Raw genomic sequence first — 144,179 nt, 5'->3', positions numbered from 1 at the left:
AATAGGGATTGTAATTATACTCTTAGAAATACCAACAGCACTCGGCCAGAATCTGTTACAACTTGGCCGCTACTGAAAAAAGTCTCAAAAAATGCACCTTTGAGTTGGAACAAGCTCCCACATGAAATAAGGCAATCAACAATCTTACTAGCTTCAAGATATAACTAAAAAACTATCTAGTAAAACAGCATGTCTGTAACTGTTTCAGAGATGTGGGCTAGTAAACACCTATAAGACAAGGAAAAATTTTGCCATCTTGTGGTTTAATTCTAATTAAGTTCTTACATTAATTGAAATGCTACTTTGGAGTTCATTTGTAAGCTATTCTAAGCTATTCTGTCAGTAACGGATTATACGTACCTGAAAATTCAAAAGTGTTGGTTCCTAAATGATAATTCAATACAGTGTTACTATCTTCAACTGTTACTGCCAGTTTCAATGTAAATTTATGTGTAAATAGTTCTACATTCTCTTGTATGTTAACTTATGTTGTCTGGCCCAGGTTGTTACAGAAAAGGGTCCTTGGACCAGTTAACCCACTTGTTCAACAAATGTTAAGGAAGTGACATGAGATAATACTTAATGCAAATGGCAGTGCAGCATTTCACATTATGACAGTATTTAGAAGAGCATGTACTATTAATTAATTCATTAATTGTATTTATTTATTATTGCTTTTGTTGATGGGGTAGTTGTACTGGGGTGTGGTAGCAACCTTTCAGTGGAGGCCCAGGATAAAATCTCCACTTACTAAATAGGCAGTTATATACAACACTGAAACTGTAAAGCTTAATGTTACAACATGGATGTACAATAACTGAAAGGCAACTGCACTAGTGAAAATCTCCAACCAGTGAAGTGTAGCATTATTGCATAATAATACAAGACAGGCTGGCATATTCAGTGAGGGTTAAAGTGACAAATTGCAATTTTACATTTAAGGGTAGGAGAAAAGGAGAGATGTGGGCTATATCAGTAGAAAACAGAGGGCATAAGTGAAGAAATGCTAGTGTATATTTGTCAGGTGATGTAGTGAAAAAGAAAGCTGTAGTGAAGCTGGGGTAGATGTAGAAGGTAGTGAGTTTGAGTTGGAATTTATCTGGAGAGAAACACTTCTTGGGGTATGTAGAGACAGTAGAATTGGCAGTAAGGAGGAAATACAAGATGGTAGGAAATTTACAGTGATAATTTGCTTTGAGGTATATAGGAGTATTTTAAGTGTTTAAGAGTCAATGTAATCTAGCCTGGGGAGGGTGCAAGAGCAGAGCTAAGTCTTTTAAAGTGTTGCCTTAGCAAGTTTTTAGATAAATTTGTTTGATTGTGGTAGAGAGAGAATTTTAGATTTTGGAGACAATCGTGAATACAAGAATATACCAGCAGGGTTGTGTGCTTCAGGTATGGTTAATAGGGTCTTGTCCATAGAGTGTAAGTGATTATGCAGAATTGTATGGTTCTGCTAAACGACTTGGAGCGCAGTACAGTTTTGAGGTTTGTAGATTATCTCCCAATTAACACTGTTCATAATATAGATAGTGTGATGGTTCTAGCCACCATGTCTAAGGCTAAGCAGTGGTGGGTCTTACTAGACTGATTCCTGGCAAATGTAGCTACCTTGTTATAGCATTATTCAGTTTTTGTTGGTACAGATTGCTGTAGGTTAGTGTAGCTGGGAGCAGCATGTAGTAGTGAAAGCAGGAGATATGCAGGGTATTTTTACAATGTTAGTTAAAAAGTGTTTTCTATGATATAGTCCAATTTTTGTGGTTTTCTTGATAGCTTGTTGTATTTGAATATCAAAGATTAGGTGGGTTATCTATATGGACACCGAGTAGCTTTGTGAGGGGATACAAGTTTGATAGGAGTGTTGTTTGACAATGTGATAGAGATGTTATTTTTTTGTGTAGGATGCCGATTTTGGTGTGAAAAATCAATAACATTTTCTTAGCCTTCAGCAAGAGGTAATAATTGCTGAGCCAAGTTTCTATAGAAGAAAAAATTGTGTGGAGGGTATTCCCTGATATTCTTGGAGGTACATAACTGGTTATCAGTGCAGCATCATCAGCATACTAAATGACAGTTGTCATGAGTAGCAGTGTAGATGTTATCAGTGAAAATGTTGAGTTTGGGGCCCAACTGAGCCTTTCGGCACTCTGACCTAGATGGTCAAGAGCAGTGATGGTTCTTTATGCTGTTATACTGCCTGTATCCTGTTAGGAGGGTGGCTGTGGAACCAGGAAAGGAAGAGGCTGTCAAGAGGCCTAGTGAGGATAGTCTATGGAGAAGACTCTGTTGGGGTACAGTGTTAAACTCCTTATATAAGTCAATCAATATGGAGGAAACAAAGTTTCTAGAATCACTGTGAAGGTTGATATGATGGGCAAATTTAAGGAGAGCTGTGATGGGCAAAGGAGAGGAGGTTATCTATTAAGTGTATGAGAAGCTTGGACTGTACACACTTTTCAAGGAATTTTTATAATGGAGAATTAATGGCTAAAGAGCAGTAATTACAGAATTTAGTGGAGTCTCCTCTGTGTATGGGAATAATCAGTGACTTTTTCCAAATAAACAGGTCTATCCGAGAAAACCTTTTACCTATTATGAAGATAGACACATGGCATTCTGAAGGGTTGGTAGCCATGCTGATATATTCTGAGGGAAGATATTCAGTAGTATGTTTTAGCATATAAAATATATTTTTTGATAGAGTTGGGAACTAAGCTGATGAGAAAGACGAGTATTTTAAAAGATAGTTCTGTTGGAATGGAGGGAGCTGTTGGATGGGTTGTTTGAGAGAGGTGACTATCCATATGAAGTGCAAGCTGAGTTGGTTAGAAATAGGTTTGGTGTGATTGTTGGTAGTATGGGTTGCTTGGGCTGGGCGGCCTGGATTTAAATTAATGGAGGGCCAGAATTATATGGGTTCTTATTGCGTGTATATTGAATTGAGGTGTAGGACATTTTTTAAATCAGATTTGGTTGATTTTTTTGGTGCAGTTGCAGAGCTCCCTGAAGTCTTGGTGATTGGTCTCTGTTTTCTTATGAAGCCAAGATTTCCAGGCTTTGCCTCTGGTTGTTAAAGTTGTTAAACAGTTTTTATTTATTTACTGACATTTATTTACCAGGAAAGTCCACTGGGCTAGGCTGGCCCATTTTCAGTGGAGGCACGGTGGGGGGCAGAGAATGTACATAGAATACAAAACAAGAGCAAAACTAACAAACTAAGCAAGTTTGAACAAAAGATATATATTTTTTTTTACAAAGGCATTTTAGGTTAAAGAGATTCAAATTACAGAAGATACAAAAAGTTAATTGCAAAACAAAATTACTTTAATATTGTATATTAGGATTAAGTAGAGAAGTGTAATAAGTCTACATAGAAAAACTGGAGGATTGAGTTTAGGTAATGGCTGAGGAAATAACTGAGCAATTACAGATCACATGGAAGAGAAGTGACTATGCAGTGCATGTTTGAAGCTAGTTTTTATGAGTCAAAGGGCAGGGTTGAAGCTGACTCTTGATTTCATATTGTGAGAAAGATGTCATTAAAATATGTGACTGCTTCATCCATGGAGAGTTTTTAGTTGATGTCAGTTGCAAGCTTTCAGTATTTCTGTGAGTGGGTCTATGTTAAACTGAGTTAAGTTGTGGACTGTGTTATAGTGGTGGTCCTTATGAGAGTGAGTTGGTCACTCATAGAGTTTGGGAGTGTACCAGAAGAGAGAATTTTACTTGGGTCAGATGTGAGGACCCCATATGGAATAGATCTATTGGAGTGTTTGCTATAACTGGTTGGAGAGGTGACTAGTTGTGCGACGTTGTATAGATTTATGGCAGGTAGAGTTTGGTACGGAAATAGATTTCCAGTCAATATTTGCATCACCTATGATGATTCATTGGTTGATATCTGTGGATAACCAACATAGAAGGGTCTATAAAGTTCAGTTGTTGTTGCCTGGGGAATGTAAACAGTAATGAGACATATTTTATGCTCACTGAGAGAAAGAGAGACAGACGAGTATTTCAGCATTGTTGGAGGATTGTCAGATTTGGTATTGGGAGAATAGCATTGGGTTATTATGTAGAAATGCTATACCTCTTACCTTTTTGTGTGATCTCTCTAGTTGCAAAATGTTATAGTCTGTGGAAACTTCATCATTCTTAATGTTTTTTTTAAACAAGAAACATCTTTATTAAGTTAGCACGTATGACATAGGCAATCATGCATTTACATAAATGAAAACAAACCGTATTGACATAATTTTAGTTGCAAACATACCTCACAAACCATATTGACATAATTGCAGTTGCAAAGATTATACATCACTTATAAGCTATGTAATCATTGTCAGTCAGACATTACATAGCTCATTCAAATCCTGCCTTCTTTTAAACCTCATTCCTCCTCTGCATGTATTGTTCCCACAATTCCATTTTTTGCTATGTAATTTGTTCCTACACTTTTCTAAAGATCCTAAATCTAGTTGCTTTATCTCTGTTACTATATTCACTACTTCTAGTGAAGTTGGTTTAAACTTTGATTTCCATTTTCTAGTAATTGCTTTTTTGGCAGCCACCATAATTACACTCAGCAAGGCCTTACTATGTCTAGGCAATTCCAATTCTGTATCATAGCTCAAAAAAAAATCATTTCAATAGTTACACCAATTTTCTCACCTAGTGCCTCTGGCAGAGCAGTCTGCAGGAAATCTTTAAAGTCTGCCAACTCATTGTAGTCTATTTGTGGTATAAAAATACCTATCTAAACACTTCAAGCAAAGATCCAAAATCTTCAAGACTCCCTAAACAACATTGCTATAATACCCGAAACACACACTAAGCTCCTTTGAGCAATAATTGATGACCAACTCAGATTTGACTTCTATGTTCTCCATAGTATTAAGAAAACTCACCTTAAGCTCTGCCTTCTGTACTCCCGGACCTCACTTCCCCAAGCCTACCTTCAGCCCAATTTCTTCTACAGCTCCCAAATCCTTACCAACCTACAGACCTAACTACTCTCCAAACGTGTACCTACCTACAAAGCTGCAAGATTTGCTGCCAGTCTGCCTTCCTAACCATCTCTTACTTGCACAGCTACTTGTTATACATTCTATTCTGAATAAGCCCTCTTCCTGCCCCAGCATCTCCTTGCTTTGTCTCTCTCTCTCTCTCTCTCTATATATATATATATATATATATATATATATATAAATAAGCCCCCTTGCTCACTCAGAAGCTCTGACCAATGTCTGCTACAGATTCGCAAACCTAAAAAATCTTTCGAACAGAATCTTTGCAGCCACTTTCCTGCTGTCGCATGGAACAAACTTCCCATGACCATAAGAAATATTACCCACCATCTTGAATTCAAGAAAACCCTCAAAACATACTTTAACAGCACTTGGACCTGCTACTGTAACCATTTTACCTGAACACATCCTTCACCCCTTCATTAACCCCTCCATTTCCTCTCTTCTCTGCTCTTAAACACCAACTAATAAGTGACCCCACACTATACTGTATCCCACTTATATCAGCGCTTTGACTTTTTCTGCCTAGTTGCTCTTTAGTCTTTAATTTCACTGTTATAAGACTTTGCTTATATTTGTCTAATTCTTCACTTATTTTGGCACTACTAGAATTCATTCTTAAGTGTATAGGGTAGTGAGTTACACATTTGTTAAATTGTTTGATTGTATACTGTATACTTTATCCAATTTATTGTTTAATGCTTATTATTAGTTGTACTGTGGAGCTTTTCTCCCCAGGCCTCCCTTGAAAAAGGGCTTCTGCTCAGTCTGACTATCCCGGTCAACAAATGTCAAATAAATTGGGAAACATACATATATCCCCCCACTGTTTCTTTGTGAATTACGTATCCAATCTTTTTTTCCATGCAATATTTTGTATGCTCTACTAATTATTCCTTTTTTAACAGCAGCTTCTGTTCTAGATTTTACTAAAAACTCTGCCAGTGCTGGTCTTTTGCTTATGATCCCTCTATTTCTTTCTCTTTGCCTGTACTCTATCAATCCTTAATAGGGAAGGCAGTCTCTATCCTACAATCCAAATAAATTCTTCTCCTCTTCCCATTCTGTTGCCTTTCCCTATCTAATTATTTGCTCCCAATACCTTGATTCTTTTATCAGTTTTCCAACCCCCTCTTGCTTATTGTCTGTATCCCTAATTGCAGTCATCCCTATTGGCAGAATCTCCTTTCTCCATTCCTGTGTTGGCTTAGTTCTTAGAATACTTTCTGGTACTTTATGAATGTAATAGTCTGCATGTTTATTGTTATGTTCCTTAAGGATCTGCATCCAAAATCTCAAGTCTTTCCTTCTTTCTTGAGCCTTCCCCCTGTTTACATCATCCCTTTCCATTTTGAATTATAGATTTCTGCTCCCTGCTATGTATGTATAGGAGTCTTAACTGTGTAGCTCTGAAATATCCCTTCAGATTAGTTAATTCCAAACCACCTTGTTCAATTCATAGAATCAACTTATCCCACTTGACTCTTGAAATCTTCATCCCAGATAAAATCCTTCAGCTTTTTATTAATTGCTATGTACAGTTTCTCCTCTGGCTGATGATAAATATGCCTGACCTTTGTATAAAACTAAAGGGACCAAAAAAATTTTAACTGCTTGTATCTTGCTAGCCATATCTATATAACGGAGCTTCCAATTCCTCAGTTTTTATATTATCTTTTGTTTAGCCTCTTGCCATACCAGAATTCTTTGTAATCCATACTCCTAAGTAATTCATTTAACGTCCCCATAAATATAGATATTGCTGAGCCAATTTCTGTGTCGGTACACAATTTTCAGCTATTGCCTTTGTTTTTAGCTTCATTAATTTTATATACTGAAAAGATTTGAAACTGCCTCAAAATGTTCCACAACATGGAAATGTCCTTTTCAGGTTCTAAATATGCCAATGGATCTAAATATTGTACAAATAAAGGGAAAAGGGGACACCTCTGCCTGGCTCCTGTGCTCAAACAGAAATTATCAGAGAGGAACCCACCCATCCACTTTAATTTTCACATCCGATCCCTCATATATCTTCCTAATCAACCTTATAATTTTATTAGGGAATGCAAATGCTTCCATTGACCTCCTAATAAACTCACAGCTTCCTGTCAAATACTTTTTCTGCATCAAGACCTACCAACAACAGTGGTATTTTCTTACATTCAGCTTCCCTCTGAATCATCATTGTTCTGTCAGTGTTGTCAAATGTTTGACACCCATCCACAAAACCACACTGATCCATGTCTGTCAATTTTGGCATCAGCTTTGCAATTATTTTGGCCATTATTGACATAAACACTTTATAGTCATGGTTAAGGATTGAAATGTGTTTGCATTAAGCCAGATCTGATGGGTCTTTACCCTCTACAGCCACCACCACTTTCTTCCAGGGCTTTGGTGCTTCGCCTTATCTTAAATACTTTTAAACAAAACCTTCCTGATCTTTATCAGTTTTTCCCTCATAGCTTCCAGACTTCACATGAATACTATCCATTCCTTGGGCCTTCCCTGTTGATTGGTTATACATCACCATTTTTATATCATCTCCTGCTATCCTAACTATTAGTAATTGAGCCTTATCTGTGTCCAACCTTGGCATATTTAATTCTTCCATAAACATTTCTATTTGTACCTTTTCTTGATGTCCATATTTCTCTGCTATATACAGACTTTCATAAAATTTCCAAAATATTTCTAGTACCTCTACAGGATCTGTTCCTTTGTTATAGGCTCCCTAAGTTTGGCGACACCCTCTTCTACTTTCAGTTGCCTGAGTCATTGCAGTAAAAATATTTGTGCTCTGACATTATTATCAAGAAACAGTTGCTTAACAGCAGTCTTTCTAAACACGCACATATCATCGAGGCAATCCTTTATTTCCTGCTTAGCATTCTGCAATTGTTGCTCTTCTTCTGTGAGATTCCCCTTATTCTGCAATACTTTAACATTTGTCAGTCTCTCTAAATAATTCTTGTTGCTTCTTAACTATGTCTCTCTTTTATTTCCACTGTATTTTTAAACTTAAATTTAATTTTGTCTCACTCCCTAGCTATATTTTCAAAAGAAATTTCTGTCTTCTCTAATAACATCTGAATAATTTCCACTACCTATACCTTAAATTCCACTCTTCAACAGATAGGTGGGAAAGTGCCAGTGTCTCTCTTTTATTGCATTACCCTGCATTTTTATTTTAGTTATTTTGCTCGTGATCTGAAATAGTTATTGGATGTGTATCAAAACTTTCTATTATGTGAACATATTTCAGTGAAATATTAGTTCTGTCCAGCTTAGCCTAGTTTCTGTATCTTGTGGAATAATATATAAATTAACTACTACTGGATTCACATCTTCCATGACAAATATTTTCATAAATTTCTTTAAAAATCTACCTTCCTTTGTTATATTTTCCCCCCTGGGCCCCCAGACACATCTTCCCTGCTGCAAATTAAATTCCAGTCTCCACCTGCACGTAATATTTCCTGCTGAAAAATACTTTTCTTCCAAAATTTTCTTAAGGTTCATTATAGCAGTTTTAGGTGGAATATAAATATATGCCAGTGTAACCCCCCCTCCTGTCACTAGCCCCTAAGTACTACATCCATCCATTATTATCCTCTTCTATCGCTATTCACATGTTCACTTCTTTCCAAATGTGTCTCCTGTATCAAAACTATTTGCACTCTATATTTTTAAATATAGTTCACCACTCTTTCTTTTTCTATATATCTGTGACACCATTAACATTTAAATATAGTATTAAGGAGAGCTATAACACCAACAACAAACTGATGAAAACGACAAAGACTGTAGACTGGACTGTCAGCAGTTAAATAAATGCATACAAATCAATGCACCAAGCTGTAAAAAAACTCATGCGAGCCAAAAATGGTTAGCGCTTTTCTTTAATCTAGCAAATGCAATGATAAATTTGTCATTTTCATAGTATTGAGTAGGTCATTATTTTGATTTGAAAAGTTATTCCCACCTTTTGTTTGTACTACTTTTTTAAGCATCTAGTTCTAGGCTTTTGTGTTGCATGCACACACTAATATTTGGCAGGCTGACCTTTTATACAGTGCTTTCTTGTCATATCCATTTGAGCCTGTGTCACACTTGCATAAAACTTTTTGTTTTATTGCAAGCCCTCAGACAAAAACTATAAATACCTTAGTATTAACAACAAAACTAGGTACATCTTCAAATGTTGAAGTTTTACCTTCTTAATAGGAGCAATTGTCCCAAACTGACAGCCACACTTACAGACTTAGGTTAACTTAAAAGAAGGTTATCAATGCTAAGATGCATAGTACAGCCTGTGCTTTAAGTGCTGTTTGCTTTTGTCTTATGTTTATTGCTGTTCCAGAATGAGAAAGCAATTGAATGCTTTCAGAAAACATGATCTCCTAGCAACTGAAAAAAAGCTATTAAAAGAAAAATATTCTGTTTTTATTGCTCTTTATCAGATTGTCTCCATGGAAACATGAGAATCAGATACAGAGTTGTTTCTACAATGTATTTGCTATAGGAGGGCTTTATTATGTTCATTTTTTATTTATCTGTTACTAGATAAAGCCCATAGCATTAATCCAGTCATTCCCTATGCAAGAACGAGAAAAGGCACATATTTTTTTCTTGTATCATACTGTTTTGAACAGACTTTTTTTTTACACTGCAGTGCCTACATTTCTTAAAACTGAACAAGGAGAAAGAAGTAAAAAAATTGGGGTGCATGTTTACTTTAGTATCCCCATTATACTTGAAAATAACTGAGAAAACTTACTTTATAGCATGCAAATATCATGCACTATACAAATATTACTGTTAACAGAAAAAGTTTGTTTTACTTACAATCAACTCTTTCCTTCCTCTTCCCCTCTCCTAAGTGTTCCTCCAACCACTGACATGAAGTAGGGTATATGCTTTAGGGTCTCCTACAAATTTAACAAAGTCAAAAAGTCCAACATTTCCAGGTTTTCTTGTTCTGTCATGTCTATCAAATTAATGCTTTACAATCCCACATTTATTTGTTTATCTCTATCTCCCAAATCTAGTCTCTGCTGCTTTTCCAACATACTCTCATTTTTTATAGTCAAATCTTGTGCTTTTTTTCCGTGTCACAAGCATTTTCCATTAAAACACTGGATGAAGTTTCACTGGCACAGTCTCTCTGTGGTCTTTATTTCCATAAGAACAAGAAACAGAATATCCTATTTTACAGCTCACTTTTTGTTGGACAAACTTTTGTATTTCCTCCTTAGCATGTTCTGCATCAAAATTGATTTTGTCCCTCTAGGAAAGGATATTCTGAAGATAGCTGGATACAGCAGTTTGAATCTCATACATGCTTCTCGACATTTAATAATTAGTAGAATAAATTTACTCCTCTTCTGCCTTGTGTACAAACACTCTACTGTCTCCCACTTTTAGTACTTTGTCTTTCTGCCACAGTTTTGTCAGACTCAACTCCATCTGCTTGTAGGACTGCATCTTTACTATTAAAGATCTAGGTTGCTTTGTCTTTTCCAGGTTTGATGCATACACATGATGGCTCTTTCAATTAACAATTCCTGCTGTGGAATACCAGTCCAGTTGCATATTTGTGCTTTCATAAAATTAATACAGTTTGTTCCTTCCAGCTTCTCTGGTGCAGCAAATCTCAACTTTTCCCTGCATTCTCTCTCATCTAATTCTATTATTTTGTGAAACATATCTTCTTGAGCAGTCTCATATTCAGACAGTCTTTTCTTAATTTCAACCTCTAATTTTTTGTAGTTTTTTCCATCTCATCTGAATATCTGTTTAAAGCTTTTATTTTATCCATCATTTATTTATTTGAGTTGATATACTCTATCAGTGTTTTGTTTATTGTAGTCAGCTTGGAGTACATTTGACTTATTTTTTCCTCTAGGTTACTGGATGTCATGTCATGCACCAAAGATGGAGCTTGCACTGCTTTTTGCTGATAGCTGCAGAATTCTTCTCAGTCATTGATTTTTCCTCACCTTTTGTGGTTGATTTTCTTTCAGGCTCTCTGAATATCTTTTTTTGCTGGTATCCAGTCAATGCACCTACTAGCCAGATATGAAATGTACCCAAAAAAAATGAGTTCACTGTCTCTCTTCTGAGTTTCTGTTTGCACACTGGGAGATATGAAATTAAGCTGTTACTCAGTGGTCAGCCATCTTGAATGTCCTCTTCATCATACTTAATGTTGGGCTTTAGTCAGTTTTTGGTAAAAACTAAAATATCTGAGTTGTGCAGTGTAACCCAAGCATGTAGCCTTTGTATTTTATAGCATATGCTTTGGCCTGTCATGTTATTGAGAGGTCTGTAGATGGGGTGATTATTTGAATAAGAGCTATTACACTGAGGAAATGTGGTGCTGGGGGGGTTATTAAGCTAATGGGAGGTGTGCTTGGGGTAATTTTGAGGGAGAATGGAGGGATGAGACATTGGTCCTAGTGTGTGTATATCTCCAGAGCGGTTAAAGGGTTTAGCAGAGTTTGGGTGAGGGGATGGGGTGCTGGGTTTGTAACTATGTTTAAACCCAAAACTGTTATAGAGTGGTGAGGAGAGATGCAATGGAAGATGTTTTTTGTTTGGAAGTAGAGGTTCCTAGTGTAAGTGTTTTAAATATGCTAGAGTGGATATTTTTTTTTTTTTTTTTTTTTTTTTTTTTGGTGTAAGGAGTCTTGTGTGGCAAGGCAGGAATAATACAGAGCGGAGGATGCTACTGAGCAGACTGGTAATTTGTAGTTGTCAATACAGAAGTAGGAAATCAGAAAGTGGAGATAGTTTTCATGGAAATTAAGTTAATATATAAATAGAGGAGTAGAGCATAGAAGAGAGGTTAAAGTTAGATTATGGCAACAGAGAAGTTAAATTGTAGAGGAGCTGTTTGGAATTTATGGAGAGTTTTGCATTAGATATGAAAGTGTATGAGTCGGGAACTAGTGTGTTAAGTGTTTCAAGAAAAATTAATATTTGACAGAGGAGGAGAGGAAATGGTTTAAATTAGAGATGAGATTATTGATGGGGAAAGTTACTTGGCAGTGAAGATACTGGTTGTTAGCTTTGGGGGATTTATGATGGTTTAGATGAAAAAGTGTAATTACTTTGGGATTGATTGGTTGTGAGGTAATTGTGGGAGCTGCCAAATGGGGTTACATTAATAGTGAAGGGCATAGTAGATGGGATTGGAACACATTACAGTACAGCATATCAGCTTCTAGAAATAAATACTTATTTTGGAATTGTGAGGTTTGTAAAATATGGTATTGGTTGAGGTTAAGGTTGCATGAGTAAGGGGATCTGGTACAAATAGAGGAACTTAAAGATGATTGACTAAGGGAATGGTAGTTATATCCAAAAAGTAAGGTCCTAGTTGACTGCATAGGGAAAATGAAATTTAGATGGAGTGGAGGCTGTCAGAAGTATAGCAACAGATTTAGGTATTCTTAAAAAGTTTTTATTGAGGACTTGAAGAGGATAGGTTTGCTGATTTGTCAGATGGAGGTATGTAACAAGAGTTCCTGATTTTAGAAACAGAGCTAGAGTAAAGCAATTCACAGTCAGAGTAATTATATTGGTAGTTATGTTAGCTGTTTTATTGTTGCACTGCTCGTCAAGTTTTGCATGCTGAGTTGAATACAAATTCATAAAGATGGATACAATATATGAGAGAATGGTTGTAATTTTGAGTGTACTATAGAAATTTGTCCTATGTAGCAGTATATTTGGTTTATTTTCTTGTCCACCTTTTTGACAGAGGTCAAATTTTATATATGTATATATATATATATATATATATATATATATATATATATATATACATATACATATACATATATATATATATCTATATACATATATACATATATATATATATATATATATATATATATATATATATTTTTTTTTTTTTTTAAATAAATGATGGTACCTAGGAATTTTGGGAGGGGATGGATTAATGGTGTATTATGAAAGGAAAGAACAGTAAAGTTTTGTTGTCTTTTTTAGGCTTGGTAAAAGTTTGAATTTTTGTTTCAAGGGAGGTGGAGAGTTGGGTGATATTCTAATGCTTGGGGATTGATTTTTTTCTGTGCTTATAATGATTGAATTATCAGCATAGTAGATAAGGGTTGAGTCAGTGGAGGCAAGATGAAAGGTTATTAGTGAATATGTTGAAAAATAAGAGGCCGGGTATTGAACCTTGAAGCAACTATAACTGATATAGGAAGAAAGCTGGATTTGGATTGTTGCCACTTTACACTCTGGGTTCTGTTAGTGAGGTATATATTAAACCATTTTAGTGCTGAGGGACAGAGCGCAAGTTCTGATAATTGGCAGTGTAGTTTGGAGTTAGAAACTGTATTGAAAGCTTTGATGAATCAAGGAAGACTGATAGGTTAGTAGTTGAGAGTGGATGCATTCCTCAAGAATCTTTGACAAACGAGACCATGGCAGTGGATCTGATGTAGGCTCAGTAGAGGGGCCACCTTTGTGAATGTTTCCATGAGGAAAGGAACAGAGATTTCTGTGTATATGTGTTTATAAGGATGGAGACAAAGTAGGCATTGGCAGCTAGTTTGAGGCATTCTGCAGGGAGGTGGTCTGGGGCTATGGAAGTTGGTTATAATTTTGTGAGATACATTACTTTATCATGGAGGTGGATACAGGCTGGACAGTAAAAGAGTGAGGCTGCTGTTAGTAGATGGAGATTTGGTTGATCAGACTGAATTAGAGTTAAGAGTTTTGGATGCATTGACGAAATGGCTGTTAATGAAAAGTTGTATTAGGTAAGGGATTGGTATGAGTAGGTTTCAGGAACTGTGAAATGGCTGATCAGAATTTCTTTAGTTTAGCACTGTAGGATCTAATGATTGATAAAAGTATTTTTCCTACAGAAATGAATCTGGCTGTTGTATTATATTGATAGGATACAGGGGTTGTGGATGGATGGATGGATAAGATTGGAAGTTTGCAATTTTGTTGGATTTCCTGACATTTCATGCTGTATCTGCATTTCATTAGTTGTTAGGTTTCATGTCTTAGCCAAAAGGTAGGATTAGATTTAAATATTTTCTTCTGAGTGGAGCTTGTTGCTCAAGATTTGTACAGAGGTGTCATTGAAGTGTAGCTTTGTGCTGTGTAATTCGAGTTATTTTAATATGCCCCAGTGGTTGAGTCTGAGAATTAATTAAGGTGTCTTTGTTAAATGTAGGTAAATTCCTAATGAAGGTAATGGTTGCATGTGTGAGATAGAGGTCACTAAGAGAGTCTGATAGAATTCCAGATTCTGCTATGTTTTCTGAGTTAATGGATAAAATCCAGTCTACGATTTTCTATGCCACTTGTTTTTTTGAACCTAGTAGTGGCATTGATTAGTTGGTTGAAGTTATAAATGTGACATGGTAAGTAAGCTAAGAATCCAATTTACATTAATATCTTCTACGATGATGGGTTCATTGAATATATTAGTTGAAGCTCATGAAAACACATCTTATATTATGAACGAGTTGGTTATACATTTATGGTGCTCAAAACTAACTTTGCCTTTGACAACTATTATTTCCAACAAATTTATTTATTTTTATTTTATTTATTTATTTATTTTACATTTGTTAACCGGGAGAGTCCGACTGGATACATGTCCATTTTCAGCGGAGGCCCGGGGAGAAAAGCTCCAGGTACATAACAGACATATGAACATTGTTAATGCAAAAAAGGAAGATAGTTGAGTTCTAAATACAATATAAAGATACATCACATCTTGGGAAAAAAATAACAGCAGCATATAAAAAAAAAACATAGGTCAGTTACAAAGGCGAGGCGCCTTGTTAAAAAGCGGTTAAGGATAGTGAGGTAAGAGAAGGGCAAATGATAGTGATTAATCAGGTTTGGAACAGGGACATTGCCAGAGAGTATTGATATGGGGTTTAAGCTTTTTTTTTGAATTGTAGGAGTGAAGGTTCTGAGGTGAGCATGGTCGGTAGGGAGTTCCACATTTTACCTACAAAGTTTGAGAATAGAGAATCCCCAGCAGAATTATTGGCTTTGGTAGTTTGAGCTAAGATCTTATTGGAGGAGCATAAAGATTGCAGGTTAATATAGGGGTGAATGATGTTTTTCAGAGATGGTGTTTTCTCTGGGTGATACAGTATCTGGTGAGCCATTTTGAGTTGGTTGAAATGGAGTTGGCTGGAAAACTCTAACCACCCTAGTTGCTTCAAGTTAGTGCAGTGGTGCGTTCTAAAGGTGGAATTTGTGGCAAATCTAGCTATGTGATTGTAACAAGAAGCAAGTTTGTTAAGGGTTATCTTGTTTAGGTTTGTAAAGAGGGGGAAGGCATAGAAAAGAGTTGATAGTAGGTGTGTGCTGGCAATTGTAATTTTAGCATGAGGAGTGAGAAAGTTTTTTACTTTATAGAGAGAGCCAAGCTTTTTATTGACGGTTTTGATGGTAAGATTGAAATGGGTGTCAAATTTAAGGGAGTTATCAATGGTAACACCTAATAGCTTTGTGTGAGCTTCTGGTGATATAGTGATTCCATTGGAGGATGTAATAGAGAAGGTGGGGGAAAGAGTCGTGTTAGTGGGTGAGAAAGTAAGTAGTTTTGTTTTGTTGGGGTTGAGAACTAGTTGACGACTTGAGAACCATTTTTCTATTAGGTTGAAGCAGTGAGGTCTGTCAGGTTGGAGGCAGTGCTGATGATAGTCGAATCATCTGCATATTGAATGCATGTGGCATGGGGGGTGATTGTGGGCAGGTCATTAACAAAGATGGTGAAGAGAAGAGGGCCAAGAATAGATCCTTGGGGAACTCCAAGTGTAACAGGTAGGCATGTGGATAATTTGTCCTACCATAGAACAGCCTGTTGCCTATTGGACAGGTAGGATTGGAACCATTTCAGCGTGGAATTGCTGAGTGATAGTTTTTTTAATGTATGGAGGAGTTGAATGTGGTTCACCGTATCAAAGGCATTGGAGAGGTCTAAGAAAAGTGCAGATGATAGTTTATTATTGTTTCTGAAGTTATTGATGGTATTAGAAAAGGATAGTAGGGCTGATGTGGTACTGTGATTTGGCCTGAAGCCATGTTGGGAGTTGGCTAGAATTTTATTTTTGGTGAGGTGTTCCATCAGTTGTTTGTGGACACACTTTTCCATAATTTTGGCCAGGGGTGAGAGTATAGCTATAGGTCTGTAGTTGGTTAGCTCTAGTGAGCTACCACCTTTATGGAGAGGAATAATGTGGGACATTTTCCATATGGAAGGGATGAAGGCTTCTGACAAGGTACGGTTTATTATTATGGAGACGGGATAGGAAATGGCCTCAGCTGCTTTTCGCAGAAACTCAGCTGGGAGAAGGTCAGCTCCTAGCTTAGTGGGTTTTAGTTTTTTAAGAAGAGATGTTTTAGAGGATATGGGTACTGGATCGAAGGTAAATAGATGATCTGATGTAGTTGTAGTATTCTGCTGGCATGGGTAGTGGAATGGGCTGGTTGTTTGTTTGAATTGTGTGGCCAGGGATTGTATAGTTTCTGTGAAGAAACTATTGAATGTGTTAGCAATGTGTACAGGGCACTGTTGTTTGCAAGTTGTTGGAGTGGGGGTGGTTGCCTGGCCTGGGTGCAGGAGCTTGTTTAAGCCTGCCCAGAATTTTTGTGGATTATTAAGGTGTTTGTGTTGGAGGTGGAGGAAGAAGTTTTTTTATCATTTAAGATCATTCTTTTAGTTTCATTTCTAAGTTGCGGAAGGTTTGGTGGGAGTGTGGGTCTTTAGAGGTGCCATGTGACCCACATCTTGTTTCTAGATAGGATTTTGGATTTTGTTTCCTTAGAGAGCCATGGTGCGGTTTTGGTTTTAGTTCTAATGGACCGTATTGGAGCATGGGAATCTAGAATCTTGAGGAAGGTGGTGTTGAAGTAGATAACTGCCTCTTCAAGAGGAAGAGGCTTGAGTATTGTCCAGTTGTGGGCTTTAAGTTCAGTTTGAAAAATGGAGGCGTTGAATTTATTATTGTTCCTGGTTTTTATGGTTGTAAGAAGGGGTGATTTTCTTGAATTTGATAACATAGGTGAGTAAGTGATCACTCATGTCCTCTGGGTGAGTACCTGCTGAGTACTGGTCAGGATCTTTATTAGTAAGGATCCAGTCCAGGATGCTGTCTTTGTTTTGGGGTTCACCTAGTCTGGTAGGAGTGGATATGAGCTGAGAAAAGCCATGTAGATTTATGCTGCTAGATGGGGAGCTAGATGAGAAGGAATTCCAATCGATGTTGAAGTCACCTAACACTATGGATTCCTGGGGGTGAGTTTGAGTTAACCAATGGAGAAAGTCCTCTAAGGTTTTGTTATTATTGTTGCCTGGGGGGATGTAAATACATGCTATATTTATGCTTTTATGTTTGTTTGGTTGAAGTTTTACAAGTAGAATTTCGGCATTGTTTGTTAGGAGGGGTTGGGGAGAGGCAAGGGAGATTTGTAATGTATTTTTGTAGAGTATGGCTACACCGCCACCTTACGAATTATTCGGTCTGCTCTTAGTATATCATACTCTGGTGGGATTATCTGTGTGTCTTTCGTACTTGGTTTAAGTCCAAAAAATGTTCTGTGCCTCGCTAAAGTCCAACCAAGCAGAACAATAGAGAAAATCCAAAAACACAGCTGGACACTGCTAAGTCTTCTAAATCTTCCAAATTTATTAAAACAACAGAATATAGAATACTGGATGAGCGCTTTCGGGCAACAACCCTTCATCAGATAAAACATCTCACTCAGTTGAAATATTTAAAAAACTCATTAACCAATGAGAAACTAGTAAAAAAACCGCCTGTTCCTAAGGGCGGGTTTCATAGGAACTACATCATTCAATCCTGGGCTCCTATGTGCCATTAGTTCTATAATCCACTTCGATTCAGCTAACTCAGTTAGCTGTTTGATGTCACCCCCTCTGTTGCCCAGTTTCACATTTACAATGGCCCTAAATTTAAAATTATGTGCTGGATTCTTATCTAAATATCTAAACAAGGCATTGTGTGTGTCTCTGTTCCTAATAGACGAGAGGTGCTGTAAAATCCTCACCTTAAACATGCAATTGGTCTTGCCTACATAATAGCAAGGACAAGACACACACTCCGCCAAATAAACTAGATCTGTGGTTCTGCATGTAGCCCTAGCCTTCAAATCAAATAACTTGCCTGTTACTGGATGTCTATAAGTTGTTCCCCTATTAATGTAACTGCATGCCTTACAAATCCCACAGGGTACAGTCCCCACAGTTTCCAAAGAATTTCTCCTAGTGGTGATCGTCTTTTCCTTACATAATAGGTCCTTCAAGTTCCTATTTCTCTTATATCTGAACCGAGGACTATCTCCTACTATATCCCTCAGATTGATGTCACTAGTTAAAATATTCCAGTTTTTGTGGATAACGTCACAAACATCTTTAATGTTGCTGCCATAAGTCAGCATTAACCTTAAATCCCCCTGTGTGGTCCTATCTCGTACTATGCAATTTTGTTGATCTCTTACCCCTTTCAACCATGGTTTATACCTATTTTTCGTAAAACCTTTACTGCTGTCCACTACCTTATCAACTAAATCCCCATCATAACCCCTTACTCAAAAACAGTCCTTCAATTTAATCACTTCTTCCTCAAAATGTATATCCTCCTTACTGATCCTTGAAACTCTACTAATCTGTCCCTGTATGATATTGGGAAAGTATAGCAGGGGTGCATGCTGTCAAAGGACAGCAAAGTGTTTTTCCAGCAGTCCTTCCTATACAAACATGACGAAAATCCCTCCTCTGTCTGCAAAACTCTCACATCCAAAAAATCTATTTCAGTGTATGAACTATTAACTGTGAATCTCAAAAAAGTGGTCGCGGAATGTAGGTAAGTCACAAAGGTTTCTAAAAGACTACTATCCCCACTCCACAAAATAAAAATATCATCTACAAAACGCACATACATTTTTATGTAATGCATCCATTTCTCATTCCTTAAACTAGTATTCCTCTCCCAGTAGGAAAGAACAAGATTAGCATAAGTATTGGCACAGGGGGTGCCCATGGCTATCCCCTGTGCTTGCCTATATGCCTGCTGCACACCCGTAAAGACATTGTTGTCCAAAACCAGTGTCAGCATATTCTTGATAAGTTCTATCCTTACTGGAGTTACATCCAAATCTAGCAGAAGTTCACCGATGGCATGTATACCATAGTCATTACTAATGACAGTGAACAGGCTATGTACATCTAAGGTCACCATTAAAAATCTATCTTGAGTCTGAGCCCAACCAGCCTCCCCCAAGAATTTTAGAAACTGGCCAGTGTCTAATAAAACATTATCCAACCTTGTAATATAAGGTCTAAGAACAGTTTCCAACCAGATAGAAATATTTTCAGTGACCCAACCTCTGCCAGACACAATAGGTCTGAGAGGTGGGTCTGATATAGATTTATGTATTTTGGGCAAAGCCTTAAAAATTGGTGTGACAGGTTTATCTATCCACAGAAACTGAAATAAATCATCATCTATCTGCATGTTATTTAATAGAAGCTGTAAACGGTTATGTACCTTGTCTATAACCTGTTTCACTCCTAGGGGGTTGATCAAAACTTAGGTGCTATTGTCAGATAATAAATCTGCCAATCTGTTGTTATACCAAGTGGTGTCAAGCACCACTACAGCTCCCCCTTATCAGCCATCTTAATCGTTAAATCAACATTATTACCAAGATCATGCAAAGCTCTTCTCTGTGTGTGTGTTAAGTTATGATATTTATTATATTCTCCCTCCTGGAAATATTTCAGTAAATCCTGCTCACAGCCATTAATAAAAAGATTCATGGCTGGAGAAAATGATGGAAGAAAACAGTTCGGTTGTTTCAAACCTAAATTATTCAAGTTACTCCCACCAAAAATCTGCTTCAAAGCCACATTACGACAGTAAACCATCAAATCCATCACTATCTCATTATATACACAGGCCTTACTAGGCACAAATGTTAGACCTTTATTTAAAACAAAAAGTTCATCTTCAGATAATCTGTGTGATGAAAGATTAAAAACAATACCAGTGTCCAGAGTATGAGTCAATCCAATGTCTTCCTCCTTTTGCTCGTTTCCCTGTCCTCGCTTTGGGATCGTTTCCAAGCTCCTTTTTTCTTGACTGGAGCTGGCAGCATGTCCAAAAAACGTATTTGACCCTGTGTGTGTGCTTGGGTCTGGCTCCAGTCCTGATACCTCCTGGATCAGAATCAGCCATCAAGGGATCCTTTGAGACTGACCCAGCCGAAGAGACAGTCAGAACAGCTGTGGAAACCTTGGCAGACTCCATTTCTTGAAAAACGGAAGCTGTATTTAAAGCTGAAGTTGATGTCTCCGGACTGGAGTCGGAGTCTACAGTGCTGTGAGCCGTTGAAACCAATCCCTGCCCAAGCGAAATGGAGGGTTCAGTGTCCTTACCTGTTGTTAACGTCGTGGCTGAAATCTCTGTCAAAACAGCATGTTCACATTCCTTAGCCACTACTGGTGCAGTATCAGAGCGTACACTGTCTTTGGCGGATACTGATGCCGTAGTGGAACGTTCACAGCGTCCACTCCCCTCTTGTTGACATAAAGCCAGTCTCTTGGCCCCTCGACCATTGCTGGATAATAACTGATGTTTGGTCTTGGGCCAAACAAAGATGTTACCACTCAAGAAGTCCTCGTAATCCCTTCTCAATTTGCCAGTCTTCTGCATCCGCAGCTTCTCTTCATTGTCCGACAGCGTGTTATACAGCTGCTCTAGGCGTACTTTATTCTTAACCTCTACATACTCAGTCTCCAACCTATTCTGTAAAGTCTCCACTTCATTCTTTAATTCCACAACCTCAGGAGCAAAAAAGCCATTGATAAGCTCCATATATTGATAGCTTGTTCGTATATTTAAAGATTGCCATTTAGCCAGTAATTCGGGGTAACGGTCGCCCTGTGTAGGCATACACAGGATTCTCATCCCCCGAGGTACAATCCCATATTCAAGACAGGCTTCAAGGTGGAAAGTCTGCCACTGCAGATGTTGTAATCTACCCACCTTGTAGCTGAAGTCCCGCAGCAAATTGTCAAAGTTTTTATCGGTAGCCACAGGAACATTGCTACCAACATGTCTCTCCTTTTGTATATTAAAACCCAAACTGAGCAGTGGATTTTCCTGGAACATTTTTTGGACTTTTGCTTGTTTTACTGTGTTCGTTTGTGCCATGCATGCTCTGGAGAAAATGTTGCCAAATGATGTTTTGAACACTCCATCTACCCAGCGACGAGGTGGATCTGAAGTTAAAGGTTGGAATACAAAACGTTTTATGTTCCGTTACCCCGAATTATTGGCTAAATGGCAATCTTTAAATATACGAACAAGCTATCAATATATGGAGCTTATCAATGGCTTTTTTGCTCCTGAGGTTGTGGAATTAAAGAATGAAGTGGAGACTTTACAGAATAGGTTGGAGACTGAGTATGTAGAGGTTAAGAATAAAGTACGCCTAGAGCAGCTGTATAACAAGCTGTCGGACAATGAAGAGAAGCTGCAGATGCAGAAGACTGGAAAATTGAGAAGGGATTACGAGGACTTATTGAGTGGTAACATCTTTTTTTGGCCCAAGACCAAACATCAGTTATTATCCAGCGATGGTCGAGGGGCCAAGAGACTGGCTTTACGTCAACAAGAGGGGAGTGGATGCTGTGAACGTTCCACTATGGCATCAGTATCCGCCAAAGACAGTGTACGCTCTGATACGGCACCAGCAGTGGCTAAGGAATGTGAACCTGCTGTTTTGACAGAGCTTTCAGACACGACATTAACAACAGGTAAGGACACTGAACCCTCCATTTTGCTTGGGCAGGGATTGGTTTTAACTGCTCACAGCACTGTAGACTCCGACTCCAGTCCGGAGACATCAACTTCAGCTTTAAACACAGCTTCCGTTTTTCGAGAAATGGAGTCTGCCAAGGTTTCCACAGCTGTTCTGACTGTCTCTTTGGCTGGGTCAGTCTCAAAGGATCCCTTGATGGCTGATTCTGATCCAGGAGGTATCAGGACTGGAGCCAGACCCAATCACACACAGGGTCAAATACGTTTTTGGACATGCTGCCAGCTCCAGTCAAGAAAAAAGGAGCTTGGAAACGATCCCAAAGTGAGGACAGGGAAACGAGCAAAAGGAGGAAGACATTGGATTGACTCATACTCTGGACACTGGTATTGTTTTTAATCTTTCATCACACAGATTATCTGAAGATGAACTTTTTGTTTTAAATAAAGGTCTAACATTTGTGCCTAGTAAGGCCTGTGTATATAATGAGATAGTGATGGATTTGATGATTTACTGTCGTAATGTGGCTTTGAAGCAGATTTTTGGTGGGAGTAACTTGAATAATTTAGGTTTGAAACAACCGAGCTGTTTTCTTACATCATTTTCTCCAGCCATGAATCTTTTTATTAATGGCTGTGAGCAGGATTTACTGAAGTACTTCCAGGAGGGAGAATATAATAAATATCATAACTTAACACACACACAGAGAAGAGCTTTGCATGATCTTGGTAATAATGTTGATTTAACGATTAAGATGGCTGATAAGGAGGAGCTGTAGTGGTGCTTGACACCACTTGGTATAACAACAGATTGGCAGATTTATTATCTGACAATAGCACCTACGTTTTGATCAACCCCCTAGGAGTGAAACAGGTTATAGACAGGGAACATAACCGTTTACGGCTTCTATTAAATAACATGCAGATAGATGATGATTTATTTCAGTTTCTGTGGATAGGTAAACCTGTCACACCAATTTTTAAGGCTTTGCCCAAAATACATAAATCTATATCAGACCCACCTCTCAGACCTATTGTGTCTGGCAGAGGTTGGGTCACTGAAAATATTTCTATCTGGTTGGAAACTGTTCTTAGACCTTATATTACAAGGTTGGATAATGTTTTATTAGACACTGGCCAGTTTCTAAAAATCTTGGGGGGGGGGGCTGGTTGGGCTCAGACTCAAGATAGATTTTTAATGGTGACCTTAGATGTACATAGCCTGTTCACTGTCATTAGTAATGACTATGGTATACATGCCATCGGTGAACTTCTGCTAGATTTGGATGTAACTCCAGTAAGGATAGAACTTATCAAGAATATGCTGACACTGGTTTTGGACAACAATGTCTTTACGGGTGTGCAGCAGGCATATAGGCAAGCACAGGGGATAGCCATGGGCACCCCCTGTGCCAATACTTATGCTAATCTTGTTCTTTCCTACTGGGAGAGGAATACTAGTTTAAGGAATGAGAAATGGATGCATTACATAAAAATGTATGTGCCTTTTGTAGATGATATTTTTATTTTGTGGAGTGGGGATAGTAGTCTTTTAGAAACCTTTGTGACTTACCTACATTCCACGACCACTTTTTTGAGATTCACAGTTAATAGTTCATACACTGAAATAGATTTTTTGGATGTGAGAGTTTTGCAGACAGAGGAGGGATCTTCGTCATGTTTGTATAGGAAAGACTGCTGGAAAAACACTTTGCTGTCCTTTGACAGCATGCACCCCTGCTATACTTTCCCCAATATCATACAGGGACAGATTAGTAGAGTTTCAAGGATCAGTAAGGAGGATATACATTTTGAGGAAGAAGTGATTAAACTGAAGGACTGTTTTCGAGTAAGGGGTTATGATGGGGATTTAGTTGATAAGGTAGTGGACAGCAGTAAAGGTTTTAGGAAAAATAGGTATAAACCATGGTTGAAAGGGGTAAGAGATCAACAAAATTGCATTGTACGAGATAGGACCACACAGGGGGATTTAAGGTTAATGCTGACTTATGGCAGCAACATTAAAGATGTTTGTGACGTTATCCACAAAAACTGGAATATTTTAACCAGTGACATCAATCTGGGGGATATAGTAGGTGATAGTCCTCGGTTCAGATATAAGAGAAATAGGAACTTGAAGGACCTATTATGTAAGGAAAAGACGATCACCACTAGGAGAAATGCTTTAGAAACTGTGGGGACTGTACCCTGTGGGATTTGTAAATCATGCAGTTACATTAATTTTATTTTATTTTATTTATTTTTATTTATTTAACATTTGTTGACCGGGAATGTCCGACTAGGTTCCACAGAGCCTATTTTCAGCGGAGGCCCGGGGAGAAATGCTCCAGATGCATGTCTTTGGAATGTGGGAGGAAACCGGAGTACCCAGAGGAAACCCACGCGAACACAGGGAGAACATGCAAACTCCACACAGAAGGCACCCCAGCCGAGAATCGAACCGGAGAACCTCTTGCTGTGAGGCGACAACGTTAACCGCTGCACCACTGTGCCGCCCAGGGGAATAACTTATAGACATCCAGTAACAGGCAAGTTATTTGATTTGAAGGCTAGGGCTACATGCAGAACCACAGATCTAGTTTATTTGGCGGAGTGTGTGTCTTGTCCTTGCTATTATGTAGGCAAGACCAATTGCATGTTTAAGGTGAGGATTTTACAGCACCTCTCGTCTATTAGGAACAGAGACACACACACTGCCTTGTTTAGACATTTAGATGAGAATCCAGCACATAATTTTAAATTTAGGGCCATTGTAAATGTGAAACTGGGCAACAGAGGGGGTGACATCAAACAGCTAACTGAGTTAGCTGAATCGAAGTGGATTATAGAACTAATGGCACGTAGGAGCCCAGGATTGAATGATGTAGTTCCTATGAAACCCACCCTTAGGAATAGGCGGGTTTTTTACTAGTTTCTCATTGGTTAATGAGTTTTTTAAATATTTCAGCTGAGTGAGATGTTTTATCTGATGAAGGGTTGTTGCCCGAAAGCGCTCATCCAGTATTCGGTATTCTGTTATTTTAATAAATTTGGAAGATTTAGAAGACTTAGCAGTGTCCAGTCGTGTTTTTTCGGATTTTCTCTATTGTACTTGGTTTAAGCCAGGTTTCTGTGAGACATAGTAGGTCTGGGGAACAAGTAGCTAAAAGGGCATGTAGGTTGTGAATCTTATTGTTTACACTTCTGATGTTTATATGACAGGTCAGAAGAGAGTTAAAGGGTCTAGAGTTTAGATTGAGAAGTGGAGGGGAGGATAGGGTGGAATTAGAATTGAGTGGAGGGGAAGGGCCAGGGTTGGGGTGGATATCACCATCTGTGGCTCTTCTGTGATTCAGAGTGGTAATGAATTTGAGGGCTTTGAGTAGAAGTTTGTAGTAATGTTTATCATTTGGCCTAATATTGGTAGGTTTGATAATTACATAGCGTTCGAGTTCTAACAAGGTGGGGGAGTAGGGAGTTGAGTCATGGCCTCTGTTGTTAATTATGGGGGAGGGTTTGGTTTGGTAGCCTGGGTGGTGGAAGCCTATGTAAGACCAGGTTTCATATAGGGTAGCTAGGTAAGGGACAAGTAGGAGGGGAAAAAGAGTTGGTATGATAAGCTTCCTGGGTGGTGTCATATTCCGTTTGATCTTAGAGGGCGATAGTGAGGTACAGGAAGTTAGTGGACAGTAGGGGGAGTGGTTTGAGGTTATAAAAGTACGAGTACTAGGGGCAGGTGGGAATAGGGGGCAGGGCGGGGAGCGGAGCGGGGTTTACACTAAGCCACTAGAGCCCAGGTTTCAAGATGTAACTCCTGAATAATTAACTTGCAGGTGAGTAATCTCGTCTAAACAAACATCAGGTTCAATTCCTATGCTTTGGGAGCTTGTTTTTTAAAATTTTATAGCTGTTTGCCTTAGTTTTAGAGTGTGTTCTGTAGTTTAAGTGGAGCATATGCAAACAAGCTTGGATTTTTTGTTTGGGTAAGCCTAGGGAGATTCGTGCTAGTGCTGAGGACCCTTAAATAATACTTTACTTTAAAGTCTATACTAAAATGACCAAATAAAAGAAGTGTCTATAAGAGACACTATGGCTCTCAGGTATGCAAAACTGGTTATGCCATATTTGCTAGAGATGTTTGGTTATGTCATATTTTGAAGAAAACATACCTCTTATATCCATTCTGTCAGTCAACATGAATACATGTCATTTTATTGACTTTTTCGTATGGACAAACATAAGGGAAAGCTTGAATGAATTTAGAAATTTCATTAATTCTAGTTACTTAGTTTTAAAATTTTTGCACGTCGTTAATACGGATACTTTGCAAACTGAGTGACAGTTTTTCTTTTTGGTCTATAATCAGTTAATAAAACATTTGCAGTAACTACTTTCTACATTTTAGTACCATGCACCCTCTGCACTCCAAGGAAAACAGTAAGAGTCAAAGGGTAGTATTTTGACAAGTAACTTCAGAGGAAAGAAAATAATTTATTGGTGGAGTTGAATCATAGGTTTACAGTAGACATCATCCCAGAAGCTTATTGAAGACCTTTTTTGATAGGGAATCATGGAGGGTCAGCACCCCAAAAAAAACTTTGGTTTACAGAGAGATCAAACCAATAAAAGTAAGGAATAGAATCTAACAGCACAAGTCACATACTTGTTGGACAACTCCGAGATGAGGAACATTACAAAAATAATTGGGAATTTTATTAGCCAACATGGAAGTTTGCAGCATGTGGGTAGATTGATCTGTATTCATAAAACAAGAGAAGCAAATTTTAAAAGAATTGTTTGAACATGGTCTTAAAGATATTTTTAAGGAAGAGCATCAACATACTTATGTCTATCATGTAATGTATAGACTTATTTCAGTCACCATTTGTCTGTTCTTCTGCAGGCACTACTACACTGCATTGAGTTTATTTACCTCTAATTATGAATTTGTTTTGTACAGTAACTGTACAACTTGTGATGCTTCCTGTACTGGTTAAACCATTAGGAAGTTGAGAAACAGAATATCTCTAAGTGCAGTTATGCCTTCAGACACAAGTTATAGTGGATGTTGTTTAGGAATACAGTGCTGTCTATAAAAATGTTAAAAGCATTTGTGATATGGTGTATCTTATAGAGAAGGGATTGAGTAGAAGTAGTAGAGAAGAAGAGCTGCAAAGCAAGGAATATTATTGGCAAGTGAAATGAAATACAAGTGTAGCCCTGGAACTGAATGCACTGATTCATTTTAAGTGTGTGCTGAAGAAAAAATATAGGAGGTGAATTATTTAGTGTTTAAAATTTTATGTTGATGAGGTATGCTTTTATGCATCATTACATTTTTGTTTTGTAGAAATTCTGGAATAGGATATATAGGTTATGCACTTAGATTATCATGGGATTAAAAGGGTACATAATGGTAGTTGATTTAGGAAATCAGTATGCATAAGCCTAATTCTTGTAGATGAAAGTGCTTTATAATAAAGTCCACTTTAAGTGGATAAACTTCATTTTCTTTATTTTCCGTTATTCTCAGCTGATTTTGTGTGTTTATGTATATATATATATATATATATATATATATATATATATATATATATATATCATTGTTTTCCAGCATTCAAGGCCAAATACAGTTTTTATTCCATTTCTGTCACTATAACAGAAAATAGGTAAGGGAAGATTCTAAGTAGCAGATATGCGTAAGCAAGGAAAAGGGTAAATTGCAAATACATTCTGTTCTGAGATGCCCTTTGCAGAATGAGAAACCTGGAGAAGAAAAGTAAGAGCGGTGCTCACTCACAGCGAGACACAAGTGTGAAAAAGAAGAACGCATTTTATACTAAGAAACAAACTATCCTTAAACAGTGTGCTGATGATATTTCTGTTGTCAGAATATGGAAATCATAAACAGAAGAAAGGAGTTTATGCATTGAGTAGAGTGAATAAGGTAGACATAGCAATTGATACAAAAATAATACTTGCATGAGCTACCTTTCTTTGAAGGAGTTAGGCACTGAGATACCATTGCCTACACTGGTAAGAGTGGTGCTAGTGTCATCGTACCTCGACTGACTGACACTGAAGCAACTCGATAGCTGGCAGATGCCTAGGTAAGCTGGGTAAACATTAAAAACAATGCAATTCAAAGATGGCACCTTGACCAGAACAAGGGAAAATATAGCTAGAGTTGTAATGAAACAGAAATGTTTCCACTTGTATCCATATTTTGAATTGCAGAATGATTTTGTGTACAGAGTAAATAAATACAGTAAGTATATGTCAGCTATTAGTGTCCAAACCTTTTGAAAATTGGGTGATGAGGTTAATAAGTAGTCATATATTAGGCCTGCTCCTGGCAATGGAAACAACTAAATTATGGATCCTAGCAAGGTTTTACTGACCTGGAATAATGAAAAATGTTGAGTTCCCTCATGCAAACTTCAAATTTATTGTTATAAACATTTTTGGACTTTTGGTTAAATCCAGTAATGGGTTTCAATACAATTTTTTTGAATTATCCAGCTAAGTACTTGCAGATGTTTCCCTACATATAGCTAATGCTTGATCCATAGCCTGGTGAATGTGCTAATTTCTAGAGTATTGATACTTAGGGAAATGGTCACTGAGCAAGGAACTCCATTTGTGTTCTAAATAATGCATCAGCTGTACTAATGCTTTTCATGTCAAACAGGTAAAAACCTTAGTGTACCATCTCCAGTCAAGATAGTTTAGTAGAACATTTTAACAAATCCCCCCAAAAAAGTGGTACAAGTTAATACCATACCTCAAGGTTTAATTTTGCCAAGTATTTTTGGTTTCTAATACTTTGGAAATGGACCCCCATTCCTAAGTTAGAGTATGATTAGAGTTTATGAAATTAGTACTGTTTCATTCTTTGATGTTAGCTAAGAGTGTCCTTGTCAGCACCCATAATGTGCCCAAAACTGTCATCGCTTGTAATTCATATGCAGTTACATGTTTTGATAATATATTTAAGAATGTCTGTAAATTATTCTTAGACCTGTTGCTTCTACTTCTGTTAGAGCTGCCTGGGTATCTTTCTTCCACATTGTTCTCATTTCTGGCTCATAGTTAAGTACTAGACAAGCAGTCTGCAGACAGTTTCAATCCTTGACAACAACCATATTCAAAATTTCCCTCTATCCTCAAGGAGGGCAAGACAAGCTAGACCAGGAGAGAATTTGAGGATGCCAATCCAGTTGTGTAGGTTAACTTTGAAGGTGACAAGGGTGCTTCTCCTCTTGATATGTAGTGGCAGTTTGTTTCAGTGGCGAGGGATGTGGTGGGATATGACTCTATCATACCAACATGTCTTATCTTCTGATGAAGTTTTAGTTTCATTAACGAGTATTTGATATACTATTAGTTCTGTAAAGGAATAGGAGAGCAAATAGGCATGGATCTTTCATGGCATGACAAGCTAGACTTAGATCTTCTCTGAAGAGTGTGTAAGAGACTTGAGTATAGAGAAAGGACTACCAGCCTCTCCTGATAACTAAGATTTTTGAGGCCACTGATCTTTTTAGTTATGAATTTCTGTGGTCTCTGAAGCTGCATAGTATACTTAGATAAATACATTCTAAAAGGTATTAATATTTGGGTCTACTTCAAAACGTCGAAGACCCACATACTTGAATTACATAACATCGAGATGATAATAGCAAAAACCGTTTACTCAAAATCTTAAAATAATGAAACCCGGAACATCGAACTTTTCAAGTTACCACAAGTCTGATCTTCACTTAAAGAAACACTCTTCTATTTAAATACAGTCTACACTAAATATTTATCCGTGGTTGGAAATGGAGATTGCGGTACAGTGAGGATTGAGAAATTTACCATTTTCTCACTGTAGTGTGATCTCAGAGTTGGTATATATAAGTTAGAAGGGGTGAGGGGGTGCAAGGGGGCTTGTCCCCTGCAAAACTGGTGTTACTTATTTAGTGTAGGCTGTATTTAAATGGAGCAGTGTTTCTTTAAGTGAAGACCAGACTTGTGGTTGGTTAAAAAGTTCGAGTCTCCTTGATTGCTGGCCTGGAGTAGTGACCCATCCCATAGTGCCAAAGAAGACAGAGGACCTGAGGCCAGTCTTGGACCTAACATTCCTAAACAAATCAGTAAACAGTTTGAAGTTCCAGATGGTCATGGTTCAGTCCATTGTACCACTATTATGAAAGGATGACTGGATGTGCTCAATCGACCTTCAGGACGCTTACGATCATATCAAAATGAACAGGCACTCCAGAAGGTTTCTCCACTTCTGGCTGGGGGCCAGTCATTATCAATTCAGTGCACTCCCCTTTGGTCTCAACACAGCCCCCAGGGTGTTCACCTAATGCATGGCGGTAGTAGCGGCTCACTTGAGACTGCATGGATTCAACGTGTTTCCTTATCTAGACAACTGACTCCTAACTGCATCAGTCAGGCTTCTACTATTACAAGCCAGGGACTATCTACTACATCTAGCCCCTACCTTGAGCATCATGGTCAACATGCAGAAATCTCAGCTACAACCCATACAGCTGATAGACTTTATAGGAGCACATCTGGACACAGTCAGTTGTCTCGCCTACCTGCTTCCAGACAGGATTTCCACTTTGAGATCACATATCAGACAAATTCTAGCAATTCCAAAACCTCCAGCAAGTCTAGTCCTCAGATTAGGTTCAAGGGATGCCATAATAGCCTTGATTCCAACAGCATGCTTACACATGAGAATACTTCAATGGACTCTGGCAGTCCAATGGTCTTTACACTTCTACCCACTGAATCACCCTATCAGGTTATTCCGAGTGTGGCTCCACTCCAAAGAAGTCGAATAAGGATGACTTTGTTCTCCCTCCCCCCAGTGCCACGTTGACCATGGATATTTCCCTACTGGGGTTGGGGAGGATTACCTGGGTTGGACGGTCCAAGGCATGGGGTCAACACAGAAGACCAATTTGCATATCAGTGTCCTAGAGATGAGAGCAGTGCTTCTAGTGTTGCAAGCAATTAAGCAATTCAGAACTTTCTCCCTCTACAGATTATTGTGATACAAATGGACAACATGTCCATGGTATGGTACATCAACAGGCGGGGAGGAACCAGAGCTTATCCACTGTGTCGAGAAGTAATGAGGGTTTAGCAATGTGCGATCTCTTCCAACCACTTCCTCATCACAGTGCACATTCCAAGGAAGTTCAACAGACTCAGCAGAGTTATCCTGATGCCTCATGAGTGGTCTCTAAACCAATCAATGGCAAACATGATTTTCCACAAATGGGGAAACCCTGTTCTGACCTTTTTGTATCTCCTTCAACCACAAATGCAGGATCTTTGCCCTGATCCCTCTTCAGGGACAGTCACTGAGGGATGCTGTGGTCCATGTTGACCCTCCAGTCTTCTTTATACTTGCCCTCCCCTATCCTTCATACCCAAGTTTCTTCAGAAACCACAGAGGTTGAAGAGCAGAGTGATCCTTATTTGCCCCCTTTTGGTCTTGACAGGTCTGGTTCCCCTTCCTTTGGTCTCATTTAATATGCTGTCCATAGATGGTGGACCTGTATCCAGATCTTCAATCCCATCCAACAGGTTAGATTCACCCAGATCTTCCAGGACTGAAACTAACCGCATGGTTTCTCCCATTCCAGTGATGGCTAGAAATGCCAGGCTTTCTTCCTCAGTTCGAAGGATTTTAATATCCTGACATAAGGCTTCTACCAGGAAAAATCTGTAAAAGCAAATGGAATAGGTTCTTGATATGGACTCACCAAAAACATTTGGGTCCATTACAGCTACTGTCCCTGCAGTTCTTGACATCTTTGCTTCAGTTTTCCAAGATCGGTAGCCATCACTTCAGCTTTTACTGGAAAATCTCACCCAGACTCTGCTACAGTTTGCTGTGAGGGAAAGGTAAGTTTCCTTTTTATTTGTTGTATTCTGTATTATTTATTGCCTTTTTTCTATTTTGTATACTGTGATTTGTTTTCTTTACACTGTGTTTTACTTGTATTCTGCTTTTAACTGTATATTAAAACTTGAAAAGACACCACAGCTCTCTCTCCTGTGAGTCAGAAATTTTTCCCACCCGGTTAATGTTGTGTTCTTAAACACCACTGTCTTTAGTTGCCTGCCTCTTATGTTAATTTGACCATATATTCCTCTCTGCTTTTACTGGTTGGTGTGAGTAAGCACAAAACTATCATTTTGTGAAATCACTCCCCTTCAACTATTTAAATTTATTGGTCATCCTACTGTATTTCACAGTACCAGAATAAAAAAGTGACCACCCCCTTTCAATCTATCTTGCTGTTTTAAAGATAGTGACTCTCCACTAAAACTTAACTTTTTAGACAGGTAAAACTTAAGTTACTTACTTTCACATCTAACTCCTCTAGTGCACACTGCAGTGTTTAGGATAAACCATTTTTTTTCATCTTACCTTTAAGCATCTATTGCAAGATCACCAGTTATTGTAGAGCCCACATTCTGCCTCTCAGTAGTCATCTTGGGATTAGTGCTTCTGTTTTCTCCTAGTGAGAGAAGGAGTGCAGTTACATTATTTCCTGGAGACTGCTGATCACCAGAAAGCTTTATAACCGCTTTGTAGGTGACAGCTTGGAATCTGTGCTTATATTCTGATCCTGGTGAGAGTGGGAGCAGAGTGCATTGATTCCTGACTCTCTCTGGTTAGAAAGTGAGTGTCTGCACTTAACATACCTGTTTGGTCTGGTTGCTGTTTGCGGCATCTACCAGAAAAAGGCTACAAGCCTGCAGACCCTTGCATCATCTGGGACAAGACTGTGGATCACCAAACAGGCCATGGCCTGCTTCTCTTCTTGGGATTGTTGCTGACATTTTGTTTGTGGTGAGAGAAGACGCAAAGGAGGATTGTATCCCAACAGAGTGAAGCTGTGCTGAGACCAGCATTAGTAGTAGCCATTTATGCGACTCCCCTCTTTTCATCATTCTTGACAAGCTAATTCTTTACTTTCAGTAAGTACTGCTTGATATTTTCCTAACTTCAGAATATCTGCTTAAATACTTAATCCTTAAATTTTCAGGGTCTATGTATTAGTTTCCCCTAAAGTGTTTGGTCATGCTCTGTACAGACTCTGACACTTTGAGTGACATTTTTTCTGTAAAAGGCTTCAGTACTTAATATATTGAGCTCATATCCAGGCATGTCTAAAGGTCAGCTCTCTGTGCTTTCTCCTGTCAACCTGGGCATCCTGAGGCAATGAAGCAACTGCCTCATGTACACAGACAACCCTCTCCTCTTACCTCCCAACACTATGACTTGTGAGAGATGCACATATATAGCCAAATTGGAAGCCAAGACTGGATTAGCCAGTCAAAAGGAAAAGGTTAACACCTGCACCACACCACATTCAACACATAGCCCTCCATAACATACACCACCACAACCCTCATATAGTAACACAAAACACACACCTACTTTCGCGGAGGCTGTCACTAAAAATCTGCCCAAACAACAGAAACCTCCAAGGCAGAAACACAAACAACTACCATATCCCAGCACAAACCATGAGACACACAGCTCACATAAACAGTGTGACATTCAACCAAAACCCATAAGGCAAAACAACTTACCCAATACACTAGTCATAGGTGACTCAATAGTAAGGCACACTGATGTCCCACTCACTAGGTTGAATAAGGAGGAAGTTATGGTCAGCTGGCTGTCGGGTGCCAGGATCAACACAACGCATGCACATAGGTCACTTCACAACAGGTACAAATATGACTCTGTCATTGTCCATGTTGGTGTAAATGACCTGAGATATACCTCCCTGGACTACATGAAGAGAGACATAGAGGAGTTCTTGGATCTTGTAGCCCAGGCAGGTATGACCCTAGCTCTGAGTAGCATCCTACCATCACCCAGAATGATATCACAGTAAAAGCAGATAATGACTTGCTTCAACAATTGGCTACGTTTCTGATGTCGTTCTATGGGGATCCCAGTATCTGTCTGGCTGGGATGATATGATCGTCAGACCTCGATGCTTTGCCAGAGATGGCCTGCACCTGTCACCCCAGGGATTCAGATACTGGCCAAGGTTCTTGCCACCCCATAGTGCCTTTTTTAGGCAATGTCCTTAAGACAAAATTGCCACCATAATAGCTACAAACAAACGAAATCTGAGGGTTATGCTACTCAATGCTAGAAGTCTAAATCTCAAAATGAACTTGCTCAAAGAACTCCTTAAAATGGACAACATTGACATCTGTGCAGTGACTGAGACCTGGTTCAAGACTCTAGAGAGCACCCAGCACTACCAAACTATAATTCATACCACACCTTTCGGTCCCTAAACCTGGATTGAAGCACTAAAGGCAGTGGTGTCTCCATATTCATAAAAGATATGAACACCTCCAGACTTGTAGCACAACATAACACATCAGAGATACTTCAGGTACAACTAACTCTGGGTAAAAGTGCAATCCAGGTTGTAGCCTACTATAGATCCCCCACCATGTCTCAAGACTCCCACTCCACATTCCTAAACACACTGGAAAATATTAGGGTACAACCCAATGCCCTTATACTGGGAGACTTTAATTACCCCTTCATTAACTGGGAAAATTACTTGTATACCAACACACTTGCTCAACGTTTTCTGGAATTCATTAATTCTAATGCCCTGGACCAACTCATTCTTACCCCCACCAGGGGTAGAAACATCCTTGACCTGGTCATTACTAACATAGGTGACCGTTGCTCTACACCAGTAATCAACTCCTCCCTGGTCAGATCTGACCACAAGCTAATCACCATGGATATCCACATCTCACCCCCCCCCCCCAAATGAAACCACCATAAAAAAAACTTCTCCAAAGCCAATTTTGGGCTTCTAAAAACAAGAAAGATAGGATAGATTCCTGTCCCAGAGAGTTCCCATACTCTGCAACAAACTACCTATCTATATCAAACAAAGCTCCTCATTAGCACTCTTCAAGAAAAATCTTGATGATTGGATGGGAGATAGGAAATTCACCCCTGGGATCACTTCTGTGGCTCTGCTCGACAGTGGCACAGGAAAATAATTTTCTTGGGTGGCGAAAGCCAGGGTACCTTTGGCTAGGCTTATATAGGCCCTAGGGCCAATAGCCTAGTACCTACCTATGAACCTAAGAGGTGGCTAACTTCATGACACCCATGCAAATAAATAAGTGCATGACTGCTGAATCATACACCAATGCACTGTATGAGCACATACACAAGTGCATGGAATGGGCCATACCAAATAGAACCTCCAAAAAAAAGGAAGCCGATCTGGTGGTCCCCCACCATAAACAAACTCTACAACAGAAGGAAAAAAACTGTTGCATCAAAGGGTGAAGTCTCAAGACTGGAAAACCTCCATTGTTAGCCTCAGCAAAAAACTGAGATCCATCATCAAATCCTCTAAAGCTAGCTACGAAAACAAAATTGCTGCAGATTCTAAAGACAACCACAAGGCAATCTATACTTATCTCAAGAACCTACATGGCAATATTCATATCTGCTCTGAGTTACAGCACAATGGCAATACATATACAGAACCAACTGATATTGCCAACATATTTGCAAACAGGTTCAGTGCAAACTTTACCCCCCTTTCACCCCCTAAAGGGCCTATCACAATACCTGAGGAATGCCAAATCCCTAATGTCATGGCTACACAGGTAGAAAACACACTGTCCAAAGCCAAAAATACAGCTTCCATGGGACGTGATAATATCCCGGGCTGTGTTCTACATGAATTACAAAGTGAACTGGCACCACACCTGAGTATCCTGTTCAATCACAGCCTCATTCAGGTTTTGTTCCTACTGATTGGTGCACTGCTACGGTCATCCCACTCCACAAAGGAGGAGCGACTACAGACCTTGGGAACTACTGCCTGATGAGTCTGATATGTAAGGCTATGGAGTGCATCATCATGGACCTTATTTATCCTTATTTATAAGGACATAGGGAATCTCCAAACTCTGGACCCCACGCAGTTTGGGTTTGTGAAAGGTAGATCATGCCTGCTCAGCCTGATAGACAACTTCGAGTCTGTCAACAGAGCTGTGGATGAGGGCAATGTAGTTCACACAGCCTACCTAGATCTTGCCAAGGCCTTTGACATCATCCCTTACTCAGGAATCATAGATAGACTCACTAAATTAGGCATAAACCCCTATATCATAAGATGGGTTGCCAACTGGCTCACTGATAGAACCCACACTGTGAAAGCAGCAGACTCCAAATCTGTCTACCAATCTGTTACAAGTGGTGTCCTACAGGGATCAGTCCTAGGTCCTCTCCTGTTTGGCATCTACTTCTCTGAAGTTCAATCTACAAAGGGACTGTGGCTGACCAAGTTCTCAGATGATTGCAAATTGGGAGCCATCATTGATTCTCCAACTGATATAGACATTCTACAAAAAGGCCTCACTGACACCAGTGACTGGTGCCAGAACCATGGCCTTAAGCTCTTTGGGAAACATGCTGTGCCCATGAACTACCACATAGGTGGAAGTCCACTAAACACCGAAGGTGTGATAAGAGACTTGGGTGCACAGGTTGACAGCAACCTCTCCTTTGATAACCACAGTGCAACTGTAGTCAGAAAGTCCTTCTATGTGGCACATCTCATTACAAAAGGTTTCTCATCCAGGAAGAAATAAGTAATAATCCCTCTCTACTTGTCCCTTATTAGACCTGTTATAGAATACAATGCCCCATTTGGTATGTACCTCAGTAGACAGCTACAGCAACTGGAAAGGCCATAAAAATACCTCACTAAGAGGATCTTAGGCCTTAGACATATGCCCTATATGGACAGACTAAAAACAAACTCCTCTTATCATCTACTTAGAGGCAATCTGCTTGACCTACAAAGCCATGTTTGACCCAGAGCTGCTAGATATGCTACACCTAAAGAAATCCCAATCCCTCCGTGTCACACATTCCAGGGACCTAAACGTCATTACCACAATAAACAGAAAATGCTGGAGGGACAGGTTCCTAACCCAGAGACTTCCCATACTCTGGAACAAACTTCCCATTCATGTCAAGCAGAGCACTTCACTGGCCCTCTTTAAGAGAAATCTTGACGAGTGGATGGGCAATAGGAAGTTCACTCAGGGGATCACTTCAGTGGCCTTGCTTGACAGGGGCATTGGGAACTAACTTTGGGTGGCATGATGCCAAGGAATCTTCTTGGGCTAGGTTTATATAGGCTCCAGGGCCATTTGCCTAGTACACACCTATTAACCTATGAGGCAAGTCTTTCTACAGCTGAGGTACAATTGGCAGCCATATCAAATTACCACATTGGATAAAATACATCTTCTATTGCCTCCTCTAAATTGTCTAAGACCTTCCTTGGGGGTACTTTTTTTTTTTTTACTTAGACCTCCTATAAAGAACCCTACTCCTCCTTGGGATGTATCCATTGTTTTACAAGTCCCTTTGAACTCTCAGCTAAGGTAGATTTAAAATACCTATAGAAAGACTGTTTTTGTGGTAGCCATCACTTCAGCTAGAAGGGTATCTGACTTGCAAGCACTGTCTTTCAAACCCCCATATTTGACTTTTCATAAAGATAGTGACCTTGTATACTGATCCTTCCTTTTTGCCCAAAGTTGCCTCTGACAACAGTGTCAGTCAGGTCATCAACCTACCAGTTTTCTTTCCCAATTTCCAAAATAAAGGTGAATATACTCTTCATCTTCTGGACTGCTTCATAAACAGCTATGTTTTTACCTTGATAGAATGAAATCTTTATGAAAAACTGACTAGCTGTTTGCCTCCTCCTCAAATATTAGAATGGGAAGGCCAGTTTCCAAAGTCACTTTGGCTAAATGGATTCCAGATTGTATATCTAATGTATATTCCTCCAAAGGTATTCCACTGCCTCAGAATGTGAAAGCTCATTCTACTAGATTTATGTCTACATCTCAAGCCTTCTGGTGCAGAATTTCAATGGCGGACATTTGTATGCCTGTTACTTGGTCCAACTCCCATACCTTTGTTGCACATTACAAACTGGATATTGTCTCTAGAAATAGAGCAGCCTTTGGAGCCACAGTGCTACAGAATATCCTTCCATGAAGCCATCCGAGGTTGCTGTAGCTGAAGACTCTGTCCCACAAGTTGAGGAATGAATGAAAACGACAGCATCAGATAAATAAGTTATGTAGTCACCATAACGTTCCATCGGTGTTGTCAATTTTCTTTCTTTCTCAACCTTCCCACCCTCCTCCGCCAGTCCATAACTGTGAAAGATCTGAAGGATAGGCCTATAGGAACTGTGTTTCTGTTTGAGCTCCTGAACATTGTCCTATCCTTTTCTGAATTTATATATAAAAATAGATATACTATAAATATGGTAGCAGCAAACTCAATTTGAGGTAATATAGTGGAATGAGGCATTATGGTAAGGGTGGAGCTTGAGAACTGGATCCTAGGACTGTAGAAAGTGGCTAAGTCGGATCCAAGGGTCTGACCCGAACCCACAGGTTGAGAAATAATGAAAATGGACAACACAGATGGAATGTTATAGTCAGTACATAAATTCTTTTTTTAATATTCAAAATCCCTAAAGTGCACAAAGACATATTACACCCTCCACAGGCCTATCATAGCAGTGCAAAATTCCAAAATCCATCCATGTGTAGTTTTGCTTGATAAACTGTTAAAACCACTAGCTAATATGAAGACTCCTATGTTAAAAGATTCCTGGGATTGTTGGAGTAAAATTAAAGATGATTTGTTTAAGGAGAACTTACTTTTTTGTATGGTAGATCTTAAGGATTTATTTTCTTGTTTGCCCCATAACCTAGAACTGGAGTATTTCCATGATGCCGTATTAGGATGTAGTCTTCATACTAGTCTTGAAATTAATTTGTTTGTGATTGTTTGACAGTAGTTTTAGAAAATAATTAAAACTTTTTTTAACATGAATTTTGCAGGCAAACCACAGGGGCAATAGGTAGAGCATGCACCCACTTGTTTGCAAACTTGATCTTGTGGATTTGGGAAAAATGTTTTATTTTTCCTTCAAGATATTATGTTCTTTATTTAAAATATCCGGGTGATGTATTTATATTATGGGATGGTTCCAAGGAGGGTACAAATGAATTTGTGCACTTTTTGAATAACACTACTGAATTTTTAGAGTTCACTAATGCTTTATATTTTAGTGACGTGACTTTTGGGATACTACCATTTCCATTCATGAAAGTATGTTTGAATCTAATATTTTTAGAAAACCTACTTTTAGTAATGTTTGTCTCCATATTAAATGTTTGCATCCTCTTTCACTCAAGAAAGAGCTTGTTAAAGGTCAGTTTATTTGCCTAGTACATATGATTTATAAAAAGTAGGTCTAATTGTGAAAGAAAAGCACTAGAGGGTATCCTGAAAGTATGGTTATCAGAATTAGTAATTGGGTTGATTTGATAGATGTAACCAGCTCAGAGGATACCCTTACTATAAAACCCTGTGGTGTTCTACCGACAGGTAAGCATTAGTGCCTGAATACAACTCCTACTCCAATGTTAAAGATATTAAGGAAAATTGGAGTATTTTAAGTCAAGTGAAGCGACTTTGAAAATAGCTAGACTAGAATCAAGATTTGTTACTGGTAATAATTTTAAGATTGTTTGAACAACAAAGAAAGGTTCCAGTTACCAAAAAATTTGGGGATACTAACACATTTGGAAACTGTTCCCAAATGCAAGTATATTTTAATAGATATTAGTATTACTGTAGATAATTTTAATCATGCCAAGATAGATTTGCACACTGGGAACTGTGGGACTAAAGAGAGAGAATATTTTGCTAAGTGCATCATATGTCCTAGTTTCTACAATGGAAAGTGTTTTTAATTTGAGCACACTTATGATATTCATTGTGGGAATGTTAATAATTCTCTTTATAAGTATTCTGTAGTTTGAACTTCATGAATTTTTAAGTTAGTTACAGCTGAGCAAGTTTTGCAAGGGCAAAAAGGAGGCTGTTTGAAAAATAGACTTGCACACAGGGAACTATTATGGTAGTTATGATTGGATGCCACTACTCCAAGTTTAAATTATTCCATTTCTCTCAAACCTGTGTTAAAAATGAGGGTTGTGAAGTTATGACTAGAACTTATATATTTTTTAATGTTTTGCATAAAAGGCAGTGATGTGAAATGGCTAGCATTACATATTTATTGTTTTTTTTATTTGATATTGGCTTAGGATTTGATTATATATATATATATATATATATATATATATATATATATATATATATATATATATGTATATATATATATATATATATATAAAGTTTGTGTGTATTTTATTTGTACTTGTATATATATTAGGTAAATTATAGCATTATTTAAATAGGGAGGACATGGTTCAATGAAATTAATGCTGATGAAGTCCAATATAATGTTTGGTGGTGAAAGTGCTTAACGTTTATTTGTTTTGTATTTTTTGGTGTTTTCCACATATGTCCCAAGTTTGCTTCTATAATATACCACATTTTGTTTAATCTAAATCCTTTGTTCTAAGTATAAGGAACTTACTTTAGTGAGTTTTTGTGGAAGGTGTATGTAGCTGAAGGGGACTTCATAACCATTTTCAACTTGCAGTCATTAGCTAAGTTTAACCAGAGATCAGTTATGAGTTTGGTGGTTTGAAAAAATAGATGCCAAACAGGAGGGGGTCCCAGTACATATTCCTGGAGGACACCACTGGTCAAATTATCTCTGTCTGAGTAGTGTCATATATTCAGATGATGTGCATTCTATCCTTAAGACAGTTGGCTGTGCATCTTACCACATAGAGATTTATCTTTAATGTAAGCAGCATATAAATAACCCCATGATGTAGTATGGCATCAAATGCCTTGACCAGATCAAGGTAAGCAGCATGGAGTTTGTAACCACTAACTGCCTGAGTGATGACCTGAAAGAAGCTGACAAGATTCAGAAAACAGGATGTGCCCTTTACAATTCTAAATTGCAGTGAATCCAGCTTGGTCAGATATTTGATATCATGATTTATAAGGTCTGTGATTATGTGCTCCTTAGCTTTACAAATCAGGCTGATGAGTCCATTACTACAACAGTATGCCACAATTTAGGGACATAAACCTGTCAGAATGATTAGATTAAACAGTTTGTGAAGGTTGTCAGCAGGTACATGTTTAACACTGTTTATTAAAAAACTTGGTATGCTCTCAGGGCCTGTGGAGGATGTGTTCTTGGTCTCTGAAGGTACTTTAAGAACATGTTGCTTAGTGTTAAGTGTTATGAGGGGAGAGAAACTGTAGAACAGTAGATACAGGGGAGAAATTTGATGCAAATTGGTTAGTCAGCATGTTTCTAGTATCTTTAGGGTTTGAATGGGAGGCTCCATTATGGAAAAGTTATGTGCAGTGTTGATGGTTTTCTTAGATTTGTGGTGTAACTGAAGTTCACCCAGTTATCCTTTGCTTCAGTTGCTAGTATTAATTTGTATGATACTTTGATGGTCTTTATAGCTGTCTTCCATTTCTTAGGCAGTAAATACAGTTCTGATGTTGATGGGTTTGGTAAGGCAGTTTGAGTTTTTTCTTCTGTTACACAGTTTGTTTATATTGGCAGACCACAAAGAACAGGTTATTTTTGAATTTACAACTTTATTTCATTTTGGAAGGGACTGTCAGGTCAGTATTTATCAGAATGGGAATAAAAATCATTAGAGTAGCTGGTTGCATAACCAGGGTCAACTGTGGAATTGACATGGGTGAACTTGGAGATTTTATCATATTGTTGTTGTGAGGTTTGCCTTTATGAAGTCTCTAATGAAGTTGGTATTGGTTACTGAGGGAGGAGACTTTACTACTGAAGGATTGACCATGATAAAGATGCAGACGGGTCAAGTTTGTGAATTTTAAAATCAAGAATGTTTATGCCCCTGGTAGATTTAAAGACAGTCTGATACAGGGCATTTTTGTTTACCCAGTCTAAAAATCATTGAGCAAATCCAACACTGGAAGTATAGGTGTTCCATAAAATAGAAGGGTAGTTGAAGTCACCAATGATCAAAGAGCTCTTGCTAATAGGGATAACGTCTAAGAATACCAGGGATTTATTGTGGTAATCTGGAGCCATGAAATGCGATAGATAATGAAATTGTATAAAAGAACCCCTCTCAAAAAAAAAAAAAAAAAAAAAAGCTTAAGTCAGCATCAAGCAGTGCAGATAGGAGCAGGCTAGCAACATATGATCTACAGCAGCAACAAAGAGCAAAACAATTAAAGAAACTGCAGTCATAACCAACATCAGAATCTGAAATGCTTTACTAGCTCTCATAACGGGAAACAATTGCTAACAGCTATGAAGGAAACTGGCAGCATAATGTATAATAAAAGTTCTTTTCTGATACCCATCCCTCTCCCTTTGCCAGAACAATCACTTTGTTGCAACATAATATATTCCCCTTAAATTTATTTGTAAGAAATAAAAAGATAACCAGCAACTGTAATAAAGAAATATGGGAGTAATGTGTTTTACCAATCACCTATTTCTGTTTCAAGAGAAACACCTCAATTTGCAGAAGTCCAGGGCCTCATGTGGGCAACCCCCCCCCCCAAAAAAAGAAGAAAACAGAGCAAAATCAGCTTTGGTCAGCACTACTGGTAGGCACAGACTAGTGGATCATGAATGTCATAACTCACAACAAGCAAAACAATTAAAGAAAGTACATTCACAGCCAAATTAGCTGGATTTTATTCACCATCTGCAAAATAATTATTTTCCGTCTGACCCTACCCAAGACCTCTTAAAACTCTGAAAAGAACAAAAAATTAAAACAAACAAAATGTAATATAAGAGTTGAGATAAGGGTGGTTGCTTCCATTTTTTTTTATCTGAATAACCCCAATCCAAAATCAAATACAAACAGAGATCAACAATACTTATGCAGACAACAGCAAGTCACACAGCCCTACAGATAAATCCTTGTACTTAAATGAGGAATCAGTTCCTCCCACCAATTAGTTAGATTTCAGTCTGCAAAATAATTATTTTCTGACTGACCCTAGCCAAGACCTCTTAAAACTCCAAAAAGAACAAAAGCTGAAAGAAAATGCAATATAATAGTAAAGATAAAAAAATGGAAGTAACCAAACCTTAAATGAATAACTCAAATCCAAAATCAAATGCAGAGATCAGTAATGCTTAGGCAGAGAAAGGCAAGTCACAAAGCACTACAGCTAAAGATGCCAGTAAATAAGTTGTACTTAAGTGAGGAATGCTGTTTCTCAACTCCTTGTACTATTTAGCTGATCTTATTCTCTTGTCTACAAAATAAATATTTTCAAACAGACCCTAGCCAAAACCCCTTAAAATTACAAAAAGAACAAAAGACTAAAACAAAAAATGTAATATAAGAATAGACATAAAACTATTTATTTATTTAACATTTGTTAACTGGGAAAGTCCAACTTGGAAGCCAATTTTCAGCGCAGGCCCAGGGAGAAATGCTCCAGATGGATGTCTTTGAACGTGGGAGGAAACCAGAGCACCGAGATGAAACCCACACGAATGCAGGGAGGACATGCAGACTCCAGCTGAGAATCAAACTGAAGAACCTATTGCTGTGAGGCGACAGCACTACTGCTGCACCACTGCACCATCCACAATGAAAGTAAACACCTAAAATGAATAACACCATTCCAAAATCTAATGCAGACAGAGATTAGCAGTACTTGGGAAGACAAAAGCAACCCATACAGCACTACAGCTAAAGATGCCACTGATTACTTGTAGTTAAATGAGGAAAACTAATTTTCAGGTCCTCCTAATTACCTGAATGTTATTCATTGTCTGCAAAAGAATTATTTTTTAATTGTCCCTAGCAAAGACTTCTTAAAACTCCAAAAGTAGCAAAACCAAAAACAACATAAAATACAATATAAGAGTAAAGATAAAACAAGGAAGTAACCAAACTTTAAATGAATAACTCCAATCTGAAATAAAATCCAGACAGACCAGCAATATACAGAGTAAAGCTAATCACAAAGCACTACAGGTAAAGATGCCACTAAGTACTTGCACATAAATGAGGAATGTTATGTGTCAGCTCCTCCCACTAATTCAGTGCATTTTATTCATTCTCTGCAAAAGATTACTTTTAATTTCCCCTAGCAAATACCTCTTAAATCTCCAAAAAGCACAAAAACAAAAAATGCAAAATAAGTAAATTAACAACTTCAATTCAAAATCAAATAAAGACAGAGTTCAGCAATACATAGGGGAACAGCAAGTCACACAGCACTGCAGCTAAAGTTGCCCCTAAATATTTGTACTTAAATGAGCAATGGTATTTCTCAGGTCCTTCAACTAATTAGCTGGATTTTATTCACTGCCTGCCAAAGAATTCTTTTCTAGCTGGCACTAGCCAAGACATCATAGAACTCCAAAAAGAACAAAAAAAAAAAAAACTTAAAAAAATGCAATATAAGAGTAAAGATACAAAATAATGTAACCAAACCTTAAATAATAAACTCCAATAAAAAAGAAATGCAAACTGAGATCAGCAGTACTTAAGCTAAGAACATCAAGTCACACAACACACTGCAGAAAGATGTCACTAAATACTTGCACTTAAATGAGTGCTACTTCTCAAGTCCTCCCAATAATTATCTGGATTTTTATGCACTAACTGCAAAATAATTCCTTTCTAAATGACCCTAGCTAAGACCTCTTAAATCTTCCAAAAATGCAGTATAAGAGTAAAGATAAAAATGGAAGTACCAAACTGTAAAAAAAAAAAAAAAAAAAAAACTCCAATCCAAATCAAATTCAGAGATCAGCAATACTTAGGCAGAGAAAAGCAAGTCACACAGCACTGCAGCTAAAGATGCTGCTAAATACTTGTACTTAAATGAGGAATGCTATTTCTCAGATCCTCCCACCAATTAGCTGGATTTTATTCATCATCTGTAAACAACTGTCAAATAAATAAAGTAAAATAATGCTTTTCTAAATTACTCTAGCCAAGACCTCTTAAAACTCAACAAAGAACAGAAAAGTAAAACAAAACAAAGAGTAATATGAGTAAAGACAAAAAAATGAAGTGACCCACATCCCCCGGAATCTCTTTTAAAGTTTTTTTGTCTATTCCTTCTAGCATGTCGAGGGATCAGTTGCTAGTATCCTCTCCTGCTCAGCTGGTGAACCTGGGAATATTGAGGCAATGTTACAATTGCCTCATGTACACAGACAACCCTCTCCTCCTCCCACAAAACACAAATACATGCGAGAGATGCAACTATACGGCCAAACTGGAGGCTGAGCTCTCTCAACATAGGACTGGCAAGACCAGTCAGGAGGAGAAGGTTACCACACACACTATAGACCCAGTCTCACATAGTACCATCACAACCTCAAATCATACACATAAACACATAAAGACATACTCGGAGGCTCTGATCAAAAATCTACCAAAACAGCAGAGGCCACCAAAGCAGACACCCAAACAACCACCACCTCAGAACACAACACCTGCAACACATAGACCTCACAGTCAGAGTGTCAAACAGTCACAGCCCTTAAGGCCAAACACAATGCCAGACACACTAGTCATTGGTGACTCCATAGTCAGACACACTGACGTCCCGCTCACCAGACTGAGTAAGGAGAGAGTTACAGTAAGCTGCCTGTCGGGCGCTAGAATCCGCCACATCACGCAAGCACTCTGGTCTCTCAACAGCAGGTACAAATACGACTCAGTCATTGTCCACGCTGGTGTAAACGACCTGAGATGTACCTCCTTGGACTACATGAAAAGAGACATTGAGGAGCTCTCTGATTATGTAGCCCAGGCAGGTATGACCCTGACCTTGAGCAGTATCCTACCTTCACCAAGAATGATGCCACAATACAGAGATAAGATGATCAGCTTTAACAATTGGCTTAAACTCTGGTGTCATTCAAAGGGGATCCAATGTCTGTCTGCCTGGGATGACATGCTGGACAAGCCACGCTGCTTCAAGGGACGGCTTGCACCTGTCACCCTGGGATTCCGGATATTGGCAAAGGCTCTTGCCACCCCATAGTGCCTTTTTAGGCAAGGCTCAAATACTAAACCTACCACCCTAGAACACAAAAAAGGAAAAAATCTAAGGGTAATGCTGCTCAATGCCAGAAGTCTAAATCTCAAAATGCACGCACTCGAGGCCCTTCTCAGTATGGAGAACATCGATGTCTGTGCTGTGACAGAAACCTGGTTCAAGGCTCCTGAGAGCACCCCAGCACTATCAGGTTTTACCTCATATCATGCGTTCCGCCCCAAAATCCGGACAATACCAAGAAAGGAGGGGGGGTATCCATATTCATCAAGGACACCCACACCTCAAGACTGATGGCAACACACAATGCATCGGAGACCATCCAGGTGCAATTAACCATAGGCAAGACTGCTCTGCAAATTGTAGCATGTTACAGGCCACCCTCACAAACTCAGGAACCTCACATGGCCTTCCTGAAAACACTGGAGGGGATAAATGTATCACCAAACACCATCATACTAGGTGACTTCAATTACCCTAATATAGACTGGGAACACTACTCAAGCCCAAACACCCTAGCCCAAAAGTTCCTGGAATTCATAAACTCAAATGCCATGGAACAACTAGTCACCATCCCCACAAGAGGAGAAAACATACTTGATCTCATCATCACGAACATGGGAGCACAATGTTCAACACCGAAGTATACCCCTCACTGGTGAGATCAGATCACAAACTAATCTCGCTGGAGGTCCTCATCCCACCCCACCTGAAATAAAAAGACCACAGTAAAGAACTTCTCGAAAGCCGACTTCACACTTCTAAAGACTAGTGTGGTCTCCTTTAAGGCCCCGAGCCGGAAAACAGTACTCAAGCCGCTCAATCACTTACAAATGCCTTCTACCAGCACCTGCAGGACTGCATGGATAAGGCAATCCCAAGCAAAACAAAGACTCTTTGTACCAAAGTCAAGCATCCAGTCTGGTGGACCCCAGCCATAAACAAACTCTACAACAAAAGGAGGAAGCTACTACAAGATAGAGCAAAATCCTTAAAAGGTAAGACACCTTTGATCACTATAAGTAAAAAACTAAGAGCTCTCATAAAATCATCCAAAGCAAATTTTGAGAGAAAAATAGCTAAAGACTCAAAAGACAATCATAAGGCCTTCTTTAGCTATGTTAGAAACCTGGGAGGAAACTCCCAGATATGCTCAGAACTAGTTCAAAATGATGTGAAGATTACTGATCCTACAGACATTGCCAACATACTGGCTGACAGGTTCAGTGCAAACCTCTCCCCCAAAAGGAGAGATATCTATACCAAACGATTGCATCCCCCCAAACATCTCTAATGCCCAAGTGAGAACTGCTCTCTCCAAAGCAAATAACACAGCATCCATGGGACCTGATGGTGTTCCTGGCTGTGTGCTCCACGAACTCAACGAGGAATTAAACCCACAGCTAGGACAGCTGTTTAATCATAGTCTCACCTCTGGATACGTACCCAGGGAGTGGCGCACTGCAACTGTGGTCCCACTTCACAAAGGCGGTGCCTCCACCAATCCTGGAAATTACCGGCCCATTAGCTTGACAAGCCTTATCTGCAAAGCCATGGAGAGGATCATAATGGACCTCATAAATAAAGACATAGGGAATTTGCAGACTTTGGATCCAACCCAGTTTGGCTTTGTCAAAGGCAGATCATGCCTTTTAAACTTGGTTGACTTTTTTGAAACAGTCACCAAAGCCATTGATGAGAGAAAGGCAGTCCATACAGCCTACCTCGATCTGGCGAAGGCCTTCGATACAATACCCCACTCGGGTATCATTGAAAAACTCATCAGCTTAAATGTTAACCCATACATCACAAGATGGGTTGCAAACTGGCTGAGTGACAGAACCCACAGGGTCAGAGTTGCTGGCGCCATGTCAGACTCAAAGCCTGTCACAAGTGGTGTCCCACAGGGCTCAGTCCTGGGCCCACTCTTGTTTGGCATCTACTTTTCCGAAGTACAAGCAAACACAGGAGGGTTATGGCTGACAAAGTTTGCAGATGACTGCAAACTGGGCGCCATAGTCAAAAACACATCTGACACAGATATCCTTCAGAAGGGTCTCACAGAGACGGATAGCTGGTGCCAGAGCCATGGCCTAAAGTTAAATGCCAAAAAATGCATAGTCATACCCTTCGGGAAAAACAAGGTTACCCCTAGCTACCATATAGGTGGCAATCCACTGAGCACAGAAGAAGTTATCAGGGACCTGGGGACCCAGGTTGACAGTAGCCTGTCATTCGACACCCATGTAGCTAAAGTAGTTAGGAAGACCTTCTACATTGCCCACCTTATCATGAAGGGATTCACATCTAGATCAAGGGAGGTCATAGTCTCCATATACTCATCACTCATCAGATCAGTGATCGAGTACAATGCCCCATTCGGAATGTATCTGACCCGACACTTGCAGCAGCTGGAGAGGCCACAAAAGTTCCTCACCAAAAGGATAAAGGGTCTCAAAAATCTGTCCTATGCTGCCCGACTGAAAGAACTCCAGCTCTATTCAGTCGCCACCGCTTGCTCAGAGGTGACCTTTGCCTGACATACAAGGCCATGTCAAACCCAGATTTGATGAATATGCTTCACCTCAAAAAATCTAGATCCGTCAGAGCCACAAGGGCGGGAGACTTAAACCTCGACACGGCTATTAATAGGACGTGCTGGAGGGATAGATTCATCACCCAAAGACTCCCTATGCTGTGGAACAAAATCCCGGTATATGTGAGGCAGAGCACCTCGCTGGCCTTGTTCAAGAGAAATCTTGACCAATGGATGGGAGATCGCAGATATACCCCAGGGATTACCTCAGTGTCACTGCTCGACAGAGGCACAGCAAAATAATGGGTATAGTTCCCCATACTAAAGGGGTGGCGTAAGCCACAAAACTATGGGCTAGGCTTGTAAATGCCCTCGGGCAGATAGTCTAGTATGAACCTATGAACCTAAATGAATAACTCAAATCCAAAATCAAATGCAGTCAGAGATCAACAAAACTTTGGCAGAGAACGAGTAACAAAGCACTACAGCTGAAGAGGCCAACACCTCTTAAAACTCCAAAAGAACAGCATACTAAAACAAAAGAAAATGCAGTGTAAGAATACAGTTACAAATAGAAGTAACCAAACCTTAAATTAATAACTTAAATCCAAAATCAAATGTAGAGAGAGATCAACAGAATAATCAAACCTTAAAGGAATAATTCCAAACCAAACTCAAATGCAGACAGAGATCAACAAAACTTAGGCAGAGAAAAGCAAGTCACAAAGCACTACAGCTAAAGATGCCAGTAAAGACTTGAATTTAAAAGGGGGGATGCTGTTTCTCAGCTCCCCATACTAATTAGTTGGATTTTAGTATCTGTCTGCAAAAGAAATCTTTTCAAACAGACCCTAGTCAAGACCACTTAAAACTCCAAAAGAACAAAAGACTAAAACAAAACAAAATGCAATATGAGTAAATGTAAAACAATGGAAGTCACTAAACCTTAAACAATACCAATCCAATATCAAATGCAGACAGATATCAGCAATACTTAGGCAGAGCAATGTGAGTCATACAACACTACAGCTAAAGATGCCAAGAAAAAGTTGTACTTACATGAGGAATGCTATTTCTCAGCTTTTCTGACTAACTAGCTGAATTTTATTCACTGTCTGCAAAAGAATTCTGATGCTAGCTGAGATCTCTTAAAACTCTAAAAAGAACAAAAAAAAAGACAAAACAAAAATGCAATATAAAAGTAAATATAAAAATGGAGATACTCAAACCTTAAATGAGTAATTCCAATCCAGGATCAAATCCAAAGATCAGCAATACTTAGATAACAGGAATTCACACAGCACTACAGCTAAGATACCACTAAATACTTGTACTTAAATGAGGAATGCTATTTCTCGGCTCCTCCCATTAATGAGCTGAATTTTCTTCACTGTCTGCAAGAGAGTCCTTTTCTAACTGACCCTAGCCAAGACCTCTTAACACTCCAAAAAGAATAAAAAAACTAAGACAAGACAAAATGCAGTATAAAAGTAAAGATAAAAATGCAAGCAACCAAATGTTAAATGAATAATTCCAGTCCAAAATCATATGCGGAAATCATCAGTAAAAGGAAAAGAGAACAGCAAGTCACACAACACTACAGCTAAAGATACCATGAAATACTTGCACTTAAATGAGGAATTCTGTTACTCAGCTCCTTGCACCAATTAGCTTGATTTTATTCAGTGTCTGCAAAAGACTTATAATTGTCACTACCAAAAGCAAAACAAAATGCAATATATGAGTAAAGATAAAAAATGGAAGTAAGCAAACTTTAAATAACGCCATTCAAAAATCAAATGCAGACAGAGATCATGAATACTTAGGCAGAGAACAGCAAGTTACACAGGACAACAGCTAACGATGCCACTGAATACTTTTAATTAATGGAGGAATGCTATTTCTCAGTTCACACTAATTAGCTGGATTTTATTCACGGTATGCAAAAGAAATCTTTTTAACTCACCCTCTTAAATCTCCAAAAAGTATTAAAACTAACAGAAAACAAAATGCAATATAAAAGTAAAGATAAAATATCAAAGTAACCAAACTTTAAATGAATAACTCCAATCCAAAATCAAATGTAGACAGAAATCAGCAATACGTAGGTAGAGAACAACAAGTCACACAGCGCTACCTGTATATGTTTCTCTTACCTTTCCCTGTTTTGTAATTTGCTGGCAATACCTTGTTTTCTGCAGCAAATTCCAGCCCATTCCTACCTCTTCTCTGTACCCCTAATTGCAGTCATCCCTATTGGCAATATCTTCTTTCTCCATTCTCGTGTTAGCTTAGTTCTTATAATACTTTCTGCTGCTCTGTGACTATAATATTCTCTATGGTTGCTGTTATTGTGTTTAACGATCCACATACACAATTCCAGTTTTTCCTTCTTTCGTGAATGTCTCCACTGTTTCATCATTTCTTTCCACCATGACTTAAAGTTTTCTGCTTGCATTTGAGCTGTATATGAGCCTTAACTGTCTAGCTCTAAAATATTCCTTCAAATCAGATAATCGTAAATCACCTTGTTCTATATATTAATTATTGACTTCAACCTGTCCTCTCATAAAAATATGCCTAACATGTATATAAATGTAAAGGAAGTAAAAGCATTTTCACTGCTTGTATTTTGCTATCCATAAACAAGCACAGGAGAAGTTCAAACATTCATACACTAGGACTTTTTCATATATAACAAGGATGAAAAGGAATGCTTTCTTACAGGCAAAAAGATTTTCAATGAGAATGGCCTAAGATGGGCTTCTCTATCCAGTGCTTCATCGCATTTTCATACAGGGTAAGATCAGGTCACTCATGGATCCAGTAGAGGCCCAGGAATTTTAAAGAAGCCAGTGAATCTGGGCAGATAAAGGCAGAAAGCACAGGAGGAAGTAAATGTATGTGGTAATCAGAGGGATGGTTACAGAAAGGAAACAGGCTGGTTTCCCCTGTTTAGGTGGCAGTAGAAAATGGAAAAGGTAGAGTGAATAAAGGAAGCTAGATGGAAAACAGTGGAGGAGAAATAGAGCTGGAAAGGGAATAAGCTTTAGTTCGAATAAAGGACTTAGACAGGCCTACTGATTGATGAGGAGGTAGAATGTTCTTCCTGCCTGCCTTCTTCCCTCTTACTTTAATACTGCATATTTGGAGTAGGTGAAAGGAGGTATCCTATTTAAATGACATTTAATAAAAATAAAATAGATGTGAGGATTTAAATAAAGAACCAAATCAGGGTGGGGGGCTTCATCTGGTTGTGGTATTGAGAAGTACACACGATTAAAATTAGAGGGAAAACATGGACCCTGTTAATGTATGAAGTAAATCACATTATAGAAACTGCATCTTGGACAGTGGCTGTTAGAATGATGCTGAACGAGGGGACACTGACCAAAGAAAAGAATCTGTGACTAAACTGATTAACAAGCTTTGGGATGCAAAGGCTGAGTCAAATAATGTACTTAAAGCATGTTAGCATGAATGTGATGTAAAAGAAGAGTAATGCTTGAGTGTAATAATACAAAACAAAGAGAGAAACTTAATGCTGAAATGTGAAGCAAGTCAACAGTCATGCCAGAGGGTACACCAGATAACTTGATCAAGGAGTTTGAAATAAAAATATATAAAAGTTAATAATATAAATCAAAAGAGAAACACAAAGCTAAAAAGTAAAGGATGGTCTACTTTAGTCAGCAAGGCAGTAACCACTCCAGGGAACACATCAGGTAATGCACACAATGAATAGAAAAGAAAAATAAAATGTGATAATACTGCGACAATGAAAAATATGTGAATGTTATGTTTTGTGTAGTGGGTATATACTAAGACATTTATGCTCCACTGATGAAAACAGAAGAACTTTAAATGAAAGAAGGGAGGAAGAAGGCTAGGCTAGCATAAAAAATTAATAATGAGGGCAGAAAGAAGGTGAATTGAGAAGCTTTCCCATCTTAAGGGAAGGAACTGACATAATATGAATATAGTATAAAACTGGTGGGGGGGTGACTAGCAGGGGGAAATGCAACATATATATTATAGAGATATCAGAAGGAAAGTAGAGGAGAAGAAAGAAACTGATGGAGAATAAAGAAGGAATAACAAGTGAAAGGCGGAAGTAATAGTAAGAGGTACAGAGTATGTGATGGTGAGCCAAGTTGGAGACCCTAAGAGCAACTGACTGCACTCTTACAGACATGACAGAACACAGGGTCAAACCACAGGTGATACCACTCAGAGTGGAGAAACCTCTGAAAATGGGAGCATTTTATGTATGCATTTAGTTTTAGTTGGGGATGGGGGAGTTATTAAACAGAAACCACAATTGAAGGAAATAAGAACTGGACGAAACAAAGAAGAGACAAAGATACTGAAAAAAACTCAAGCAAAAAGGTACAAGGAACTGAATAGTTGAGACAAGACAGTGAAGAGTGATGGCAGACAAATAAAGAATGGCAGGAGCACTAATTAAGGTCAAGTCTTGGAATGTTAACAGGTGGGCAGGAAGTGTAAGGAGGAGAGAGAGAGAGAAGACTTTGATAAGTCACATGAGAAAAGGAAATAGTCAAATATTAGCCCCAAAAGAAATACACCTCTCACAAGAGGGCCAGAAAAAGGTTAAGAAGATAGGGATATAATATGGCAGCAAGTTCCTCTTGGGAAACAAGGAAGAAAAAGGGGTGGTGATTCTGAAAAAGAACACATGACCAGTAGAAGCAAGGCTAGAAGACAAGAAGGGAAGGATGGCAGTAATTAAATGAATGATAGATGGTTTTAAGATTACCATAGTGGCAATATATATACCACTTCACACTTCTGTAAATGTGATAAGACCTCTCTTAAGAGAAATATTGAGGTTTCAGGAAGGAATGAGCCAGCTGAAACATCACAATAGCCAGAGATTAGGTAGATAGGGGTCCAAGAAGTAAGACACACTCCAGAAAAGGGAAGTTTTTGAGACATTTCATACAAATGACAAAGATTTTGAGAGATTTCATACAAATAACAGGCATGATGTATGTGAGGAGGATAATAGAAAAAAAGGGAACTGGAAAGGTAGGCTATGCATTCTCTTCACATTGACATAACAGTTGGGCAGGGCTCAATAGAGGCTGCATATTGGTGAATAGAATGCAGTTCAGCAAATAAAGACAGCTAATGTTGATATCTGATCATGATAAAATAGAATTGTAGGTCAAGGGGGAGAGTGAGCAATAGTAAGAAGATTCAATAATAGATATTAGATAAGTCAAGAAGGGACAGGCATGGCTTGGGATGAGGTAAAAAGAGATGTAGCAGTTGTAGTAAAATGGCAATTAAAAAAGAAACAGGAGGCTAGAAATATTAACAAGAACACGTGGAAAGAGGAAGCCATACAGAAAGAGAAAAAAGGGGAGACTACAGAATGAGAGGGAAATTAATCAGATGATTCAAGAAGGTGAAGATGAAAGAATGTGGATGAAGAAGGCAGCAGTTGAAAGACCCTTCTTTATCATACACCCAAAGATAATGAAAGCACTTGCAATGCAGCTTAGACAACTACAGTGGAAAGGGGAATTTACAAAGTTATGAAGGGAAAGACGAGTCTAACAGAGGAAATGTTGGAAGGGATATTGGAAGGATTCAGAGAATGTCATCAAAATCTGTATAAAATGGACACAAGAAAAAGAATGGCAGTCTCCATCTATTACTCAAGCAACAGAGTTTCCAAAGCCACTAATGAAGGAAGAACTAGAGAAAGCATGGAGTAGAATGGCCAGAGGGTAGTCACTGAGAAGCAATGGGATACCAATAGGTTTGGGAGGTGAACAAAGAAAGAGTAATAATTAAACGAGGTGATCTGTTTAATAAAATACAGTTGGGGGGAGCCACCAGTGAAGGAGACAATCATAGCAGCATTTTTTAAAAGGGGAAGATCCATTAACAACCTCTTCCTATAGGCCCATATCCATCTTGAACAACAACAAATGCTTATGCATATACAGGCAGACAAGGTAGGAAAGCTATTAACTAAAATGATCCATCCAGGCCAAGCAGGATTTATAAGGGGGATAAGAACTGCATATAGTCTGATAAAGGCACTGCTGCTAATGCAAGAAGTGGAAGTAAAGAAAAAGGAGTTGACAGTGATATCCCTAGATGGATAAAATTAATTAAATAAGGTACACACAAATTTTATGTTTGAGCTATTATATAGAGATTAAGGCTTTCTTGATCTGAAAAAGACTACAAGATGAAAGTGATAATACAAATAAAGCTTCTTTAAATGTTTACTGACTCAAGGCATCTTATTTCAAAGAGACAAAACTTCAGAACTTATGGATAGAAGCTAAGGTTCACTCAGCTTCCTGAACCACAGTCTGTTCTGGAGCCACTCTGTTTAACATTTGTTCTCTTCATCCAGGCTGGGACCTCTCAGATCCCTCAGGTTGGTTTATCTTGGATTGGGTTGCTTCCACCACTTGGAACCTTTACTTTTATTGCCCAATTTTATTTTAATTTTATTGCGGGAAGGTAAGTCATTTTTTAGTACAGCAATTCTATTCACTTTAAAGTTAATGTAAAATGGAATCAAGAAGTGAGAGGATATACCATTTATTAATGCGAACTCTCAGCCTACCCCATCACATGGCTAGACAGTGCACGTTCTGCTACTATGCAAGCTAAGCCTATGAGGGTGGCTGCTGTTAACAGAATCCGTGAAAAAAAGATACATGATATTCAAGGAAAGTTGTTTTTTTTCAGGTTACTTTACTTACTGGCAGGAAACCACATATATCTATGGGCAGTAGTAACACTGTATGCTGCCCATATGGTTAAAAATCCCTTATTTTTTTTCTATTTGGCACTGTAATTATAGTTAAGGGTGGCTGAAACTACATTATTGTTGCCATTATTTTTTCTGTTTTTTGGTGATCACATATTGGTGGTAACTGCCAGAATCTGTTTTTTTTTTTTTTTGGGGGGGGGGGTGGACAGTCTATTGCTAAAAGGAAGGGACAAATTTACTTTTGCAGTGAAATGATCATTAATATGACTTGCTGAGGTGAGAACAGGGCATATAAATCTGAGAGCAACAAACTGAAATACAATATTGTGTTCCTTTGATTCTTCACTTAAATTGCAACCTACTATCAATGAGGTACATAGAAGGTCCGTTATCTGAAATATTACCAAGGCTGTTATGTCTTTTGTTTCCTTCACAGTCAGACATGAAAAATGTGTAAAGCATTATGTATATTTTTGAGGGGTCAGGTTATGTGTGAAAGTTGAAGGTGAAAACTATGAAATAATATGACTTATTGGAGTGCATTATGTATATCTGAGAGCAATAAGTTGAAATGCATTTCTCTGATTGTCTTTCACTTTACTCATAAAAATCAGAGATGTCCACAGAAGGTGGCTAATATTGGGAGAAGGGGTGAAGAGGTAACACTATGCATAAAAGCAGAAAGAGTTTGCATGACAAGTGTTTAATGATCATTGATATAATTTGTTGGGGAAGTGTGACTGACAGCAACAGGATGAAATACATTACAGTGTCCATTATGCCTGTCATGTTCTTCTCAATGAGATGGTAAAAATGTACAGAACGTGGCTGTCTTTTTGGATGGTAGGTTGTATATGAAAGCAAAGACATTTATAGTATCACTGTTACATAATCAGAGGTAAGGCTTGTGTTGGGCAGTATATGTCTCTGACAGCAACAAGATGAAGTACATTACTGTGGTTATTATATTTGCAAGTCTTAGAAATCAAATGTGCTATGCCTCTTAGAAAGGGCACAAGCCTAAATGAATCCAATATTTACAGAAGGCACAACCCAGTATTTTGTTTTTCATGTTGTTACTTTATAATAATTTCACAGCCTTCTCACTGCAAATGTCTGTAGCTTAAGATCACAGCAAATACGCACATTTTTACTTCTTTTCACAAGTGACTAATGTGTAATTTACAAAAGCATAAACATATTTTGCTTTTATACTATAAGAACTAAAATCACAATTTCCTTGGCCCTTAAAATGATGGTCTTCAACATTTAAAATGTTATTACAGAAAAAAAGGAAAATAATTTCTGTGAATTATAACTTGACACACAGAAATTCAATGTGCAGTTGTTATTTGTACCCAAAAGCACAACTTAACTAAAGTTTATAACTAAATATGTAGACATGTTCAAAAGATTTTACTAGAAAATGTCAGTTTTAGAGATACAGCCCTATAGTTATAGCTCTACCAATAAACCTATTTGACTGTTAAAAAAAATAGGCTGCCAAATTAAATTGTACTAACTTTAGGTCTGAGTACACAACTTCTGCACTGGATGGCAGAATACTGACCTTATCTAGAGTTCACCTTTACTGCATCATTAAATGAGAAGCAAAAATCATAAATTATTTATCGGAGAAGGGAACATTTCTGTTTCTCTACAGAGGAGAGACCAAACCTTTCTGCACTCACCAAATGTACTGAGCAGTCTTTTGCTGTGGAAATCAGGACTGAGATGCAGTAAAACCATTGAGGGAAGAATGGCATTCATGCATATATTTTGTACCCGTGTGTTATGTAACAACTTGTTACATTCCCAAAAAGTCACTTCCCAACTTCCTCCCCATCACACCTCCAGCATTTCCTATCTAAGGAAAAATTCTCTGAAGTCTGCTTGGGGTGTAAAATACCTGTACAGATACTTCTAATCAAAATCCTAAACCTTCTGGACATTGGAGGCATATAGATGTCCTTCCACTGTTCCCTTGTATATTGCTTTCCATTCTGTCTTCCCAATCTTTTCTACTCTCCTCTGATTTATTCTTACAGTTATCATGCACTATATTTTTATTTTTAATTTGGTTTTGAAACAATAGGTAAATCAATTATAAAATAAATAACTATTTACATCGATCCACAGCTGATCAATATATCAAAGTTATATATTTTCAAGTAAGTCTTTAAGTTTAAGCCAGGATTTATATGAATGTGTAATACTAGAAGTTCTCATCTTTATAGTATGCATTCCACTACTGCAAACATTTTTGCCATACTGATAAATTCAGCACTAGAGGGAGTAACTTTACTTTTCCACTTTTTAGTAATTACTTTTCTGGCTGTATCAAGAATACACCAAAGAAGAGGCACTTGGGTTTTTTAAATTATCTCAGGAATCAAAGCATTAAATAGAACTAAAGACTTAGAAATATTACATCTATCTGATCATAGATCTTGAATGAAGTTATTAATTTTTTTTCCAGAAAGGGGCGATTAATTCACATTCATATATCATATGCATCCAGTCAGCTATTATTTTCGAATCACATCTCCAGGATTAAAACTGTTTGATTTATACATAATTGTAATTTTGTTAGGAGTGACAAAAGCTCTGTGTAAGAATTTCCAAGTGAAAATGTTCCAATATAATGAAGATGTGATTTTTATCTGTAGAATTTAATATTATTTTCCTGTATTCTTCAGAGAAGTCTTCATTATTAACCTTTGAGGAATAGTTCCAAAAGGAATTGTCTAAATATGTGAAATCTAACTGAAGAATTTTATAAATTTGTGACAAATATTTATTTTTATTTAACATTTGTTAACTAGAAAAGTCCGACTTGGAACAAAGCCAATTTTCAGCAGAGGCCTGGGGAGAAATGCTCCAGATGCATGTCTTTGTGATGTGGGAGGAAACAGGAGCACCCAGAGAAGACCCACATGAATGCATGGAGGACATGCAGACTCCACACAGAAGGCACCCCAGCCAAGAATTGAACTGGAGAACCTCTTGCTGTGAGGCGACAACACTACCGCTGCACCACAGTGCCATCCAATATGATTTATTTTTCATTGCATTATTGATATATATTAAGAATTCCAGTAATTTGGGTAATGATTTCTTATCTAGGTTAGATATCTTGTTTATCTCTGTGTTCACAAAGTCTCTAAATATTTGTAAAATTAACCAATTCTCAGAATGTTGATTGTATTTTGACCTTAACATTTCAATATTATATATATATATATATATATATATATATATCAGTACCATTTAAGAATTGATGCCAATAAATTAATTTACTTTATTTCAATGCTAGCATTTTGTTGAAGTTGAGTTTCTAAGCAGTCATTTGTATATACATTTGGAAACCTCGAAAATATTAAGTCTTTAATACAAAGGTTAGAATATGTGATCTTTTGTAAACAGGAAATGATGTTATTTAAATAGGGAATTTGAGAAGAGGGTGTAATTCCATTTACGCAAAAATCTTTTAATAACCAGATAAAACTATTAGGGACTATTTGTTTATGGCTGGCTGTGATATATTTATTATTTACTAATATTTCTTGATGTATTTATTTCCATTTTGAATCATAAGATGAATTTATCCACAATGCTATAACGTTTACAGTTGTTGAGGTAGCATACAATTGAATATCAGGGATTCATATTCCACCATTATCCCAACCTTTTCTGTGCCAGTCAAAGGAAAAGTTTGGTTTATTAGAATGCCCCCAAAATTAAGTAGAATATTATTTATCTTTATCATTTTGTTGGTGGAGATAGTACTAAAGATTGTAAGACAAACAATATTTTAAGGAGAATTACCATCTTAATAAGCATTAATCATTATTCCATGGTAAAGAAGAATGTGTTCCAATTTGTGACTAAACTTAACATTTTATCAAAAACTCTTGAAAGTTTATATAATTTCTTTACTATTAGAAATAGTGGTTATGCCAAAGTATTTCATTTGTTTGCTATTCAAATTAAAATTAGAATATTTTTTGTATATATATATATATATATATATATATATATATATATATATATATATTAATTAATAATGTACTTAGCAAATGCAAAAAGTAAAGGTGATAATGGACGGCCTTGTTTTGTGCCATTTTGTAATTTAAAGGAATCAGAAATAAAATATATTTTAACATAAGCATAAGAGTTATTGTATAACTGAGAAATTAATGCAATTAGTTCAGGTGAGAAACTATACACTTTTGTGTTTTAAACAGGTACAACCAATTAACTGATTCAAAAGCCTTATCTAAGTCAAGACTAATGAAAATTTAATTTTTTATTTTTATGTGCATAGTCTATTACTGTATTTATTTTTATTATGTTATCCTGTACTTGTCAGTTTAAAATAAACCCAGTTTGATGATTCATTAGTTTAGGTATAAGTAGATTAATTCTGTTAGCTAAAATGGATATGAACATTTTATAGTCCACATTTAAAGTGAAATGGATCTGTATGATGAACACTTTGTAGGATCCTTATCTTGTTTTAAATTAGGTGATATAAAAGAATATTTCCATGATGGAGAAACTTCAGCAGTTGATTTTATTTCCCTATAGATCTTGTCTAATATTTTAACTGTATTGTGTAGTACTTTATATAGTTCTGATATAAGACCATGTAAGCCTGGCACCTTATTATTTTTTAACTTTTTTATTTTATCTTTTATCTCTATTAAAGTGAATGGTCTATCTTTTTTATTTGTTCACTTGTTATTTTATTCTTTATATTTTCCCTTAGAAAAGTTTCAACTAGATCTTCATTATCTAGGTTATTTGTATCATTTATATTTTCATAAAATATTTTAAAGCCTTCAATAATACCTTTAATATATGTTCTTTCTTTTTTATTATTTATATGTGTTATAATTTCTTTGGTGTGATCTAATTTATTAATTTTCTTTGATCTAAGAGCAAGTTTATGCAAGTTTAAAGGGTTTACTGAATATGCCTGAAGTTTAATTTTTTTCCAGATTTATTGAAACTTTATGATTTAAGTGTTTAAGTTCAGACTGACTGATAGTGTCATTTGGTTTTAGATTTAACTTTAGTGTGTCTTTTTGGCTTGTAGTGTATTCAACTCTTTGTCCCATTCTCTTGTTTTACTAATATGCCAGCTTGTAACTCTTCCATTTATGTAAGCCTTTAGTGAATCACACAGGACAATGTCCAATTCAATATTCATGTTTATTTCTAGGAAATTTTTGATCTCTTTAACATACCAATCTTTTTATTTTAATAATGTACACTGGTAATATTCTGTGATGGAATAAATTGTTAGTTTTTAAAATAATAATAATAAAGATTATAGCATTATGGTCTGATAATGGACATGAAACTATTGAAACTTCTCCGATATGTGATAACAGATTGAGACAAAAATGTTATCATTATTTGTTTGTTTTCAATATCTATATGAATAATGGGTACATTGAAAGGAGTTTGCTTTCCTTAGCTGATATATATAATTTAAATTCATTAGATTTACAAAATTCATTGTGTTTGGTTAAAGATGTGATTATCAACTTTCTATCTGCAGTGGAATCTTTCCCTGATAAAATGGAATTAAAATCACCAGCCGTTATGACTTCACCATTCATGTAATAGGCTATAGTATCTAAGTAAATATTTGCATCTTTAGCTACAACCCCTGGAATCCAATAAGAATTCAGTAATGTTTATAGTTTTCTGTTCCACTCAATTATAACAATGCTTAACTTACCATTCTTGTCAACATAGGTATTTTTCTGTTGGGCATTAATGGTGAGTTCTTCCATAAAATGAGGGTGCCTCCTCTTTTAGCTCGAAAGCTGGAACCTGCTAAAACAAAATAATTCTTTAATGAAAGTTTATTTACATCTTTATTAAGTAAATGTGTTTCCTGTAGAGATGCTATTTGAGCTTTATGTATTTGCAAGTATTTGTACAGACTCCCCATCTTTACTGGATTATTCAATCCATTAATATTAATAGATCTGCATTTAAAATCAGACATTCATATAAGAGAAAAACACACGTATAATGAAATCACATTTATGTACAGAACTTATATACTTTATATATAATAATATGAAATTTTCAGCTATAGACAAACTTTTGAAACAAAAAAAAAAATACCTAATGATATAACCCTAAAGCATTCTACCATACAATAATGTATTCTTTGTTTGTTGAAAAAGAACTACGTCTCAAACTCTCCATTAGACTAATGATGTTAGCTCATGCTTCTGATTCATATTAATATGTCTCATATTTTTAACATGCATCATCTTAAAAAAATCCCATCAATGAGTTATGGATAAGAAAATTTAAATAGGTGTTCAGAATCTTTATTATAAGTTGACCAAACTGAACATCTCCACAATCATCTTTCCCTGCACCTCACATTATCTCTCTGGTCTACTATAGGGAGGAATTCAGTTGCTTTCATATTTATTAATTTATACGTCAGATGATTTTATATATTTTTTTGTTTTACTTTACTGTGTGTGAAGTTCTTCATAGGATCATAGGTTCATAGATCAGTACAAGCTAACTGCCTTGTGGACCATTCCAAACCCAGCCAATTACTCCATATGAGAATCAAACTCTGCACTTTGTGCCTATAAGGTGAACACCTTAACCACTATGCCAACCTCACACCCTTGTAAACATATTTATATTCTTTAACTATGTACATATTTACTTATTCTGATCTCTTTGTATTTCTGTTTGTTTAGTATGTCTTGTGCTACTACTGTATTCCTCGGTTGTATTGTTAGCTATAATCTAGTGTACAATATCATATAATAGAACATTTATATTTACCCTTATGCATTTGATACTCTTTAATCTAGTACTACTGTTAGAATCAGTCCTATTGTTTTCCTTAAATGTTATGTCTAATAGTATCTGAGCAAACATCTGAAAATCTTCCCTTTTAAGATTCAGACATTCCATAATAAATTGTTCTGAGATGTTACGTTTTGTTATCATTAAAAAGAGACAATAACAGAGAAACACGATCCTAATTTTTTTATCAGAAGTGTCCTTCTGTAGGGTGGTATGTAAACTATCCTTTTTCTATACTGCAAGCATTCAGAACTATTTAATAACTGATAGCGGTTTAGAATGCAGTTCACTGCATTTTGCTTATTATCTAGCTTGTATTCATTGACATCTTATGATTCAAAATATTATGATTATTGACTTTTACACAGGCAGAAGACAACTTTAAAATTACAGTTTATACTAGCTGCGTATTTAGAGTATTTCATGCATTGTGACCTGCACATTCTAAATTGGCCACAGGTGTGAGTGTGTGTGCAATTGTGTGGTGTGGAAGATCTACCAAGGCAGGGCTGGCCACCAGGCGGTGTAAACCTTGGCTCTGTATGAGTCTCAAGTGTTGAAGTGACACCCCAACCCCATGTAAAAAATGGGAAAAAGGGTTTGTGGACATATGGATGGATGGATTTCCACCTGACAAACAAGCACTATTTTTTTGCATGTTTTTTTGTTCTTTTACCCAGATGTCCTTAAACTTGAGTCAAACATATCCTTTTTACTTTGAATGTATTGTATGTTAATAACTTGTCATCACCCTCTCCTATTATATACTGTTTTTGTAATATTCACAGGAATCATAGGAGTTTCAAGGCAATTTAGTTTCACAATGAACAAAGTCTTGCCAGTACCCACCCTCAGTCTATATTCTCTTTCTCAAGGAGGGCTAGGCCAGTTTGTCAATGGGTAACTTAAGGGTACCCATCCAGTCACCCAGGTTCTGTATTAAGTATAATAGTGTATAGCACTGCTTATCCTGCAGGGGTAGCTTATTTCAGAAAGGGGGAGGTACTGTATAATGAATTTCTCTCATTCATATTCTGTTTATCTGCTGCTGAAGTTGTGGATCCCTGACTTAGGTGTCTCTGCTAAAGCTGTTAGATTTGCAGAGATATAGAAGATCAGGGATAACGGCATCTCTACTAGTGCAGTAGGTGTTCACCTCTCAAAAGTTGATAAGATCGTGAGTAAAAGGATAACACATAGTCTCTTTTGTAGCTCAGGTTCTTTGAGCCCAAAATCTTCTTAAGAAACACTGGGCTTTCTCTAGTTGTTTGAGATGTCGACTGAGTTACATTCCAAAGGGGGCACTCTATAATTGGTATAATCAGTGCTGAATAGAAAGGAATAATGACATTGTCAGATCTGGAGGATACACACTTGGCTTTTAGTTCTGCTAAATGGTAGGATTTTCTGAATACAGAAGTCACATGATGATTGAAGCCCAGGGGGCTGCTAACCCAGATACCCAGGTCCCTGACTACATTTTAATTTAGTAGTGGAATATTGTCTGTAATATATGTGGAGGGTAGGGGCAATTTAATAAATTAAAAAAAACTACATTTGTTCATGTTTAATTTGAGCCCCTTTTCAGTAATGAGCTATTAAAAAGAGTGAATTCTATCTGAAGGGTTCAGATGTCAGAGGGGATCTTGACAATAACAGACAGTTTGCAGTCATCTTCAAAATAAGTTAACCAGAAGTCCATGTTTTCAAGAAGATCAGAGAAGTAAATGCTGAAAAGCAGGGGTCCCAGTCCTTGGGAAGACTCTCTGATTGCCGTCATACTTTCAGTCGAGGCATCTGCTACACAAACTACACGAGTTAGCCACTGTAAAATAGTACTTATTTATAAAACAAGCATGAGTGCATGCATGAGGTGTGGTGTCAAATGCTTTGCCTAGAATAAGATACAGTCTGTGAACAGCATGACCCACTGTTAACAGCCTATGTGTCTCTCTCAAAGAAGTTAACTAGATTTAATAGGCAGGATCTGAACTGAAAGCTCTTCTCAGACTTGGAGACAATGCATGACCTTCATTGAGACAAAACTCCTCACCAGAAAATTGTACTGGCTTTATCTCTCTACTTAATCTTGCTTAGCAAGCCATGTTTTTAAAACAAACAACGTGTTCTGCTAGGCAAAGCCAAAAAATCTGGCAGGAAGTAAATCTTTTCACAGGCCAGAAATCCACACATCCCACCTCCTCCTCCTCCTCTATCAATATCCAGACCTCTCAAGGTCAACTCTCAACCTCTTTCTTAAAGAATTCAGTCACTTCCCTAGTACCATGACCTGTGCCTCTCCTTCCCACCATACTCAGCCCCTCCAACATTTTATCCCCCTCTTCTATTTTATGAAAATCACTCACAAAGACCTTCAGCATTTTCTAGAAAACATTCCCCTGGATGCACCCCCTTGTGCAGTCAACCTGCTCCCTGTTTCATCTCACTCTGGAAAGACTTCTTTACCACACCGGTTTTCAACATTTATAAACTTTGCATAACTCAGAACATAATACCAGACATATGGAAAGCTGCTCTTGTTAAACCCCTTCCGAAACAGCCTAGCCAGGAAATACCTCCCTCCTGTGCCCTATCTCCATCCTCCAACCATACACTTGGGAAAATACTTGAAAAACTAATCTGCAACCAACTGTCCAATTACATCCAAGTACCATCTCCTCACTCTTAAACATCATGGATTCTGTGCTGGCCAGAGCACAATGACAGCACTATGGTCACTTACAGATGACATCCCTCTCAACAAGGGTTAGGAGGGTGGCATAATGGTTAAGGTGTTTGCCTTGTAAACACAAGGTACAGGGTTTGAATCTCATATGGGATAATTGGCTAGGCTTAAAAATGGCTCACAAGGGCAGTTAGCCTAGTACTAATCTATGAACCTATGAACAAGGATAAAGGAAACATTTCAGAAGCACTCTTCATTGACATTACAAAATACTTCAGTCTTGCTGACTACCTCGTCTTCCTTCACTCCCTCCAAGAAAAAGGAGTTAGCTTCAACAGTGCCACTTGTTTCCAAGATTTCATAACAAACATGTATTTCAGAATCAAAATCTTATCACCTGCATTACCCCTTGTCAAAGAAGTGCTCCAGCACTCCAAACTTTCTCCACTCTTGTTTTCATAGGATCATAAGAAGTTACTAGACCACTGAACCTTATAAGCCTAGCCAAGAGTTTAGCCCATGTTTAAATAAGTCAGCACCCAAAGCACCTGTCCAGCAGGGACACAGGTGGAATCCCAGGGGTTTATTTTCTGTTTCCCATCCAGTTATCCAGGTTGGGCTTGAAAGGGGATAATGAGGTACTCTGCTTGATGTGGAGAGGGACTATATTCCACAGATGGGGAGTCTCTGGGACACAAATATGTCCAACCAACAAGTTCTATTGATATCACAGACCAGGTTGAGGTGATACTTATGGATTACTCGAGTGGAGCTTGACTTGCAGATATGTAGCAGTCCCATCAGGGTGGGGTCTGAGATTGCTTTGTATTTCAGACAGCGGTCACCTCTGAGGAGTTTGTATGAAACTGAGTAGAGGGACAGGGCTTTCAGCATATCTGTGTAGGGTAGTTTTTGAGGCCCTGGATTCTTCTGGTGAGGAACCTCCGTGGTCTGTCCAGCTGCTGCATGTGCTTTGCAAGGTACATGCAAAAGGAGGTGTTCTACTCAATAATTAGCCTTATAAGGGAAGACTACAGGGATGTTATGACCTCCTTGTCCCTGGATTAGATACCCTTACTTATGAGGTGGGCCATGTAGAAAGCTTTCTGTACAATGGAAGCAATATGGTGGTCAAAAGTCAGGTTGCTATCAACCTGGGTGCCCAAATCCCTCATGACTGATTGTGTGCTTAGGACGTTATTAATGTAATAATATGTGGAGACATCACTCTCCCCAGAGGGGATGATGATGCATTTTTTGGCATTCAGCTTGAGCCCATGTTTCTGGCACCAGTCATTTGTTTGGGTGAGACCCTCTTGGAGGATGTCCACATCACTTGGGGAATTGATGACCACTCCCAGCTTGCATTCAGCTGCAAACTTGGTCAGCCATAGCCCACTGATTTTTGCCTGCACCTCAGAGAAGTATATCCTGAATAGCAGATGCCCTAAGACCAATCCCTGGGGTACTCCACTTATTACTGGTCTACTGCTTGGGGTAGATGCCTAGTTGAGAGAGTTTATCTATTATGCCAGAGTGGTGAATAGTGTCAAAGGCTTTGTCTGGGTCAAGGTAGGTGGTGTGCACTATCTTCCCCTCGTCCATGGCTTGGGTGACTGTCTCAAAGAAGTAAACCAGATTTAACAGACATGACCTCCCCTTGACAAAGCCAAACTGTGTGGGGTCGACTCTTTGAAGGTTGCCATTGTCCCTGTTAATGAGGTTCATGATAATACATTCCATGGCCTTGCAGATCAGGCTAGTTAGGCTGATGGGTCTATAATTTCCCAGATCGGTGACAATGGCTGTCCTCCACTTGGCTGGGACAAAGCCGGTACTCAGGCTTTGGTTGAATAGGGTGCCTAATGGTGCTGCAGGTTTATGCCTGAGTTCATGTAGGATGCAGCCTGGGATGTTATCAGGTCCCATGGAGGCTGTATTTTCTGCCTTTGAGAGGGCAGTGATGACCTGTTCCCTAGAGATAAGAGGATGGGGTAGGTAATGGGGATGTACTGATTTACTGATTGGGGGGGACAGAGGGGTGGGTTGGCTATATCTACAGCATTTGTGTATGTGGCGCCCTTGACCACCAGTTCTGAACAGATCTGGGTGGTTCCTTTGAGACTGCGGACATATGTTAAGAAGTCCTTATGATTGTCTCTAGTAGATGTGGCCAATTTGGACTCAAAGTTGGCTTTACAGGATTTCACTAGTGCTCTTATTTGCTTGTTCAGGCAAAGGAGAGATTGCTTCCAATTGGGCACCTGCTCCTTCTTGGTCCTGGACAGTAAATTGTTTTCCTTTTGTTATATAGTTTATTTGTTGCAGATGTCCACCAGACAGGTTTACTTTTCCTTGCAGAGGATGATTTTGTCCTGTCAAGTATTCCTGATTCCATGCATCTATATAAGTGCTCATATAGTACTTTGGTGTAGATTTGGACATTGGTGCCAGTTCCAACAGAGGGGAAGGGGCTGTGAAGCTGTTTATACCATCCCTCAGGAGGTTGTAATCAGATTTGGAGAAGTTTTTTTTTGTTTGACCCTAGCTAGAGGGGGGTCAGGGTCGATGCTGACTATGAAAGTGACCACTTCCACTTTATGGTTGGCTCTTACCAGGGAAGATGATACTGTTCGGGTGCTGCAGTGGATACTCATGTTGGTTAATACCAAGTCCAACATATCATCACCTCTTATGGGGGTATCGACTAGTTGTTCCAAGGCAGTTGCATTGATAAAAATCAAGGAATTTCTGGGCATTTGCATTCTGGCATGAGTAGTTTTTCCAATCTATGGTTGGGTAGTTAAAGTTTCACAGGATCAGGGTAAAGGGTTGAATCTTGATAGATTCGAAAAGGTCCTGATAGGTGGAGTGGTCATCTTGAGTCAAATTTGGGGGCCTGTAGCTAGCTATGATTTGAATAGGGGTCTTGTCCATGGTTAACTGCACCCAAAGTGTCTCCTGTGCATCATACTGTTTGAGCAGCCTGGAGGTGTATGTATCTTTCATCTATATTGAAACTCCACCTCCTTTGGCTTTGCTGCCTACAGTTTGGCTTCTGAATGTATGATAGGATGAATAACCAGATAAGGCTGGGGTGCTCTCAGCAGCTTTGAACCAGGTTTCTGTGACTGCAGAAATGTCAGCATCCTCCAGGGTTAAGAATGCTTTCAATAAGTGCAGTTTCATGTTTAGACTGCAAGCATTTAGCAGCATGACCTTTAATTTGCATTTTGTTGAAATTTATATGTTGGTTTTCTCGACCTCAGGACTTTTCCTAAAACAAGCACTATGGGGGAGACGAGGGCCTTTGCCAGAAGACTGAAGCCAAAGTGAGACAGATGCAAGCCATCTCTAGCAAAGCATTGTGGTCTGTCAATCATATCTTCCTAGGCTGTCGAGTACTGGATTGTGTGACTGTGTTGATAACGCTCTCAGTGCCAGATATACTAGCTTCTGAGGATAGAGCATAGACTCTATGTTGTTAATGTAACTGCATCTCTCACAAAGTGTATCCCTAGGTGGTAACAGCAGATGGTTGTCCATGTACATGAGGCAGTTGCTACACTCTCTCAGGGTGCCCATATCAACCAGGCTGGCAGGAGAAACTGCAGGAAACTGTCCATCCATACTTGTCAAAATCTGAGGGAGAGAGGCCAGGGAGAGCTAAAGGATAGGCCTAAAGCCCAAGTGCTTAAACCAAAACAAAGAGGCTTAGAGTAATACACGTTAAACAGGCTAAAAACAAGTAGTAGTAAATGCAGCAGAAAAGATGCAAATGAGCAATTTAGAGAACAAGTAGCTGAAAAAGCAAGATGAAGTAATAGAGTAGGAAACACAAGTAGAGTGGGAAGGGAGAAAGGAGGAACAGAAGATAAGTCAAGGTTAAGAAACTTATGTTAAGGGTTGGCCTTCCCAAATGTTCTTTCTGTATTAAGTAGACTGAGCCTGGACTGGGAAGAGTGTCCCAGATCAAATTTACAGTAGGGGCAGGCAACTGCAAAGCTACCAAGCTTAAGAGCAAGACAACAATAGAGAGAGATGGTGGGGAACTGTGCTACAGCTACTAGCGACACTATTTTAGGCAGAAAACACTACAGAAATGTTTATCATAGCAAAAAAACTGCAGTGAGATACTAAATGAAAGTTTTAAACAGAAAAAAGAAGCAAGTAGACACTGCAGAATGCTTTTAACTGCAGACAAATCAGTTATATGATACACTACTTGGCAGGAAAATCAGAACAACAACAGATGCTTAACAAATGAAGAAGATTTCCAAATAATACCTTTCACACAGTAAAAATTAGCTAAAAAAGCTTTACAATAAGTGAGGCAGATAATTGCAGTACAACAGTGCAGATTAGTTTATAGCAATAAAATACAGTAAAAAGTAGGCAGCAGACAATACAAAGTACAATAAAAGTATGCAGCAGACAATAAAAAGTGCAATAAATGGTAAGAATCGGTCTTTATTAACAAGGTACAAAGGACTAATTATTATTTTAGGGATAAAAATTCAAAGGGGAATATTCCAGGGTGACTCTCTGGCACCGCTGCTGTTTTGTCTTGCAAAATTAAAGTATCTACTTAACAGATTAGGTCATGACTACAGGTTTGGCTCCCAGAAAACAACAAAGTGTAAAGAGTTATCTTCTTTTTTGTAGATGATGAGGAACTGAAAGCACACCTGCAAGTTGTCAAAACCTTTTCAGATAATATAAGAATGTCATTTGGTCTTGATAAATGTACAAAAGGATCCTTTAAAGCAGGAAAACTGCACCACCAAGAAAACATCAGCTTGGGCCAGGAATGTGATATAAAAGAACTTGAACAAGAGGGAGTGTATATATATTTGGAAATTGATGATGGATCAAGAGTAAAACATGAACAAATCCAAATAAAACTTAGTTAGGAACATTTTAGAAGACTAAAATTAATACTGAAAACAGCACTGATTTCTAGGAACAAAGTCCAAGCTATAAACCAATTTGCTCTTCCTGTCCTAAGTTACAGTTTTGGAGTGATTGGCTGGCCCCAGCAGGTGCTGAAAATATTAGACAGGAAAACTAGAAGGATGCTTTATGCTCATCAAATGATTTATAAAACTCAGTGCATACCAAGATTATATATTCCCCATTCCGAAGGAGGTATGGTCCTCCTCGAAATTGATAACATGTAAAGCTCTGCAATCGTGGGACTGCCTACATATCTGTTGACCTCACAAGGCCCAAACTTAGTGAAAGTTTTGAAACATGAGAATAATTCTAAGATATCGTCCCTGCTTCCTTTAGCAGAAGTATATCAGTGCCAAACTGAAATGGATATCAAACCAGAAGTAGATAAAAATCAGGCAGCAACTGAAAGTGCCAACAAACAAAAGAATGTAAGGTGAAGGATCATATGATAAGGCAAGAAATGTGGAAAATGCATAAACAGAGTTCCAAGTATAGAAAACTCTTGGAACAACCAAATGTTGATCAGGATTGCTTGCAGGAATGGTTAATGAGAGGTAAAGCCAAAAGACGAAAGGTTAATATTGGCGGCTTAAGGTAGTGGACTATGTCTTAAGGTAGTGGACTCTATCTAAACAAGCTAGAGACGTGCTACAACAAAATCGCTAAATTCGCCACAGGGGCATCCTACCATAGTCACCACTGTCTCACTTGCTGAACTGGGATGGCTTGAACTCCCTCACCTCCTTCAATGGCATCAACTCTCACTCGTCCACAAACTAGTAAACCATCCACTAAATGTCCCATCCCTCTAGAATCTACTCCAACCCTATCGCACCACCAGACCACTAAGATCCAGCAACAAAAAATCACTTGCAGATCACTAAAGCCAATAACTCTGCTGGTGAAGCACTATTCTCTTGCACCATAGCCAAATTATGGAACTCCCTCCCACCCACAATTACCTCCGTACCATCATGCACCCACTTAAAATCTTTACTAAAAGCGCACCTAAAAACATGCTGGCTATGCCCTTGCAACTCCCACTCTAATATCACCCACCCCATCCAACCATTACCTTTCTTTCCACCCCACTAACTACCTTGATTATAGCAAGCTCAGATGCTTATAAGCCTAGTACTTATTATACAGCAGGAACTTCTTATTGTAACAATTGTTAATGTCTGTTATGTACTTCGCAGATAAAGATTCTAGTTGTCTACTGATGTACTGTGTTCTTCATCTGTAACTATATATATATGTAATTATTTGCCATGTTAATCAAATTGTTAATCGCTATGTAAATCCAATGTAACTACTGTCTGTGTATTTTAACTGTGGATCTTTTGTCCCCGGGCCTCTGCTGAAAATGGACCTACCTCCAGTCAGACACTCCCGGTCAACAAATGTAAATAAATAAATAATACATAAATAAATGTACAGGTTGGTTTATAAATTCTACTGAACATGTGGGAGAAAAACAAATGTAGGTTTTGTAAAACAGAATTGAAAACAGTCGTAAAGCTTTTTGCTGGTTGTGACATACTAATGGCAGGAGGACTGTACACTGAAAAGCATATTAATGTTGCAAAACTGTTGCACTGGGGATTGTGCAAACTTTGCAATACTGAAGTAGCTGAAAAACACTGGAAACATGAACCACAAAAGCATTATAGAAAATGATGAAATTTATATCACATACTATCACCCATTACTAACAGTTCAGAAAATAGATGGAAGAAAACCAGATATAGTGGTCCATGTAAAGAAACAAAAGTACCATTGATAACCGAAATCGCCAAACCCAGTGACTACAGTGTCTTACGTACAGAGACACAAAGTAATAAAATACCAGAATTTGCAGGCAGAAATGAGGGCAATGTGGAAGAAGGGTAACCAAATAGTTCTAATAGTAGTAGGAGTAATGGAACTTTTAAAAAAATACTTTACAATCATATTTATAGATATGTTACTGATACATGTAACTCCATACAAATTGCAGGAGTCATTACTGGGCACATTGTGGGTGCTGCAAAGAGCATTTCTGGCTGACATCAAAGATTGAAACAATACAAATTTCATGAACTTTAATCATACTTTGACTTAGGAATGGAGTCCATTCCCACCATGGTATTAGAAACACAAAAGACTTGAAGAAATTAAAAAGTGTCAAACCAGAATCTCCTTGCTATAAAGCCCATCATAACTTCACATCCAGTATCAACTTAATACCATGCTATAGCCCACAAACTCTTCACCATCCATCCCACACATTTATTTCACTATAAGTAGATCAAGCACAATACCCCTCATATCCCACTTTATATAAAATTAAACACAACCTTAAATGCCCTTCACACTACCTCTGTAACTACTCCCTCCTAAAACTGCAAGGAATTATAAACACTAATCCAGGACCAGTGCCAACAATCTACTCTAATAAAACTTCACAAATTAACATTGGCTCCTCCCTTCTGAAATCCTACACAGTAAACAAAACTTACTCCTTCTGCATGCCAGTGCTAGAAGCACCTCAAAGTGCAAGATATCCATGCAGTCATTGACCACCACTCCCCGGATATTATTCATTACTACAGAAACCTAGCTAAAACAACATACAACAGATACAACAAATATTCCTTTAGATACCAAATCATTAGGTGAGAGAGAAAAAAAATGCAGGAGGAACATTAATATTCTGCAAAAATACTTTAACAATGACAGACCATAGACAACATACACGTGTTTAACAAAGAAGTGCTACTCATAACAGACATCAAACTAAACAAACAAGGACATATGCATTGTAGCTCCCTATATACCTCTAGGTGATATCTCAACAACTGAAGATATTCTTTTGCTGGCTAATTAATAACATCAAATTAGAAACCATAATAATGGAAAATCTAAATATAGGCTGGTCATACTGTACCTCAGAAACAGCAACCATCCGCATAAATTTCTATAACTGTACCCAGTTAATCAACAAACCAACCAGAACAAGTAAACCCACTGCCAAACAGTCCCTTTTGGACTATATCCTCAGTAATAAGCCAAACAACACATCAGATTCTGGCTGCTTTCCTGACACTGTCAGTGACCACCTCCCCACATTTGTTCACAGGCATAAAACCAACCTAAACAAAAAAGTAATTCATAAGCAAGTATGTAACCTAATCAACTTTAATGAAAAGAGCTTTGACAGCCTAAATCAGTTTGACTGGAGACCCTTAAAATCTCTTTCTTTAAACCTAGTAGTAGGTTACTTCAATAATTCTCGACTTAATACACTGAAAAGTCATGCCCCACTAAAAACTAAAAGGATTAGTTCAAATCCACTCCCCAGCCCCAGGCTAACAAAAGACACTAAATCCCAAAGGATAAACCAGGAACAAATTATTGAACATTTGGTGAACAAAAAAAGGACTGCATTCTCTTAATAACTTAGGCAAATTAGAAACACTAAAACTTAGATCAGACAAAAAAATCCTACTTCACAAGTCAATAAGTAAAACACAAAGATAACTCACAATTGTTATGGAAATCCATTAACAATTATACCCAGGCTGCCCCATCACTACCACTCAGACAGCATAGCCAATCAGATTAACTCCCACTTTATCAACACTTCTCTCACTCTTTTTAAAAACAGCCCTCAGCCAGTGCTGACACCAACACTAATACCTCCAAACTCTCAAAACATTTTCCACTTTCAACCTATCCCTACCTGAATAATTAGAAAACACCTACTAAAACTCAAACCATCAAGCAACAGCCCTGACCACTTTCCCCCAGAATATATGAAAACTCCTGCTGACTCCCTTGCATATCACATCTCTTTCCTAATACATCATTCCATTAAAGAAAACATAGTTCCAACTCTATGGAAAAACTATTTTATAGTACCATTACACAAAGGTGGCACACCCACCAACCTCTCAAACTATTGTCCAATAGCTCCCCACTCCCCAAAATACTAGAAAAAATGTTCTTACTCACAAATCTCAAACTACCTCATCACCCAGAACTTCATAACAAATAGCCGGCATGGTTTTCAGCCAAATGTACTATTACAACAGCCCTACTTAACTTTCATATGATACTAAATGAAAGAAAGGTAACTTAGTCTCATCCATCTTTCCTGACCAATCTGGCATCAACTACTGTTATAAGGACTATCTACCCTCCATCGCTCCCAACCTGCCTTAGCCTGGTTCTATAGCTACTTATCTGACAGACAGCAGGCATTTAAATGGGAACATGACTCTACAACCTTTCTGCCAGTTTCAGTTGGAGCACCTATGGATCCATACTTGGTCCACTACCATTTAATATTTTCACCAGTAAACACTTCACAGCCACCAAACATGTAAAACTGGTATAGTATGCAGATGACTCCACCCTAGTATGCTTGGCACCAGATGCAGACAAACTAATTAATTACTCCCAAGAATCGTTTTCATCCCTAGAAACCTGACTACGAAAATATAACCTACTTCTCAAGTCAAATAAAACCAAACAAATGCTGTTCACCCCAATCACCTGTCAGCCATAAAAAACTCATTTCATATAGCTGTAGTAATAATACAGTTCTCAAAGTTGTACCTCATACCAAGTTACTAGGTGTAACAATAGATAACCTTAGATATGACCAACTTATTGCACAAATAAAAAAAAAATCATCAGAAACTTGGACTGCCTTACAGAACTGCTCCATATCTCTCTCTCTAACAAAGCTAAAATATCAATAGCTATAGCATATCTTCTCCATACACTTTGCTATGCCTCACCTATTCTCATTAACCTAAATACAACTCAAAAATGAAACTTTCAGCCATGCTTCTCTGGCATGTTACCCTCCTATTCCCATCACTATCTCTCTCTCAAACTACTACACTGGCCTGAAACTCCTGTCCAGCTTTAACTACTCTAAGCTGCTTACCACTCATGCTGTAATATAAAAACCCAATAAGTGCCCATTCTTAAAAACACCCTTCAGAAATACAAGACAACCAGGAACATATGTTCTATGGATAAATTCCTTATAGCTACCACTAAATCTCTAAACACGATGATTCCCTCTACTCAAATTATGTCACCAAACTCTAATTCCAATACAAATCAGACAGACTGAAAAACACTAACTTCAAAACTCTGTTCAAGGCCCACCTAGGCAATTTGTGGCTTTGCTCCTGCCACACCCCAGATGAATCCTCTTTCATCTTCAACAATCTTCTCCCTTACTAAATACTATCACCCCACTTAATAACCACCTCTCTTTCCTCCCTTAAGACATACACATCTGAGCCTCTGCCTGACACCATTTATTTCCCAAATCCCCTCCCTTCCCCTCCTCTCTTATTAGAGTATCTAAGTCTTAAGTCTCACTCAAGTCATCTCCTCACTACTTTTCCTTACTTACCACACTTATTCATCTATCAGCAAAAATAGCAACGTATTTACTATTGCACTCATGGTTCAAATAGCTGTTGTTAAACCAGAAAATAACAACTCTGTTACTCCACTGTTTAGTTATCTCTCTCTTCTCCAGTTATATTTTTATTTACTATGTATCTATCATTAAATTGTTTTTAACTGTTTTAATTTACTATGCTTTTACCATTTTGTGTATCATATTATAAATGTAAACTTTGCTGGTGTGGATCTTTTTTCCCTGGGTCTCCAATGAAAAGGGCAAATCTTTCATACTTCCCAGTCGGACTCCCCCGGTAAACAAATGCAAATAATTAAATAACAAATAACTAAATGTAACAAGTGAAGTTCAGATCCCTGGATCTAGTGCTTCTGGCACTTCTTGTTTTGTGCATGTGCAACAGATCCATCAGGACTGATTCTGAGGAAGCCCTAAGAAAAGCATATATCCCCTCACAGCAGCCTATAGTAGACTGAATACAAAGACTAAGTCACACCCTTTAGCAATCAATGTATGAGAGGATATTCATGGCCTGAATTCTCCTGGTGAGAAACCTTTGTTGGAGTTCTAACTGTTGGAAGCATCTGGTTGGATACATGTCAAAAGGGGCATTGTATTCAATGACAGGTCTGATAACAACTGGGTAGAGTGGTACTAACTTCCTTAGACCTGGATGCCATATCCTTACCTATAAGTTGGGTGACATGGAAAGATTTTCTTATTATCTTAGCTACATGTTGGTCAAAGGCCAGAATGCTGTCTACATATTTTCCCAGATCCCTTACTGTTGGGTCAACTCTTAGGGGTATTTTAGCGATGGAGTAATTAACATGGGTTGACATTTTCATAAATGGCATTACAATGCACTTTTTGGCATTGAGTTTTCGGATATGTCTTTGGCACCAGTCATTTGTCTGTGTTAAACCCATTTGCAAGATGCTTGTGTCATGGGAGGGAATCAATAACAGCACCCAATTTACAGTTTCTGAAAACTTGGTAAGCCAGTGGCCTTGAACATTAGCTTTAACTTCCGAGAAGTAGATGCCAAAGAGAAGGGAGCACCACAGAGTGCCCTGGGCTACTCTGCTGGTGATCTGTATCTTGGTGGAGATCAACTCACGGATTCTGACGTCTTGGGCCATGTCTGTGAGCCAGTGAGCCATCCAGCAAATTATGTATGAATTTACACCTTTTTCAGATAGCTTGTCAACAATGTCCGAGTAGGGTTAATATGACCACAAGGGTCATTTTAAGCCTAGCCATGCATCCACAATCTCTGACAAATTCTGGTACCCCTGAGTGTAAACAGGGGCTTGGGAGGTGAAACATTTAGAAGCAGGGGCCTGGGAGATGAACCATTTACAAGTTACTTGTTTGCATCAGAAACATAGGTGCCACACCAGGGATAAATTTCCTGTTCCCCATTCAATTGTCCAAGTTACACTTGAATTGGGTTAGGCAGGAAGTCTACTTCACATGGATTCAGAGCCTGTTCCAGAGATGATGTAGTCTCTCAGATACATACGTATCTCTCCAGCAGGTCCTATTTATATCACAGGCAAGGTTTAAGTTTTTAGAATGGGTAATTCTGGTGCTGTTTTTTAAGGATATGCAGAAGGTCCATCAGAGAGGAGTCTGACAATGCCCTGTATGCCAGGCATAGATCTCCCCTCAATAGCCTGTAAGCGACAGAATACAGGGTTAGGGCATTGAGGCAGTCTGCAAAGGACATTACTTATACCATGTATTCTTTTAGTAAGGAACTTCAGTGGACATTCCAATTGCTGGATGTGCCTGGTTAGATTCATACCAAAGGGAGCATTGTGCTCAATGACAGATCTGATGAATGCCAAATACAGTGGAACAATGACCTCCTTGGACTTAGATGGCATGCCTTTGTTTATAACTTACGCAACATAGAATGATTTCCTCAATATTGTAAACGTGATGGTCAAAGGCTAGATTACTGTATGTCTGTCTTTATCCCCAAGTCCCTGAATATTGGGTCAATTCTAGGTGGGGGGGGTTGTCAATGTGATAGTTACCAGGGGTGGATGACTTCCCAGAGGATACTATTATGCACTTCTTGGCATTTAGTTTTAGTCCATGGTTCTGACACCAGTTCTTTGTCTGTGTCAGCCCTTCCTAGAGAACATTTGTGTCAGTCTGGGATTCAATGACAGCTCCTCATTTGCAATCATCTACAAATTTAGTCAGCCACTGACATTGGCCTTGACTTCAGAGAAGTGGTCCCAGGACCAATCCCTGAGGGACTCCACTTGTGACTGGCCTCTTTGTAGAGGTGGACTCCCCAATTCTAACTTCCTGGTTCCTGTCTGTGAGCCCATTCTCTACATACCAAGTGACATAAGGGTTTGTACCTCTTGAGTTTGTCAACAATGCCTGAGAGAGGTATCATGTCAAATGCCTTGTCCAGGACAAGGTAGCAGTGTGAACCAATTTGCCCTCATCCTTTGCTGTGGTGACCTACTCAAAGTCCAACAGGTTGAATAGACATGACCTGCCCTTTGACAAAACCAGATTGGGTTGGCTACAGTGTCTGGAGGTTTACTAAGTCATTACTGATCATTTCCATGACAATTTTGTCCATGGCTTTATATGTAAGACTAGTGAGACTTATGTGTTTGCAGTTTCCAGGGTCCGTAGAAGGCCCACCTTTGTGCAGAGAAAAGACTGTTGCTGATCTCCATTCATTTGGCTTGAAGCTTGTTTGGAGGCTACAGTTAAACTGTAAACTGCAACATGGAATGATTTCATCACCACTGTAGACACGGGATGATCAAAGGCTAGATTACTATCTGTGTGTGTTCCTAAGTCCCTGACTACTGGCTCAACTCTAAGGGGTGCGTTGTCAATATAATAGTTACCAGGGATGGATGACTTCCCAAAGAATACTATTATGCATTTCTTGGCATTTAGTTTTAGTCCATGGCTGTGACACCAGTTGTTTGTGCCAGCCCTTCTTGGAGAACATTTGTGTCAGTGTGAGATTCAATGACTGCTCCTAATTTGCAGTCATCTGCAAATTTAGTCAGCCAGAGACCACTGACATTGGCCTTGACTTCTGAGAAGTAAATCCCAAAAGGGAGCAGTCCAAGGACTGATCCCATGAGGGAATCCACTTGTGACTTGCCTCTTTGTAGAGGTGGACTCCCCAATTCCAACTTCCTGGGTCCTGTCTGTGAGTCAGTTGGATATCCACTGGGCAACATATGGGTTTGTACATAACCTCTTGAGTTTGTCAACTATACCAGAGTGTGCTATTGTATAAATGCCTTGGCCAGGTCAAGGTAGGCAGTGTGAATGACTTTGCCCTCATTCATTGCTTTGACCTTCTCAAAGAAGACCACCAGGTTGAGTAAGCATGATCTGGCCTCGACAAAACCAAACTGGGTTGGTTCCAGTGTCTGGAGGTTTACTATATCTCTATTGATCATGTCCATGATAATTCATTCCATGGCTTTACATATAAGACTAGTGAGACTTATGGGTCTGTAGATGGCCTACCTTTGTGCCTAGAGATGATTGCTGCCTTTCACCATTCATGAGGCACGAAGCCTGTTTGGAGGCTACAGTTAAATTACAATTCCAGAGGCCCTGATAGGTCATGATTCATGCTATTTATAAGGCATCCTGGGATATTGTCTAGGCCCATTGATGCAGTGTTCTTGGTCTTAGAGCATTAAGGACCTGTTCCCTAGTGAAACTAGGGGGGATTATATTTGATATTTCCTGAGGGAAGGTTGAGTGGGAGAGAGGGGTAAAGCTGGAGCTGAATTTATCAGCTAGAAGGTTTGCTATATCTTCTGGCTCTGTATAGGTGGCTCCATGTACAATGAGCTCTGCACACAACTGTGTATTGCCTTTGAGGCTGTGGACATAGCTAAAGAATGCTTTGTGGTTGTCCTTGGCCTGGGAGGCCAAACTTACCTCATATTTGGCTTTGGTAAATTTTATTTGTCCTCTGAGATGTTTGTTTAGTTTCATGAGAGTGCTTTTATTCTGCTGGGTGCTGCACCTCCTAATTTTTGCCATGATTGTCTTCCTCCTGTTATACAGCCTATCTATTTTGTGATTCCACCAGGGTGGCTTGTTTTTTTAGTTAGTTCTGTACTTCTTCCTGGTGGGTACAGCTGCCTCTATGCAGCTGTTAACATGGTTGTACAAGTTTTCTGTGAACAGCTCTGCATAGGCAGAAGTGTTCTCAGAGTTTATGTGGGCTTGAAATCTTGCCAGTTTCTCACTTAATAGCAGTAGGTTAGCCATAGAATAGTTCCTGAATATTTGAGGTTTAGCTGGGGGTCCAGGTTTTATTTTTACTTCAAAGGAGACCATTTTTACCTTACCAGGGAAGTCATTAACAGTAGGGGGTGAGCAGCTGTCTCCCATATTAATGAGGACCAGATCCAGTATGGTTGCACCCCTGGTTGGTGTACTGACTATTTGGTCCAGGGAGTTTGTGTTTACAAAATCCAAGAATCTCTGTACATGTATTTTTGGTGTCGCATAGGGGTCCCAGTTAATAGTGGGGTAATTAAAGTCACCCATGAATATGGTTATTGGGTTGGATGGTTAGTGTTTCTAATAAGTTTAAATATGTGGCATGGGTTTCCTGGGTTATAGAGGGGGACCTATAGCTTGCAAGAAAGTGGTATTGAATTTTACCTATGGTGATTTGAACATGGATCAGCTGAAGTACATTGTCCTGTTTGACCAGCCTTGAAGTATATTTATTTCTGATGTAAATAGAGACACCTCCACCTTTAGCCCCTACCTGTGAACTATCTGGCCTAAATGTGTGGAAGGCATTATAACCTTGCACTGTTCAGTGGTGGCTGGTGACTTCAAGTCGAAGGTGGGGCTGCAGGAGACAGCTGAATGGGTGGAGTCAATGAGAAGGGGTGCAGCCAACTAGAAAGGGGAGGAGCTATGCTCAAAACCACAAAAACTGTAACTTTAATTAAATAAGCTGCCCTGGGTGACAAACCATCATTATGAGAGTCCAATCAAGACAAAATGAAGTGTAGAAGAAAAAAATATTTCAATGCATTGGCTGCATGACAGCTTACTTAATATCTAGATGGAAACAAAAAGGTTGTGAGGTATGAAAAAATAAATTACTTTTTAAATATATTACTGGAATGCCAGTCAAAATCAAGTATAAGGAAAACAAGCAGCACTCAAGTTCAAACCACTTCTCCTTGCACTGCAGTTCTAATTATAATTTATATTCAGCTTTATTAAAGTGCCAAGTGACATGCTGAAAGTAGCAATTTCTGTGATACCCTCATTTGTAAAAAATGTTTCTTATCCAAAAAAGACCTGCTGCCTGACAACAACTATCTACTTGTTTCATGGGGAAAACATGATCAAAGTAAAAAATGAAAAGCAAACAGGAAACAAGCTCAAGATACATTGCATAAAGGATTACTGCAAAGGTTATGGACCACACATGATAGATTGGCATTCTGCATAGTTTACAGGTAAAGCCTGCAAAGATGACTGCAAGTCTCCAACAAATGTAATGAGCTGCTTAAAAATAATATAATCCTGTCTTATTACAAATACTGTCATATGCATTTCAATACACAAGGCTTATACATTATCTAGTTATGTAAGTATTCTCTGCATGGCAACAACAGAAAGGCTTTCAGTGTTGGGAATTCTTTAACAGTATGCTTATTAAAGCTTACTTGCATCTTACAAGCTTACCTGATGGTCATTAAAGCATTGCTACTTAAACACAGAGCAACAGGCACTTTCTGAATAATAAGCATGAATCAACAGTATAAAAATATGACAGAAACTAGAACATTCTGCAACATCAAGGACAGATGAAAAGCCGCTGTAGTACTTCTGTCTACCTTGGATGGGGAGATACTGTGCACATTTACACTGCATAACTGCTCGTTGCCTTCCTTGCACACATCCAGAGTCACTATATGGGGGAGTGGGGTGCAATAAGTATGTCACAATTTGAAATGTCTCTGGGTGACTGTGATGGCCCTGACACATTTGTCATACCTCTCAACCTCAGAAATCTGGGCAAAGCCATACACAGAAGTGGGACAAAGGCCCAAAAATAAGGACAATTTTTAAATATTGCTCATATTAACTGAGAAAGATAATATAATAGTAGATCTTGCATTAGTATGAATTTTCTGAATGGTATGAAATCTGAAACTCAAATGTTTGTCATTATTTTCTAACTTCTGTCTTTAATGATTTGCCACTAATTTGCCAAAAAAACACAATTTTATGAAAAATGGACCAAAAAATGTGACGCAAAAATATAAAATAGCAACACGATATAGCTTGGAACTTGTCAAAGAAAGGACACTTTTTGTAATATTAGTGCTGCTAACTTGAGCAGCTGACAAAATAAAAAAATCTACATGCATTTCTGAAATAAAAGTAATCTATAACTGATTATTACAATTATTTATTAATTGTAAACCCTCCACGTTTTCTGCCATTTTGCAGAGGGATTATTAGGGGAAGAGCAGCATTCTGAGCCAAAATCAGGGACAGTTGAGAGGTCTGGATATGCCTAATTCTATAAAGCAATTTATTTGCACGTAACTCTCAACCTGTTAATGCAGGAAATCTGGACAAGGCCAAATATATTGGGGGAACATATAAACAGAACTAAAAATTGCTCTTGTATAAACTGAGACAGTTGATAGACTAACAGGTCTTGCTTTAGCATGCATTTTTCCGAAGGTTATGAAGTCTGAAACTCAGTTTCTGTCATTATTTAGTGACTTAGTTCCTAAATGATTTGCCAGAAGATCACAAATTTTATGAGGAACCAACCAAATATAAGAAGCAAAAATCTATTCATTCTGTGGAAATCTGAACATTTGAGAGGTATAGTTCAGCCAGGGCTGTCTTAGAGTTTTCCACTCTTCCCCTTCATAAAATCTTGGTCGAATGGAGCCTCCTCCTGCAGCCATTCCAATGAACCATTACTTGGCTATTTCACCCCATTTACCATAAACACTAATGTGCATACTGCTTTACTTCTACGATGATTTCAACTTCATTTGAAAGTTTTATTTTGCATTTTACAGCACAAACACTACGACATCTGCTAAACAAAGCAATGCAGTCTCACAATGAAAACAGACCTAGCATTAAAACTTCTCTGACCTTGAAACTCACATTCATGGTAACAGCATTGAAACCCACATTCAAAGAAAATACGTCTGGCTAGTGGCAGATAAAGATTAACTTTGGGCTATTTTCAAATGATAGGCCCCTTGCACACAAAACATACATGTGTTCTGTGATGCACCTTCCTGATTGCATTAAATTATATTCCTTGTATAATACAGTACAATTGTTAGAGCGTGTTTTAAATTTATTATTTTGAACATTTTCTGGTAAAGAATGAAACAGAATTCATGCACCAATAATGACAAAACTGCCCAAATGAGAACATTTCCATCATAAAAGTCTACTCAAACTTCTACAATCCACCAGTATCAGTAAATATGCACAATCTCTGCAGAAGTAAAAGTCATCTAAATAATTCCACATTAAAAAGATCTGTAACTAATGAAGATGTTGCTGCTAGCAAACATCTTTATATTGCATTGTTTCATCTACAAATAAAGTGCCTGTTTCCCTTGAGGAATAAATTGCCTATATTACATTAAAAAATGACAAGCTATTAATATTGCAATAGGGAATGGATGGCAAATAACAGACGGGTTTATAGTTACTAGGTATCGTCGCCAAAGAGGACATTCTCAAGACGGCAGCATCCACCCCGTTTACAATACAGTAATGCATCTACATACTGTGGGAGTAGAACCCACAGCCTTCTGCATCAAAAGCAAGTACACTACCTGCTGTGCTATTAACAATGCAAGCAGTCTCAGCATAAGCAGCACTAAACTTCTCTTCCCCTGCAGCTCTCAGCTCCTTGTAAATTCTACTTGACACTCGGCTGTATCTCTCAAATTTGCAGCACAATAAATCTGGAAAAAGCCAAAATGTATTGGGGAGGGGCAAAAGCCCAAAAACCAGGGACACATTGTAAACATTGCTTGCATAATCTTGAAAAGTTTCTAGAATAAAATGCTGTGTTACCACCATGCATTTCACTGCCATGACTTGAACTCAGGACCCTGTGCAAACCAGTCAGAGCAACATACCACTATGCCAAATCATCTGTTTTGTGAAAGAGAGGAAGACTGAAACATAAATGGCTACCATTTAGTGAATTCAGTTCTCACCATAGCTATCAACCTCTTAGCACAAAACACCTGGACAAAGCCAGTAATGGGGGAATACAGCCCTCAAACATATTCAGTGAATTCAGCTCTCACCATATCTCTCAACCTAGCACAAAAAACCTGGACGAAGCCAATAATGGAGGAATACAGTCCCAAAAATAGGGACAAATTTCAAATATTCATCTTATAAACCTAGAAAATTGCTAGAATAAAATGTTTTGTGTTACTATGTACTTTCTGAAGAATATGAAGTCTGAAATTTAAATGACTGTCAATTTTCTTTATTTAACATTTGTTAACCAGAAAAGTCTGACTTGGAAAAAGCCATTTTTCTGCAGACACATGTCTTTGCAACATGGGAGGACACCAGAGCAAGCCCACACAAACACAGGGATAACATGCAGACTCCAGACAGAAGGCACCCCAGCCAAGAATCAAACCAGAGAACCTCTAGCTGTGAGACAACAATGGTACCACTGCACCATCAACTATTTAAGGAATTAAAAACTCAGAAACCACAGATTTTATGAGGAACAGAACAGAACAAAATATGAGGAAAAAATCTCCAAAAGTTTCACAGATGGTGGTGGGTAGGGAATTCAGGCTCTTGTTACCTGCAGCCAAGGAACAGGGTTCAAGCACCACCAGCAGGTGTCCTGAGTTCTCTCTAGCCACCAGTATAAACTGACTGTGGCATTGCACACACACACACACACACACACACCGTTAGATAGATAGAATCAATGCACAGCTTAATCCACAGTACCTGCTGCAAGAAGTAAACATAGCTTTCTAAGCTTCTGCAAGAAGTAATCCACATGGCAGAATCAATGCACAGTTTAACCCACATTACCTGCAAGAAGTGAACATAGCTTTCTAAGCTTCTGCAAAGTAATCCACATAGCAGAATCAATGCACAGCTTAGCCCACAGTACCTGCAAGAAGAAGTAAACATAGCTTTCTAAGCTTAACCCGCGCCGGAATGCACACTTCCAGTTTCTTGTACCTGTTGTACCTGTAAGAAGTATAGCTTTCTAAGCTTAACCTATACACAAAAATCAATCCTGCATTTGTGCTAGATAGAATCAATGCACAGCTTAACCCACAGTACCTGCAAGAAGTAAACATAGCTTTCTAATCTTCTGCAAGAAGTAATCCACATAGAATCAATACACAGCTTAACCCACAGTACCTGCAAGAAGTAAACATAGCTTTCTAAGCTTCTGCAAGAAGTAACCCACATACCAAAATCAATGCACAGCTTAACCCACAGTACCTGCAAGGAGAAGTAAACATAGCTTTCTAACCTTAACTCATGCTGGAATGCACACTTCTGATTTCTCGTACCTGCAAGAAGTAATCCACATAGCTTTCTAAGCTTAAGCTACAGATAGTACCTGCAAGAAGTAATCCATATAGCTTTCTAAGTTTAACCCACAGTACCTGCAAGAAGTAATCCACATAGCTTTCTAAGCTTAACCCACAGTACCTGCAAGAAGTAATTCACATAAGATTAACCCACAACTTCAGTAGCCTGCATTCGTGCCGAAATGCACACTTCCGGTTTCTCAGCTCTTTCCTGGGAAAGGTCCAAGACTGCTGACTCTACAGTCCGATCCCCTTCCAGTCTATGCAGTTAGCACCGCATAGACTTCTGGGGAATCAGCAGTCTGCTTCCTTCTTCCTGAATCTGGACTGGTAAGGCAGCAGTCTGGATTCACTTTGCATGAAGGATTTGTAGGACTGTAGGACTGTACCATTGTGGTTCACAGCTGGGGGGGCTGCAGTCCTGCAGTCCAATATTACAAGCTGCCACTTGCGCTGTCATTGTGCTTTCTGCATCTTTCAATCATGCTTCAGTGATCGCACAGACATCAGCATTTTTTAGGGTAAAGAGAGCTTCTAGGGAGTGGAGTTTTTTTGTTTAGACTCCTAGCATTGATCAGTAATACCTTTAGATTTTCTTGGTTTTGATTTGCTGTGTCAGAAGTACTTTGTTTGGCATTGCCTAAAAAAGGCACTATGGGGGAAGACAATGTTTTAGCTAATATTCAAAATTCTAGAGGGGCGATGTGCAGACCATCCCTGTCAAAGCAGCATGGTCTGGTGACCATCTCCTTCCATGCTGACAAATATTGCACCCCCTTAGAATGACACTAGAAACTAAGCCAATTATTAAAGTCAATCATCTTTTGTTTGTATTGTGGCATCATCCTTGGGAAAGGTAAAATGCTGCTCAATGATAGGCTCATACCAGCCTGAGACACATATTCCGAGAGCTCCATGATGTCTGTCTTCATATAGTCTAGGGAGGTTCATCGAGGATCATTTATACCCACGTGGACTATGACTGAGTCATATTGGCAATTGTGGTCCAATGACTTCAGTGCATGCTTAATGTGATGGATCCTAGCCCCTGATAAGCAACTGACTGTAACTTTCTCCTTACTCAGCCTGATGAGAGGGACATCAGTATGTCTCACAATAGAGTCTCCAATGACTAGAATGTTGGATTGTGTAGTGACTTGCATTATGGGCTTAGAAATAGAGGTTCCATAAGATGTGGCTCTATGTGTTGATGTGGGTGTTGTTTTGAGAGTGCACATTCAGGGCTGCTGAGGGTACTTGCTTTGTGTATTTCATCTAGGAGGTCTTTGACAATTAGGAAGGTTAAATTTAAAGGCCTCAGCATATGTGGGGCTGTGTGTTTGCTTTGCACTGTGTATGATGGGTGCAGCATATGTACTACTGACAACCTTATTGACATCAGGAGTACTTTTTTGTGAGAGTTTTGCCTCCAGTGGCATTGTGTGAATACATCTTTCACATACCATATCAGTTTGAGAATAAGCTGGTTGTCAGTTAACATGAGACAATTTCAACATTGCCTCAGGATGCCCATATCCACCAAGCTGAGAACTGAGATAGTGGGAAAGTTCATACCTATGGCAACAGACCTTTTTTATTGATTAGACAGTTGGAGTGAGAATATAAAGCAATGTCAGGAGTATCTGATTTGCAGCTCTGGGGGCAGTATTTGTCACTGCAAACTAGTTGTCCTGTGTGGAACTAGGTATTGGTGAAATTTCAATCATGCTTTTACAAGAAAAATGCCACTCAAGATGTCTGTGTCTATACAGGGCACTGCCAAACACTTGAGGAGAAACTAATAGGTAGACCCTGATGACTTATGGTTGAAGTATTTAGGCAGATATTCTGAAGTTAGAAGCAAATCAAGCAGTACTTACAGAAAACAAAGAATCAGCTTGTCAAGAATGATGAAAAAGGGGAGTCACATGGATGGCTACTGCCTGGCTACTACTAGTGCTGGTCTTACCACGCTGGGATACAATGCTCCTTTGCTTCTTCTCTCACCAGAAGCAAAATGTTAGCACCAATCCCAAGATGAGAAGCAGGCCACAGCCTGTTTGGTTATCCACAGTCTTGTCCCAGGTGATGCAAGGGTCCATAGGCTTGCTGTAGCCTTTTTGTGGTAGATGCCTTAAATAGCAACCAGACCAGTTAGGAACATCAAGCACAGACCCTCACTTCCCAACCAGAAACAGCGAGGAATCAATGCACTCTGCTCCTTCTCTCACCAGGAGGAAAATTCAAGCACAAATTCCTAGCTGGCACCTATGATGGAGTTATTAGGCTTTCTGGAGATAAGCAGTCTCCAAAAAATAATGCCACTTTAGTCCTTTTTTTACCAGCAGCAAAACAAAAGCACTAATCCCAAGATGACTACTGAGAGGCAGAATGTGGGCTGTCCAATAATTTGTGATCTTGGAGTAGATGCTGAAGATTTTAAAGGTAAGATGGAAACATGGATTAATATGCTAAGAGCTGCAGTGTTCAACTAAGCAGTTAGATATGAAAGAGAAGATAACTAAGCTTTAGCTATCTAAGTGGAGAGCCGCTAATTTTAAAATAGTAACATAGATTGGAAGAAGATGGACACTTTGTATTCTGGTTTTATCGAATAATGAGATGGCCAATAAATTTTAATAGTTGAAGGGGAGTGATTTCACAAAATGATAATTTTGTGCTTATTCAGAACAGCTAATGAAAGGGAAGAAGGAAGGAGATATGTGGTTAAATTAACATAAGGGGCAGGCAGCTGGAAAGATGGCTGAGTTTACAAACACTACACTGCCAGGGTGGGAAACTGGGGAAAAAAACTGTATTTTTGTGTGACTCACAAGACACACTGCTGTGGTCTCTTTCTAGTTTAAATATCCACTGAAAAGCAGAATATAAGTAAAACACTGTGTAAAGAAAACAAACCACAATATACAAAATAGAAGATAAAAAGTAATGCAAAATACAAGAAAGCAAAAGCAAACTAACCTTTCTCTCCCAGCAAGTACGTTTTATTTTACCCCTTAAATAGAATGTCTTAGCCATGCCAAGATGTGCAGCACTGTTTTACCCTTGTCCATTGCCTTGGTGACCTTCTCAAAAAAGTCTACCAGGTTAAGTAGGCATGACCTTCCCCTAACAAAGCTAAATAGGGGTGGGTCCAGTGTCGCTAGGTTGCTAATCTCCTTATCATTTCCATGATAATTCACTCCATGGTTTTGCACATTAGGCTTGTTGGACTGATGGGTCTGTAGTTCTTTGGGTTACGTGATGGTTGACCCTTGTAGAGGGGAATGACTATTGTTGTCCTCCATTCACTTAGAATGTAGAGTGGTCCTGACTGACCATGCTTTAAGCTGTTCAGGAGGCAACAAGGGATGTTTTTGGAACTCATTGAGGTGGTGTTCTTGGCTCTAGTGAGTGCTGCTGCTGACAGATGGGGAAGTATGTTGGAAATTTCCCCTGGTGAAGCTGGGGGGGGGGGGTGCTAAAGTCTGAGCTGAATTTATCAGCCAGTAAATTTGCTATGTCACCCTGATCAGTGAAGGTGGTTCCATTCACCACCAGTTCAGCACCCTGCTGTGTGTTACATTTAAGATTCTGGACATAGCTGAAGACCACCTTGCAATTGTCCTTAACCTGTATGACTATCCTGACCTCATAGCTGGCCATATTGGACTTAATTAGACCTCTTAGTTTCTTGTTTAGTCATATAAAACAGCAAGGGAGTTGCTGTTCCTGAGCATCCTGTGTATGAGTTAATCTCTGAGCAAAGAGGCCAGCCAAATCACAAATGTTTTTACTTTCTCTATATTCCACAGATATGGGAAAACTCTTCTCAGGCCTCCTTTTGTAGTAAAATTTACTATTATCACCTTGGTCTTTATAATATGAACTCTCTACCATGTAAAATAGCCAAACTTTGTCAGCAACTTGAACAAGACATCTGCATCTCATGCAGGTGTGAAAACACCCAAACTTCATCAGCATACACAAGCATCTTGGTCTCAGTATTCTCTAATTTGGGTCTATATTACTACGTCAAAAGATATTTTTGTTGAACACCTCTCCATCGACACCAAACCATCGAAATTCACTTCAGTGAATCGCGGACTTTTTCCCAGGGTAAGGAAAGTAGTTGGCCAACTCTAAATCTTTGCCCTTTTCCCCACTGTAGTGCAATCTCAGAGTTGGTATATATAGTTAGGGGGGGTGGGTTTGATTTAGTGTGATGTGTGTTTCATTGTGCTATGGGGCAATCGTTTCATTATCCTGGGAAAAATTCTGCAATCCACGGAAATGAATTTCGATGGTTTTGTGTCAATGGAGAGGTGTTTGATGTAAATGTCTTTTGACAAAATAATATAGACCGTTCTATTTTATATCTCACATATTTGCACACTTAAAAATTGGCATTGCCTTATCTCCCTAGTACAGTGCTACATGTTCATAGTACATGTAGAGGTGATAGTTGAGAATATCAGATCTGAAATATGTCCTAAGTTGGGTTTATTAGCTATCTGTTGCATGGCATTTTTAAGTCCAAGTATTTCTGGGCACACCCTACATATAAGTGTTCCATTTAATTCTGGGGTGGTTAAGGTCACCCAAACTACTGAATACCCCTGTCTTATGCTCAAGTGATAAGATCAGGAGGGTGTCGCTGCCATTATTCCCTTTGACAGAGAACCCTAATAACTAGCAAAAAAGCCATCAAATGCTACAGAAATTTCTATCATTTTTTTCTCTGCTCATTTTTCCTTCATGCTTGCTGAACATGAGTTTCCCCATAGTGTTCAGTTCTTTGAGTCCCCTGTACTGAGTATCCCCAACCAAGAGACGAGAGCCAAATGGAGGGGCTATCATACAGACAACTGCAGAGGTTGTCCTGCTCTATCCTGTTTTTACTGTAGGAGGCTATTCCGACATTTTAATGAACCTAATCTTCCCATTGAGTGACTGACATGGACAATCACAGTTCTGAGGGTCTATTACACTCTTCCCGTGTGTGTGTGTGTGTGTGTGTGTGTGTGTGTGTGTGTGTGTGTGTCAACCTACACACACACACTAGCTAAATTTGTTGTTACTGACTTGGTAGAACCAAATCCACCTCTTTTCACTGCATTACCTGCAAGCTTCTGGTAGCTGATATTGAATGGCCAGACTGGTACTACACCTCCTTCCCTCTTTGATGGGTGAACTGATCTTGTGCTGGCAGCTCACGTCCATCCTACCCCACCCCACTCCTCCAGCATCTGAGTGGCTACTTTATGTCAAGTCATTTGGGATATTGTCTGAGTTTTAACCCTCTACACCATTAAGTCAGAGGAGCAAAGATCAAAACTTCAGCTATCACCTTTCTAAGGTTACCATGTCAAATAACTATTCAGCCTCTAGACTGATAACACACAATGATTTTCTTGGTTATCCTATTACACTACCACTGACTGTAATCTATTTTTCATTGCCTGCTGTCTCCCTACAGGTAAAGACTGATTGCTGCTTATCAGAGCAGGAATCAGCAATGCAAATCCTGTAGTCATTTTTGTCAAAATATTTTATAATCATGATTTAAGTCAGGTATGCATCTGCAGGAAAACAGCAGTACTGGATTGTTCTCCTTCTTGGGATTTACCACATATATCAACTTATTTCCACAGTGATAGTGGTAATATATAAGGCTCAAGTCAAGTCTGGTATCAAACCTGTGACCCACAGGGTGAGGGGACTAACAAGAAACAGAGTAGAAAGGATAAAGCCAGCTAAAAGATCAGCAGATCTAGGAGACTCTCTCTCTGAAACCCTCCCTGCAGGAGGAATAAAGACACCTTGTTGAAGTTTCCAGTAGTTTATTCAGTTAAGTAGGTAGATGGATAAGTGTTCTTCATCCACCTACCTACTTAATTGCATAAACTACTGGAAATTTCAACAATGTGTCTTTATTCCTCCAACAGGGAGGGTATCAGAGAGAGAGAGAGAGAGAGAGAGAGTCTCCTAGATTTGCTAGCTAAAGTGATTCTGTTTGGCTAATCCTTTGTACTCTGTTTAATTTCAAGATGGAGTCTTTCATTTCTAAAACTTAATTTATTAGCACTAACAGTATTATGACATATCTATATTGGTCTTCCAAAAGGCCACTAGAAGACTATCCCTTACTAAGATTTTTTCCAAATGTCAGGAAACAATCACTTCCTACTGTGTTACTAATGCAAGCAGCTTTCATGGTTGCTGCTATGTTAATTTCACCACAGGAAATGAATCAATATATTGATCTAATTCCACTAAGTGACTTAGTTTCTTCTTTGTGAAACTACTCATACAAATCTGTAAATACCACTAATACCGTCTCCATGTCTCATCTGTCCTTATTCTGTTTAGCCACCATATGCTTTGCCACCATTTTCTCAGTTTTCTGTTGGAACAACCTAACTGCCAATTACTTTCAAGAATTAAAGCATTTTCAAATGACACTATACATCTTGCAATCCTTTTGTGTTGAACTCCTTTTCTGGGATTAGTATTTCTTAATTTTATTCATGGCAAGTTTAATTTTCCCTTTATTTATTTATTTGCCATTCCTATCCACACATTGCTGTAGGTAAAGTAACCAGTTCTGCCAGGCTTGTATGACCAAATCTGCTTCCTTTTTTATATCCATTTGAACCAGTCACTCTGCTGCAGTCAGTCAAAATCCTTTGTTTTGTCCTGCAACTCAGTAACTTTCTTTTTGCACCAATTCTTGAATTTCAGAGTAACCAGTAAGCCGGAAACATCAAGTACCTTTTTATGGGTTTCAGGCATCTCATGGTTTAATTTCTCCAAGTCTTCTGGGTTTTTAATACCATGATGGGAATGGACTACATTCCTAAGTCAGGGTATGATTAAAGATCATGAAATTAGTAATGTTTCAGTCTTTAATATTAGCCAGAAGTGCTTTTTGCAGTACCCAGAACTGACTCCTCTAATTCATATGGAGTCACATGTACTGGAAGCATATCTAAATGCGATTGTAAATTATTTTTTTTTGAGAACCATTGCTCCTGCTACTATTGGAACTGTGTACCTTTTTCCACACTGCTGTTGTTTCTGCCTGCAAATCCTGACATTTTATGACTTTGTGTCTCTCTGTATGTGAAACACTTTGTTAGGTGCTGCAATTTCAGTGACCAATGCTTCTTTTGTGTTTTTTCGTGGGTTGTTGTAGCTGGTTTTCTTGCATCTATTTTTTGAATTGTTGGTAATGGGTGATCCCATGTGATGTACACTTCACAATAGTTAAGGTGTTTACCTTACAAGGTGCATGGCTTGATTCTCACATGGGGTAATTGGATAGGCTTAAAATGGCCCACAAAGGCAGTTAGACTAGTACTAATCTTTGAACCTGTCTATGAACCTATGAATTAAATTATCCTTTGTTCCATATGACTTTCTTTTGTTACACTTTTATTCTGTTACCATAATTGAGTTTTTTTCTAAATGACTTAAAAATCTGTCTGCATCAGTTTGTACGTCGTCAGAAGGCAAGTTATTGGTCTGTAGTTTTTAGGATGGCTTACAGGTTCACTCTTAAGGCGGAGTATCATTTTTCCTGTTAACCAGGTTGGTGTCTGTTTAGCATGTGAATATAAGTAGTTCTTGCTCTGGGCTAAATCTTTGCATAAAGAAGTTAATACTTTTAGCAGTAAATTAGGTATAGCATCTGGGCCAAGGGTTTCCATTTAGGAGCTTTTCTTGATTTTGTTTCAATTTCTCTGGGCATTACCCCATCCCATTTCATATCCTGTATATTTGAACTCCCTATTGTTTCTTTTAAATTTTCTATCCATTCAGCAGCTTTGTTATGTTCCACAGGGTCTTCATAAATATTTCTCCAAAATGTGTGTGTCTATTTCTTTTTTGGTTGCGTTTCTACTACTTTTGATTTGTTTTTCAATTTTCTATAAAACTTCTTGGGTCATCAATGAACTGCTTATTTTGTACTTTTCCTTTACGTTTATCTTTATATGTTCAAAGTTTTTCTGCCTGCACTCATATCTTTAATTTATTTGCAGTAGTGTATGATAGATCCAGGTCTGTTCTGATATTGTGCATTGCTTTTACCACATCTATCTAAGTATTTTTATTGATCCGTTCCATCTTCTATATTTTTTTAACAGAGACACTGCTTGTCTTAATTGCTTTATAGTTTTCTATATTCAGTGCTTCCATGACGATATTTTATTTCTTCCCTTCCTTTCCCTTATTGCTCTGTATTTTTGTGGTAAGACAATATCTGTTATTAGTTTAGCTGTTCCGTAATATAGACTATGCACTTCTGTTATGTCTCATGAATTTCTCTTAATAGTCTTGATTACTGTGTCGATCTGTTTTATCAGACTTCTAACATTTTGGGTCTTATTTACTTTCTGTAATCTATTTCTTTCATTGGTCTTAATATGTCTATCCATCTTTATTAAATTAAGCAACCCTTCCTTTAGATCATTTTCTTTTAAAATGAGGGCACATTTTTTGCTCTCTGTTTCCTGTGGGCATTTTACAGAAATATCCAGAACATCTTCCTGTGACATATCCTCTTCAGTTGTATCCTGCATCATCCATTGCTCCTTCCTATGGGAACTCAATGACCCATCACTTCACAACAATGCCTGCATCACTGTTGCGTTGCCACTGTTTCCTTCTCCTTCCTTTACTGTGCAACTCAACTCAGCTTTTGTACTGGTTTCCTACTGAAGACTCCAGAGCATCCTCATGTAGCAAGTGATCAGATGTGTCCTGCTGCTTCTGTTTCTCCTTAATTTGTGGACTCACTGATCCATCTTGCTGTGATGTTAACCAAGTTGGATTTTCTACACAAAATCCTTTACTTTGCAGGTAATACATAACTTCAATTTCTGTTTCTTTCACTTCTCCATTATTAATCTTCTTTTTTTCTCACTTTTTTCTTTTTGTATTGTGAAATTTTCCATATCTGGGTGCCTTTGTCTGTATTTCTCTTAAAATATCTTTGGAGCTGCTTTTTTCTATTGATTAGTTTGGCTTTCTCCTTTACATAAATATTGCACGATATCAGATGTCTTTTCCCCATGTCCATATATTTTTTATACCTTTCAAAAATCTCTGGGTTATGTTGTTTATGCATCAGATTCTAAAAGAATCGCTAAGTCTGCCCTGATTCTGAAAGATGTGGTCTCAGCGCAAGTGATTCGCTTCAATGCAAGGCTTACTACAGGAACCAAATTTCAAAACACCTGTTCTCATTGTTAAGTGGTCACTTACATTAACAGCAAGTATTTTGGAATCTGATCTTATATAGCTGCACTTCATGTCACTTCTTTTTCCAGGCAGCCCAAAGTTTCTTTGTCTATGTAATGCTTTTCATGGATCAGTCATACTAATGAAGATACATTTTTATTTGAAGCTTTTGACAGTTTTCCTTGCGCAAGTATTTTATTTTCCTCTTACGTCTGTCGATCTTTTTGAATATCTTCTTTCTAGAGATTCTGGCTTCTTGCCTAATAGTGATACACAATTTCGTCCTTATCCTCAATATTCCACTCCATCATATTTATGCTCTTTTGTGGCCTATCAGCTACTTCCTTCTACAACAAGGTGGCTATCCTCCCACTAAGCCTGGACTAACCCCACTGTAGGAATGTTTGTGCATCTTGAGGATACTAAACTGTCCTTTTTCCATTCCTGACTCCAGTGCGCACACCAGGATTAGGCACTTTTTTATCCTGAGACTTGTGCACCCAGATGTTTTTTTTATTTTTAACCTAGCTCTCTCTACGATGTATGCTATATAAAATATAGTCTATATATCAGTGTCGTCTTGGTGAAATTTTATGAAAACAGGATCCACTACATAAAGGTACTTATCAAGACTTGAGGATGACTTCAACTCAAGCAATACAACTCTCTCTTTCTTGCTGATCTCATCATCTGTCCATTCAGACCCTAACTATAAAGACCAGTGAACTGAGAACACCCATAAGAACTGCATCATATGGACATGTTTGTGGCATCTCAAGCTTTGTCTGTTCTTGAATGCATCACATATTTTGGTGAGTAATACACACATCTACTATGGCTAACTGCCTACAATATGTATTAAAATGTTTAGCAGCATGTGGAAAATGAAACTCTGTTAGCCTACCAGTGGTGTCTCATGGTACGAGGTTACATGGTAATCTCACTCCCAATGAAGAAAAATGCTAAATACTTGACTTTCTCAGTCTCTAGACTTAGATCTATGTGCATACACTATACATGCTTGGAGTTCCAATTTTTATTAAATAAAAAAAAACTCAGCTGGGCCAGTATTTTGGTACACTCCCCCTCAAAGAATAAGGGGATTATGTATTATTACAGATCTTTCTGACTTTTTTAGTAGAAACTGCTAAATGAAGCCATTATGATTGATTCAAGCTGCATCAGGTAACTGGTGTTTGAGGTACTCTTAATCAAAAGTGAAAGAACCCGAAGTAACTTGTTGACAGGACTCAGACACTGTGATTAGGAGTATTTTTTTGTTATTAAATATTTTTTTTTCAATGAATAACACTTTGCTAGTCCACGATTTCTTAAGGTGCCACTGCTAGCCATCCTGTAGGATAGTATGTAGTTGTGCTATCTAGTGTGTGTGTGTGTGTGTGTGTGTGTGTGTGTGTGTGTGTAGGGGAGGCTGAAATGGGCTACACTGTGTGTGTCAGACAGCAAAGAGGTGAAGTACAATACTGTTGTCATTATTTATGTATTTATTCATATATTTGATTACTATCAGACATCCAAGGTATATGCAGCCATTAAAGTGTTTGTAACTAATGGGGTACATCTCTGCATGTTGGGGGATGCAGTGGGTTGCACTGTTTATGTCTGAAAGTAATGAATTTATCTATATTACCGAGGTCATTACTTATATATTTATTACTCATCTGTTCATAAATAGACATCGGAAGTGTACAGTCAAAGAGGTGGATTTAGTCAGGACAAAGAGGCAGTTTGTGGATAAAGCTGAGTGACGACTACAGTCAATTGCTCACAGTTAAGCAAACATTCATCTAGCTTGACAGGGATAGTGTGTATTTGAGTAGAACAGGTTGAAATATATTAATGTGACTGCTGCTATTGTTTTTTACTTAAAAGCAATCAAACATCTAAGGTGTTCACAGTCAATAAAGTGGCTATAATACTGGATACTGACACAGCCTCTGGGTAAAAGTGATTAACCCCACCTTCTGATTCATCAGAAGTAAACACACTGACCTGTCATAACGTAACTCCACCTAGTCCAGTTAGCTCCATCTACTCTCTTCAGTTCTTATTGCAGCCCTTCCTTGTAACTATCACTGTAGCCTACTTTGGATCTCTGACTCTGTAAATAATATTCTAGCCCCACACTAATTTAGCTATGCCTTCTTAAAATCAACTGGTTTATCCCTTACCCTTGTAATCTATAATGAATAAAAATGGTGGAAGATTAACATTACAGTTATTTTCTGTTCCTCCAGTAGTTCTTTACTCTCACACATCTCTTAAATCTACCTGACATTACCTGTTCTGCTTGTAATAGTTATAATTTCAATACCACTAATGTAACACCATATATCTAGATTCCCTGGAAACAGGAAAATAAACTTTTACAATGACTAAATTTAATTAAGCCTGCATTTTTCTAACTGCTTAAAATGATTTCCTGTACAGCCACCACTACAGGGTTAATTTTTAAATGTTTGGTTTCTTGGCTGTATTTCTCAACCCATTAACATTTACATACAACAGTGATATCCTCATATGGGTTTTTCGTTCTTGAGAATATAATTGCTCAGTCATCCAGTAATGAAATACTGTACTCTCTACAAATGTAAAAAAAAAAACCTCTCACCTCTCTGGCACATGCTGTCATTGTTTTGGGCTCTTGTTTCCAATCCTTTATGGAATAAGCAGTGTGCCTTTAACTTATGCCCAAATTCTAATCAACAAAATCAGTTTTAACTGGTAACATATAGTTTATCAAAATTCAGTTTTTTTTAAGTTTTAGTTTTAAACCAAACATACAAAACCCAAACACTTTCTGAGAACATGTATCAGCATCTCTAAAATAACATGTAACCTAACTGTACATTTACTGAATGCTGTAATGAAACTCTTTTTGCATCTAAGGTAGAGACTTGTGCTTCAGATCTGATGAATGTTGCTGCTATCCTTGCCAAAGTGTAATAACATGTCCACCAGCTGAATTACGTCCCAACCCAATACAATTGCATCTTTTACTATGTAATAACTGGGATGATCTCTAATTAATGATATTCCATAATGAATGAAAGTTTCCTTTTAGGTATGACAACTGAACTTATCAGTTCTGAACACAGCAGCCATAGCTCCCATGGACTCTATGAGCCTCACACCTGCTTATAGAACGTAGAAATAATATTCATTTCAATATCTGAGCTCCATTGCTGTATAACTTTCCCCTTGCTGATCTGAATTTAACTCTTTAATTTCCTTTTGTGACTCTTCCATTATCTTGCCGTTCATTTCTAATAAATCTGAGGATGTCACTGTGAATTTAAAAAAAACAAGTAAAGCTCATGGACAACATGTTAATAATTAACACGTGTCAAATGATTCTTTTTAGCTGAGACACAGGATCTGAACTGCCTATACACAATAAAGCCTTATTAAGTTTAATTCTGTCGCCCCCCCCCCCAAAAAAAAATACTAGAAAAAAGAAATCAAAGTGTACACCAACTTTATTCATTTGATTGCTACCAGACATCTGAGGTGAATGCAGCCATTAAATTGCTTGTATCTAGTGTGCATACCTCTATGTGTTGGGTGTAAAATTGGAAGAGGGATATACCACAATCAGAAGGTTATAATTCAAAGTAAAAAAGGGCTAATGATAATTAAGCAGGGTGGGAGTTCAAGAAATAAGTTAGCAGTAGAAATTTAGATGCAGATCCTTGAGGAGAATAACAACAGTGACAGAAAATATTACATTCATAAAGGTGCCGAAAGTATTCTAAGAACTAAGCCAACATATAACTGGAGAAAGAAGAGTTTGCAATAGGGCTGACTGCAAGTAGGTCACTTAAAATAGGTATGAGGGTATGGAATTTATTGGAGAAACTGGCAAAGGAGCCAAGGTATTTGGAGTGAATAACTAGAGAGAGAGAGGGGTAATAGGGTGGTATGAGTCAGAGACATTTGGACTACTGATCAAAGACTGCCGTCCTTCCCAGGAATTTATATGAGAGTAAAAGCAAATAGAAAATAATACAGGAGTCCTAAGTGAAAGACCTACTCTGGTAGAGTTTGTTGAATCTAGAATGGAAACTACTGATAACAAATGAATAATTAGTATGGCATATAAAACATCGCACGCTAACTACAAGAATCAATCAGTGGAGGTTCAAAAAGATTGAGAAGAGAAACTGGAAAAGTAAATTACGAGGGAACAATGGGATATGTTTGGCTTCCAAGTATGCAACAATGTCCAGACAGTTTAGGATTTTTGCTTGGATGTGCTTGCATAGGTCTTCTTATACCCTAAGCAAACTTCAAGAATTTTTCCTCAGGTAGATAGCAAATGCTGGAGGTGTGATGGGGAAGAAAGAGGTACCTCGGAATATGTTGGAAGTATAATGAGCTGGCAGACTTTAATAATTCCCTACAAAATACTGTGTCAGAAATACAGGGGGAGTAAATGGCTGTAATTAAGGATATGATTCTTTCTAACACCTTTATTAAATTTCACTTAAGGCATAGGCAAACAAACATTTATATAAAAGAAAACAATATCAACATGTTCCTGGTCACAAACATGAATCACAAACACTAGAAAGGTAAACAAACCAATAAATTCAGAAAGACGGCTTGCACCAGTTGCAGGCAAACGTTTTATTCAAAACAGCAGTGAAATCTTGTAAGCGCTTTCGTCCCAAGTTTAAAACAATACAGGAATTTCACCAGACAACCTAAAAAGAGCTAAAACTGCATTTAAATAAAGCAAGGCATATTACATCATTTCCTCTTTACAAACTTAAAGGGAAATTGTGCTCATAACCAAAGGCTATGGTCCTGGATCCCAAATGTGAAAATGTTACACGTTGTTACACAGTACAGACTTAAATTGCTGATATAATGCTTAAAAACATATAATAAAGGCATATTAGACAATATTAAAAGTTTCATAAATATATACATACAATTATACTAGTGCTTCAAAGGGCATAGAGTTAAGCACTCGGAATGTACAAGTTCCTATGAAAAAATCACTTCAAAGTAAAAGATGTATCAACATTTCCACAAGCAAACAAAACCAGAAACAAAGTAAAATTAAACACCAAAACCAGGAGACAATAAAATCAATCACGAGGTGGCAGCTTAGTGCTTTCACATACTTTAGTGCAACTGAGCTTCTTCAGAAAAATTGCCTCACACACTCCATTCATTTAAATATAGCATGTCACTACATCACATGACTCAAACCTTAATTAGTCAGTATAAAAATATAAATATAATTATATGTTTATATATAAATTTATACACATAAAAATCTGTTTTGTTGTATAAAAAACATTTCAATAATGATAATTTCAAACGAAATTATAAAAATAATAAAAAAAAAAAATAAAAATAATAATTATCTAAGCTTTGCTAATTAAAAAAAACACTTGATATTGATAGTGCCGTTGAGGCCAGGTGTTTGATCAGCTATCAAAGATATTTGCCATAAACTTTCATGACATTCAAGTAATGTCTTATAATCCCCTGTAAATAAATCAAAATTGACTCTAACACAAAGAAGGAAAACTTAAAAGAGGGACAAGTACTAGCATGAACTGCCAAAGCATTAGTGATGTCTTTCTTTTTTATGGCCAAACAGTGCTCGTAGAAGGGGATATGGTGTCCAGCACAACAAAGTTGAATTTGTGGTCAGTGTATTGATTAATGTGTTTTGCCAGAGCATTGACTGCACAATGGTCCCTAATGTTTAGAAGGTGTTCGCCTACTCTACTTTTAAGTTTCCACTCTGTTTGGCCAATGTAAAAACATGGACAAAACCCACAAAGGGCAAAGTAAACTACCTTGTCGGAATTACAGTTGAACTTGTCCTTAATCCTTAGTTTCATGCCGTTTATAGTGGTTTCATTTCCCTCTAATATGTAGGGGCAAAACTTACATGAACCACATTTGTGCATTTACCCTGCCTTATGTTGTTTATTCGGGTGTTCTAATATGGATTTCATGTTCTGCCCTTTACAGAAACACAAATGGGTTTGTTCCCTAAAATGGTTCTCAAATCTGTTCCATTTCTTAACAGTTTCCAGTTCTTTTCTCGGATGATCTTAGAGTAGGCGTCAAGTGAAATAGTAATAAGATAACTAGATTTAAACAAGCTAGTGTCATTTATCTCTGTCATTGAAACAACTACATTTGAGGTAGATTCAGTCAATTCACTCATGGTGGAATTAGGGATGGAATGGTCACTATGGGACACTTCTGTGTCCAGGAGGGGAGTAAAGTTGACACTCTCTCGTTTAACCAGGACTTCATTTTTAATGTCGACAACTAGGTTTTGTGGATGACCTCTTCTGCAAAACATATTACACAAATTGTCACATTCATCCAAAAAGGCCCCTTCTAGTGAGGTCATTCTGGCAGCTCTAACAAACTGGCCTTTCAGAACGCCCCTTTTCTGTGTGAAAGGGTGGTAGCTGATAAAGTGTAAGAAAATGTTGGAGTATGTACTTTGGTGATAGATCTCAGATGTAAATCTCTTGTTGACTATGTCTTTAAGTAATACATCTAAATAGGCTATTTGTGTCTCACTGATGGTGTGTGTCAATCTTAAAAAAGAAGTTGAACTGTTAATATACTCCAGAAAATGGTCAATCAGCTGTTTAGGACCATCCCACAGAATAAAAATGTCATCCAGAAAATGAGTGTACATGTGACAGAATGGAAAAAATGGGGATTTAATGAGATGTTTTTTCTCCCATTGTAACATCACAATGTTGGTGTACATACCCCACACGCTGAACCTATGGCCACACCTTCATTCTGGACATAATGGTTCTTGTCAAATAAAATTAACTTATTTTTCAGAATTATGTCCATTAACTGTTCAAATATGTTGGTTGTGTCCTGACTTATCCCTTTGTCTGTCAAGTATTCACAAAACCATTGTGTCCTCACATCATGTGGGATAACAGTATAAAGACCCCTAACATCCACTGTGATAAATGTGTAATGCTCGTTAAACTGTACTGAATTGATTTTCTTAAAAAAATCCTAAGAGTCGATGCAAAGTAGGGGATCAGATTTTAAAATACCCTAAATTTCTAAATCAAGAAATGTTGCCAATGGTTGGGTAATAGAACCCCTAGCATCAACAATGGGACATAAAGGGGGTTGGTGTATGTCCTTGTGAATCTTAGTGATACCAAATATTGTTGGGGTGAGCGGATAGTGGGCAGATAAGCATTGGTGTTCCTCCATGCTAATTAAGCCATCTATGAACAGATCTTGTAGGTGACCCCTAATCTTACGGTAAGCACCATTCAACTCATTTAAGGAACTGTGGATGTTGAGAGAGGTATTGAAGGTATTGCCACTTTGAGAAGGGATGTTGCAGTTCCATATTTTTCCACAGAGTATGAGAGGCTGAATAATGGGGCTGGACTTAGTTCTACAGTGACTGTGAGGAATTCCATTGATGGATGTACTATTGGAGTTGATGGGTCAGTTCAATCTAGACCCCGTGGCATTTTCCTTGTTTTACACTAAGGATGTAGGTCAGATCAAGGATATTGTAAAGGCACATTGGGATATTCTAATGGTAGATCCTGAGGTTAAAGAAGCTGTGGGTGAAGCTCCGAGGTTCATTTATAAGAACAAGTTGAATCTGAGGAGACTTTTGTGCTACCCTAAGAAAGCATCAGGTGTAGAGATTTCTGCTACATATGGCACTATGCCATGTGGACATTGCAATTTTTGTGGATTTATAGATTCTAGTCCTGTTTTTGTTAACCCTTATGATGCTTCCAGGCATGTTTTATGCGTGGCAGGGGATTGCATGCCTGTTAATGTGGTTTATCTTGCTTCCTGTGAAGTTTGCCAAATGTTTTATGTTGGGAAAACGAACAGGAGGCTTAGGGATAGAATCTGTGACCATTTATATCAGATCAGGACTAAGTCCACTGTTAATGCATTGTCCAAGCATATCATGGATAATGATGGTTCTCATACCTTCAGATTCAAGATAATAGAGAAGGGTAGCCCCAATTTCAGAGGTGGGGACATCAGGACATATACAGGGGAGAGGGAGACCATCTGGATCATGAGGTTAAGATCTGATCAATGCCCGGGACTTAATGGGAAGGTTTCAATCAAACCGTTTTTGAAATCAAGGAAACTGAGAGTTTGAAGAATATCATTGCTATAGGTTGCATAGAGTGAGGAATGGTGATATTATGTCATTTTATTGTTTTTAAATATATGTACATTTGCTTATAGCATAAATGATGTAAATGGAATGAATGATGTGTTCAATTTGTGCCAGTATAGTCTTACATAGAATATATGTTTTTATATAGATTTCTATGTATATGTTTTTTATATATACATATTTATATGCATTTTTATTTATACATATATTTATCATGTTGTTTTAGAATGGTTTTTAGGTAATGTATATATAAGAGGCATTACATATATATATATATATATATATATATATATATATATATATATAAGCACTGGCACTTTAATGGAATAGTTGTTTTCCCGCCTTGGAAGCTATTTAAGTTTGAATGATTTTAGTTATAAGTCTGAAGAAGCCTAGTGATGAAAGTGCTAACCTTTGTTATATCTTCATGTAATAAAATAATGCTTGGATATATTCACAATATTTACGATCTCTGCTTGGTGTTTGATGTTTGGAGTACTTTGGATGAGTATAGCTGCATACTACCCTGCATCGCTTCAGTTAATATTATTTTGTTTTATCATTCTGGGCTTGCTTTTGCTGGCTGGGGCGTTAACTCTGTGCAGACGGGTCTACCTTAGAAGATCGACAGACTATTTGATCGACATTCATTTGGTCGACAGCTCATTTGGCCGACAACCAGTATTCATGGCAAAAACCTGGGGATTTGCCCCCTCCCCAATGTCGTGCGACCCTAGAGTTGATATGTATAGTTAGGGGGGTGGGGGGCACAGCCCCCCACCTATTTTCATTTAAAACATGACAAATTCAACAAAAACTACATATTTTAAACAAAAATAGGTGGGGGGCTTTGCCCCCCCACACCCACCAATGTGGGGGGCTGTGCCCCCCACACCCCCCTAACTATATATATCAACTCCAGGGTCGCACGACATTGAGGAGGGGGGCAAATCCCCAGGTTTTTGCCATGAATACTGGTTGTCGACCAAATGAACTGTCGACCAAATGAATGTCGATCAAATGGTCTGTCGATCTTCTAAGGAAGACTCGTGCAGACAAGTTGTTTTTGAATAATGCCTTATGGTTTGATCTGATGAGCAAGGACATTACACTGGGTGAGGAAAATCAACCTTCCCCCATGTTTGTGAATACAAGGTCAAGGATGTTTGTACCCCTGGTACGAAAATGGATCAACTGTTCCAGGTTGTTGGTATTAACAAAGTTTAGGAATCGCTGGCCTTGTGCATTAGAAGTGGTGTAGGACTCCTACTCTATAGAGGGGTAGTTAAGATTCCCCATAAAGATCATACTGGGATGAACAGTGAGGAAATCTAGTACATTGAGACAGGTAGTATGGGTTTTCTAGGACATGGAGGGGGACCATAGGTTGCAAGGATATATGACACCCTGTTTAAGGTGGGTTGCACATGTATGAGTTCCAGTGGGTCATATATTTTAACTAGTCTGGATGTGAGGTTTTTTTAATATAGACTGTGACTCCTCCACCTATAGTTTCTACCTGTGCAGTAGCTGGTCTAAAAGTGTGAAAAACATTATAACCTTGTACTGCTGGAATACTCTCCATGACTTTAAACCATGTTTCTGTTACTACACAGATGTTTACACTCTCCAGGGAGAGGAAGGCTTGCAGGGGGTAGAGTTTCTTGTTAAGTCTTCTAGCACTGAGCAGTACCACCTTCAGATATTCCCTTTTAGGTTCACTTAAGTCAAGAGGTTTATCAGTCTGGCAATGCCTAAAAAAGGCATTATGGGGGTGGAAAAGTTATTTGTCAATATCTGAAAACCTAGAGGGGATACATGCAGACCATCTCTGGCAAAGCAGTGTGGTCTGTCACCATGTCCTCCCAGGCCATCAAGTATTGTACCTCACTGGACTGACACCAGAAGCTAAACCAACTGTTAAAATCTATCGTTCTCTGTTGGTAATGTGGCATCATCCTTGGAGAAGGTAGTATGTTGCTCAGTGTTAGGCCCATATCAGCATGACACACATAATCAGTGAGCTTGATCAAGTCTCATTTCAAATAGTCAAGGGAGGTAAGTCTCAGTTCATTAACACCTATATGGCCTATGACAGAGTCATACTATTGCCTTTGTGACTTGGATCCTAGTCCCGGAAAGGCAGGTAACCAGGTCTCTCTCCTTACTCAGTCTGACTAGGAGAACATTGGTGTGCCTCACTGTAGAGTCACCAATAACAAGGAAATGTGGTTTTGCACTGGTTTGCCTTAAAGGCTTAGCAGCAGAGGCAGTGGATAAAGTGTTACTATGTGCAGCTGTGGGTGGTGTTTTAATGGAGTGTTTACGTGATGGCTGAGGACCCTTTCTTTTAACTGTGATGTGCAGGAGGTCTTAATGTTTTAAGAAGTTTACATGTAAGTGCCTCAGCATAAGTAGTTTTATGTTTATAGAATTTACCCTGTGCAGTAGGCATGGTGCAAGTGTCACTGACAACCTCTAAAGGATTACTTTTGGTTGTATTACTGAGTTTTGCTTCAAGCATCAAAGTATATTCATAACTCTGTCATACGTTATGTGCTTTATTAAGAATAAGTGAGTTGTTAGCATACATGAGGCAACTGAGACATTCCCTCACAACAACCACCTCAATCACACTGGCCACAGAGAGAGTCAGGGAAGAATGAGGGAAATGTAAATATCGAATAGGTCAACAAAACAAAGAACTTGATGAGAACTGCTCAGCTGTGTGCAGACTAGATGTTGTAGAAATTAAAAAAATCAGAGCTTGAATGCTATGAGGCAAGAGCAACTGCAGTGTTTAAATAGCAGTGGCGATTTGATAAAAAACACAAAAATGCCTCATGGTCAATCATAAACAGCACACACTTCTCTGCTTTACATAATCCCTGGGCAGAAAATCTAGGGTTGCCAGCTTTCATTGTGGCTAAAACTGGAGTAAAGCCACACCCCTCGGGTCACCAGTAACCCCACCCATCCCACCCCTCTCACACCCACATCCCACCCATTTTGTGACATCACAATGACATTGCCTGGCAAGAAATGCCCTCTTTTTCCGTTCCTCCTGCCTGCTTTATGCTGATTTACAACCTCCGATAGTCTGTTTCCTTTTTGAAACAGAATACCAGAGTTTGTAGTGTTTTCTGGACTACTGGAGAATCAGTTTGATTTCCAGGTAGTACAGAAAAAAATGGAGGGGTGGCAACCCAAAAAAATCACTCAGGAATCTACTCTCACTAAAGTGGAACCAAGGCAATTCTAACTAAAGACTGTTAAAAAAAATCAAAAATGCAGATACTCCTCAAAGAATCACTCAGTTAATGCAGGGAAGAACAACTGCTGAAACAGTGGATAAGGTAATTTAAGTCTTAGCTTTGGCAGAGTTTAGCAGAAACCAGCAACACTCTTCTTCTCAAGTAGTGTGGTTGCCAAGTGTCACCAAATTCCTTGGGAACAGACATTTATATTTTAAACAACCTAGCATTCTAGCCAATCAAATAAAAGCCCAATAAGACTTATAGCAATAATCCCCAGCTCAGAAGTGCATAGGCTACCTCTCCTGCCACAAGAATGTAGACCCCAAACCTTCCCATTGTAAAATAACTTGTTTTAAGCCCAAGTGCTTAAACCTGAACATAGACACTTAGAATAACAGGCACAATAAACCTTCACCAGCAAATCCCAGCTCAGAAAGGTGAAGGATACCCTCTCCTCAAACAACAGTGTAGACCACAAACTGTTTTAATGTAAAATAACTGGTTTGGAGCCCAAGTGCTTAACAGAATACAGACACTGTAAGAATAACGCGCACAATAAACTTCAACCAGCAAATCAAACTCAGAAGGGTGTAAGCAACCTCACCTTCTACAACAGTGTAGACCCCAAAGCTTTTCAATATAAAATAACTTGTTTAGAGCTCAAGTGCCTAAACCAGAACAAAGACACTTTTAGAATAATAAACACTATAAACTTCAACCAGCAAATCCCAGCTCAGAAGGGTTTAAGCTACCTTCTCCTGCCACAAGAACATAGACCACAAACCTTCCTAATGTAAGATAAGTAGTTTGGAGCCCAAGTGCTTAAACCAGAGCTAAGTGGCTTAGAATAATAGTTACAATATAATCAGACTACTAACAAAGAGTAATAAATGCAACAAATTAAATGCAACCAAACACTATAAGAACGTGTAGGAAAAAGTAAAGTAAGAATAAATGCAAATACAGTAAAAGCAGCTACATAAAGTACAATTATCATTATTATTTTAGTAAGCAAGGTAGGAAACAGAAGATAATTCAAGTTTAAGAGACAGGGGAGGGCTTCCCACTTGATCGCTCAGTGCTCAGTAGAATGAGCTAATCAGATGAGACTGGGAGGAGTGTCCAAAGTCAGATTTATAGTAGGGGAGGGCAAGTGGAAAGCCACCAAGTTTAAAAGCCCAACAGATGTAGGGTAGATGGGTGGAAAAAAATCAAAAGCAGACATAGATCAACAATACTTAGGCCCAGAACAGCAAGCCACACAACACTACAGCTAAATATGTAACTAAATACTTGTACTTGAATGAGGAATGCGTTTTGTGTAACACATTACACTAACCACTCACACCATGTGGAACAAATGAGCAAAATGTAGAACACATTACACTAACCACTCACACCATGTAGAACAAATGGGCAAAATGTGGAACAAATTACGCTAATCAGTCACACCATGTAGAACAAATGGGCATGGGTAAAATGTGGAACAGTTATTTACAAGGAAAGAAGTTTACAGCATGAATAAAATGTGTACTTTACATTTATAGAAAGGTCTTGATGCCCAGCTGCTTGTGAGAAGAGTCACTTAGCTGTGATATAGAACACTTTCCTTTTACGCTATTATGGGTAAGGTCCCTATTAATTTGACGAAACTTTTTTATACAAAAAGAACTGCTGTACATTCAGTCCAACAATGTCATCTGCCATCGCTTCTACTAGCTCCCTCTGTACTCAATAACACTAGTCATTTTCCCTTTGAATTCCAATATCTTGTTGGGTTCATTCCCTTGATCCTCTGTTTTATTCATTGAATAAGTGCAGTGGCATTTGGTTATGCCTTACCAGCCATTTTTACCCTGCCTATTACTGTCATCTGTAATACAGTGCATCCATTTCCTTTCTAGATTGCTTGATGTATTAGTAGGTTGCTGAATGTAAACTTTTATTCATATCCATTATTTCTTACTCTGCTGTCCTCTAATCACATTTCCATCTGTGTCTGCCTTCATGATTCTGTTATAATGATACTACTAGGTATTATTAAAGGTAGTACCTTAGTCATGCCCTATATATTAAAACAAGATACTAAGCAAAGGTTGATATCAGACTTTCTACAGCCATGTCTCAGATTTTCTTTCTAGGAAATGGTGATTACTAGGGTAAATTTCTCTATTTACCCTGTTACTTTTTTATTTTTTAGCTACAGACAAAGAATTGGTGGCTGAGAGAATGTAATTTCCGGTACTACAGATTGTGAGTCATACAACCTGTTGTGTTTTCATTGTTTGTACATATCTTTCTGCAATTATAGTGACGCATTTGACAAAACAGTAACAAACAGTAGCGCAAGTAAAGTAGCAGCATAACTTCAGGCATACGAGTTTGTATATGTTAATAAAATCACAGTTATAGCATACCAAATCTCAATGAGAAATGCTTATTTTAATTTATAAGCACTTTTGAAGGACCATCATGTAACCACTACCACACCACCACTGCTGGTAATTTTGACAATTTCAGAATACTTTTTTTCCCTCCCTAATTGTACCAACTGATTCTCTTTTTACCTGCTTGCTCCACGTGATGAAAAAAAAAAACAGTTAAGATATAAATCAGCATCAGATTTATCTTTTTAAAATATTTAAGTAACCTTCTCATGGAAAATGTACCATGTCAAGCAAGGTACACACCCAGCAGCAGTGCTTTACTGGACATTTTCTGCCAGGCCTACTTCACTGTAAAAAAAAAAAGTCACCTCACAGTCTCTGCACACTGCAGCTATTCACACTCTCTAACTTCTGGATCCTGAAGATCAAAGAATCAAATTAAGTCAATGAAGACTTTGCTGTCTTGAGTTAGCCACTATAACAACAATTAGAACTTAAGAAAATAATTAATTAGGCTGCTTTCTGAATCGTCATACTTGCTGTCACACTCCTCACACTGACCTGTCTACAAATGTGCCTTCTTTCAACTATAAATGGAGAAGCAGTTGGAGGAGCTATACAGGATTGCAGAATTAGATCACCTGGCTAGAACCTCCAATTGCATCTCTGATGTGACTTTGTTACAAACCATATTGGGGCAGGGGTGGGGAGTATGGATATTTTGAAATGGAATTTTTTTTTTTTTACATTTTCTGATTTCATTAAAATCAATACATTTCTTTTCTTTTTTTAACCATTTACACCACATCCACAACACAGCTTGAAATTGGGGGACTGCTGAGATTCAGTTCATAGGAAGTTACTAGGTTAATGGCCCTAGGGTCCTTAGAAACCTAGCTAAGTTCTACCCTTATTTCCATGATCAGTACCAATTGCCCCTGTCCAGGAGGGACACAGCTGGAACCCCCAGGATGAATTTACGGTTACCCATCCAATCATCAAGACTACGTTTGAAGAGGGTCAATGAGGTGCTCTGTTTGACATTAAGTGGGAGTCCGTTCCAAAGGTGTAATAACCTCTGGGAGACAAATCTGTCCCTCCAACAGGTTCTATTAATGTCACATACCAGGTTAAGGTCTTTAGAACAAGTAACCCTTGTACCATTTGACTGCAGATATGCAGCATTTCCAATAAAGCAGGGTCAAAGCTTGCCTTATATGCAAGGCATAGATCGCCTCTGAGTAGTCTGTATGAAACAGAATAAAGTGACAGTGATTTCAGATGATCCACATAGGACAGATGCTGAAGACCTTTAGTTTTCCTTGTGAGGAACCTTTGTGGTCTCTCCAATTGCTGCAGGTGCTTACAAAGGTACCATACCAAAAGGGGCGTTGTACTCAATTATTGGCCTGATGAGGGAAGAGTACAGAGAGGTTATAACTTTTCTTCCTAGATGCAATGCCCTTACTTATGAGATGAGCAATATAGAATCCCCTTCTTACCACTGTGGAGACATGGTGATCAAAGGTAAGGTTACTGTCAACCTGTGTGTCCAAGTCTCTCACCACTGAGTATGTACTTAGGGTGTTCTTATTGATGTGGTAGTTAGCAGGAACATAGCACTCACCGAAAGGGATGATACTACATTTTTTTGCATTGAGTTTAAGGCCATGACTTTGTTTGTGTAAGACCCTCTTATAGGATGTTTACATTGTTTGGAGATTTTATGACTGCTCCCAGTTTGCACTTATCAGCAAACTTTGTCAGACCTTTAGTTTTAGCTTGTTCTTCGGAGAAATAGATTTCAAACAGTAGCGGTCCCAGGACTGTTCCCTGTGCAACACCACTGGTTACAGGTCTGGTGTTAGAGGTGGATTCTCCTATTTTGACTATAGGGGATGTATCAGTGAGCCAGTTAGTGACCCATCTAATGATGTAAGGGTTGATACCTAGATGGGTGAGTTTGTCATTGATACCTGAGTGGGGGACAGTGTCAAAAGCCTTGGCTAAGTCTAGGTAGGCTATATGCACAGATTTCCCCTCATCCAGGGCCTTTGTGACTGTCTCAAAGAAGTCCACCAGGTTTAGCAGGCACAATCTCCCTTTGACAAGTCCAAACTGAGTAGGATCAAGTGTTTGGATATTACCTATATCTTTGTTGATAAGGTCCATGATGATTCAGTCCATGGCCTTGCAGATAAGGCTAATCAGGCTAATAGGTCTATAGTTCCTGGGGTCAGTGGAAGCACCACCTTTGTGCAAGGGAATAACAGTGGCCATCTTCCATTCAGCTGGGATAGAGCCTGTGCTTAGACTATGATTGAAAAGAGTGCCCTGTGGTGTTGCTAATTCTTGTTTACGGCCATGTAGGATGCAACTTGGGATGTTTTCAGGTCTCAAAGATGCTGTGTTTTTGGCCTTAGGGCGTTTATGACCTGCTATTTAGAAATACAAAGTAGAGGACATATGGTAGGGTTGTCATGGGGTACGTGTGGTGGGGACAGGCGAGTGAAGTTTTCACAGAACCTATGTCCACAGGCTCAGTATATGTGGTATCATTAACTACAGTTTGGCATTAATCTGGGCCTTTCCTTTTAGATTACAGATGTAACTAAAGAATGCCTTATGGTTGTCCTTAGTTGAGTAAGCTAATTTGGATTTCTAGTATGCTTTGGAGGACTTCACAAGAAATCTTATTTGCTTGCTTAAGCTAAGGAGGGAGTGTTTCCAGTTTAGGGCTCACTTCCTCTTACTCTTAGACAGTAATTTCTGCCTCTTATTGTAAAGGCTGTTAATGGCAGTTGTCCACCAAGCAGGTTTGCTCTTCCTTGAGGAGCTTGTTTTGGTCCTGTCAGGTGCGGCCAAGTCAGGCCAGTTGATCACATCTGTAGGTAGCATGCATGTGCAAACACCCTCAGCTCCACTGACTGATTTCTTTCATCTTGGCTACCTTACTGTTAGAAAAATATGTATTAACATATGTATGCAATGCTTATTTTAATAAGGGAAGATTTAACACATTTTTATTCTATATGCAGCATTAGTTTTATTTGAGACTGCAAATGTGCTTTTCTGAAATTATGCTTTCTGACACTGCAAGATGCACTCTGGCCTAGTTTGCTAGCACAGCAAAATACATGTTTATGCCTTGGAAATGTACTGGAAAGCAGGTGATTTCTGCTAGGTCAGAAAATTAAAAGGAGAATAATAATAATTTCTGTAGATCCATTCATTATAGACAATAAGCTCCGTTCGAGTTCATGAAAAAGTGCACAAGCTGCAAGATAGTTAGATATAAAGACCTATTGTCTCAGCGGGTGGGTCAAAAACAAATTCCCCAGTTAAATATGTGGATGTCAAGACCAAGCACATTTGGATAGAAAAGGAAACAATTTTGAAAGATTCTTGGGACCTTTTGGGTATTTTGAACATTAATTTGTATCATGAAGAATTAACTTTTGTTACCATAGATATTATCGACTTGTTTGGTTCTATACCATATGAAGCTGGTATTATGATGTTTGAAGAAGAAATATTTGTGGATAGTAGATTGACCCATGAAGAAAAGGTAGTGTGCACAGGGTTAATGGACCTGGTATTGAAAAACAATTTTTTCCTATTTAATGGAGAATATTTTAGACAGTTGCAAGGTGTAGCAATGGGTGCTGCCTGTGCACCTACCTTCGCAAACCTAGTTTTAGCTAATTGGGAAAAGAAATATATTTTGGGATCAAAATATGAGAAATATTGGACACTATACAAAAGATGTATTGACGACATCATTATATTTTGGATAGGGGGTATAGACATACTGGATAAATTTATTAAATATATGGAAGAAACTTCAAAATTTTTAAAGTTTACATATTATTACTCAAAGACTAGCATCCCATATTTAGACATAGAAATAACTTTAGAAAACAAAACTTTCCAAACAAGTGTTTATAGAAAACCCACATATGTAAATTCTTTTTTACATTTTAATAGTGCCCATCCGTTGTATTGTAAAAAGAATCTAGTGAAAGGGAAGTTTGTAAGAGGGTCGAGAATGACCAGTAAAGATGACAAATTTGTAACTGAGTGTGATTTGTTACAAAAAAATGTTTCTTGAGAGAGCATACCCAAGTGAATTTATTCAAAGCTTGAGAACAGAGGTAGAAAATGGTAGAAGGGACAGATTTAGACCTATACTTGGGTCGAACAATGAAGTGAAAGTGGCAGAAGAAAAGAAAGATGAAAATTTTCAACAATCACTTATTCTTGAATACAATTTATTAAACAAGAAAGTAAAGACAATATTTCATAGAGAATGGGAGAGATTTAAAAATTTTACGGATTTGGAAGGGTTTTCTACCCATATGCCTAAAGTTGTATTTAAAAACACCATTAGTATAAAAGGATGTCTAGAAAATAATACTGATACCGAAAGGAATAAAGAAACAGGTGGTAGGGTAAAAACTGGAACTTTTAAATGTGGTAGGTGTAGGCAATGTGATCATATTTTGAATAAAGAAAAAATATTTTTGGAAGGGAGAAAAAGATGGTTAAAAAGCAAGGCATATTACAACTGTGAATCAAGGGGGCTCGTTTATTTGGCTACATGTGTGGTATGTTCATCTTTTTATGTTGGAAAGACGGAAAGGTCACTTAAAAGAAGAATATATGAACACATGTATGATGTCAAGAAGGAAAAGAAAACAAATGCGATTTTTAGGCATTCTAAGGTTTGTGTAGGGTCCAAATTCCAATTTTTTGTTTTGGACCAAATAGTAAGTGACAACAGAGGGGGGCCCCTTGGAAGAATTAATAGCCTATAGAGAATTGTGGTGGCAAGTGGCTTTAGAGGCAAACAGGAAACCGGGTTTAAATGAATACATATCTATTCAGCCCCTTTTGAAAATAAGGGCTGAAAAAATATGAATAGAAAGGTGCAATAACCCAGGTAACCAGCAGATGGCTCCATTGTCTACACGAATTTATTATCACATAAAGTATATAGGTTTGCATTGATGAAATTTTATTTCATTTATTTCATTTTATTTCAATGTATTTATTTATTTATAAGAGGTTTTAAATACACAAATGTTTTTAATAATATTTTATAGATTTATTGGGAAGTACTTGTTTATTTATTGCTTAATTAAACATACGTATTTATTTAGGAAGAACATTTATTAAATGGTGTATATATTTAATAATTACCTGATGTGATTTGAAGGCTTAATTTAGAATACATAAATATGATTGATTCTTTGTTTTTTAAATTTATATAAAAGGTTAATTAAGAACAACTGTTTTTATCTGATGAAGTCCATTCGTGACGAAAACGCTTAGGTTGAGAAGGCGTTCATGGTTTTGTCAATAGTGTGTTTTGCTGTGGATGTAAATTGATTTACAATAAACTTTGAAGGTTATCCTTCACTTCTCTTCCAGTTTGTTTGGTTGGTACGTGGTGTTTGGCAACTCCAATTTCGACTTTACAATTGTGCTATAAAAGTTCTCTGTCATTTTCAGTGTAGCAGACTTAATGTCTAGAGCTAGAAGTTTTTGTATTCTCTTGAAAGAAAAGTGATTACTAGGTTTAAAATGTAAAAGTGTTTTATTGTTTTATGACTTCCGATATCTGCAAACATCTGAGAGATATGTATTTTTCACACAGAGATGTTAAATCCTGGAACTGAAGTCAGGTGACAAAAAGTAATGTCATCCAAGTTAACTCAGCACTAATATTTGATATTAATTCAAGAACTCTCTCAGAGAGAGCCTGTGCATTTTGTATTGGACCTAGCAAGAAGATCCGCTCATCATCATCATCTGCACTTGCCATGCTGTAAGTAAGATTTAGGGCATAGTATCTCTTTTAGATATAGACAGGAATATAGTAAAGATTAGTTTAGATGTTTTCTGTATTTATTTGAGACTATCCTGCAAAGTTGTTTTAAAATATTTCTTGTGATTTTGAACTCTGAAGTTACTGTGTTGATTTACTGAGTATTGTCTTGTTCTTTTATTATTTATTATTAAATATATTTAAAACCTATCTTTGTGGCTGATATTTGTAAGATATATTTAAGCCCTTAGAGTACTTGCATATGTATTTGGTGACACTGTAAAGGCGACTCCTAAATAGGCTTGCTCTTGGTCAGACTACTATTTGGATTAATAGTAGCATTACACATTAGGATTGAGCCTCCTTTGTTAAGGACCTTAAGTAGCTGATAAAGAGTCGGCTGGTGGCAGCTGAAACTACCTTAATGTCTGGGCAAAAGGGGGCATAGCTAGTAAACCTGTGCCAGCCTTTCCCAGGTGTGTGTGTGTGTGTGTGTGTGTGTGTGTGTGTGTAAAAGAAGAAGAAAACAAGTAGAGCATGGCAGGAGTGTGTTGCAACTGCTAAACAGATTGTTGTCATGTTTAATAAGAGCAAATATAAAACAAGAGTGAAGTCTGAAATACATGGGTCATATTGGCTCAGCTGACAGCATTGTCTACTCACACAAAGAGACTCTGTGGTTTTATTCTTGGCTAGGGTGCTTCTGTGTGGAGTCTGCATGTTCTCCTTGTGTTTGTGTGGGTTTCCTCCTGGTGCTTCAGTTTTGTCCCACAATCCAAAGACATACAGTAGGTCAACTGGACACTAAATTGGCCATAGGTTTGTGTGTGTGTGTGTGTGTGTATGTGTGTGTGTGTGTGTGTGTGTGTGTGCACGCACAAGTGCGTGGTGTGGAAGAACTACCACAGCAGGGCTAGCCACCCGAAGATGTAAACCTCAGCTCTAGATGATTGTCACTGTTGAAGTGACACCCCGACCCCATGTGAAAAATGTGAAAAAGGGTTTGTGGATGGATGGATTCTAATATCAAAGGGACTGAAGTCTTAGATTAACAGCAGCTGTGTAAATACCAAAACCAGAAGGGAAGCAGGAATTACAGAAGCTACCAGGAATTATGCTGTACCATGCAACGTTTGTGCCTAGTATGTTTCTAAACAACTTTATTCAAGTATAACAAAAATCATATATCTATTACATATATGCTAACATCAACAATAATAAGAACCTGACACATGCAGGTGACTAAAATGCTCATAGATACTGCCAGTTCAGTTTCCTTGTGTTCACCAAATTAGCTCACTTTACCACTGTATATAATCATTCCATCACAAGTGTGTTAATTTTGTCACCTTCCACTGGACATGTCCAGCTAAGACAACTGGCTTCTTAGAGCCAAGAGAGATAAATATGTAAATAAATAATTAACTATGACAAGGTTTAAACCCATTCAGTGCTTCCAGTTCTAGCTAGGTCACTGATTATACCTTTTTGTGGCTGCCCAAGTGTTGCAGATTAAAAAAAATGTTATATACCTTACTCAGCATGACACATTGTGCCACTGGTGTTTACTGTGTAGCCTCAGATCCATAGCCAGTACATTTCCTGATAGAAATGCTAGAGTAACCATTCTCAATACACCCTCTTTTCAGGTGTTCTAAAACATACTTCTCCATTGTGGTATTCCTCCAACAATTTAATTTCTTATCATACAATCATGCCTTGTCCTGTACAAATTATAGTATCTTGCACAGCTATGATTTTAATCAATTCTAAAATTTCAGATTTCCTTGGTGTGCCAGCCTGTTTCCATTTCTTAATGGTGGCCTACCTCCGTACAAGAGTTGGCGTAACTAGTAAAGCCCTCTCCACTTGGACTCAGCTTCCTCTGTTTGGGGCTCCTAAAAATACATTTCCATTGTGAATTACCCTCTCTGGCCAAAGTTGTATAAATCTTGAATTATATCTTTTAACTCTTCTAGTTTTGAGAACAGCCTAAACATGTGTACCCTGTTTCTTAAATTCCCTGTAGCACATCTACACACACACACACACACACACACACACATATCCATATATATCTTTTTTTCTTTACCCCTATATATCGTGTAACCATTCTCCATGTGAAATCAGGCCTCAGCCCTGTACTCTCTCACCAAAATCCTTTTAACTATTTATCCACCCTTTTCTAAAGTCTTTCCACCAATCATTTGTTCTAGTCCCACTTTAATCAACCCAATTCCAAAACAATATCAGGCCCGCCTACCTTAAAAATGATGTGCAGTACTTCCTTTTATCTTGAAACTACTATCCTGAATTTGTTCACTTAGCCAGAGAAAGGTATTACGATCCTTCTTTTCTCTTCTTAAATGAGTCTATCAATGTTAGTTTACCTAACTTTATCCATTTGACCCATTCAAGTCAAAAAGAGATTTAGTTGTGCTGCTCTCCAGAACCTTCTTGAGCCTGGTACTCCCGAATCTTTTGAGAGAAACAGCTAGTCACATGATACCCTGAGCTTTTCCTTGCTTACACGATATTTCACACAGCATTATTCAGATCCCTGAAAAACACTTGCCCTGGGTCAAATGGATTATTCTCAAAATAATAGCTACTGACAGGATAAACATCTGCAGGGTCTGAAATTTCTGATCAAAACCTAGATCAAGTACCTTCCACTTCTGCATTTTTGGCAATTTTCTTTCAGCTTTAAATATGATATTACATCATGGTGGCTGTTTTTTACTAAGTGTCTATGATGGTTGAAAATTAAATGCCAGTATATGCATCTTGTTTACATTTATCCTGTTCCCTGATAACCAAAGAAATCTATCCAAAATGTCAAACAACATGCCCATCGGTTGCTTTAGGTCTGTGAGATATACTAACAAATCATTAGTGTATAATGCCATAGTCACTTCTTCCAAAGTTGTCCAATAACCCATTAGCTCTGATGCCACAACTATATTGCCAGCAGCTCCAGGTACAAAACAAATAATGGGAGAAAGAGAGCACCCTTGCCTCATCCCTCTATATGTACTGAAAGTAGGGAATAACTCTGTTTATTTTCATCTTTACATAAGCCCTGATGTAAATGTTTTAAATCAAGGTAATAGAATCTCTTGGAAACCCCATTCTGTTTAACACCTAAAAGAGTTAATCCTACTGCTCTCTCCTGAATGTCTTTTATCCAGCTAATCTCACTACTAGCAGCCAGTTCTTCCTCTGCTTCACTTCTTGGATGAAAATCAAGTCATATACGATGTTAGTCCTTAATGAATACACATTGACCTTTGTGCACCAATGTGGGTTAATCAAGGTGGCAAGGTCTAAAACCAAACCACTGCGGTGGTCCTCTAGCATTAATAAACTATGTAATAAAAGGAGGAAACTCCTACACCTATATAGTAGAATAAATGGCCCCCAAATTAAGGAGATCATCAAACAGATAGATAAGAAGATAAAAAAGGACATCAGGAAAACCCAGACTGGCTACAGACATTAGACATTAAAGCCAACTACAAATCCTGTAGTTATGTCATGAAAAAAGATACACCAAACATTGCTCCAAGCTTATTCATATAACTACTCTGATCCAGTGAATATTGTCAAAATTCTGGCAAATAAATTTAGTACTGCTTTCACCTTAGAGACACCTCTTTCAAACCCACTTGTCTCTGATGGAATCCATCACAAAAGAGCATGTAATGAAGGAACTCTAAAATGAATAATACCTCATCAAGGTGGACTGATAACTTATCTGATAGTTAAATTAATAGCATTTAAGAAGCATTGGTGGACCCATAGATAACGCACCACTTCAAGTAAAAAGGTAGTTAGAGACCCCGGAACATGATTGGACAGCTCCCTTACATTTAACCATCACTTTGCAATGATGGTTCGGAAATCCTTTTATTTAGCACAGCTCATAGTAAAAGGTATTTCTTCCACATCAAAAGAGGTCTTCACCTATTTGTACCGTGCATTGATTTGACCCATCATTGAGTACAATACCCCCTTTAGGATGTTCCTTACTGTCGCTTGTCACTCTAACACAGATGACAAGCAGGCGGGTTAGTTCGTTTAGATGCTTTATTATACAGAAACACAGGATAGATAGCAGCATCATTAAATGTAAATGAACTGATTAACAGACAGACCTTACATACATATATACTTACATCTCAACAGCTTACTACAAAATGGCAGTCAGGCTTGCACGTGCTCAGTATTTATACACTTGTGCAAGCCCTTGGATAGCTTCTTAAAGAGACATACACACACTGAGCTAAACTTACAAAGCATGTCAAACAGTTAGAAAGATCCTAGAGGTCTGTAACTAAAGAGATCAGGGACCTAAAAGATATGAACTCATAGAAAGACTGAAGACTTTATCCCCTGTAGTCAAGTTTCATACAGACTCTACAGAAACCTGTGTTTTAGCTTATAAGGTCAAAAGAGATCCAGTAGTCCAACAGCTTTTATATCTCCATAAATCAAAAGAGTACAACTAACACTAGAACCAAATATCTAAATCTATGCCAATAAGTGAATAAAACAAAGTGGAGGGATAGATCTGTCATGGAGCATCTTTCTCTTCTCTGGAACAAATTTCCTCTCCAAGTTAATAGTGTGACACATCATCTGCCTTTGAAAAGGAGTTGAACAATTGGATGAGAGTTCATAAATTCATTCTCAGTATGACTGGCCTTGTCCTCCTTTAAATGAGAATCATGTTATAAACTCAGCACTGGCAAGGAAGAAATGGCCTCATGGCTCAGTTGTCTTGTAAATCACATGATCCTTTGAGCCCAGAGATGACCCCAGCCAGTCTGACTACCAATACTTCCAATAATATGTTATAGTCTTGATTTAAGTCCATTTATCTAGACAGTAACTCCTCAGATGGATGACTACCCCAATTCTCCCATTTCACTTCCCATTAATTTAGCAAACTTCAGTAATTTTCTTTTCACATTGTGCCATATTCAACCATATACAATGGCTTCTATCCAAACTAAAACCAACAATCCATAGCTGCTGACAAACTTACAGCTGAATTTCTAAAATATTCATGCAGATGCACTAGCTTTCCCTATCTTTATTTTGATCATCTGGTCAATTACTATAAACAATACCCCCTCCAGCTGAAATATAATTGCAGTTCAGTACCCATAGCTGTCCTATTACCTCTCTCAAAAATCCTAGAAAAATGTATTTAAGCACAGCGTTTGCAACATATAGTCATGTACAATCTCCTCTCTAAAACCCAACATGGGTTCAGGCCTAGCCACAGTACCACATCTGTTCTCCTTACTTTATCTAACACAGCTAATCAATACAAAAATGCAGGCAATTTACTGTCTTTTGTCTTCCTGAACCTAGACTTAAAATTCATCTCCCACCAAAACTACCAAATGCTCCTCTCTGAACTTGTTAACCTAGGACCTTCACTGTCCCCCTGTCCTGAATCCACAGCTGTTTGTCTAATAGGCAGCAAGTTGTTAAATGGCAACAGACTTCTCAGAATCTCAAGCTGTCTTTGTCAGGGCTTCTCAAGGATCAATACTGTGCCCCCTTCTATTTAACAAATTCATAAATAAACTTCATACTGCTACTAAACTGGCCACCCTTGAACAATATGCTGAAACTTCCAGCCTCATATGTTCCGCCTCATCTATAACTAAGTTGTAGGAACTCACCCAATAGTCCTTCACTGACATTAAAACTTGGCTTAAAAATTCTAATCCACTTCTCAATTAAAAAAAAACCCAAAAGAGTACCTAAACCAGAAACATACACTTCACACATTACCATAAGTAACAGCACTGTCATAAAAACAGTAAGTCAGATAAAACTTCTTGGAGTCATAAATGATAGTCTCAAGAAAACAAAACTATGACCACTGTATGCAGGTATACCTTAGCACTGGGCTTTCTTTTCCATCACAACTCCATGCCTCCCCAGTACTCACAAATATTAACATCACCTATAAAACTAAACCAGGAGCTCGCAAGTAGCAAAATCCGTAGCCAGTCTTTTATATAAAACTCACCACTGCTGAATTGGCTCAAGCTTCCTATCCAGTTTAGCTACTCACAATTAATCACCACTTGCAAACATGTACAGTCCTGAGACAAATGTCCAGCACTGCAGTACAGTCATTCAGATATTGAACTCCAATCCTGCAACAAACTACTGCTGACGAGCAGTAAGTCAAGCAACACTTAATGGACAGTCTTCTCTGCTCTCACTACATCTCACAACTATTGAAACTCAATCCACACTTACTTAAAGTAGATAGAAATTCTAAGTACATTCAAACTCTGCTTGAAGAACACCTATACCAAATTTGATACTTCCTTTCTTGTTCCCCTGGTTAGCTTCCTCCAGTGACCATTCATGCCAATAACATCACATCCAGATTGATTTTACCCACTTTAGTATATCTGCTGCTGTCTATATATTCTATTAACCACATTGATCCTTTTCATTCACTTCTAATCACACCACTCTCTGTATGCCTGTTCCACTAACTGTCTTCCTGTACATGCCTTCAGCAACATCTCTAACTGCTACTATTTCTTCCCATTTGATCCAGCTGCCTTATACAATACTAAACTAATGCTGTTCTTTTTGCAGCTCCCTCTTACCCTGAATATATTTAGTGTATAAACTTTTCTCTTTGCATTTAATTCTAAATTTTGTTAGTATTGAACTAAACAAGTGAACCTTTTTTTACCTATACACACATCAAAGATGATTGCTGCGTCATGTATTACATGTAATTTCATTGTGGAACTTTTCTCAATTGGCCTCTACTGAAAATATTTTTTTTCTCAGTTGGCTTTTTCCTGATCAACAAAGGCAAATAATAAATTGTTTAATAGGAGCTAACCTACTGGGGATCTTTATTTTGTTTTACTATTATTACAGTCCTTTTCTAGGGGGTGTGATTACATGGGTACTGAATATCTGGTTGCAAACTCTTGTCATCTTTTCTAGCATATGTGCTCTCTAAGCTTGTATAACTCCACGGGTATTCCATCTTATCCAGGGGACTTCCTATTGTGCAGGGCTCCTGATTAGTTCCTGAAGTTTAGTCTTTGTTATTGGTTCCATTATCCACTCCTTTTGTGCCAGGGTTAAATATTGAAGATGTATCTCTCCACAAATCCATGTCTCCCTCCTCAGCTGCCACTTCCTCAAAGTACAGGTTTTTATAACCGTGAAAAATGTGTTAAAATACAGCAATGTACTCTGGGTCTTCAACCTCCCACCATACCTTGATCTGTCACTGAGTGTACCCACCTGCCTACTTTTATCTTGTCTTAACCTTATGGCTTGGTGGTTCTGATGCTTTGATGTATTAAATACAATGTCCCTTATGGTGCTTTAACTCAAAATTTCCTATCCTTGTTTGGTAAGATGTCTAGTTCCAACTGGGCTACTGCTACATTATCATCTAAGTATGCTATACTGCTTACCTTTCTGGCAAATTTCTCAAAACTTCTCGTTTCTTGACAAACTCTTGCAGTTCCTCTCTCCGCCCTTCTTTGTCTGCATACCATTGTAAAACATGTTACACTCCCCCCACTTACAGTACCACCACCAGTCTGAATGAGCTTGAACCACTAAACTCCAAATTTGTCTACTTTTAGATAGTTGTCTGTGAATCTCCAGTGTTTAAGACAAACTTTCTTTCTTATTTTTAAATCCCCTTGAACAAAACTATAGGCAACACAGTCTAACCCTGAATTAAGAATATATTTTCTCTTGGAATGTATACTCTTGTCATTTTCTTGAGAAGCTTCTGTGAACTTTGGAATAAAATGTAAATGCAATTCCATTGCCTTCCTCGCCCCTCCCCATTTACCTCATTCCCATCATTTTTGCTAATGCATTGAAATACTGACCCACACTCTGGGTTCTGTAACCTCTTAGGCATCCTAGTCACTGCACATTCCAAGGGTCTGTTACCAAATTAAAATAGTCTGCCCACGCAAATACATCTGCCTCACAATTTAAAATCTCATTGTAGATCTCTTGTAGGGTGACATTGGTGATCAAGAAGAGGAGGAGGAGAAGTGTAAGGGCAGCACCAAGGATCAAATGGTGGCAACTGAAAAAGGGTAATTGTGAGGTGGAGTTCAGGGAAGAGTTAAGACAGGCACTGGGTGGCAGTGAAGAGTTACCAAATAGCTGGGTAACTACAGCAGAGCTAGTAAGGGAGACGGCTAGAAAGGTGATTGGTATGACATCTGGACAGATGAAGGACGACAAGGAGACATGGTGGTGGAATGAGGAAGTACAGGAGAGTATACAGAGAAAGAGGTTGGAAAAGAAGAAGTGGGATTGTCAGAGAGATGAATAACATAGACAGGAGTATAAGGAGATGAGGTGCATGGCAAAGAGAGAGGTGGTGAAGGCTAAGGAAAAGATATATGAAGAAATGTATGAAAGGTTGGACACTAAGGAGGGAGAAAAGGACCTGTACCAATTGGCTAGAGAGAAGGACCGAGCTAGAAAAGATGTGCAGCAGGTAAAGGTGATAAAGGATAATGAGGGAAACATACTTACAAGCAAGGAGAGTGTGTTGAGCAGATGGAAAGAGTACTTTGATGGGTTGATGAATGAAGAGAATGAGAGGGAGAGAAGGTTGGATGATGTGGGGATAGTGAATCATGAAGTGCAATGGATTAGCAAGAGGAAGTAAGGATAGCTATGAAGAGGATGAAGAATGGAAAGGCTGTTGGTCCAGACGACATACCTGTGGAAGCATGCAGCTGTTTAGGTGAAATGGCAGTGGAGTTTTTAACCAGATTGTTTAATGAAATCTTAGAAAGTTAGAGGATGCCTGAGGAATGGAGAAAAAGTGTTTTAGTACCAATTTTTAAGAATAAGGGTGATGTGCAGAGCTGTAGTAACTGCAGAGGGATTAAATTTATCAGTCACAGCATGAAGTTATGGGAAAGAGTAGTGGAAGCTAGGTTAAGAAGGGACGTAATGATTAGTGATCAGCAGTATGGTTTCATGCTGGGAAAGAGTACTACAGATGTAATGTTTGCTCTGAGAGTGTTGATGGAGAAGTACAGAGAAGGTCAGAAGGAGTTGCACTGTGTTTTTGTAGACTTAGATAAAGCTTATGACAGGGAGTCTAGAGAGGAGTTGTGGTATTGTATGAGGAAGTCGGAAGTGTCAGAGAAGTATGTAAGAGTGGTACAGGATACGTACGAGGGTAGTGTGACAGTGGTGAGGTCTGCAGTGGGAGTGACGGATGCGTTTAAGGTGGAGGGAGGTGGGATTACATCAAGGATCAGCTCTGAGCCCTTTCTTATTTGCAATTGTGATGGACAGGTTGACAGACGAGATCAGACAGGAGTCCCTGTGGACTATGATGTTTGCAGATGACATTGTGATCTGTAGTGAGAGTAGGGAACAGGTGGAGGAGACCCTGGAGAGATGGATATATGCTCTAGAGAGAAGAGGAATGAAGGCCAGCAGGACTAAGACAGAATATATGTGTGTGAATGAGAGGGAGGATAGAGGAATGGTGAGGATGCAGGTAGTAGAGGTGGCGAAGGTGGATGAGTTTAAGTACTTGGGATCAATAGTTCAGAGTAATGGTGAGTGTGGAAGAGAGGTGAAGAAGAGAGTACAGTCAGGATGGAGTGGGTGGAGAAGAGTGTCAGGAGTGATTTGTGACAGATGAGTACCAGTAAGAGTGAAAGGGAAGGTCTACAAGAGGGTAGTGAGACCAGCTATGTTATATGGGTTGGAGACAGTGGCACTGACAAAAAGGCAGGAGTTAGAGCTGGATGTGGCAGAGTTAAAGATGTTAAGATTTGCACTGGGTGTGACGAGGGTGGACAGGATTAGGAATAAGTATATTAGAGGGTCAGCCCAGGTTGGAAGGTTTGGAGACAAAGCCAGAGAGGCAAGATTACATTGGTATGGACATGTGCTGTGCAGGGATGCTGAGTATATTGGGAAAAAGATGCTAAGGATGAAGCTACCAGGTAACAGGAAAAGAGGAAGGCCTAAGATAAGGATTATGGATGTGGTGAGAGAGGACATTCAGGTGGTTGGTGTGACAACAAGATGCAGAAGACAGGAAGAAATGGAAACAGCTGATATGCTGTGGTGACCCCTACTGGGAACAGCCGAAAGAAGATGATGATTGTAGATCTCTTTAAATTGTGATTGAGCTGAGTTTAGAAAATTATACAAACTGAAAAGTGCCAACATCTTAAAATCTATCGCTAATCTAACCACTGCAAATCACCCCTCCCATCCACTAAATAATCCATAAATGTAGGTTTTAAATTGTTACTAATACAGCTACCTCTTATTTCTTTGCTATCCCAGTGTTGGCTGACACCACCTCTTCAAATCCAGATTTTATTAATTTACTATGTTCCACACCTATGTGATGTGTTTCTTGCAAAAGTGCTATGTGCAGGGAGTCCTTTCTTATGCACCTCATAACCTTTTCTCTTTTATTGGCCGTCATCTCTGCTAACACTTTGAAATATCAACACACACTTGTCTTTCTGTAACTTCTTGAACCTCTGTGCGTATCCATAGGATTTGTGACCAAAACTCTTTCTAAACCTCAAGGAGAGGTTGACCACCATACAAACCCATCCAGTAAACATTGACAAGTCTCTATACCAGCATAAATTAAAATCTCCTCCTAAAATATACAATAAAATAGCACAAGTTGTATTCAGCAGGTAACTGTTAATTAGTAATCATCTGCCCTTTCTTTCTGCTCCTGTCTCTCTCTCTTTCTTGACATCTCTCTTTCCACTCCTCTATCTTAGCCTCTTACATGATTATTCTCAAAAATCTCAGCTTATCCTAGCTAGTTCCCCTGCTTCACATACTCTTTATTTACTTATTTATTTATGTATTTGACATTTATCCAGGTTAGTCCGACTGGGCTGCAGAGCCGTTTTTCAGCAGAAACCAAGGAGAAAAGCTCCACACAAACAAATACAAAAAAAACATAATACACTATTAACATACAACTTTATATACACAGAAGAAACAGAATACAACTTATAACTGAATGTGTTAGAATACAAGAGTAATATTGAGGGTTTAAACAACCATGGTACATATTAAGTATATAAAATGTAATATAAAAAGTTAGATTCTGTCTAACAATTACCATTATAGAGAAATTCAAGGTTGGTAGAATATCATAACGACCTTAAATAAGTAGTTGTGGTAAAGTGTGAGAACTGAGAGGGGAGGGGAAGAAGAGAGGGGGTAGTTTAAGTGGGAGTGGGACAAAGACAGGTCCAGGAATGAGTAAATAAGTCCTTTAGACATTTTTTGAAGTTAAGGAAGTTGCTGTCTTTATATCATAACATTCAATGGTTTTCTTTTCTCAACCTATCCTTCATCTCTGCTCCTTTTTGTACCATTAATGTCCACCCCTCTGATTTGGCAATCATCTAACCTGAACTGCCCTGTATTTCTAACAACTCACTTGACTATTAACACAGCATGTATGCCTCAGTATGCTACAACATAAAATTTTCTCAATTTCTGACTGTTTGTATATAACCACTTATGTACTGGATTAAAAAAATGAATACCTCTATCACAACCTTTTATGTTAACCTACTAAAACTTTGTCTAGCATTGCAAATAATTTTGTCATATCCATTGTATAATTTCATATTCGTATGTACTGTATGATTTTTTCCTTGATTCGTAATTATCTCCTATGTACATTTCTTTAGATATGTCTATGTCGATTGTTTATTTTTTGCTTGGAGCTTTACTCCCTGGGACTCTGCTGAAAAAGTGGTATTTATGATGCCCAGTTGGACTTCCTCAGCAAGCACATTCCATAGTCTCTGGGTCAGAAATCTTATCACTGGTCTTTGGTAAATGCTACCACACATTTGGATTCTGCACCTCCCCCTGTTGGTTCCCCCATGGATGCTATATTTCCCAGAGTGAACAGCTTTTGTGCATGTTTGATCCTGATTTCCTACTGTGGGGAAAACATCCACTCTGCTAATATCGTCTGCAAAAACAAAACCATGTCAGTGCCTCTGCTTTCTATGGAACTCTGATTAAACAAATATTCTTTCGATGTGCCCTGTCTTCCAAATCATTTAACCTGTACTCTAACTGCTCAAGCTGCAAATGATTGTAATTTAACATTGCCTGTTATCTGACATCTCTTTGCAGCTCCCCAGATGAACTGGCATGCACTGTAAGTCCTGGTCTACTTCAGCAAATCTCTTTTCCATCTGGGCAATATACTCTCAATTTCCCATAAATTGGCCATTATCTGATCAGACAGTGCTCCAGGTTCTGCATAGCCAGTCTGACATAAAGAGCCTGACCCATCTGTAGGCATGCTCTCTCGCCTACTTTGCTGTATCTCATGGTGTCCAGTAAATACTATTTTTGTTTTTTTGTACCTCCCCTATTGCCTCTGACATCCAGTTATGAATAGGCACTACTCCTTTAAATTACCTTGCTAAAACTTGCCTGAGCAGCAACTCTATACTAATTTCTGTCTGATCCTGTCCTAGAGCTGCACTGCTTTTCAATATCTGACATTGCTAGAATTCCTATCAAGTATGTATGAGAACTTTGCTTCTAAAAAATCTAATGCAGCATGGGAAGTGAGTCATAAAAAGTGAGGTACTGAAGAAAGGGGTTACAGAGGTATCGACATTAAATTACCACCGTGTAAATAAGCTGTTTTGCAAGTAAATGGCTGTCAGAAAGGTATAAGTGCTGCGATCCTACAAGAAAACAAACTAAATGTTTGCTACAGTAAAATAGCTAAGTTTGCATCCAATTTACAAAATGTTTCATAGGTTCATAGCAAGGGTGTAGCCAGGTATACTCTTTTGTACTCTACTGTATACATTTTTTCACATCACATCAATATGGCTTTTTTCAGGTCATATTATGTCTACATCTGTGGGGCGGCCACGGTGGTGCATCGGTTAGCAGTTTCCTCCCACATCCCAAAGACATGCTGTAGGTGGATTAGACACTCTAAATTGGCGCTAGGTATGAGTGAGTGCATGTGTGTGCCTTCTGTGGAAGGTTGGGCACCAGGCTGGCAACTTGACACCACAAACCTCGACTGCCAATCATGAGCGGACAGGTGATCCGCTGTGGCGACCCCTAACCGGGAAAAGACGAAAGAAGAAGAAGAATTATGTCTACATCTGTCTAAATGATTGGTTCCAACAACAGATGCAATACTGCTAATCTAAAAATATTATCTTTAATAGTTTTAGAGGGAAAAGCTTAAAATGTAACTTGCATTTATTAAGTGCTTGAGGTAGCATTTTGTGAGATGTGTCCATTTTTAAGTGATACGTGTCCAAGGAGCATTGCACTAAGCGCTTGTGAGTACAAAATGGAATTAGCTTAATACACCTCTGTTCATAGATTAGTAATAAGCTAACTGCCCTTGTGGGCTATTTTAAACCTAGCCAGTTACCACATGTGAGAATCAAGCCCTGCACCTTATGTCTGGAAGTTAAACACCTTAATCATCATGCCAACCTTACCTAGCACTGAAATACCAACACTGGCTTGAACTAACTAATTACCTTACCTACTCCTAACTACTTAGTGCCCACAGAATAACACACAAATTTAACACCTGCCCATCACTATAAAACATCCTCAAACACTACTTCCCTCCTAGAAATGTATGCTTACAGAACAAACATACCCTGACCAAGATCAAGTCTCATAACAGTGCGGGCGACTCACTTTACTCGACCTATGTTGCTAAGCACTCGATCTCCATCCCACCCATCCTAAACAAGACTGCATTGCTACATGTTTTACACACAACCTAAAACACCCACCTTCCTCATGGCTATGCTTATGCTTCCAGCCTGACTAAACCCACCTTTTCTTTCTGTTTCTCTTCCATTGTCAATCTCTCTATTAATCATCCTGACTCTTTTCACCGTTAATGTTTCTTATTTATTTCTGCTTGTTTACCAGGAAGTTCCTACTCAAGTTTATCCCATTTTCAGTGGAAGCCTAGGAAAAAAAATGTCTGCACATTAGGCAAGTACATTTAAAGACAAAAAAAAAGACATTTTGTAAAATGCATTGAGTTTACTTGTTAACACAATTATATGAATACATCTAGAACACATTATATAACATACATTTTTATGAGGTAGTTGGTTACGGACGAGTTACACAGACAGTGGATGCATTATGTAATGTGCTTATCAGCTGGCAGTACAGAGAAGGGTAACAAAGACAACAATGGATTCAGCAGGAGGTAGAACTTAAGAGGACAAGTAGTTATGTGAAACATTAGGTAGATTAAAGTACAGAGCTTGTATTGACCTGCATTAAAGAAAATAGAAGTAGTGGTACTTACTGGGAAATGGAAGTTTTGTAGGAGAAAAAGCTGGTAGAGGGTGGAGTGGCAGTCTGTAGACGAATACTGTAAATGACAGTTGTGGGGAAATATACAGTGAGATGTCTTGGTGTCAGAGATATACAGTTACATGTGTAAGATTAGGGTACAGAAAGGTTAAGTAAAGGTAGGGTAACTGATGGTGGAGTTTAGGTTGAGTACCGGGGGGGTGGGGGTGAAACCTGGGGTAGTGCATGAGTATAACCAGTTTTAGCAGGTGTTTCTTTAAATCATTCACTCTGGAGCAGCTCAGAAAATGTTGCCTACTTACTTCCACCATAAGAACAACAGTGCAGCCTGAGTTCATTTTCAGAAAATCCATTTGTAATACCATACAGAAAACAAATGTTCATAATTGTTTAACTATAAGAGCTAAACTAAAAATATAAATGCGAAAGTTGTTCTGCAGACACTGACCTTTCCAACATTTTAAATGTTGATAGTGCACATATTTGCCAAGGAATGCTAATATTGTGCATATTTTTTACCTTTTCAGTACAACAAATCACAATATCTTGGTGAATGTACCAGGTAGACCCATACAATTTGTAATTAATTTGTTTGTATGAATTGTTAGCTTTAAAATGATACCTTAACCACTACTGTGTGCTGCTCCGTTATGGAAAAATTCACAGAAATATGAATATTAGATTTCTCATAACTGATAAATAAACAAAGCATAATATCTCATCACCTGTAACAGAGACAACACACACGTTGTGTGGCTCAATGTCAGCTTCAAAACAATGCCTCATCTGTGTCGTCACCATGCTCCCTTGTAAAGATATGGGCATAATAGTGAGAAGTATTGGAAATGTATAATTTTCATAATCCTACAAGATTAAACAAACTGTGATATCTGCGTACAGACACAATTCTTTTACCATGTTGTAAGGAGTAATACTGTCTTCAACATGAGGTATTTCTTGGGAAATTGACATGCTCCCTTGCAAAATTATTTACCAAAGTATGTAAAAAAAAAATCATAATTTTCATATACTAAGTCCTAAACACACTTTGATATTTGTACGTGTAGAACATACAACTACAATTCTTTTACCATGTTGTAATTATTAATGTTGTCTTCAAAATGAGGCATTATTTAGCACACTGACATGCTCCCTCGCAAAGTTATCAAAATATGAAAAGAAAATTCATAATTTTCATAACCTTATTCCTAAACAAACTGATATCTGTATATATGTACAGCATACAGACAGTGAATTTATCATGTTGTAAGGAGTAACACTGTCTTCAAAATGAGGCATCACTTGGCACAGTTACATGCTCCCTAGCAAAGTTATTTTCCAAAATATTAAAAAATTCATAATTTCCATTAACTTAGTCCTAAGTGTGATGTCTGAATATGTGTACAGAATACAGACACGGGTCTTTTATAATGTTGTAAGGGCTAACACTGTCTTCAAAATGATGTATAGCTTGGCACAATTACATGCTCCCTAGCAAGCTTATTTACCAAAATATGAAAAAAAATCATAATTTCCATAACCGAAGTCCTAAACAAAACATATCTGTACAGTTGTCCTGCATACAGACACAGCTCTTTTTCCATCCTGTAATTACTAGTTCTGCCTTCAAAATGAGGTATTACTTACCCTCATGACATGTTCCCTGATAAAGTTATTTAGCAAAATATGAAAAAAATATATAATTCTCATAACCATTGTCCCTAACAAACTGTGATATCTGGACATGTGTACGGCATACAGATGCAGTTCTTTTTATATCTTGCAAGTACTAATACTGTCTTCAGAATGAGCTACTACTTAGCATGCTGACATGTTCCCTGACAAAGTTATTCACCAAATATGAAACATTATCATAATTCTCATAACCGAAGTCCTAAACATAATGTGATATCTGTACAGCATACAGACAGTTCTTTTTCCATCCTGTAACTAATAATACTGCCTTCAAAATGAGGTATTACTTACCCTGATGACATGTTTCCTGACAGTTATTTAGCACAATAGATAAAGAAATCATAACTCTCATAACCGTAATTGTAACCAAACTGTGATATGTGTGCAGGATGGTTATTTACATATTCTCTTGTATGTTGTACTCTCCTCAAACAGTTGTTCTTACTCAGCTTGTTCACCATCGCCTTACCACAGTTATTTGCTAAACTAAGAAAAATATAATTTACATAATACAATTCGTAATCAAATGGTTATCTGTAACTGCGCACAGCATGTATAGATGGTTCTTTGACAATCTGAAAATGAAGTGTTACTCAGCATGTGTACAAGTTCCCTAGCTGTTCTTTTCCTTTGTCATCAGTAGTGACAACAGCATTCATAAAATACAACAATAGAGTTTCTTACCATACTGGTCCTACTTGGTAATGGCTGTTGTCATTTGTACTCACTAACTGCATGTTACCAATACATTGTGCATAGTTCTCCTCAGGCCATTGTGGAGGTCAGTCAAGAACAATGCAATGCCCTCCTCAGTTAGGTGAACGCCATCACTTCTGAAAGGTGAACATCATCTATGGTGATGCTGTCATGGCAGATTGTTGATCCACCGACCCTGTGCATCAAGCCATCCATGAACCCATTCCGTCAACGTCTGGTCTTCTGTGCTGCCCGTTGATTGTTTGCTGTTTTCCTCATCTGGCGAGGAATTATGTCAGACCACACAAAAAGACAACGTGGCCACCATGACAGTAGGTGTTCAAAAATTGTTCTGATTTCAAACTGTAGCCTTCTGAGTGGGTGAGTGATGACATCATTCCCTCCAATGTGCAGCACAAGAATGTCAGGCTCAGGGTAGATGGAACCCTTCTCTTCCAACAACTGCAGTACTCTGCTCCAGTGCATACCTCTTCTTGCAATCCAGTACACCTTCACACTAGATGTGGGGAAGCTCAAGTTGTACTGATTTTCACTTCTGGAGGCATGGCTGGCAGCCCAGTGAATGTAGGAATGGCCACACACCCACACTCTCACTTATCGTTCTCCTGCTTGTGAAGCCATGTCACTGTCACAAGGTGGGCACACCTGCACAGGAAAGAAATGCAAACAGGTTACTACTGATGTTTGAGAGATGTATTGGAAGACTACACATATATGTATATCAATAGCATTAACTGGTTAACTCATCCAAATCTTCACTCCTATCCAGTGTGGCATTAGTTTTTTGATAAGGTACATAACTAGCGATGATGATGCAGAGGTACATACCTACAACATCAAATGATACACAATGAGTGATACTGCAGAGGTACATACCTACCAGCCATGAAAACACCAAATTACACACAGTAATTAACAAGGGGGCACAAGAAGGGCACATGTAAAGAGAAAAAGCAGGGTAAGGACCATCACTCCACTGATATGCCGAGGTCAGGCATAGGGCTTCAGCTGGTGGGCATGTGAAGTATCCCATACCTGTGCTGGCTGCCCACTCAGACTGCTGATACCACTACTAGCCAGCAGTGGTCCACTGTGCAACTGCCTGTAGTACGCTTGAGGAGCTTTTCCAATGGCCTGTCTGTTAAAGGTTAGAGGTCATCCTGACCAATTGGTGTGCTTGATTCCACAGCAGTATAGACCATCTTGCAGCAACTGCTGTGCCAGCAGGACAGAGGTAAAGAAGTTATCAAAGTAAATGTGATGCTTCTTGCCAATCCGTTCCCTAGTCAAGTCAACCACAACAACCAGTCCGACCTCTGTATTCTGCTCAGCTTTTCCAGTGTATACCTGGAATTCACAAACATACCCATTGATAGTCTGCAAACACCCACACATTAATGCCATACCTCTCGGGCTTATCAGGCATAAACCGTCTAAATGTCAGGCATCCACAGAAGCCGACAATGGCTTCTACAGCCACCTCATGATGCACATTGTACTGTGTCCTGCATGCATGAAGTACTGCATCCAGAATTGGCCATACATGATGTAGCTTGTCATGACCTACACAGCCCTGTGGTAGGCCCAGGTGGTTGTCATTGCAATGAAAATACTGCTGATTTTTTTTCAAACCTCTCTCAGGTTATCTACTCAGCTATTGGGAAGCGGCCATATACATGGTGCATTTCCTAGTATTTCCAATATTCATGAAGATGTACAATGGACATGTATATTCTGATACCTAGAAATGTGTGTATGTCTCCTGGACAAACAGCACTCCACCCCATATCAACCTTGCCTGCTGCGGCCTTCCTCTGTGCAGCATAGCGATTGGTTTCATTGGCAATAAGGGTGTACAGCTCCTCTGGGAACATCAAATTCATGAAGTCCATCTCTGTGCTAGCTGAACCCAAGTTGTTTACAAGGCCTACTGGCCCCACAAAGTCATCATAGTGTACTGCTGTGAGACGTTTTTTCCCACATGATCTTAACTTACTGGGTCACCTGGAACAGCTTGAAATGGAAAGTCTGGCATGGTTCAGTGATGGAGCTCTCTCAGTGTCAGTAGCAACTGTATTGCATGAACTTGTTAGTGAAGTACTAACAGACATTCCATGCTGAGGCACAATGATATCCTTGCTTGACCAGGAGCTACTTACACTCAGATTTAGTGGATTTTCTCCATCCCAATCCACATACTCTGGACTACTATGAACTTCAACTACAGTCAAAGGAACAATCCACATCCTTGTCAGTACTTGCATTGTCATGGACTGTGGAGGACTTCATAGGTGTGTGTGTGTGATAGCATGCTCTTTCTTGAACACAGATAAAGGCAATTCGTCATCTATGTCAAAATCAGACTGCACTGGGTGACCATTGTGTGTGGCATTAGGAGTGCAAGTGGTACCTCATCCTCACTATCATGGTCAGTTTCATCCTTATTGTTCAGGTGTTCTGTTGCAAGTCGCAGTGGTCTGTCAGGAACGGCTGGCACAGGGGCATCATCCATATCACAGGCAATGGCCTTATCACAGATGTGCAAGTGGAATTGCATCGTCTGTGTCATAATCTTCATCCTCACTCTGGTTGGCATTATGTGGTGGCTCAAGGTGCATACCCGTGTCTGAACCACTGCTACAACCATCAGAGTCTGTTTCCTCACCCAACAAGTAAATGCTGCTTGCGTTCTCCTCCACAGATGGCATCTACGTTGTGGAATGTGTTACTTTCCAATTGAAATTACACTTGGAAAACACAACAGTATACGACATTCTGATGTTATATACCTGCAGAGCTACTAGAAAAGCAACACACCAGAAAACTATATAGTGGCTGTGTGATACAGGAAATTGCTACATGATACGATGTTCAATTGCAGTAGTTCACAAGAATGTGAAGCATATAACCACAATGGGGACTTTACTGTGTCTAAAATTGTCAAAATAAAAAAAAGAAGCTGGTGTGGGTGTGGACTGGCTTGAAATGACTCCACGCAAACAAAAACCCAAATCTGGCTTGTGCATTCATCAATGTGATAATGACTTCTACTTATGTGAATGACAGTGACAGCTGCTGAGAGTTTTACCTGAAAAGTGATAATGACTCAGTGCTATAATGTAACTGCAGTTATTGTTAATGTGATAATGACCTGCATTTCATTCCTACAAAGTTCTGCATGCTCAGACACAGGTGATAATTGCTACACATAAACTGTTGAGTAGGCATTCATTATATTACCTTCTGCAGCTGTTATGTAACACAGACTCATCATTTGTATATACTACTGAGCCCTTCCTCCCACCTAAATTCCACACATGACTGACAAAGCCAGGGAAAATTCACAAAATATATGGTAGATCCATGCTGGTAGTAGTCAGCAAGTAAAAACCTTTATCTCACTCAGTATAATCGCAAATAGAATAATACAAGCAGAAGTGATTTCTTGTCTTTAATTGCTTACTTTACATTATACTATTAATTAGCCACTGGTGTATCTGCTGTCTTATATGCTATCATATTACATTGTATTTAAATTTCTGTGCTATATTCTAAGCAATGTAACCATATGTAATTTGCAGACAATTTCTATGTTTCCCCAGTAACCCCTCCAGTTGTTTGCATTGTGTATGCACAAGCACCAAAATGACACAATAAACTATTTTTCCCAGTGGTCACTTCAGAAGTCAGACCATGTATGCACAAGGACTTCCCTGATACACAATGAATTATTTCCCCAAACAACATCCTCATTACTATGTCCAGGTATACATGCACCTAAATGAAACATTTCCCCAAACATCCCTTCAGTAACATTTCCTAGTATGTGCAACCACCAGCATGAGCACTTCACCCAAGCAGCCCCTTCAGTAGAATGTTGAGGTATGCACAATCACCAAAATGAAACACCTCCCCAAACGAAACTTCAGTAACATTTCCTAGTATGTTCAGCCACCAAAGTGAAGCATTCACCCAAGCAACCCCATTCAATATAATGTATGCAGAGGCACCAGAATGAAAGATTTCCCCAAAACAACCATTCTGTAACATTTCCTGGCATGTACAAGCACCAAAAATTAAACATTCACTGAAACGAACCCCTAATGTGCAGGTGGAAAATTGCTGCACATTACCTGTTGAGTAGACATTCATTATATTCCTGGTACAGGTGTAATATAAGACTAAGTCATTACCATCTGTTTGGACAAAGAACAGAGTAATTCAGTCAAAGTAGTTCACCAGTTATATCTTACTAAGCCCTTCCTATCACCAAAATTCTATGCATGGCTGACGAAGCCAACTGTTGTCCACAATATATGGTTGCTCCATGCTGGAATTAGAGTACAAGTAATAACATGTATTTACAAGGCATACTATTTTGGTAAAGGGTGTTACAGCCACCAGGTACTGCCATGTTGCACATGGCTTTAGACGTACAAGGAAAACAGACCAATGAATCAAAGATGGCTGATACTTGTAACTGACTGTAATCCTAACTGACCGGAAATTCAAAATTACAAGGGACAGAGAACCATATGGTCAAAGTTGGGGATTCTACCTCCTCCAGCAGACCTGTTACCAGTGGTTTTCCACACAGATAAGTTTTGGGACCCCTACTGTTTGGAATCTGCTTCTCCAAAGTACAGGCTACAACTAAAGGTCTGTGGCTGACAAAGTCTGCTGATGACTGCAAAGTGGGAGTGATCATTGAAACCTCTAGCTGGAAGGCAAACCAGGTGCAAGACAAGAGTATGAAATCATTTTCAGTGGTGCTGTAAGATGCAGCTCAGTTCAAGCTGCTGTACAATGTGAAGCAGATCCAGACTCATTCAAAACAAGGACAATACATAAATTGCTTGTATTCCATCTTGCTTCTCCTAAGTACATATTAGTCCTGCAAAGCCAGAATTAAAAGAATAAAACAGGGCCAGTCATTTGATTGCACACTACAGATGCTGCTTTGATCCTTCCAGGATTAAAACAGCAATAATAATAGATGTGCATTAGTTTAAGTTTTGCTACATAGAGACAGTAGTCACAGCCTGTATGCTTACCTCCCATACACATTAGTCTTGCCAATCCAGAATCACAACAGTAAACGGCAGGGCCATTCATTTCATTCTCATACTGACATGGACCCTATCCCAACTGCCTAGTCAAAGTACCTGATTTGAACCTAGAAAGTTAAAAAAAATGAAAAATAAAGACAGCAGTTACATTACTATATTGCTTTCACATGAACATTAGATAAAGGTCAGTACTTGTACTCACTTCATCTCACTACAGCCAAACACACAGCATTTTACAAAGGCAGAATTACAACAGTAAATAGTATGACCACTCATTTAATTTATAAACAGCCCCCCCATACCTTTTACCTACCTAAAGTAGGTGGTTTGGCCTTTCCAGCATTAGTAATAATGTTTTCATTACTGTATTGAATTCATGCATGCAAATAGTCAGAGATTGCATTCTGTCTTGTTTCACCCAAATACACAGTCCTGCAAAGCTAGAATTATTACACCAAAGTTACAAGGCCAAGCACTTCATCCGCCAACAGCCATCATTTCAGTTTCTGACCTAATGTATCTGCTTTGACCTGCCAGGATTAAAATGAACATAGCGATGATTCCATTCATTTAGTCTGTTGCACCGAAACAGTAGCTGCAGGCTTGTATGATAGCTGACTTTACCCAAATACACATTAGTCTTGCAAAGCCACAATTACAACAGTAAACAGCAAGGCCAATCAGTGCGCTTCATTGACAACCCCCCCCCCCGTTACCTAAGTAAAGTAGCTGCTTTTTACTCTGTCAGGATTAACGTAGAAGTAACAGTAACACTGGGGTTGCATACGTTCACTACGTTCACTACTTTCATTTTGTTGACAGAAACATTACTCACAGCTTGTGCATGCCAGCCAAGTACACATTTCATTTTATTTATTCTACATTGGTTTGTCCGGGTTTCTGCAACCAGCTTTAGTGGAAAAACAAAACTTTTCAGCATATGTCCAGGGAGAAAAGCTCCAACATATTACAAACATTTTTTAAACAAGAAGTCAGTATATAAGTGAACAGATTTAAAATAACATACATTATTAATTACTCGTAAACTTGCTTATTATTTTACATTCTTAGCAGCCAGTTACCTGCTTCATCTACAGTAGTTAGCCAACATAACTGGGTAAGGGAGATCCCATCCCCACAGTGCTAGCACTTACACATCATCATCAACTGTAGAGGAGTCCATGTCCAGGACTGACCATCCCTTTGGTTTAGGACATCATCATACTGGCACATCCACCAGAAGACATTGCTCTAAATCAGGTAGCAAACCAATGTTGACCGAGGTCATGATACAGCCAGTATGTCTGTCATTAAAAAATATATTCATATTGAAATGTTGAACATTTAGACTGAAACACTTGGGATATATAATGTTTAAGAAATCATGGAATTCTTATGTATTTATGTTTTTTTTTACTTTTTTAGTACAAATTACATGACAAACCCCATTATGGACTATATACATTAAGTTCAGCATCTTGTAATGAAAACAACACACAACTTACTCAAAAAGATATTTTTTTGATACTTGTCCTCATGATCTCACAATCTGAATCTCATCTTTTGTTCATTACCCACAGCCCATAACCATAGGTGATGATAAGGTCATGCTCTGACCAGTAAGGTAAAGTCAGTGACAGAGTTCAGTTCCAACTTCAGCAGAAATTGTTAATTCTGTAACTGTATAATGCAGCCAATCACACTCATCCTTTGCCATTACTCATGAACAAAGTGCCAGAGTACTTTGACTCTTGTCCTAGGTGTGGCTGTCTGGCCTGTCTCTACTCCTCCCACTCAAATGAACATAGCAAATCATTATTTTCTTGGGAAATTCTATGGAATCAGGTATAGATGTGGTGAAAATTATTTCATCTGTCTTGCATTTGGCCACAAAACAACTGATCACATTTCAGAGGTTACCGTCAGGTGACAAAAAAAGACAATGTCATCTGCAAGAAAAAAGATGCCACCTGTATGTTATCCAATGTTATCCAACTGGATATATGTTCACCTTTTACTGTTCTTTCCAGAAAATAGACAGACAGAATTGATGACAAGCTGTACCCTTGGAAAAACCCAGCACACATCTTGAATAACTTTGACTTAATGCCTAGACAGTAACTAGAGTCCCCAAATGGTTTCATTCTTGAAATAGATAGTAGGCAACAGTAGCTACAGCACCCAGTTATTCCAGGAGATGTACCAAAGTGTACACTTTCCAAGGTTTTCTACGTTTATAAGACTACTGTGCACTTAACAGGTAAGTTCAATGACCCCAACAAATAACAGACCATAATCAAGGAGCTGGTCCATTGTTCTATGGCCTAAAAATGTTGTTCTTCTTGCATGTATGATTTTTCTCTCTGCTACTGTCTCTGGCTCTCTTTCTTAACAGTGGGGACCTTCACTCCAGTTTCCCAATTCAGAGCTTAGTGTGTCCACCTACATTAGTGACATTTTTTTTATTTTATTTATTTATTTTATTTAAGTTTGATGACCAGGGAAGTCCACTGGGCCATAAAGAGCCCGTTTTCAGTGGAGGCCCAGAGAAAAAAACTCCAAATATTGCAAGTTACATATTGCATGTTACAAAAGAATAACAAAGATTTTTACAGAACAATTAAAGCATTTACAGTAATATAATACATTATGTAATAAGCTTTTAGTGTGTTAACATTTAAACAGAAGGTTACAAGCCCTTTTGGAGGTTGGGTAAACTGAACATTTGTAGAAAAAGACATTTTTGTCAAATAAGCTGCTTGTAAGTAAACATTAAACAAGTAGCTACTAGCCCTTTGCAGGTCAGGTGGACCATTTTGCATGGAGAGAGTACCAGAAAATTAGATTATGAAAAGTATAGTACATTAGATAGAGAGAAAATCAGTCCCTGGTAGTGCAAGACTGTTTCAGGTTGAGCTGAAGCAACAGAACTGGTAAATGATAATGATTTCAGTGCAGCACAGAAAAATATGGGGTGGAGAGGGGTTTATGTTGGAGTGTGACATGGGCATTCCCATTTGGCTGATAGATAAGAGAATATATGAGATTTGAAATTGGTATGGTTTGGAAGGTTGCAAAGGGGGGGGGGGTTCCACTGCTTGGCTAAGGAGTAGTACAGTAGTAGGTGGCCAGGAGGTCATGCTGGTTTGTGGACCTGAAGGAGATTTTGGTTTGTGGATGTGAGTTGGCGGATGGGTATATAGGGTTTTACGGATGTAGTGAGAGATGAGCAGTTTGTGAGTTTAAAGATGAGCTTGTGGTTATGGTGAGTTGTAGGTAACGGAGGTAGTTAGGGAGTTCAAGCCAACTGAATGCGAGGAGGGAGTAGCAGTGGTGGGATGAGGTTTTTGAATTGGTTGCAAATTTGCAGATCTTGTGGTAGCAGGATTCAAGTTTGGATCATAAGCCGAGGTGGAGATTTGTGAACAGCGGAGCACCATACATCAGGGAGGGGAGCAGGAAGGTGGATTCCAGGGTTTGATGGATAGAGGGGCTGAGGAAGCAGTTGTGTCTGTAGAGGAGAACTATCTTTTGGTGGGGGTTTTTGATTGCTGACTGGATGTGGATATGACATTTTAGTTCATCAGTGATGATGCCAAGAAGCTTGGTGGTGGGAATGATTTCAAGGGGGGTGTTGTTCTGGCTCTGCACAGGGAATGAGGTGTTGTCAATAATAGAGTTTTTGGTAGTGAAAAAGATCATTAGTTTGGTTTTATATGCATTTATTTAGAGCTAAGTGATTGGACTACATCCAGGTTTTAGGTGTGGAGAAGGCTAATTGGATTTTTGCAAGGAGCTCGGAGGGGGAGAAGGCTGAACGGATGATTCTATTATCTATATATATCTAGAGATGTAACTATTTTATCCACACCACCACCAAAAACTTGTCCAGAACTGTTGACACATTCCCACATGTAGCTTTATCCATTATGGAGTCCACTGCTCTGACCAACTGCAGTCACTCCTTTTAGATACATTTTGTCTGTGTAAAAACTAACTTAAATGCATATTTTGTTGTGTGCTAATATTTAAAATGGAGCCATATTTATTATGCTAACAATGGCCAGTACAGCAAAGGATAAAATGCATCAATTTACTTCTAGCACTGGCATAAAATGGTCAGAATAATCCACTGATTGTTTGGATTAACATAGTTAAAAATGATTTATAACAAGGCCAACTGTTCAGACTACTTCAGAGGGTAAATGGCTTTACGTTTTAAGTGACAAGCTGTCACTGTCGTCATTATTTACTCAGCCTTGATTTGGAATCTGCTGTAAAATAGTTGGTTTGGAAGAAAATGTGTGTTTTTTGTCTTCTTCTTTCTTATGAGTTACAGTGGTCATAAAGGTGGTAAATAAGTAAGTCAGTGGCTAAGCTCAAACTTGCAGTGGTTCACCCACTCAATCTCTTGTTTGGGATGGGGATGTGGTGTCAGTTTAGCACTGTCACTTGACATCTGTTCAACTGGGAGCACTGACAAAGGCTTGCTTACTGAGTCACCCATTTTAGTGGCTTTGCACAAAGTATGAATGAAAACAATAATGGTTAATCATACACATTGGAAGCAAATGCACTTAAACTTTACGATTTTCACTGGGTAATTAGTTTCTGTGATGTCTAACATTTTGGCACAGAGGGTAAGCTCTCTTGGTGATAGAGCAAGAAGTCCTGAAATTCATGGTATAACTGCTCTGGGTACAACATCATTTTCCACATCAGATTAACACAGACTTTTTAAAAATGATTTCCAATTGTATCCTGGTGAATACATTCATATTTTCATTTTTATGCTTATAAAGTCTTTTGGCACATATCGGTTATTAAAAGCATACATTTCCTCAAAAGAAGCAGCCTGCAACACTTAAGAAGCAGTCAGCATTCTTGGCTGTTCATAGATACAGGTTCATACCCCATACAACAGTAAAGGGCCGTTTCCAGCTTCCTCTAATCAGGTTGTGTAACACATTACTTTAAACTCAAAAACTATATCTAGGTATAGATATTTTGTAGTTTCTAAAATCCTTGACGTTTCTGAGAAATATTCAGGAGAGAGATAAAGACTGAGAAACTCATATTTGTTATCCTGAATAAATATATCTAACTATACATTCATATTAGTGGTAAAAAGATACATTCCATGGAATTGGAAAGCCTGCCTTCCTTGTCAGACGGAAGAAAAAGTGCCTTTTCTTTGAATTCTGATGCACTCTGCATATCTCTCTCTCTCTCTATATATATATATATATATATATGTGTGTGTGTGTGTGTGTGTGTGTATATATATATATATATATATATATATCAACATGAGACTGTGCAATTTTTTTTTTATTTTTTTAGCGTGATGCATTTTTGTTTTAGTTCAGAACAGAAGATATCATAATACTGTGTATTTTCTCTGGCGCTTAATTGTAGCGTCTGAATCTGAACGCCAATTAAAATCCCTACAAAAATAAATACTCTAATCCTCAGCATAAACAGTGAGGTAGGACAAGAAAAAATTAAGAGATAAGTTTACCTGCAAAGCAAACAATTTATGAAGAAGCGAAAAGTACGACAGAAATCGTATTTTTCCCTTCGTCATAAATTGTTTGCTTTGCAGGTAAAGCAAACGATTTATGACGAAGGGAAAAGTATGACAGAAATAGTTGTCTTTCTGCAAATTGGGCACTTCAGGAGAGTGATCAGTGATTTTTTTAACTATCCAAATAAATGTTAGGGAGGTAGTAGGCAGCCATCAAACAGTTGTGAGCACTACACAAATATAGTATGGCGGTCAAATGTTCTCCATTATCGTCCGCTCACTAAAGCACATTACTAGTCGCAGAGAAGACTGTAGAAAATGCATACTAAGCTGGCAGAGCTAAAATGTAACAGATCAACATTTGAATCTCATTCTGCACATTCATAATTTCTATTTATGGAGTGAACCAACCTATGGTGAAGAAGGGTGTTTTTTTGATTATATTATGCAACCTTTCTTCCAGCTGTCCTTCACAAAAAATAAATAAATAAATAAATCAAAAGTTATACACAGTCTGTAACAGAATATGACGATAAATACCACAACCTATCTGAAAAAAAGCACTTCTTGGGCCAAGCAGAGGAAAACATAATTAACGGGAACTCCGAACGCCAAACCGGTGTTGCTCTCACAATCTCCCTGCAATCTGTGAGTGCACAAATAAAACAGAGGGATCCAGTAGAAGGTAAAATCTCCAAATATCAGCAAAAAAGAAAGGAAATACCTGCTGCTGGACCCTCTATTTATTGGGGGAAAACAAAAGAAAAGAAAAGAAAGTTGGGGGTGGAGTATTACACAAGTGGTGGCTTGGATTGCAAGAATCCGATTGGCTGCTACCACTTGCTTTATCAACCTCTTTTTAATCGGATTTTCAGCTAAAAGTTTAATGTGACCTTAATGTAAAAACATGTTGAATAGTAACTATATAAGGCAAGGGTATAATCCAAAATCCAAACTTTATAAATGTTAGCGCTTTCAGACACTGCCAATATGTGACCTTCTTCACTGAAGGTCTGAAGAAGGTCACGTATTGGCAGTGCCCAAAAGCGCTGACATTTATAAAGTTTGGATTTTGGATTATACCCTTGCCTTTGTTGTTTTTCTAGTTTGTCTTTGTTTTTTTGCTTTTTGAAAAAACTATATAAGGTAATTTACAAGTTCAGTTAAGATTTCAGCATGTTTTACATTAAGCACAACTATAAATCTGCACTACAGTTTCTCGTGCTTGTGGAAGGCACTCAGGGGTAACAGCTTGCAATTCTTATCTTCTCATGGCATGCTCGGATGTAAGCACAGAGGTGCCATGAGAAGGTACTCTGGGTTAATGATGTTTTGAAGCCATGCAGTGTGTCTACCTGTCTTATTTGATGAGGATTTGGTTCCAGATTTTTGCTACCTAATTAGCGTATAGTCAGCATCTTGTGCTGTTATTTGATTTTTTAATGGCTAGAAAAGGTTTTTTGTTGGATGGCAGGGCTTTACTAGTGATACAGTGCTGTAGTATTTCTTTCATAGCTGGTCATTTTTGTGATATAGGGTTGTAGTATTTCTTTTACAGCTGGGCATTTTTTTCTGGAGAGTTTATGGGCTTATAATATGTTTATGCTACCTGAGGTGTTTTTTTAAGTTCTAGCCAGTTAAGGCTTTTTTGTGCAATGGTGGGCTTTTTGAGGATTATTTCATAGGTTCATAGGTGTGTACTAGGCTAATGATCCTGGAGCCCTTACAAGCCTAGCCCATAGGAGTAACTCGGCATCTTGCTGCCTGACCTTAGTTCCCAGTCCCTCTGTCAAGTAGAGCCACTTGAGTGATCCCCGGGGTGAATTTTCTATTTCCCATCCACTCATCAAGACTTCTCTTGAAGAAAGCCAGTGAGGTGCTCCGTTTGACATGTATGGGAAGTATATTCCATAGCATGGGCAGTCTCTGGGTTATGAACCTGTCCCTCCAGCATGTTCTGTTGATTATGGTAATGAGGTTGAGGTCTCTGGAGCATGTGGTGTGGCAGTATTGGGATTTCTTTAGATGTAGCATTTCTAACAGAGGTGGGTCAGACATGGCTTTGTAAGTCAAGCAGCGATCGCTTCTAAGTAGGCGATATGAGACAGAGAATAGCTGGAGTTTTTTGTCTCTCTCCATATAGGACAAGTATTTAAGGCCTAGGATCCTCTTTGTGAGGTACTTTTGCAGCCTCTCCAATTGTTGCAGGTGTCTAGTGAGGTACATGCCAAATGGGGCATTGTACTCGATGATTGGCCTAATGAGGAAGAGTAGAGGGGGACAATTACCTCTTTCTTCTTGGATGTAAAACCCTTAGTAACGAGATGTGCCACATAGAAGGACTTTCCAACCACAGTGGCAATGTGGTGGTCAAAAGAGAGGTTGCTGTCAACCTGTGTTCCCAGACCTCTTATAATGCCTTCTGTGTTCAGTGGACTACCATCAATGTGGTAATTCATGGGAACTGGGTTTTTGCCAAAGGGGATGATGACACATTTTTTGGCATTGAGCTTAAGGCCATGGTTCTGACACCAGTCATTGGTCTCAGTGAGGCCTTTCTGTAGGATGTCAACATCACTTGGAGAGTTAATAATAGCTCCCAACTTGCAATCGTCTGTGAACTTTGTCAGCCAGAGTCCCTTTGTGTTGGCCTGGACTTCAGAGAAGTAGATACCAAACAGGAGAGGACCCAGGACCGAACCCTGTGGGACTCCACTCGTGACTGGTTGGCAGTCTGACTTGGAGTCTGCTACTTTCACACTGTGGGTTCTATCTGTGAGCCAGTTTACAACACACCTAGTGATATAGGGGCTGATGCCTAGCTTAGTGAGTTTTTCTATGATTACTGAGTGGGGAATGGTATCAAAGACCATGGCCAGATCAAGGTATGCTGTATGAACCACCTTGCCTTCATCCACAGCCCTGGTGACTGACTTAAAGAAGTCGACCAAGTTGAGCAGGCATGATCTA

This window comes from Protopterus annectens, chromosome 2.part0 (assembly GCF_019279795.1).
Source record: "Protopterus annectens isolate FY-2018-M chromosome 2.part0, PAN1.0, whole genome shotgun sequence".
Taxonomy (NCBI): domain Eukaryota; kingdom Metazoa; phylum Chordata; order Ceratodontiformes; family Protopteridae; genus Protopterus; species Protopterus annectens.
The sequence above is the reverse complement of the archived record's forward strand: the minus strand, read 5'-3'. Positions refer to the sequence as shown.